This window comes from Engystomops pustulosus, chromosome 8 (genome assembly GCF_040894005.1).
Source record: "Engystomops pustulosus chromosome 8, aEngPut4.maternal, whole genome shotgun sequence".
Lineage (NCBI taxonomy): Eukaryota > Metazoa > Chordata > Amphibia > Anura > Leptodactylidae > Engystomops > Engystomops pustulosus.
This window is the reverse complement of record NC_092418.1, coordinates 114,480,591-114,614,481: the sequence shown is the minus strand read 5'-3', so window position 1 is coordinate 114,614,481 and position 133,891 is coordinate 114,480,591. Positions and strand designations below refer to the sequence as shown.

At 43.6% G+C, this 133,891-nt stretch overlaps 4 protein-coding genes across 5 annotated transcripts; 2 read left to right on the top strand and 2 right to left on the bottom strand.

Moving 5' to 3' along the window:
* Positions 1–46,709: 46,709 nt before the first annotated feature.
* On the bottom strand, positions 46,710–69,198 carry STK11IP (serine/threonine kinase 11 interacting protein). Its single transcript, XM_072122289.1, has 25 exons — positions 68,892–69,198; positions 67,567–67,631; positions 66,857–67,056; positions 66,475–66,549; positions 65,963–66,058; positions 65,173–65,280; positions 63,579–63,650; positions 63,275–63,404; positions 63,092–63,195; positions 61,158–61,244; positions 61,030–61,071; positions 60,632–60,775; positions 60,087–60,156; positions 57,528–57,923; positions 57,093–57,289; positions 56,805–56,915; positions 52,763–52,946; positions 51,880–52,212; positions 51,695–51,801; positions 51,521–51,618; positions 50,967–51,145; positions 50,683–50,767; positions 50,283–50,356; positions 49,316–49,632; positions 46,710–47,046 (listed from the first exon to the last, which is right to left on the bottom strand). Exons 2-25 carry the CDS (start codon positions 67,625–67,627, stop codon positions 46,888–46,890), a joined length of 3,429 nt encoding a protein of 1,142 aa, XP_071978390.1. The 5' UTR covers positions 67,628–67,631; positions 68,892–69,198; the 3' UTR covers positions 46,710–46,887.
* On the top strand, positions 69,084–73,450 carry LOC140075891 (uncharacterized). Its single transcript, XM_072122290.1, has 3 exons — positions 69,084–69,578; positions 69,723–70,120; positions 72,205–73,450. The coding sequence occupies exons 2-3, from the start codon at positions 69,771–69,773 to the stop codon at positions 73,094–73,096; spliced, it is 1,242 nt and encodes a 413-aa protein (XP_071978391.1). The 5' UTR covers positions 69,084–69,578; positions 69,723–69,770; the 3' UTR covers positions 73,097–73,450.
* A 2,812-nt stretch (positions 73,451–76,262) lies between these two features.
* SLC4A3 (solute carrier family 4 member 3) lies at positions 76,263–114,366 on the top strand. 2 transcript variants are annotated; one of them, XM_072122288.1, is made up of 18 exons: positions 76,263–77,631; positions 79,987–80,123; positions 80,230–80,410; positions 80,787–80,922; positions 81,072–81,207; positions 84,993–85,086; positions 85,195–85,379; positions 90,143–90,371; positions 91,452–91,688; positions 91,827–91,975; positions 92,054–92,248; positions 92,825–93,007; positions 93,097–93,186; positions 98,738–98,904; positions 99,123–99,373; positions 105,441–105,610; positions 105,716–105,889; positions 114,287–114,366. In XM_072122288.1, the coding sequence occupies exons 1-18, from the start codon at positions 77,430–77,432 to the stop codon at positions 114,308–114,310; spliced, it is 2,940 nt and encodes a 979-aa protein (XP_071978389.1). In that variant the 5' UTR covers positions 76,263–77,429; the 3' UTR covers positions 114,311–114,366. The 2 variants fall into 2 exon arrangements, with proteins under 2 accessions (XP_071978389.1, XP_071978387.1); XM_072122286.1 differs by lacking the exon at positions 114,287–114,366 and adding an exon at positions 110,545–111,239 and having other exon boundaries at positions 76,265–77,631.
* Positions 114,367–116,506: 2,140 nt separating this feature from the next.
* LOC140074968 (uncharacterized) lies at positions 116,507–118,743 on the bottom strand. The gene is made up of 2 exons (XM_072120355.1): positions 117,755–118,743; positions 116,507–117,094 (listed from the first exon to the last, which is right to left on the bottom strand). Exons 1-2 carry the CDS (start codon positions 118,733–118,735, stop codon positions 116,927–116,929), a joined length of 1,149 nt encoding a protein of 382 aa, XP_071976456.1. The 5' UTR covers positions 118,736–118,743; the 3' UTR covers positions 116,507–116,926.
* Positions 118,744–133,891: the final 15,148 nt, after the last annotated feature.

Sequence of the window (133,891 nt, the reverse complement as noted above, 5' to 3'; positions counted from 1 at the left end):
TGCATGTAGGTGCATTGTCCGTGTATAATGTGCTGTGCGGGGAGTCGCTAAGATCCTGCCCCCGATATCCTGCATGTGTCGCTTCCCCGCTCAGATCCCTGGAGTTCACCTTCTTCTTCCCGGTGTATGTGAGTGCATGTCTTGCGACACAATTTGACATGTTAAATCCGGCGTTTGGCCGAATCCATCCGATAGTCCGGCGACCCGCCCCCCCCTCCCCCCCCAATTTGTGTAGTATGAAAGCCGATGTGCCAAAATCCGATCGTGTGCGACACAATCCCCGGCGCGACCCCGAAAACATAGGAAAACCCACCAGAAATGCGGCCATGGGACCTTAGTAAATAAGCCCCAGTGTGTGGACCACTTGTTCTGATCTATAGAGGGCAGTATCCTATAGACTGTAAGCGGGCAGCAGTTTACATTCCCAAGTTGTCTCTCAATTTAAGGGACCCCACTCTGGTAATAAGTGGGGGTCCCATAGACTACACATCCGGCCCGTATTATTGTTTTGGATACTGATAACCTTAGGATTCCAGTGGGACTTGGACCCTGCCACAATGACCTCTTTCCAGAACCTCTTAAAGCAATAGAGCTAGATGACCCCCCCTCCAATGAATAGCGGTGGCGATGGAAAACCACAACCAAGAAAGCCGCAGTACTCCAGCACCACCACTAAACGTGGCCTCCAGGACAGTGGATGATGGGTCTCACCATAAAAATGAAACTTACTTTAGGTAGAGTTTATGGCACATCTACTGATTTCGCCTGGATCTGCTCTGGGGAGTCATGGCAGGACTCATCACCCTCTTACACCACTGCAGATTTCGGGGGGAAGGAAGATTGGCCATGCTGGATTTCAACATGTCTGATCCTTTTTTCCCATAGGAGAGCGGTTGGTAGCGACTTATTTGTCGCACATTCATCCACCGGTCAGTAGGAATAGCTCGGTGCTGAAATTGGAAATCTGGAACATATGGAGGGTCAGTAGTGGCCCATTGCAGAAGAGCAGGTAACACAGAAGCGAAACCTCATCAGTGAAAGATTACCTTACATTTTACAGCTCCCCCTAGTGGCAGAGCACCATTACCCATGTTCTACGAGGGGCTGTGGGGGGTGTCTGTAGAGGCGCCAAATTCTGGAGGCTGGAGATGTGGTCACAGCTGCTCATGGCTTCTCACACCTTGTTGACAGGACAAATAAAACCTCAGTATTAGGAGGACACGTCTTGTCACGCCGTGGAGGAGAAAATTACAGTTTCCTGACCTCTTGTCGCAGATGTGGTGGCTTCCTGCACTCACAGCAGTCGCTTATTTTGAATAAGACTCATCAAAGACTCCATCACCCATGTATATCCAGAAGGGAATCCTGTGCCTGTCCCCAAAGAGGACTTTAGGGTCAACAACATCCGGGAGCTGGTGGAGGGCTCTATTCACACTGCGTTTAGGGTGTCCTACATCAGGTAATGCAGACAATGGCTTCCACCAACACACTGGGGCTCATTTACTAAGGGTTTGCGGACCGCGATTCTGTCGGGTTTCCCGAAATCGGGGGCGTGGCCGTCGGACAACCCGACGGATTCGGACAAACCGCGGAATTTAAAAACAAATTTGTGTCACAAGATCAAGCCCTCACATGCACCGGGAAGAAGGTGAACTACGGGGACCTCGGCAGGGGAAGCGACACCTGCTGGATATCGGGCGCACGGACCTTAGTGAATCGGGGCAGCTCCCAATCCTCGTCGGACAACGCACTGCGGGGATCGGGACGGGACAAGTTAGTAAATCTGCCCCACTGTATATAAAGGTCTTCCGTACTCTCTGCTAGACAGGACATGCTCAATTTGGAGGGTATTTAAAGGGATTTTCTGGGACTACAATACTGATGACCTGTTCTTAAAATAGGAAATCTATAGGGTCATAAGGAAACCCTTTTATTTTGGAAAAGATAGGAAAATGCGTGTCTGACACCCACAAGTAATGTTTTATCAGACATGTGTCCAGAACATGGCCGCCATGATGGATGACGGGTAAGTTATCAAACTGGAAGGTGGTCATATCCTACGCCATGGATTCCATTCCATTGTCGCAACTTTTTGTATTGATAACTTTATTGTAAGTAAAATTGTAAATCTGATTGTTGCAAAAACTCAACACAATTCTGGTCTTTTTTGAGATGCTACATCCATCATGGCAGCGGGGCATAGCCTAAAATTTAGCTCCTCCCATCACCTATTACTTGTTGCATTACAGCGCCCTACATTGTATAGTGGCTGTGCTGGGTACTACAACTTAGCCTAATTTACTTGAAAGGACCTGAGCTGCATCAGACCTGGTGGATCAATTCTTGATTTTACCGATTAGGGAAGCAAAAACTTCTGCGGAAAATCCGATGTTTTCAGTTGTTTTTATCCTTGGTCGGATCTTTTACAGATTGTCTGCAATATAAATTGGCGTAGAAGCGGCGATAAATCTCCCCCCGTATTTTTGTTTCTGGCATCTGTATCTGACATAACAAGAACTTGTTTATTAAAGGTGATGTTCATACACATCGCTAAAATAAATTGTAACCCAGTAAATGGGCAGGTTACCACCGCAGATGCTTTGCATGTCATCAGGTCACACATTTGCCATTTGTTATTGATGATCCTAGAGAAATGCTGAGGTGACAAGTTGGTGCCACTAGACCACAAACAGCCGGAAAGAAAACACTGGCACCCGCTATGTGGCCATATTGTGGCAGCATCATGGCCACCACATGTCTTCTCCTCCCTAAGGGTATGTTCACACACTGCAGCTGTTGTTGATCTTTTCATCAACAAAGGGTTAATGTATTGATATTGTAATCCTGGGGGGTTGAGTCCTCGGCTCCAAGGATTTAGGATTTAAAACATGAAAGTCATAGGGGCTGTTAAAAGGGGCGGTGTCGTCACTTTAACAGCGGCTCCCGCCCAAGTAATTTTAACTCTAACTTATTGAAGATGTTCCCTATTTGTCTTCCATAATGACACCCTGTGACTGGGCTTTCCCACCCCCATGATCCGGGCTGCACGGGTGGTCATAGACACAGAAAAGCTGGGTGACAACTTAAAGTCACCAATATAGAAAACACTTGAGTTGTCACTGACTTTCCCTTAACTCCCTGATACATCTGCCAGGTTATACCGCACAGGAGCACATGTACGGCGGTGGCAGCAGTCACATTCAGGACACACAGGGGCAGATTTACCCATTCCTGTCGCGATCCCGCGGTGCGTTGTCCGCCGAGGAGTCGGGTCTGCCGTGATTCACTAAGATCGTGCGCCCGTGTTCCTACATCGGCTTCTGCGCCGAGGTCCGCCGGAGTGCAGTTCTTCCCGATGCATGTGAGTGCGTGTCTTGCGACACAAATCCTTTTCTAAATTCCGCGGTTTGTCCGAATCCGTGGGGTTGTCCGACGGCCACGCCCTCACTTTCTTTTGGATACATACTCGCGCCGATGCACCACAATCCGATCACGTGCGCTGAAATCTCGGGGGGAATCGGTGCAATCGGAAATATTTACGGAATCGCAGTCTCGCGGACCCTTAGCAAATGAGCCCCACACTGTTTTATGGAGTGGAAAACCATCTTTAAAAAAGTCAGAGAAGAGCAAATTTTCTTTCCAAGTGGGGAAAAAAAACCCTGATCGCAGTCACCACCAGGGGGCGCCCAATGTATACGGATTCCTTCAGCTCCATCAGAAGTCAACGGCAGCATCCATTTCCTCAGTCCACACAGTCTTTACTCCGGACTGGCTGATAACAGCAAGCAGTAGCTTGCACTCTGAACTCTCCCTTTAAGGATTATTATTATCATGTTTATCGGGGCGTGATTTATAATCCGCTGCACGTGGTGAAGTCTGCAGGAACGAGGAAATATTTCTGGCCTCGCAGCGCTTTGTGCTCCGCTGCTATAGTCATGACTGATGAGGGCGCAGACGTCTACCTACACCCCGGGGGTAGTTACTTGTGACTGATGTAATATCAGTATATAGTGGGAAATGCCAGGATGTATAGCGGTAATCATAGGTGTCCGGGGTATGACGGGTGCACCTGAGGAAGCCCAGGGTTTATTACAGATGGCACAACTCCGGAATCCGGCTCCTGTTCTGAGCTTTAGTCATATGCAAATAGTAACATTTCCCAACATCTGATAATCCAGAAAGTCTGATAATCCGGCAGGTGACAGCGATATAATGTGATACATCATAGAATCAGAAGACTGAGCCCTGAGCGCAAACAAGGAAATCCTCCACTTCCTTCCTTATCCCTAAACTTTCTTCCTGTAAATTCCCACCCGAGACACGTGACTTGTATTTTCTAACCCATTGTCATAAGAATATTTGGCAGCTACCAGATAGCACTAGCTCTGCAATACTAACGATGTGCATGTGAGAGAATGGTTTAAGCTAAACTATTAAAGGGAACCTGTCAGCAGGCATGACCATGCACACGGCAGCCAGTACTAGGTATTGTCCCTGGAGAGATGTGTAATCAGACCTATGTGTATGCTGTTAGTAGCAGCAGGACTGTGATATACAGATTTATATTCCATGATTATAGTTTCTTCATCTAGATGTGTCCTCACACTGCAGTGCTTTTAGCACTCTGTAAACAGCATTAGGTATTGTCACTGCAGAGATGTGTAATTTTTCATTTGTGTATATTGTTAGTAGCAGCAGGACTGTGATATATGGTTTTATATTCCTGTATGGTAGCTTCTCCAATTGCACTAGGGTTATGTCCTCACACTGCTGTGCTCTGTTTCATAGCTGTCCCGCAGCATCTCATCTCTGAGCTTAGGAAAAGCTGTTGTAGCAGCACAGCAGTTTATGGAATCTAGTCCATACAGTTCTGGAATCTAAATCCATTTCACAGTCCTGCTGCTACTAACAACACACAAAAAAGGTCTGATTACAAAGATCTCAAGTTACAACAAAACTGAACATTGTCTGTAGAGAACTTGGAGCACAGCAGTGTGAGGACATGTTTTCAGGACAATCCTGGAATATAAATCCATATTTCACAGTCCTGCTGCTACTAACAACATACACAAAGATACGATTACACATCTCTCAGGGTTCTCCAGTGATGTCATGACACCTGGAAACATCTACTGATGTCACATCTCCTATTGGTTGCAGCTCAGTCTCATTCAGGTAAATGGGGATGAACTACAATACCCAGCATAGCCCCTGTACATGATATCTCTGGGCTATCACAGGAGACCCGTCCTGTGGCTGCATTGAAGAAGGATTTGTGCCAACTTTTAAATCCATAGTTGGCTGGTGGGGATCCAACCAACAGCACTGAGAGGCTCTGGTAACATCCCCAGAGCCCTTCAGACTCATTAGCATAATTTGAAAAGTTGATTTTTAACAGGAAGGAGGTCATGGATGACAAATATAAGAAGATCCCACAGTCCCGGTGCCTGGATCTATGGGTAATGTCCCTGGTGTATCAGGATGGGTTTTGGATAATAGACTTTCTTTAAATATGAATTAATGTTCCAGGATTGTAGCTTATCTAAGTGCACTGGGGGAGTGTCCTCACACTGCTGTGCACTGTGCTCTCTGCAGCCAGTGTTAAATATGGATTTATATGCATTTCTAGCATGTCCTCACACTGCTGTGCTCTCTGGGCCACCAGCTTTTAATCAGAGAAGAGGGACTGAGAAAAACTCAATGTGGAGAGCACAGAGCACAGCAGTGTGAGAACAGACCATCATTATATCAGTGGGGGTCTCATACCTGGACCTTGCACTGTTTTGGCAGGGGAAGTAAAGCAGCAGTTCTTTGGTACCGGTGCCGTACATTGGATACAACCTTCTACTTCGGTTCTGTCCCTTTTACAGTTTCGGGGGGTCAGATGATTCCCCCTTCTGTTGTTTGATGTGATATCTTCATGATAAAGACCCACATTCTGATACATTTAAAGGACTTTGACTTGAAGGTGAAACAGCGCCACTCCTGACCGTGGTGTGTGCCAGTATTGCAGCTAAACTGTAAAGAAGTGAATGGAGCGTAGATGCAATACCACACACGACCTGTGGTCAGGAGAGGAGCTGTTTTATGGTGGGGATAAAGTAACCAAAACCCCTGGACAACCCCTTTAACATATTCTCTGCAGCTGAACTCATGTGGTGTATACTATGGCAATGCTCGCACCGGCTGCCCAACATAATCGCTCTCTCCCGATCACCCAGCAAATACCATGAGCGCGGCCCAAATATCTGAGAGCAGGTCACAACAGGTAGCGCCGGCTCAGCCAATGGGAATTCTCCATTACTCAGCTTTCCGCACATTCCAGACGATTGTTTGCAGTGATACAGACCGCAAAGACGTGAAACCGCTGCCGATCCTCTTCTCCCAATGTAGTTCTTGATTTTTTTTTTTTTATTATCAAGGAAGAAAAAAGAAATGGAACCAGTTCTGAATCTCTGGTTACTCTATAATAGAGGGCGCGGAGTAAAGAGTGACATCTGGATACAGTCACAGGAGTTTCCTCCGCAGCCTGGGAGTCCGGTTATATCATGTACATTCATGACAGCTCCTTGTGAGATTATCACATCCAGCTTCCCACAGCAGCACAGAGGACACAGCCAACAGCTGCACCACCCCCTCCACCCAGTGTCACCCCAGCACTAACTGCAAACACCGGGAGGAACATGTACAAAGTGTCAGGACACAACATGTCACAATGACAAGTGATGTGTCTATAATGTAACACTGGGATTATACACCTACAGATTTACACATCTGGACTACTTGATACTCTGATACTGCACATGAATATAACTACTATAATACTGCCCCCTATGTGCAAGAATATAACTACTATAATACTGCCCCCTATGTGCAAGAATATAACTACTATAATACTGCCCCCTATATACAGGAATATAACTACTATAATACTGCCCCCTATGTACAGGAATATAACTACTATAATACTGCCCCCTATGTACAAGAATATAACTACTATAATACTGCCCCCTATGTACAGGAATATAACTACTATAATACTGCCCCCTATGTACAAGAATATAACTACTATAATACTGCCCCCTATCTACAGGAATATAACTACTATAATACTGCCCCCTATATACAGGAATATAACTACTATAATACTGCCCCCTATGTACAGGAATATAACTACTATAATACTGCCCCCTATGTACAAGAATATAACTACTATAATACTGCCCCCTATGTACAGGAATATAACTACTATAATACTGCCCCCTATGTACAAGAATATAACTACTATAATACTGCCCCCTATGTACAGGAATATAACTACTATAATACTGCCCCCTATGAACAAGAATATAACTACTATACTACTGCCCCCTATGTACAGGAATATAACTACTATAATACTGCCCCCTATGTACAGGAATATAACTACTATAATACTGCCTCCTATATACAGGAATATAACTACTATAATACTGCCCCCTATGTACAGCAATATAACTACTATAATACTGCTCCTATGTACAGGAATATAACTACTATAATACTACCCCCCTATATACAGGAATATAACTACTATAATACTGCCCCCTATGTACAAGACTATAACTACTATAATACTGCCCCCTATGTACAAGAATATAACTACTATAATACTGCTCCCTATGTACAGGAATATAACTACTATAATACTGCCCCCTATGTACAAGAATATAACTACTATAATACTGCCCCCTATGTACAGGAATATAACTACTATAATACTGCCCCCTATGAACAAGAATATAACTACTATACTACTGCCCCCTATGTACAGGAATATAACTACTATAATACTGCCTCCTATGTACAAGAATATAACTACTATAATACTGCCCCTATGTACAGGAATATAACTACTATAATACTGCCCCCTATGTACAAGAATATAACTACTATAATACTGCCTCCTATGTACAAGAATATAACTACTATAATACTGCCCCTATGTACAAGAATATAACTACTATAATACTGCCTCCTATGTACAAGAATATAACTACTATAATACTGCCCCCTATGTACAAGAATATAACTACTATAATACTGCCTCCTATGTACAAGAATATAACTACTATAATACTGCCCCTAAGTACAGGAATATAACTACTATAATACTGCCCCCTATGTACAGGAATATAACTACTATAATACTGCCTCCTATATACAGGAATATAACTACTATAATACTGCCCCCTATGTACAGCAATATAACTACTATAATACTGCTCCTATGTACAGGAATATAACTACTATAATACTACCCCCCTATATACAGGAATATAACTACTATAATACTGCCCCCTATGTACAAGACTATAACTACTATAATACTGCCCCCTATGTACAAGAATATAACTACTATAATACTGCCTCCTATGTACAAGAATATAACTACTATAATACTGCCCCCTATGTACAAGAATATAACTACTATAATACTGCCTCCTATGTACAAGAATATAACTACTATAATACTGCCCCTATGTACAGGAATATAACTACTATAATACTGCCCCCTATGTACAGGAATATAACTACTATAATACTGCCTCCTATATACAGGAATATAACTACTATAATACTGCCCCCTATGTACAGCAATATAACTACTATAATACTGCTCCTATGTACAGGAATATAACTACTATAATACTACCCCCCTATATACAGGAATATAACTACTATAATACTGCCCCCTATGTACAAGACTATAACTACTATAATACTGCCCCCTATGTACAAGAATATAACTACTATAATACTGCTCCCTATGTACAAGAATATAACTACTATAATACTGCCCCCTATGTACAAGAATATAACTACTATAATATTGTCCCCTATGTACAGGAATATAACTACTATAATACTGCCCCCTATGTACAGGAATATAACTACTATAATACTGCCCCCTATGTACAGGAATAAAACTACTATAATACTGCCCCCTATGTACAAGAATATAACTACTATAATACTGCCTCCTATGTACAAGAATATAACTACTATAATACTGCCCCCTATGTACAAGAATATAACTACTATAATACTGCCCCCTATGTACAGGAATATAACTACTATAATACTGCCCCCTATGTACAAGAATATAACTACTATAATACTGCCCCCTATGTACAGGAATATAACTACTATAATACTGCCCCCTATGTACAGGAATATAATTACTATAATACTGCCCCCTATGTACAAGAATATAACTACTATAATACTGCCCCCTATGTACAAGAATATAACTACTATAATACTGCCCCCTATGTACAAGAATATAACTACTATAATATTGCCCCCTATGTACAGGAATATAACTACTATAATACTGCCCCCTATGTACAGGAATATAACTACTATAATACTGCCCCCTATGTACAGGAATAAAACTACTATAATACTGCCCCCTATGTACAAGAATATAACTACTATAATACTGCCCCCTATGTACAAGAATATAACTACTATAATACTGCCCCCTATGTACAAGAATATAACTACTATAATACTGCCCCCTATGTACAGGAATATAACTACTATAATACTGCCCCCTATGTACAAGAATATAACTACTATAATACTGCCCCCTATGTACAAGAATATAACTACTATAATACTGCCCCCTATGTACAGGAATATAACTACTATAATACTGCCCCCTATGTACAGGAATATAACTACTATAATACTGCCCCTATGTACAGGAATATAACTAGTATAATACTGCCCCTATGTACAGGAATATAACTACTATAATACTGCCCCCTATGTACAAGAATATAACTACTATAATACTGCCCCCTATGTACAAGAATATAACTACTATAATACTGCCCCCTATGTACAGGGATATAACTACTATAATACTGCCCCCTATGTACAGGAATATAACTACTATAATACTGCCCCTATGTACAGGAATATAACTACTATAATACTGCCCCCTATGTATAGGAATATAACTACTATAATACTGCCCCCTATGTACAGGAATATAACTACTATAATACTGCCCCTATGTACAGGAATATAACTACTATAATACTGCCCCCTATGTACAAGAATATAACTACTATAATACTGCCCCTATGTACAAGAATATAACTACTATAATACTGCCCCCTATGTACAGGGATATAACTACTATAATACTGCCCCCTATGTACAAGAATATAACTACTATAATACTGCCCCCTATGTACAGGAATATAACTACTATAATACTGCCCCTATGTACAGGAATATAACTACTATAATACTGCCCCCTATGTATATGAATATAACTACTATAATACTGCCCCCTATGTACAGGAATATAACTACTATAATACTGCCCCCTATGTACAAGAATATAACTACTATAATACTGCCCCCTATGTATAGGAATATAACTATATAATACTGCCCCCTATGTACAGGAATATAACTACTATAATACTGCCCCCTATGTACAAGAATATAACTACTATAATACTGCCCCCTATGCACATGAATATAACTACTATAATACTGCCCCCTATGTGCAAGAATATAACTACTATAATACTGCCCCCTATGTGCAAGAATATAACTACTATAATACTGCCCCCTATATACAGGAATATAACTACTATAATACTGCCCCCTATGTGCAAGAATATAACTACTATAATACTGCCCCCTATATACAGGAATATAACTACTATAATACTGCCCCCTATGTACAAGACTATAACTACTATAATACTGCCCCCTATGTACAATAATATAACTACTATAATACTGCTCCCTATGTACAAGAATATAACTACTATAATACTGCTCCCTATGTACAATAATATAACTACTATAATACTGCCCCCTATGTACAGGAATATAACTACTATAATACTGCCCCTATGTACAGGAATATAACTACTATAATACTGCCCCCTATGTATATGAATATAACTACTATAATACTGCCCCCTATGTACAGGAATATAACTACTATAATACTGCCCCCTATGTACAAGAATATAACTACTATAATACTGCCCCCTATGTATAGGAATATAACTATATAATACTGCCCCCTATGTACAGGAATATAACTACTATAATACTGCCCCCTATGTACAAGAATATAACTACTATAATACTGCCCCCTATGCACATGAATATAACTACTATAATACTGCCCCCTATGTGCAAGAATATAACTACTATAATACTGCCCCCTATGTGCAAGAATATAACTACTATAATACTGCCCCCTATATACAGGAATATAACTACTATAATACTGCCCCCTATGTGCAAGAATATAACTACTATAATACTGCCCCCTATATACAGGAATATAACTACTATAATACTGCCCCCTATGTACAAGACTATAACTACTATAATACTGCCCCCTATGTACAATAATATAACTACTATAATACTGCTCCCTATGTACAAGAATATAACTACTATAATACTGCCCCCTATGTACAGGAATATAACTACTATAATACTGCCCCTATGTACAGGAATATAACTAGTATAATACTGCCCCTATGTACAGGAATATAACTACTATAATACTGCCCCCTATGTACAAGAATATAACTACTATAATACTGCCCCCTATGTACAAGAATATAACTACTATAATACTGCCCCCTATGTACAGGGATATAACTACTATAATACTGCCCCCTATGTACAGGAATATAACTACTATAATACTGCCCCTATGTACAGGAATATAACTACTATAATACTGCCCCTATGTACAGGAATATAACTAGTATAATACTGCCCCTATGTACAGGAATATAACTACTATAATACTGCCCCCTATGTACAAGAATATAACTACTATAATACTGCCCCCTATGTACAAGAATATAACTACTATAATACTGCCCCCTATGTACAGGGATATAACTACTATAATACTGCCCCCTATGTACAGGAATATAACTACTATAATACTGCCCCTATGTACAGGAATATAACTACTATAATACTGCCCCCTATGTATAGGAATATAACTACTATAATACTGCCCCCTATGTACAGGAATATAACTACTATAATACTGCCCCTATGTACAGGAATATAACTACTTTAATACTGCCCCCTATGTACAAGAATATAACTACTATAATACTGCCCCTATGTACAAGAATATAACTAATATAATACTGCCCCCTATGTACAGGGATATAACTACTATAATACTGCCCCCTATGTACAAGAATATAACTACTATAATACTGCCCCCTATGTACAGGAATATAACTACTATAATACTGCCCCTATGTACAGGAATATAACTACTATAATACTGCCCCCTATGTATAGGAATATAACTACTATAATACTGCCCCCTATGTACAGGAATATAACTACTATAATACTGACCCCTATGTACAAGAATATAACTACTATAATACTGCCCCCTATGTATAGGAATATAACTATATAATACTGCCCTCTATGTACAAGAATATAACTACTATAATACTGCCCCCTATGTACAGGAATATAACTACTATAATACTGCCCCCTATGTATAGGAATATAACTACTATAATACTGCCCCCTATATACAGGAATATAACTACTATAATACTGCCCCCTATGTACAAGACTATAACTACTATAATACTGCCCCCTATGTACAATAATATAACTACTATAATACTGCTCCCTATGTACAAGAATATAACTACTATAATACTGCCCCCTATGTACAGGAATATAACTACTATAATACTGCCCCTATGTACAGGAATATAACTAGTATAATACTGCCCCTATGTACAGGAATATAACTACTATAATACTGCCCCCTATGTACAAGAATATAACTACTATAATACTGCCCCCTATGTACAAGAATATAACTACTATAATACTGCCCCCTATGTACAGGGATATAACTACTATAATACTGCCCCCTATGTACAGGAATATAACTACTATAATACTGCCCCTATGTACAGGAATATAACTACTATAATACTGCCCCTATGTACAGGAATATAACTAGTATAATACTGCCCCTATGTACAGGAATATAACTACTATAATACTGCCCCCTATGTACAAGAATATAACTACTATAATACTGCCCCCTATGTACAAGAATATAACTACTATAATACTGCCCCCTATGTACAGGGATATAACTACTATAATACTGCCCCCTATGTACAGGAATATAACTACTATAATACTGCCCCTATGTACAGGAATATAACTACTATAATACTGCCCCCTATGTATAGGAATATAACTACTATAATACTGCCCCCTATGTACAGGAATATAACTACTATAATACTGCCCCTATGTACAGGAATATAACTACTTTAATACTGCCCCCTATGTACAAGAATATAACTACTATAATACTGCCCCTATGTACAAGAATATAACTAATATAATACTGCCCCCTATGTACAGGGATATAACTACTATAATACTGCCCCCTATGTACAAGAATATAACTACTATAATACTGCCCCCTATGTACAGGAATATAACTACTATAATACTGCCCCTATGTACAGGAATATAACTACTATAATACTGCCCCCTATGTATAGGAATATAACTACTATAATACTGCCCCCTATGTACAGGAATATAACTACTATAATACTGACCCCTATGTACAAGAATATAACTACTATAATACTGCCCCCTATGTACAGGAATATAACTACTATAATACTGCCCCCTATGTACAAGAATATAACTACTATAATACTGCCCCCTATGCACATGAATATAACTACTATAATACTGCCCCCTATGTGCAAGAATATAACTACTATAATACTGCCCCCTATGTGCAAGAATATAACTACTATAATACTGCCCCCTATATACAGGAATATAACTACTATAATACTGCCCCCTATGTGCAAGAATATAACTACTATAATACTGCCCCCTATATACAGGAATATAACTACTATAATACTGCCCCCTATGTACAAGACTATAACTACTATAATACTGCCCCCTATGTACAAGAATATAACTACTATAATACTGCTCCCTATGTACAAGAATATAACTACTATAATACTGCCCCCTATGTACAGGAATATAACTACTATAATACTGCCCCCTATGTACAGGAATATAATTACTATAATACTGCCCCCTATGTACAAGAATATAACTACTATAATACTGCTCCCTATGTACAAGAATATAACTACTATAATACTGCCCCCTATGTACAGGAATATAATTACTATAATACTGCCCCCTATGTACAAGAATATAACTACTATAATACTGCCCCCTATGTACAAGAATATAACTACTATAATACTGCCCCCTATGTACAAGAATATAACTAGTATAATACTGCCCCCTATGTACAAGAATATAACTACTATAATACTGCCCCCTATGTACAAGAATATAACTACTATAATACTGCCCCCTATGTACAAGAATATAACTACTATAATATTGCCCCCTATGTACAGGAATATAACTACTATAATACTGCCCCCTATGTACAGGAATATAACTACTATAATACTGCCCCCTATGTACAAGAATATAACTACTATAATACTGCCTCCTATGTACAAGAATATAACTACTAAAATACTGCCCCCTATGTACAAGAATATAACTACTATAATACTGCCCCCTATGTACAGGAATATAACTACTATAATACTGCCCCCTATGTACAAGAATATAACTACTATAATACTGCCCCCTATGTACAAGAATATAACTACTATAATACTGCCCCCTATGTACAGGAATATAACTACTATAATACTGCCCCCTATGTACAGGAATATAACTACTATAATACTGCCCCCTATGTACAGGAATATAACTACTATAATACTGCCCCCTATGTACAAGAATATAACTACTATAATACTGCCCCCTATGTACAGGAATATAACTACTATAATACTGCCCCTATGTACAGGAATATAACTAGTATAATACGGCCCCTATGTACAGGAATATAACTACTATAATACTGCCCCCTATGTACAAGAATATAACTACTATAATACTGCCCCCTATGTACAAGAATATAACTACTATAATACTGCCCCCTATGTACAGGGATATAACTACTATAATACTGCCCCCTATGTACAGGAATATAACTACTATAATACTGCCCCTATGTACAGGAATATAACTACTATAATACTGCCCCCTATGTATAGGAATATAACTACTATAATACTGCCCCCTATGTACAAGAATATAACTACTATAATACTGTCCCCTATGTACAGGAATATAACTACTATAATACTGCCCCTTATGTACAAGAATATAACTACTATAATACTGCCCCCTATGTACAAGAATATAACTACTATAATACTGCCCCTATGTACAAGAATATAACTACTATAATACTGCCCCCTATGTACAGGGATATAACTACTATAATACTGCCCCTATGTACAGGAATATAACTACTATAATACTGCCCCCTATGTACAAGAATATAACTACTATAATACTGCCCCCTATGTACAAGAATATAACTACTATAATACTGCCCCTATGTACAAGAATATAACTACTATAATACTGCCCCCTATGTACAGGGATATAACTACTATAATACTGCCCCTATGTACAAGAATATAACTACTATAATACTGCCCCTATGTACAAGAATATAACTACTATAATACTGCCCCCTATGTACAAGAATATAACTACTATAATACTGCCCCTATGTACAGGAATATAACTACTATAATACTGCCCCCTATGTACAAGAATATAACTACTATAATACTGCCCCCTATGTACAAGAATATAACTACTATAATACTGCCCCTATGTACAAGAATATAACTACTATAATACTGCCCCCTATGTACAGGGATATAACTACTAAAATACTGCCCCCTATGTACAAGAATATAACTACTATAATACTGCCCCCTATGTACAGGAATATAACTACTATAATACTGCCCCTATGTACAGGAATATAACTACTATAATACTGCCCCCTATGTATAGGAATATAACTACTATAATACTGCCCCCTATGTACAGGAATATAACTACTATAATACTGCCCCCTATGTACAGGAATATAACTACTATAATACTGCCCCCTATGTACAAGAATATAACTACTATAATACTGCCCCCTATGTACAGGAATATAACTACTATAATACTGCCCCCTATGTACAAGAATATAACTACTATAATACTGCCCCCTATGTACAGGAATATAACTACTATAATACTGCCCCTATGTACAAAAATATAACTACTATAATACTGCCCCTATGTACAAGAATATAACTACTATAATACTGCCCTATGTACAAGAATATAACTACTATAATACTGCCCCCTATGTACAGGAATATAACTACTATAATACTGCCCCTATGTACAAGAATATAACTACTATAATACTGCCCCTATGTACTAGAATATAACTACTATAATACTGCCCCCTATGTACAAGAATATAACTACTATAATACTGCCCCCTATGTACAAGAATATAACTACTATAACACTACCCCCTATGTACAAGAATATAACTACTATAATACTGCCCCCTATGTACAGGAATATAACTACTATAATAGTGCCCCCTATGTACAGGAATATAACTACTATAATACTGCCCCCTATGTACAAGAATATAACTACAATAATACTGCCACCTATGTACACGAATATAACTACTATAATACTGCTCCCTATGTACACGAATATAACTACATATAATACTGCTCCCTATGTACACGAATATAACTACTTTAATACTGCTCCCTATGTACACAAATATAACTACTATAATACTGCTCCCTATGTACAAGAATATAACTACTATAATACTGCCCCCTATGTACAAGAATATAACTACTATAATACTGCTCCCTATGTACAAGAATATAACTACTATAATACTGCCCCCTATGTACAAGAATATAACTACTATAATACTGCCCCCTATGTACAAGAATATAACTTCTATAATACTGCCCCCTATGTACAAGAATATAACTACTATAATACTGCCCCCTATGTACAAGAATATAACTACTATAATACTGCCCCCTATGTACAAGAATATAACTACTATAATACTGCCCCCTATGTACAAGAATATAACTACTATAATACTGTCCCCTATGTACAGGAATATAACTACTATAATACTGCCCCCTATGTACAGGAATATAACTACTATAATACTGCCCCCTACGTACAGGAATATAACTACTATAATACTGCCCCCTATGTACAAGAATATAACTACTATAACACTGCCCTCTATGTACAGGAATATAACTACTATAACACTGCCCCCTATGTACAGGAATATAACTACTATAATACTGCCCCCTATGTACAAGAATATAACTACTATAATACTGCCCCCTATGTACAGGAATATAACTACTATAATACTGCCCCCTATGTACAAGAATATAACTACTATAATACTGCCCCCTATGTACAGGAATATAACTACTATAATACTGCCACCTATGTACACGAATATAACTACTATAATACTGCTCCCTATGTACACGAATATAACTACATATAATACTGCTCCCTATGTACACGAATATAACTACTATAATACTGCTCCCTATGTACACGAATATAACTACTATAATACTGCTCCCTATGTACAAGAATATAACTACTATAATACTGCCCCCTATGTACAAGAATATAACTACTATAATACTGCCCCCTATGTACAGGAATATAACTACTATAATACTGCCCCCTATGTACAAGAATATAACTACTATAATACTGCCCCCTATGTACAAGAATATAACTACTATAATACTGCCCCCTATGTACAGGAATATAACTACTATAATACTGCCCCCTATGTACAAGAATATAACTACTATAATACTGCCCCTATGTACAAGAATATAACTACTATAATACTGCCCCCTATGTACAAGAATATAACTACTATAATACTGCCCCTATGTACAAGAATATAACTACTATAATACTGCCCCCTATGTACAAGAATATAACTACTATAATACTGCCCCTATGTACAAGAATATAACTACTATAATACTGCCCCCTATGTACAAGAATATAACTACTATAATACTGCCCCTATGTACAAGAATATAACTACTATAATACTGCCCCATATGTACAAGAATATAACTACTATAATACTGCCCCTATGTACAAGAATATAACTACTATAATACTGCCCCCTATGTACAGGAATATAACTGCTATAATACTGCCCCCTATGTACAAGAATATAACTACTATAATACTGCCCCTATGTACAAGAATATAACTACTATAATACTGCCCCCTATGTACAAGAATATAACTACTATAATACTGCCCCTATGTACAGGAATATAACTACTATAATACTGCCCCCTATGTACAGGAATATAACTACTATAATACTGCCCCATATGTACAGGAATATAACTACTATAATACTGTCCCCTATGTACCAGAATATAACTACTATAATACTGCCCCTATGTACAGGAATATAACTACTATAATACTGCCCCATATGTACAAGAATATAACTACTATAATACTGCCCCCTATGTACAGGAATATAACTACTATAATACTGCCCCCTATGTACAAGAATATAACTACTATAATACTGCCCCCTATGTACAAGAATATAACTACTATAATACTGCCCCCTATGTACAGGAATATAACTACTATAATACTGTCCCCTATGTACAGGAATATAACTACTATAATACTGCCCCCTATGTACAAGAATATAACTACTATAATACTGCCCCTATGTACAAGAATATAACTACTATAATACTGCCCCCTATGTACAAGAATATAACTACTATAATACTGCCCCTATGTACAAGAATATAACTACTATAATACTGCCCCCTATGTACAAGAATATAACTACTATAATACTGCCCCTATGTACAAGAATATAACTACTATAATACTGCCCCCTATGTACAAGAATATAACTACTATAATACTGCCCCTATGTACAAGAATATAACTACTATAATACTGCCCCATATGTACAAGAATATAACTACTATAATACTGCCCCTATGTACAAGAATATAACTACTATAATACTGCCCCCTATGTACAGGAATATAACTGCTATAATACTGCCCCCTATGTACAAGAATATAACTACTATAATACTGCCCCTATGTACAAGAATATAACTACTATAATACTGCCCCCTATGTACAAGAATATAACTACTATAATACTGCCCCTATGTACAGGAATATAACTACTATAATACTGCCCCCTATGTACAGGAATATAACTACTATAATACTGCCCCATATGTACAGGAATATAACTACTATAATACTGTCCCCTATGTACCAGAATATAACTACTATAATACTGCCCCTATGTACAGGAATATAACTACTATAATACTGCCCCATATGTACAAGAATATAACTACTATAATACTGCCCCCTATGTACAGGAATATAACTACTATAATACTGTCCCCTATGTACCAGAATATAACTACTATAATACTGCCCCCTATGTACAGGAATATAACTACTATAATACTGCCCCCTATGTACAGAAATATCACTACTATAATACTGCCCCCTATGTACAAGAATATAACTACTATAATACTGCCCCTATGTACAAGAATATAACTACTATAATACTGCCCCCTATGTACAAGAATATAACTACTATAATACTGCCCCTTATGTACAAGAATATAACTACTATAATACTGCCCCCTATGTACAGGAATATAACTACTATAATACTGCCCCCTATGTACAGGAATATAACTACTATAATCCTGCCCCCTATGTACAAGAATATAACTACTATAATACTGCCCCCTATGTACAGGAATATAACTACTATAATACTGCCCCCTATGTACAGGAATATAACTACTATAATACTGCCCCTTATGTACAGGAATATAACTATTATAATACTGCCCCCTATATACAGGAATATAACTATTATAATACTGCCCCCTATGTACAGGAATATAACTATTATAATACTGCCGCCTATGTACAGGAATATAACTACTATAATACTGCCCCCTATGTACAGGAATATAACTACTATAATACTGCCCCCTAGGTACAGGGATATAACTACTATAATACTGCCCCCTATGTACAGGAATATAACTACTATAATACTGCCCGCTATGTACAGGAATATAACTACTATAATACTGCCCCCTAGGTACAGGAATATAACTACTATAATACTGCCCCCTATGTACAAGAATATAACTACTATAATACTGCCCCCTATGTACAAGAATATAACTACTATAATACTGCCCCCTTTGTACAAGAATATAACTACTATAATACTGCCCCCTTTGTACAGGAATATAACTACTATAATACTGCCCCCTTTGTACAGGAATATAACTACTATAATACTGCCCCCTATGTACAGGAATATAACTACTATAATACTGCCCCTATGTACAAGAATATAACTGCTATAATACTGCCCCCTATGTACAGGAATATAACTACTATAATACTGCTCCCTATGTACAGAAATATAACTACTATAATACTGCCCCCTTTGTACAAGAATATAACTACTATAATACTGCCCCCTATGTACATGAATATAACTACTATAATACTGCCCCCTATGTACAAGAATATAACTACTATAATACTGCCCCCTATGTACAAGAATATAACTACTATAATACTGCCCCCTATGTACAGGAATATAACTACTATAATACTGCCCCCTATGTACAAGAATATAACTACTATAATACTGCCCCCTATGTACAAGAATATAACTACTATAATACTGCCCCCTATGTACAAGAATATAACTACTATAATACTGCCCCCTATGTACAAGAATATAACTACTATAATACTGCACCCTATGTACAGGAATATAACTACTATAATACTGCCCCCTATGTACAGGAATATAACTACTATAATACTGCCCCCTATGTACAGGAATATAACCGTACATTTATATTTCCCCTGTATATGATGATATGATACATGTCAGGACACTCTGTATGTGAGTTCTCTCTGTAGATGTGAGTGTGGGGCGGTGAGATGTTTGGCATGAAGTTCTCCTGGAGACAATAGAGATTGTTGGAGCCTCTTGCAGCACACACCTAGATCCTGTTTGGGTGACATTGATGTATCCGGGAGTCCTCCCAGTCACGGCCTATTAGATACAGTGTAATAGAGTGTTGACATCAGTGGCCGATAATATGATGAAACTTCACATTTGTCCACATAACCAGATTGCCCTGGGGCTACCAACACCTTAGATGTGGGGGTCCTGCATAGCTCATACACAGGGGCATATTTACTTACCTAGTCCAGCGAGTTCCTCAAAAGTGCACTGTCCGTGTATAATGCGCTATGCGGGGAGTCAATAAGATCGTGCACCCGATATCCTGCATGTGTCGCTTCTCCGCTCAGGTCCCCGGAGTTCACCTTCTTCTTCCTGGTGCATGTAAGTGCATTGTCCGTGTATAATGCGCTGTGCGGGGAGTCACTAAGATCGTGCGCCCGATATCCTGCATGTGTCACTTCCCCGCTCAGGTCCCCGGAGTCCACCTTCTTCTTCCTGGTGCATGTAAGTGCATTGTCCGTGTATAATGCGCTATGCGGGGAGTCACTAAGATCGTGCACCCGATATCCTGCATGTGTCGCTTCCCCGCTCAGGTCCCATGAGTTCATCTTCTTCTTCCTGTTGCATGTAAGTGCATTGTCCGTGTATAATGCGCTGTGCGGGGAGTCACTAAGATCCTGCGCCTGATATCCTGCATGTGTCGCTTCCCCGCTCAGGTCCCCGGAGTTCACCTTCTTCTTCCTGGTGCATGTAAGTGCATTGTCTGTGTATAATGCGCTGTGCGGGGAGTCACTAAGATCCTGCACCCGATATCCTGCATGTGTCGCTCCCTGCTCAGGTCCCCAGGGTTCACCTTCTTCTTCCTGGTGCATGTAAGTACATTGTCCGTGTGTAATGCGCTGTGCGGGGAGTCACTAAGATCGTGCACCTGATATCCTGCATGTGTCACTTCCCCGCTCAGGTCCCTGGAGTTCACCTTCTTCTTCCTGGTGCATGTAAGTGCATTGTCCGTGTATAATGCGCTGTGCGGGGAGTCACTAAGATCCTGCACCTGATATCCTGCATGTGTCGCTTCCCCGCTCAGGTCCCCAGGGTTCACCTTCTTCTTCCTGGTGCATGTAAGTGCATTGTCCGTGTATAATGCGCTGTGCGGGGAGTCACTAAGATCCTGCGCCTGATATCCTGCATGTATCGCTTCCCCGCTCAGGTCCCCGGAGTTCACCTTCTTCTTCCTGGTGCATGTAAGTGCATTGTCCGTGTATAATGCGCTGTGCGGGGAGTCACTAAGATCCTGCACCTGATATCCTGCATGTGTCGCTTCCCCGCTCAGGTCCCCAGGGTTCACCTTCTTCTTCCTGGTGCATGTAAGTGCATTGTCCGTGTATAATGCGCTGTGCGGGGAGTCACTAAGATCCTGCGCCTGATATCCTGCATGTGTCGCTTCCCCGCTCAGGTCCCCGGAGTTCACCTTCTTCTTCCTGTTGCATGTAAGTGCATTGTCCGTGTATAATGCGCTGTGCGGGGAGTCACTAAGATCCTGCGCCCGATATCCTGCATGTGTCGCTTCCCCGCTCAGGTCCCCGGAGTTCACCATCTTCTTCCTAGTGCATGTAAGTGCATTGTCTGTGTATAATGTGCTGTGCGGGGAGTCAATAAGATCGTGCACCCGATATCCTGCATGTGTCGCTTCTCCGCTCAGGTCCCCGGAGTCCACCTTCTTCTTCCTGGTGCATGTAAGTGCATTGTCCGTGTATAATGCGCTATGCGGGGAGTCACTAAGATCGTGCGCCCGATATCCTGCATGTGTCACTTCCCCGCTCAGGTCCCCGGAGTCCACCTTCTTCTTCCTGGTGCATGTAAGTGCATTGTCCGTGTATAATGCGCTATGCGGGGAGTCACTAAGATCGTGCACCCGATATCCTGCATGTGTCGCTTCCCCGCTCAGGTCCCATGAGTTCATCTTCTTCTTCCTGTTGCATGTAAGTGCATTGTCCGTGTATAATGCGCTGTGCGGGGAGTCACTAAGATCCTGCACCCAATATCCTGCATGTGTCACTTCCCCGCTCAGGTCCCCAGGGTTCACCTTCTTCTTCCTGGTGCATGTAAGTGCATTGTCCGTGTATAATGCGCTGTGCGGGGAGTCACTAAGATCCTGCACCTGATATCCTGCATGTGTCGCTTCCCCGCTCAGGTCCCCAGGGTTCACCTTCTTCTTCCTGGTGCATGTAAGTGCATTGTCCGTGTATAATGCGCTGTGCGGGGAGTCACTAAGATCCTGCGCCTGATATCCTGCATGTATCGCTTCCCCGCTCAGGTCCCCGGAGTTCACCTTCTTCTTCCTGGTGCATGTAAGTGCATTGTCCGTGTATAATGCGCTATGCGGGGAGTCACTAAGATCGTGCAGCCGATATCCTGCATGTGTCGCTTCCCCGCTAAGGTTCCCTTGAGTTCATCTTCTTCTTCCTGGTGCATGTAAGTGCATTGTCCGTGTATAATGCGCTGTGCGGGGAGTCACTAAGATCCTGCACCTGATATCCTGCATGTGTCGCTTCCCCGCTCAGGTCCCCAGGGTTCACCTTCTTCTTCCTGGTGCATGTAAGTGCATTGTCCGTGTATAATGCGCTGTGCGGGGAGTCACTAAGATCCTGCGCCTGATATCCTGCATGTATCGCTTCCCCGCTCAGGTCCCCGGAGTTCACCTTCTTCTTCCTGTTGCATGTAAGTGCATTGTCCGTGTATAATGCGCTGTGCGGGGAGTCACTAAGATCCTGCGCCCGATATCCTGCATGTGTCGCTTCCCCGCTCAGGTCCCCGGAGTTCACCATCTTCTTCCTAGTGCATGTAAGTGCATTGTCTGTGTATAATGTGCTGTGCGGGGAGTCACTAAGATCATGCGCCCGATATCCTGCATGTGTCGCTTCCCCGCTCAGGTCCCTGGAGTTCACCTTCTTCTTCCTGGTGCATGTAAGTGCTTTGTCCGTGTATAATGCACTGTGCGGGGAGTCACTAAGATCATGCGCCTGATATCCTGCATGTGTCACTTCCCTGCTCAGGTCCCCGGAGTTCACCTTCTTCTTCCTGGTGCATTTAAGTGCATTGTCTGTGTATAATGCTCTGTGCGGGGAGTCACTAAGATCGTGCGCCCGATATCCTGCATGTGTCACTTCCCCGCTCAGGTCCCCGGAGTCCACCTCCTTCTTCCTGGTGCATGTAAGTGCATTGTCCGTGTATAATGCGCTGTGCGGGGAGTCACTAAGATCGTGCACCTGATATCCTGCATGTGTCACTTCCCCGCTCAGGTCCCTGGAGTTCACCTTCTTCTTCCTGGTGCATGTAAGTGCTTTGTCCGTGTATAATGCGCTGTGCGGGGAGTCACTAAGATCCTGCACCCGATATCCTGCATGTGTCACTTCCCCGCTCAGGTCCCCGGAGTTCACCTTCTTCTTCCTGGTGCATGTAATTGCATTTTCCGTGTATAATGCGCTGTGCGGGGAGTCACTAAGATCGTGCGCCTGATATCCTGCATGTGTCGCTTCCCCGCTAAGGTTCCCTTGAGTTCATCTTCTTCTTCCTGGTGCATGTAAGTGCATTGTCCGTGTATAATGAGCTGTGCGGGGAGTCACTAAGATCGTGCACCTGATATCCTGCATGTGTCGCTTCCCCGCTCAGGTCCCCGGAGTTCACCTTCTTCTTCCTGGTGCATGTAAGTGCATTGTCCGTGTATAATGCGCTGTGCGGGGAGTCACTAAGATCGTGCACCTGATATCCTGCATGTGTCACTTCCCCGCTCAGGTCCCTGGAGTTCACCTTCTTCTTCCTAGTGCATGTAAGTGCATTGTCCGTGTATAATGTGCTGTGCGGGGAGTCACTAAGATCATGCGCCCGATATCCTGCATGTGTCGCTTCCCTGCTCAGGTCCCTGGAGTTCACCTTCTTCTTCCTGGTGCATGTAAGTGCTTTGTCCGTGTATAATGCACTGTGCGGGGAGTCACTAAGATCATGCGCCAGATATCCTGCATGTGTCACTTCCCTGCTCAGGTCCCTGGAGTTCACCTTCTTCTTCCTGGTGCATGTAAGTGCATTGTCTGTGTATAATGCGCTGTGCGGGGAGTCACTAAGATCGTGCGCCCGATATCCTGCATGTGTCACTTCCCCGCTCAGGTCCCCGGAGTCCACCTTCTTCTTCCTGGTGCATGTAAGTGCATTGTCCGTGTATAATGCGCTGTGCAGGGAGTCACTAAGATCGTGCACCCGATATCCTCCATGTGTCGCTTCCCCGCTCAGGTCCCATGAGTTCATCTTCTTCTTCCTGGTGCATGTAAGTGCATTGTCTGTGTATAATGTGCTGTGCGGGGAGTCACTAAGATCATGCGCCCGATATCCTGCATTTGTCGCTTCCCCGCTCAGGTCCCTGGAGTTCACCTTCTTCTTCCTGGTGCATATAAGTGCATTGTCCGTGTATAATGCGCTGTGCGGGGAGTCACTAAGATCCTGCACCCGATATCCTGCATGTGTCGCTTCCACGCTCAGGTCCCCGGAGTTCACCATCTTCTTCCTAGTGCATGTAAGTGCATTGTCTGTGTATAATGTGCTGTGCGGGGAGTCACTAAGATCCTGCGCCCGATATCCTGCATGTGTCGCTTCCACGCTCAGGTCCCCGGAGTTCACCTTCTTCTTCCTGGTGTATATAAGTGCATTGTCTGTGTATAATGTGCTGTGCGGGGAGTCACTAAGATCATGCGCCCGATATCCTGCATGTGTCGCTTCCCCGCTCAGGTCCCTGGAGTTCACCTTCTTCTTCCTGGTGCATGTAAGTGCTTTGTCCGTGTATAATGCACTGTGCGGGGAGTCACTAAGATCATGCGCCTGATATCCTGCATGTGTCGCTTCCCCGCTCAGGTCCCCGGAGTTCACCTTCTTCTTCCTGGTGCATTTAAGTGCATTGTCCGTGTATAATGCGCTGTGCGGGGAGTCACTAAGATCCTGCGCCCGATATCCTGCATGTGTCACTTCCCTGCTCAGGTCCCCGGAGTTCACCTTCTTCTTCCTGGTGCATTTAAGTGCATTGTCCGTGTATAATGTGCTGTGCGGGGAGTCACTAAGATCGTGCGCCTGATATCCTGCATGTGTCACTTCCCTGCTCAGGTCCCCGGAGTTCACCTTCTTCTTCCTGGTGCATTTAAGTGCATTGTCCGTGTATAATGCGCTGTGCGGGGAGTCACTAAGATCCTGCGCCCGATATCCTGCATGTGTCACTTCCCTGCTCAGGTCCCCGGAGTTCACCTTCTTCTTCCTGGTGCATTTAAGTGCATTGTCCGTGTATAATGTGCTGTGCGGGGAGTCACTAAGATCGTGCGCCTGATATCCTGCATGTGTCGCTTCCCCGCTCTGGTCCCCGGAGTTCACCTTCTTCTTCCTGGTGCATGTAAGTGCATTGTCCGTGTATAATGCGCTGTGCGGGGAGTCACTAAGATCGTGCACCTGATATCCTGCATGTGTCACTTCCCCGCTCAGGTCCCTGGAGTTCACCTTCTTCTTCCTGGTGCATGTAAGTGCATTATCCGTGTATAATGTGCTGTGCGGGGAGTCACTAAGATCGTGCGCCCGATATCCTGCATGTGTCACTTCCCCGCTCAGGTCCCTGGAGTTCACCTTCTTCTTCCTAGTGCATGTAAGTGCATTGTCCGTGTATAATGTGCTGTGCGGGGAGTCACTAAGATCATGCGCCCGATATCCTGCATGTGTCGCTTCCCCGCTCAGGTCCCTGGAGTTCACCTTCTTCTTCCTGGTGCATGTAAGTGCTTTGTCCGTGTATAATGCACTGTGCGGGGAGTCACTAAGATCATGCGCCAGATATCCTGCATGTGTCACTTCCCTGCTCAGGTCCCCGGAGTTCACCTTCTTCTTCCTGGTGCATTTAAGTGCATTGTCTGTGTATAATGCGCTGTGCGGGGAGTCACTAAGATCGTGCGCCCGATATCCTGCATGTGTCACTTCCTCGCTCAGGTCCCCGGAGTCCACCTTCTTCTTCCTGGTGCATGTAAGTGCATTGTCCGTGTATAATGTGCTGTGCGGGGAGTCACTACGATCGTGCACCCGATATCCTGCATGTGTCACTTCCCCGCTCAGGTCCCTGGAGTTCACCTTCTTCTTCCTGGTGCATGTAAGTGCATTGTCCGTGTATAATGCGCTGTGCGGGAGTCACTAAGATCCTGCGCCCGATATCCTGCATGTGTCGCTTCCCCGCTCAGGTCCCCGGAGTCCACCTTCTTCTTCCTGGTGCATGTAAGTGCATTGTCCGTGTATAATGCGCTATGCGGGGAGTCACTAAGATCGTGCACCCGATATCCTGCATGTGTCGCTTCCCCGCTCAGGTCCCATGAGTTCATCTTCTTCTTCCTGTTGCATGTAAGTGCATTGTCCGTGTATAATGCGCTGTGCGGGGAGTCACTAAGATCCTGCACCTGATATCCTGCATGTGTCGCTTCCCCGCTCAGGTCCCCAGGGTTCACCTTCTTCTTCCTGGTGCATGTAAGTGCATTGTCCGTGTATAATGCGCTGTGCGGGGAGTCACTAAGATCCTGCGCCTGATATCCTGCATGTATCGCTTCCCCGCTCAGGTCCCCGGAGTTCACCTTCTTCTTCCTGGTGCATGTAAGTGCATTGTCCGTGTATAATGCGCTATGCGGGGAGTCACTAAGATCGTGCAGCCGATATCCTGCATGTGTCGCTTCCCCGCTAAGGTTCCCTTGAGTTCATCTTCTTCTTCCTGGTGCATGTAAGTGCATTGTCCGTGTATAATGCGCTGTGCGGGGAGTCACTAAGATCCTGCACCTGATATCCTGCATGTGTCGCTTCCCCGCTCAGGTCCCCAGGGTTCACCTTCTTCTTCCTGGTGCATGTAAGTGCATTGTCCGTGTATAATGCGCTGTGCGGGGAGTCACTAAGATCCTGCGCCTGATATCCTGCATGTATCGCTTCCCCGCTCAGGTCCCCGGAGTTCACCTTCTTCTTCCTGTTGCATGTAAGTGCATTGTCCGTGTATAATGCGCTGTGCGGGGAGTCACTAAGATCCTGCGCCCGATATCCTGCATGTGTCGCTTCCCCGCTCAGGTCCCCGGAGTTCACCATCTTCTTCCTAGTGCATGTAAGTGCATTGTCTGTGTATAATGTGCTGTGCGGGGAGTCACTAAGATCATGCGCCCGATATCCTGCATGTGTCGCTTCCCCGCTCAGGTCCCTGGAGTTCACCTTCTTCTTCCTGGTGCATGTAAGTGCTTTGTCCGTGTATAATGCACTGTGCGGGGAGTCACTAAGATCATGCGCCTGATATCCTGCATGTGTCACTTCCCTGCTCAGGTCCCCGGAGTTCACCTTCTTCTTCCTGGTGCATTTAAGTGCATTGTCTGTGTATAATGCGCTGTGCGGGGATTCACTAAGATCGTGCACCCGATATCCTGCATGTGTCACTTCCCCGCTCAGGTCCCCGGAGTCCACCTCCTTCTTCCTGGTGCATGTAAGTGCATTGTCCGTGTATAATGCGCTGTGCGGGGAGTCACTAAGATCGTGCACCTGATATCCTGCATGTGTCACTTCCCCGCTCAGGTCCCTGGAGTTCACCTTCTTCTTCCTGGTGCATGTAAGTGCTTTGTCCGTGTATAATGCGCTGTGCGGGGAGTCACTAAGATCCTGCACCCGATATCCTGCATGTGTCACTTCCCCGCTCAGGTCCCCGGAGTTCACCTTCTTCTTCCTGGTGCATGTAATTGCATTGTCCGTGTATAATGCGCTGTGCGGGGAGTCACTAAGATCCTGCGCCCGATATCCTGCATGTGTCGCTTCCCCGCTAAGGTTCCCTTGAGTTCATCTTCTTCTTCCTGGTGCATGTAAGTGCATTGTCCGTGTATAATGAGCTGTGCGGGGAGTCACTAAGATCGTGCACCTGATATCCTGCATGTGTCGCTTCCCCGCTCAGGTCCCCGGAGTTCACCTTCTTCTTCCTGGTGCATGTAAGTGCATTTTCCGTGTATAATGCGCTGTGCGGGGAGTCACTAAGATCGTGCACCTGATATCCTGCATGTGTCACTTCCCCGCTCAGGTCCCTGGAGTTCACCTTCTTCTTCCTAGTGCATGTAAGTGCATTGTCCGTGTATAATGTGCTGTGCGGGGAGTCACTAAGATCATGCGCCCGATATCCTGCATGTGTCGCTTCCCCGCTCAGGTCCCTGGAGTTCACCTTCTTCTTCCTGGTGCATGTAAGTGCTTTGTCCGTGTATAATGCACTGTGCGGGGAGTCACTAAGATCATGCGCCAGATATCCTGCATGTGTCACTTCCCTGCTCAGGTCCCTGGAGTTCACCTTCTTCTTCCTGGTGCATGTAAGTGCATTGTCTGTGTATAATGCGCTGTGCGGGGAGTCACTAAGATCGTGCGCCCGATATCCTGCATGTGTCGCTTCCCCGCTCAGATCCCTGGAGTTCACCTTCTTCTTCCTGGTGCATGTAAGTGCATTGTCCGTGTATAATGCGCTGTGCGGGGAGTCACTAAGATCCTGCGCCCGATATCCTGCATGTGTCGCTTCCCCGCTCAGGTCCCCGGAGTCCACCTTCTTCTTCCTGGTGCATGTAAGTGCATTGTCCGTGTATAATGCGCTGTGCAGGGAGTCACTAAGATCGTGCACCCGATATCCTCCATGTGTCGCTTCCCCGCTCAGGTCCCATGAGTTCATCTTCTTCTTCCTGGTGCATGTAAGTGCATTGTCTGTGTATAATGTGCTGTGCGGGGAGTCACTAAGATCATGCGCCCGATATCCTGCATTTGTCGCTTCCCCGCTCAGGTCCCTGGAGTTCACCTTCTTCTTCCTGGTGCATATAAGTGCATTGTCCGTGTATAATGCGCTGTGCGGGGAGTCACTAAGATCCTGCGCCCGATATCCTGCATGTGTCGCTTCCACGCTCAGGTCCCCGGAGTTCACCTTCTTCTTCCTGGTGTATATAAGTGCATTGTCTGTGTATAATGTGCTGTGCGGGGAGTCACTAAGATCATGCGCCCGATATCCTGCATGTGTCGCTTCCCCGCTCAGGTCCCTGGAGTTCACCTTCTTCTTCCTGGTGCATGTAAGTGCTTTGTCCGTGTATAATGCACTGTGCGGGGAGTCACTAAGATCATGCGCCTGATATCCTGCATGTGTCACTTCCCTGCTCAGGTCCCCGGAGTTCACCTTCTTCTTCCTGGTGCATTTAAGTGCATTGTCCGTGTATAATGCGCTGTGCGGGGAGTCACTAAGATCCTGCGCCCGATATCCTGCATGTGTCACTTCCCTGCTCAGGTCCCCGGAGTTCACCTTCTTCTTCCTGGTGCATTTAAGTGCATTGTCCGTGTATAATGTGCTGTGCGGGGAGTCACTAAGATCGTGCGCCTGATATCCTGCATGTGTCGCTTCCCCGCTCTGGTCCCCGGAGTTCACCTTCTTCTTCCTGGTGCATGTAAGTGCATTGTCCGTGTATAATGCGCTGTGCGGGGAGTCACTAAGATCGTGCACCTGATATCCTGCATGTGTCACTTCCCCGCTCAGGTCCCTGGAGTTCACCTTCTTCTTCCTAGTGCATGTAAGTGCATTGTCCGTGTATAATGTGCTGTGCGGGGAGTCACTAAGATCATGCGCCCGATATCCTGCATGTGTCGCTTCCCCGCTCAGGTCCCTGGAGTTCACCTTCTTCTTCCTGGTGCATGTAAGTGCTTTGTCCGTGTATAATGCACTGTGCGGGGAGTCACTAAGATCATGCGCCAGATATCCTGCATGTGTCACTTCCCTGCTCAGGTCCCCGGAGTTCACCTTCTTCTTCCTGGTGCATTTAAGTGCATTGTCTGTGTATAATGCGCTGTGCGGGGAGTCACTAAGATCGTGCGCCCGATATCCTGCATGTGTCACTTCCCCGCTCAGGTCCCCGGAGTCCACCTTCTTCTTCCTGGTGCATGTAAGTGCATTGTCCGTGTATAATGTGCTGTGCGGGGAGTCACTACGATCGTGCACCCGATATCCTGCATGTGTCACTTCCCCGCTCAGGTCCCTGGAGTTCACCTTCTTCTTCCTGGTGCATGTAAGTGCATTGTCCGTGTATAATGCGCTGTGCGGGGAGTCACTAAGATCCTGCACCTGATATCCTGCATGTGCCGCTTTCCCGCTCAGGTCCCTGGAGTTCACCTTCTTCTTCCTTGTGCATGTAAGTGCATTGTCCGTGTATAATGCGCTGTGCGGGGAGTCACTAAGATCCTGCCCCCGATATCCTGCATGTGTCACTTCCCTGCTCAGGTCCCCGGAGTTCACCTTCTTCTTCCTGGTGCATGTAAATGCATTGTCTGTGTATAATGCGCTGTGCGGGGAGTCACTAAGATCGTGCGCCCCGATATCCTGCATGTGTCGCTTCTCCGCTCAGGTCCCCGGAGTTCACCTTCTTCTTCCTGGTGCATGTGAGTGCATTGTCCATGTATAATGCGCTGTGCAGGGAGTCACTAAGATCGTGCGCCCCGATATCCTGCATGTGTCGCTTCTCCGCTCAGGTCCCCGGAGTTCACCTTCTTCTTCCTGGTGCATGTGAGTGCATTGTCCATGTATAATGCGCTGTGCGGGGAGTCACTAAGATCGTGCGCCCCGATATCCTGCATGTGTCTCTTCCCCGCTCAGGTCCCCGGAGTTCACCTTCTTCTTCCTGGTGCATGTAAGTGCATTGTCTGTGTATAATGTGCTGTGCGGGGAGTCACTAAGATCATGCGCCCGATATCCTGCATGTGTCGCTTCCCGCTCAGGTCCCTGGAGTTCACCTTCTTCTTCCTGGTGCATGTAAGTGCATTGTCCGTGTATAATGTGCTGTGCGGGGAGTCACTAAGATCCTGCGCCCGATATCCTGCATGTGTCTCTTCCCCGCCCAGGTCCCCGGAGTTCACCTTCTTCTTCCTGGTGCATGTAAGTGCATTGTCCGTGTATAATGCGCTGTGCGGGGAGTCACTAAGATCCTGCGCCAGATATCCTGCATGTGTCGCTTCCCCGCTCAGGTCCCCGGAGTTCACCTTCTTCTTCCTGGTGCATGTAAGTGCATTGTCCGTGTATAATGTGCTGTGCGGGGAGTCACTAAGACCGTGCACCCGATATCCTGCATGTGTCACTTCCCCGCTCAGGTCCCCGGAGATCACCTTCTTCTTCCTGGTGCATGTAAGTGCATTGTCCGTGTATAATGCGCTGTGCGGGGAGTCACTAAGATCATGCGCCCGATATCCTGCATGTGTCGCTTCCCGCTCAGGTCCCCGGAGTTCACCTTCTTCTTCCTGGTGCATGTAAGTGCATTGTCCGTGTATAATGCGCTATGCGGGGAGTCACTAAGATCGTGCAGCCGATATCCTGCATGTGTCGCTTCCCCGCTCAGGTCCCTGGAGTTCACCTTCATCTTCCTAGTCCATGTAAGTGCATTGTCCGTGTATAATGGGCTGTGCGGAGAGTCACTAAGATCCTGTACCCGATATCCTGCATGTGTCGCACCCCGCTCAGGTCCCCGGAGTTCACCTTCTTCTTCCTGGTGCATGTAAGTGCATTGTCCGTGTATAATGTGCTGTGCGGGGAGTCACTAAGATCCTGCGCCCGATATCCTGCATGTGTCTCTTCCCCGCCCAGGTCCCCGGAGTTCACCTTCTTCTTCCTGGTGCATGTAAGTGCATTGTCCGTGTATAATGCGCTGTGCGGGGAGTCACTAAGATCCTGCGCCCGATATCCTGCATGTGTCACTTCCCTGCTCAGGTCCCCGGAGTTCACCTTCTTCTTCCTGGTGCATGTAAGTGCATTGTCCGTGTATAATGCGCTGTGCGGGGAGTCACTAAGATCCTGCGCCCGATATCCTGCATGTGTCTCTTCCCCGCCCAGGTCCCCGGAGTTCACCTTCTTCTTCCTGGTGCATGTAAGTGCATTGTCCGTGTATAATGTGCTGTGCGGGGAGTCACTAAGACCGTGCACCCGATATCCTGCATGTGTGGCTTCCCACGCTCAGTTAAATTCCGTGCTCAGTCCAAATCAGTCAGATCGTCTGACAGCCCGAGCCCCAATTTCTGTCGCATGAAAGCAGCGCAGCTGCACCACAATCCGATCCCAGCGCAGACACTTGTTAAATACGTCTCAAAGCCGCACAAATCCGAAAGCAGCGCAAAGTCCGGCAAAAGTGCGTCCGTGGGTCCTTAGTAAATAAGCCCCGTAAACTGCTGACATAAAATTAATATCACAAACTTCATCTCTTTGAGCTTTTAGTTCAACCCTCTTACATCTCTTTTTTCCTCTATCTCCGTCTTAGTGTCAGTCTGCACTGTAAATCCGTCATTCCACTCATGAACCAGGAGGCACAGGATGACTACTTCACATTGTGGATTATTCCAATTTTGATGTTATTGTCCTGGAATAGTGAGAGGGTGAGGGCCAACATTAGTAACTGGGCACCAGCTTTACACATAGATATCCACCCAGTTGGGCTGAAGTGACTCAACCATCCAGTTCTGTTTTTCGGAAAGGTCTTTGTACTTATTAAGATTTTTTAATTATTAAACTCTTTTTTTGTTTGTTTTTTGCTGCCATAAGAACTTCCTGATTTATAAGGAATCAAGAATTTCTGTAGAAGAACACTCCCACAAAGCAACAACAGAACAACAAGATGCCCTCAAATCACGAGTCTCCACTGCCCGTCGTCACATGTCACCAGTGTGGTACCTGACCTACTGCCAGGGGGTAGGGGGCACATGGTCTGTTTTGATAATTAGGCAGAGACAACGACAGATGGAAGTAATCAAACTGTGAGTAGACAGTAGATAATGTAATGTCCCGCAGGATGGATCATCACCAAATTTACCAACTATTTCCGATTTGCGCCGCATTTTTGGCACAGAAATCAGGGGGTGAGGGTTTGGACTGATTCTGACTGATTCGGACTGAGCGCGGGATTTAAAATTCAAATTGTTTCGGAAGACAATGCACTCACATACACCATGAAGAAGAAGGTGAACTCCGGGGACCTGAGTGGGGAAGCGACACATGCAGGATATCGGGTGCATGATCTTAGTGACTCCCCGCACAGCACATTATACACGGACAATGCACTTACATGCACCAGGAAGAAGAAGGTGAACTCCGGGGACCTGAGCGGGGAAGCGACACATGCAGGATATCGGGTGCATGATCTTAGTGACTCCCCGCACAGCGCATTATACACGGAAAATGCACTTACATGCACAGGGGAGAAGAAGGTGAACTCCGGGGACCTGAGCGGGGAAGTGACACATGCAGGATATCGGGCGCAGGATCTTAGTGACTCCCTGCACAGCGCATTATACACGGACAATGCACTTACATGCACCAGGAAGAAGAAGGTGAACTACGGGGACCTGAGCGGGGAAGCGACACATGCAGGATATCGGCCACAGGATCTTAGTGATTCCCTGCACAGCACATTATACCCGGACAATGCACTTACATGCACCAGGAAGAAGAAGGTGAACTCCGGGGACCTGAGCGGGGAAGCGACACATGCAGGATATCGGGTGCAGGATCTTAGTGACTCCCCGCACAGCACATTATACACGGACAATGCACTTACATGCACCAGGAAGAAGAAGGTGAACTCCGGGGACCTGAGAGGGGAAGCGACACATGCAGGATACCGGGCGCACGATCTTAGTGACTCCCCGCACAGCGCATTATACACGGACAATGCACTTACATGCACCAGGAAGAAGAAGGTGAACTCCGGGGACCTGAGCGGGGAAGCGACACATGCAGGATATCGGGCACACGATCTTAGTGACTCCCCGCACAGCACATTATACACGGACAATGCACTTACATGCACCAGGAAAAAGAAGGTGAACTCCGGGGACCTGAGCGGGGAAGCGACACATGCAGGATATCGGGCACAGGATCTTAGTGACTCCCCGCACAGCACATTATACACAGACAATGCACTTACATGCACCAGGAAGAAGAAGGTGAACTCCGGGGACCTGAGCGGGGAAGTGACACATGCAGGATATCGGGTGCAGGATCTTAGTGACTCCCCGCACAGCGCATTATACACGGACAATGCACTTACATGCACCAGGAAGAAGGTGAACTCCGGGGACCTGAGCGGGGAAGCGACAAATGGAGGATATTGGGCGCATGATCATGGTGAATCGCGCCAGTGTGAAACCTGGCCTGCCATTAACACCACGGGTTTCCCCATCACCATCTGCCTGAAATCCATTACCACACACATACCGGGAGTGCCCCTGGGGGTTTCCCTTTTCTATATTGCGGCCTCCCCCTCTTTTTGCATATTCACATTTGGCACTAACAGGATGATCGAGGGCTGTTCCTGTGTAACACAACTCTTGCCATGACTTGGTGGCCACTGGGCAGCTCTAGAAGGGAGCAGTTAGTACGTACAGGTAGTACTAGAGGGGTTTATCAGAGTGCTGTGCCCCTTTGGCTGCCATTGGCCAACCTTGGCCATATTTGGGGCAGACAGTGTTTGGATTTAGACGGTGGAACATTTGGTCTGAGAGGCAAACGGGATAAGAAGACATCAGAGCTCTCGGGGAACTGTTCAGTCTTTATGGTGACCTGACCTCTTAGGTTTGTTGAGCTACATACAATAGGGCGCCTGTCTCCTCCATGTAGCCCCCTTTACCCCTCCCTACCAACCAATTCTAATGTTTCTAGAACGTTCTTGTATGTCTCTTCTCATCTATCCTTCTCCGCCTTGTACCAGTTTGCAGATCATTGTCTTCCTCAGGTCGGACACATACGAGGCCTTTGTGTGGTGTAATGAATAGTCGCACTTACACACATTTCCCAGGAAAACGTAGACCAAAAAATAAGCAAGTGTAACCCCCGCGGCTCCGCTCGCACTATCTACGGTTTCCTAGTGAATATCATGTGTGGTAACAAATCTCTACCTGGGCAGAGGAGGTGCGAAGCGCCTGGGCGAGAAGTCAACACGATCCGGCTTAACTTCTTCAAGAGGATTTGGTTTCTTGGCGAAACTTTTTAAACAAAGGGATATTTATAGATAGATCTGAGAGATTACAAAACCAACGGAAGAGTCACACAAAGATCACTTGGTGCTTCAGCTTAGATGATCGCTGGTTGATATCCGGATTACTGGGGTTCCCGGCTTCCTTAAAGGGGCTGTCTGGGGGGGGGGGGGGGGGATCTCTGATTTATAGGACATCTTTACCAAAATAAGAAATGTGGTGTACAGCATCTTTACTCTCCCAGACTGTTCTTTACTTGAGTAGACAAAGGACTGATATTTCTGTGGTAAGTTTTGACCACAATCGGCCATTTTGAAACCCTGGGGATGGGTTTTCAACCCCCCCCCCCTTCCTCCATGTCTTACCTCCAATTTATTTTTGGGAAGCCATTTTGAAACAAATGTGTTGTCTTATGTGGAGAACCATACTGAAGGAATAACTGATCGCTAGAGCCTGACCACTTGGACCTCCACAGAACTGTGTGAGTTCTCCACTATTTCAGGAGCCCCCTCGAGATGTTTCAAGGAGAGTTGAAGGGTCATGTGATCTCTGTTTGTCCATGAGCAATTGCCCTGCCTGGACATTATGATAGTATTCATGAATAGAAGATCAATGTCCTGGCAGGGTGATTGCTCACAGACAGATAGAGATCACTTGACCCTCCATCCGCAGCCATTTTTGGTCAGATATCTCTGGCTGATGAAGTAAATGAAACGGAATCACATCCCGGTGCGGTCTGACCATTGTTACATGACCATTGCCTCATTGCACTCTCCTCTTGTCCATCTTCCAGTTCTCCATTCTTGGTTCTGTCTGATTTGTCGCATAGGCCTTGGCTCCTATGATAATGGTCATTGTTGATATGGCGTTCCCGATCCTGCCACCCACGGGCGTGTCTGACTATAGTCCAGCCGCCATTATGTTTCCAGTCATGCTCCATGTTGCCTATTTCTGTGATGTTTGGTTCCACAAAGAAATCCCTTTACCATCTAGGGAGACCCAAGTCCTTGGAGCAGCCAAGTACCACCAGGTGAAGGTGACGTCTGTCATGTGGTGAATGTGGTAAGATGGCGTCCTCTTCCTTCCTCCTGTCACCATCTTACCCCAAGCTTTGCTTTCCTCCATCACATAATGTCCCAATTGTCTGACGCTGTAACAAGACTTCGAGCACATGTTCTAATGACACGGATAATTCCTATCATCCTCCGCCAAAGGCTTTGTACTGCTCTTCCTCCATGATGCGGGAGGTTGGGGATGTGCAGACAATGGCGGCTGTGTTTCGCCTCGGCCCTGGTGTTATGTTAGCGTGTCCTCACACGAGAAATGAGTAATGGTGATTTGTTATTAATTGGCGGTGTATCTGTTCCTGAGGAGACAAGCGGCTCAGTGTCTCGTATCCATGTGGGCTGTGATCGGAGTACAGACAGTGCCTGGGATATAGGAGGTGCCAGGGGAGGATTCAGGTGCCACCTTTACAACTCAAAAATTCTGGACAGGGACTGAAACTCAAATATAAGGTGCCCCTTTAAACTTATTGGGGCACATGTGCGATCCCAGAGGTGCGTTGTCCGCCGGAATCCACATCCGCCGCGATTCATGAAGATCGTTTGTCCGATTTCCTGCATCTGTCGCTTCCCCGCTCAGGTCCACTGGAGTTCACCTTCTTCTTCCTCCCGGTGCATGTAAATGTGTGGCTTGTGACACTAATTGCTTTGAATCTGTCGGATCGTCCGATAGCCACTCCCCCTGATTTGTCTCACGTGAAAGCCGGTGCTGATGCGCCAAAATCCGATCGCTTGCGCCAAAAACCCTTTCTTAATGCGGCGCAACTTTGAAATCGTTGGGTAGTCCGACTATAGTGCGGGCCGTGGACCCTTAGTAAATGAGCCCCTTTGTTTCAAGAAAGAAACAGGGATAAGTTTCGGAGTGCTGGGAGTCCAACTTCCGGAAAACCAGGTCAGCACCATCAACTGCCTGTTCTACTATTAAAGGGAACCTGTCACCAGATTTGAACCCATTAAAGTCAGATATGAAATGTCCTTTCTAGAATTCTATCTTTTATGTGAGATCTCACCCATTTACCTATAAAAGTAAAAAAGAAAAGTCATATTTCCCCAAGATGAGTCAAGTTTAGATTCTGAAAGCAGAGTCTCTTCAGGCACACCAATGTTTAGTTCTGTAGTACCTAGAAACATAGTGTCATGGTGTATTGGTGTCATATTAAAGATAATAATCGTATCTTTTAAATCGCACCAGGCTTGTGCTTCAGTGTTTAACCAAACCAAAGATACAGACAGTTAAAGACATGATTGGAAATGCGAGCTGTAGATAAGGACTTTTTTTTAACTTCCTGCATCTCTGGTTCCTTAGCTGTCAGAAACATAACGTGATGAGATGTGAATTGTTATCTTTAATATGTTACCAGCAGCATGTTTCTAGGTACTAGAGTACAGAATATGGGGGCGTCTCAAGTAACTATCCCCTGCAACCTCTAAACTTGACTCTTCTCTGCTATTGAAACATGACTTTGGAGGATACAGGCGGTCCCCTACTTAAGGACACCCGACTTACAGACAACCCATAGTTACAGACAGACCCCTCTGACCTCTGGTGACCTCTCTGGATGTTACTATAGTCCCAGGCTGCAATGATCAGCTGTAAGGTGTCTGTAATGAAGCTTTATGGATAATCTTTGGTCCTATTACAGCAAAAAAAGGTTTAAGCTACAATTGTCACTGGGGCCAAAGATTATTTTTGTCTGGATCTACAATTATTAAATATACAGTTTCGACTTACATACATATTCAACTTAAGAACAAACCTCCGGACCCTATCTTGTATGTAACCCGGGGACTGCCTGTATTCTTCTTTTTTAGGTAAACGAGGGAGATTTCACATAAAAGAGGGAATTCTAGAAAGTACCTGAAGGGGGTGGTAGTTTAATGGGGTAAAATCTGGTGACAGATTCCTTTATGACTGGGTCCCACTCTCGTAATCGGTGGTCAGACCTTCATCATTCAGCTTGGTATCCCCCATCGTGTGTGTTGTAAAGGAAGTTTGAAGACTCGTGTAGCTTATAGTCTCAGGATATTGGGGCCATTTGCCAAAAACTGTTATGGGTGGCAAAAATGTTGTATTTTGTGCCAAACTTGATCCGAAATGGAGTACAAAGAAAGGATTTGTGAGACTATTTAGTAAGATTGTCCCTGGTCTTGGTCCCTGCACCCCAGGAAGTGCGGCTTCACCCTCTGATTATGCGGCCGGTTATCTCCTCCGACATGTTTCCTATTTGTCATCAGCTTGTAATCCAAAACCCCAACGGATCCTGGAGTTTATTTCTTCTCTGCCGCCCTTTGACCTTAGGTTAGAGCCCCCTACAACTAAAAGCCTAAACATTCTATAGTAACCCCCATCCCCCCCCCCATCACTGGTCCTTGAAGCAGAACAGGAGGGGACGGAGTATAAAACACAATTTGGCCAGGAAAAATAAAATATTAAGAAAGTTTTCCAAAAAATTTCTTATTCAAACTACAACAATTCTATAGTCATCGTATTGTATCCAAATAATAGTATCAGCGCTTTGAGCTTGGATCAGCTCCCCCATAACACGGTGAGCTAAGGTATGTGCAACAGAAAATGTGGCCCATTTCTACCCCTGGGTCTTAGTGCATATTTGGTTAAAATTTTGTGAAATGACCTGGAATAACATGGGTCCCAGCTGAGGCTACATGGCATCTGGGGTGACATCTACTACACTAGGACCCAGTGATTGCAGGGGGGTTGGGGCTACAACCATTGCTGGGGCTAAAAACAACTGGATCTAGATGGCAATCGGGGCCATTACTGGGGTTGGTGCTATATGGGTAATGGGTAACTCAGGGCTGAGACTGGATTTACTTCTGGTTCTGGGATTTGATGGCATCTTTGGCAACTTGGTTTTGGCTAAAACTGGTCCTGGGGCTTCTGGGCAACCGAGTCTTAGGTTTCACAAACAAGAATTGTGGCTACACAGCAACTGTGGCTGGAGCCGGTCCAACGTGGCAACTGTGGCTGGAGCCGGTCCAACGTGGCAACTGTGGCTGGAGCCGGTCCAACGTGGCAACTGTGGCTGGAGCCGGTCCAACGTGGCAGCTGTGGCTGGAGCCGGCCCAACGTGGCAGCTGTGGCTGGAGCCGGTCCAACGTGGCAACTGTGGCTGGAGCCGGTCCAACGTGGCAACTGTGGCTGGAGCCGGTCCAACGTGGCAACTGTGGCTGGAGCCGGTCCAACGTGGCAACTATGGCTCAGACTATGAATGAACTTAGAGCTACAGAGCAAAGGGCTTTTATGACAACTGGGGGACATGTAAATTGGGGCTTGGAATACAACTGGAGCACTGACTACATAGCAAATGCTACTGATGTGCTACAACTACCAAGCAACTTTGGCAACAACTAGAGTTGGGGTTTGGTGCCAACTTGGGTTTGGGCTACAATTGGAGTTGAGGCTACATGGAAATTGGGGCTTGGACTACAACTAGGTCTTCTTGGAAGTTATGGCAGCGGGTCAGGTACCAGAACTGGGGAAATTGGACCTATAAAGTCAACTATGAAGTTATTATTTTTGAAAACCTAGCCCCAAAATATAGAAACAAAAACCCAATTGTGTTCAACTACTGTGGCCCAAGCCGGAGGGGCTAGAGGATGAAAAGCCGCGTCCTGACCTCTGCCCAAAAATGTGATTGCTATTTTGTGTAATTTTGGAGAAAACGCTCCTCCCTGGTGCAGTAACGGGAGTCCACATTGCGGTGGGGATCATTAGCAGCTGCTGCTCTGGGAAAAATCCTGTTATTTTCTCACTTTGTTTTTCATGTGTCGGAGTCTTTGGGATAAACCAAACAAGAGCAGGACTAATGGACGGCGGCTTGTGGAGACATAACACACATGCCGGCCCGGCCGCGGGGAGAAGAGCTGACATATAACAGGACGCGGCACTGCCCGAGGGGAACGTCCAAGGAAATAAAAACCTGGACTTTCACTTTATGTAAATAAACACTTCCCAACCTTCCTCTTATCTCTGCTTGCTGTCAGTGAATGGGAACAGATTCATTAGTTTTTATTTGTGGGTGCAGTTAAGTTTTGGCAACATTTGCAATTTTGGCACAAATCATTTTGCTCCAGATTTTCCTGCCGGCTATGATAGGGGGTTTGACTTTTAGAATTTTACTGAAAAATAAAAACGCACCCTGAGCACCACGGGTTATTAACCCCTTGTACAGAGCAGCCAATCACACCCACTGGTGGTGGTCAGAGGGCGCAGGGGTTAAATGAAGGTACCTTATAAGGATCTCTGACCAATCACATCCATTGAACAGGTTAAAATATTCCAGAAACTTCCACTTTTCCTGGAAGTGGATTCATAACAAAAGCTCAACCTATAGAGAGAGCGCAATGCAACAACGCCCCAAGTGGTCAAATGGAGAACAGCAACATTTAAAGCTTAATCTGTTCTGTTTTTTTTTCCCCCAGGATGACGTGTAAGGCCTTATTCACACACACCAGTGCTTTGGTACATAGGTTACCCTATTAGATGCCTCGCTTAATAGTCACTGCCGTGTAGGCATACCCCAAGCTCATGCTCACATGGGGCTGTACATGTTCATGGCTTCTATCAAAAAATAATGGGCTTGCAGGGATATATTTAGTATAGTAATATTTAGCTCCATTCAGCTCAGTTCATCTGTATATATATCCATATGCAGCGAGCTGTATGCATGCGAGGAGCTCCCCCTAGTGGTGGTGTATAATCTGTATGTAGTGATCTCCTCCTAGTGGTGGTGTATAATCTGTATGTAGTGATCTCCTCCTAGTGGGGGTGTATAATCTGTATGTAGTGATCTCCCCCTAGTGGTGGTGTATAATCTGTGTGTAGTGATCTCCCCCTAGTGGTGGTGTATAATCTGTATGTAGTGAGCTCCCCCTAGTGGTGGTGTATAATCTGTATGTAGTGATCTCCTCCTAGTGGTGGTGTATAATCTGTATGTAGTGAGCTCCCCCTAGTGGTGGTGTATAATGTGTATGTAGTGAGCTCCCCCTAGTGGTGATGTATAATCTGTATGTAGTGATCTCCTCCTAGTGGTGGTGTATAATCTGTATGTAGTGATCTCCCCCTAGTGGTGGTGTATAATCTGTATGTAGTGATCTCCCCCTAGTGGTGGTGTATAATATGTATGTAGTGATCTCCCCCTAGTGGTGGTGTATAATGTGTATGTAGTGATCTCCTCCTAGTGGTGGTGTATAATCTGTATGTAGTGATCTCCCCCTAGTGGTGGTGTATAATCTGTATGTAGTGATCTCCCCCTAGTGGTGGTGTATAATGTGTATGTAGTGATCTCCCCCTAGTGGTGGTGTATAATGTGTATGTAGTGATCTCCCCCTAGTGGTGGTGTATAATCTGTATGTAGTGATCTCCCCCTAGTGGTGGTGTATAATCTGTATGTAGTGATCTCCTCCTAGTGGTGGTGTATAATGTGTATGTAGTGAGCTCCCCCTAGTGGTGGTGTATAATGTGTATGTAGTGATCTCCCCCTAGTGGTGGTGTATAATCTGTATGTAGTGATCCCCTCCTAGTGGTGGTGTATAATCTGTATGTAGTGATCTCCTCCTAGTGGTGGTGTATAATGTGTATGTAGTGAGCTCCCCTAGTGGTGGTGTATAATGTGTATGTAGTGATCTCCTCCTAGTGGTGGTGTATAATGTGTATGTAGTGAGCTCCCCCTAGTGGTGGTGTATAATGTGTATGTAGTGATCTCCCCCTAGTGGTGGTGTATAATGTGTATGTAGTGATCTCCTCCTAGTGGTGGTGTATAATCTGTATGTAGTGATCTCCCCCTAGTGGTGGTGTATAATATGTATGTAGTGATCTCCCCCTAGTGGTGGTGTATAATGTGTATGTAGTGATCTCCTCCTAGTGGTGGTGTATAATCTGTATGTAGTGATCTCCCCCTAGTGGTGGTGTATAATCTGTATGTAGTGATCTCCCCCTAGTGGTGGTGTATAATGTGTATGTAGTGATCTCCCCCTAGTGGTGGTGTATAATGTGTATGTAGTGATCTCCCCCTAGTGGTGGTGTATAATCTGTATGTAGTGATCTCCCCCTAGTGGTGGTGTATAATCTGTATGTAGTGATCTCCTCCTAGTGGTGGTGTATAATGTGTATGTAGTGAGCTCCCCCTAGTGGTGGTGTATAATGTGTATGTAGTGATCTCCCCCTAGTGGTGGTGTATAATCTGTATGTAGTGATCCCCTCCTAGTGGTGGTGTATAATCTGTATGTAGTGATCTCCTCCTAGTGGTGGTGTATAATGTGTATGTAGTGAGCTCCCCTAGTGGTGGTGTATAATGTGTATGTAGTGATCTCCTCCTAGTGGTGGTGTATAATGTGTATGTAGTGAGCTCCCCCTAGTGGTGGTGTATAATGTGTATGTAGTGATCTCCCCCTAGTGGTGGTGTATAATGTGTATGTAGTGATCTCCTCCTAGTGGTGGTGTATAATCTGTATGTAGTGATCTCCTCCTAGTGGTGGTGTATAATCTGTATGTAGTGATCTCCTCCTAGTGGTGGTGTATAATGTGTATGTAGTGATCTCCCCCTAGTGGTGGTGTATAATGTGTATGTAGTGATCTCCTCCTAGTGGTGGTGTATAATCTGTATGTAGTGATCTCCTCCTAGTGGTGGTGTATAATCTGTATGTAGTGATCTCCTCCTAGTGGTGGTGTATAATGTGTATGTAGTGATCTTCCCCTAGTGGTGGTGTATAATCTGTATGTAGTGATCTTCCCCTAGTGGTGATGTATAATCTGTATGCAGTGATCTCCCCCTAGTGGTGATGTATAATCTGTATGCAGTGATCTCCTCCTAGTGGTGGTGTATAATGTGTATGTAGTGATCTCCTCCTAGTGGTGGTGTATAATCTGTATGTAGTGAGCTCCCCCTAGTGGTGGTGTATAATCTGTATGTAGTGATCTCCCCCTAGTGGTGGTGTATAATGTGTATGTAGTGATCTCCCCCTAGTGGTGGTGTATAATCTGTATGTAGTGATCTCCCCCTAGTGGTGGTGTATAATCTGTATGTAGTGATCTCCCGCTAGTGGTGGTGTATAATCTGTATGTAGTGATCTCCCGCTAGTGGTGGTGTATAATCTGTATGTAGTGATCTCCTCCTAGTGGTGGTGTATAATCTGTATGTAGTGATCTCCCCCTAGTGGTGGTGTATAATGTGTATGTAGTGATCTCCTCCTAGTGGTGGTGTATAATCTGTATGTAGTGATCTCCCCCTAGTGGTGGTGTATAATCTGTATGTAGTGATCTCCTCCTAGTGGTGGTGTATAATGTGTATGTAGTGATCTCCTCCTAGTGGTGGTGTATAATCTGTATGTAGTGATCTCCTCCTAGTGGTGGTGTATAATGTGTGTGTAGTGATCTCCTCCTAGTGGTGGTGTATAATCTGTATGTAGTGATCTCCTCCTAGTGGTGGTGTATAATGTGTACGTAGTGATCTCCTCCTAGTGGTGGTGTATAATGTGTACGCAGTGATCTCCTCCTAGTGGTGGTGTATAATGTGTACGTAGTGATCTCCTCCTAGTGGTGGTGTATAATGTGTACGTAGTGATCTCCCGCTAGTGGTGGTGTATAATCTGTACGTAGTGAGCTCCCCCTAGTGGTGGTGTATAATCTGTATGTAGTGATCTCCCCCTAGTGGTGGTGTATAATGTGTATGTAGTGATCTCCCCCTAGTGGTGGTGTATAATGTGTATGTAGTGATCTCCCCCTAGTGGTGGTGTATAATCTGTATGTAGTGATCTCCCCCTAGTGGTGGTGTATAATCTGTATGTAGTGATCTCCTCCTAGTGGTGGTGTATAATGTGTATGTAGTGAGCTCCCCCTAGTGGTGGTGTATAATGTGTATGTAGTGAGCTCCCCCTAGTGGTGGTGTATAATGTGTATGTAGTGATCTCCCCCTAGTGGTGGTGTATAATGTGTATGTAGTGATCTCCTCCTAGTGGTGGTGTATAATCTGTATGTAGTGATCTCCTCCTAGTGGTGGTGTATAATGTGTATGTACTGATCTCCCCCTAGTGGTGGTGTATAATCTGTATGTAGTGATCTCCTCCTAGTGGTGGTGTATAATGTGTATGTAGTGATCTCCCCCTAGTGGTGGTGTATAATGTGTATGTAGTGATCTCCTCCTAGTGGTGGTGTATAATGTGTATGTAGTGATCTCCTCCTAGTGGTGGTGTATAATCTGTATGTAGTGATCTCCTCCTAGTGGTGGTGTATAATGTGTGTGTAGTGATCTCCTCCTAGTGGTGGTGTATAATCTGTATGTAGTGATCTCCTCCTAGTGGTGGTGTATAATGTGTACGTAGTGATCTCCTCCTAGTGGTGGTGTATAATGTGTACGTAGTGATCTCCTCCTAGTGGTGGTGTATAATGTGTATGTAGTGAGCTCCCCCTAGTGGTGGTGTATAATGTGTATGTAGTGATCTCCCCCTAGTGGTGGTGTATAATGTGTATGTAGTGATCTCCCCCTAGTGGTGGTGTATAATGTGTATGTAGTGATCTCCCCCTAGTGGTGATCTATAATCTGTATGTAGTGATCTTCCCCTAGTGGTGGTGTATAATCTGTATGCAGTGATCTCCCCCTAGTGGTGATCTATAATCTGTATGTAGTGACCTCCTCCTAGTGGTGGTGTATAATCTGTATGTAGTGATCTCCCCCTAGTGGTGGTGTATAATCTGTATGTAGTGATCTCCCCCTAGTGGTGGTGTATAATGTGTATGTAGTGATCTCCTCCTAGTGGTGGTGTATAATGTGTATGTAGTGATCTCCTCCTAGTGGTGGTGTATAATCTGTATGTAGTGATCTCCCCCTAGTGGTGGTGTATAATGTGTATGTAGTGATCTCCTCCTAGTGGTGGTGTATAATGTGTATGTAGTGATCTCCCCCTAGTGGTGGTGTATAATGTGTATGTAGTGAGCTCCTCCTAGTGGTGGTGTAGAATCTGTATGTAGTGAGCTCCCCCTAGTGGTGGTGTATAATCTGTATGTAGTGATCTCCTCCTAGTGGTGGTGTATAATCTGTATGTAGTGATCTCCCCCTAGTGGTGGTGTATAATGTGTATGTAGTGATCTCCCCCTAGTGGTGGTGTATAATCTGTATGTAGTGAGCTCCCCCTAGTGGTGGTGTATAATCTGTATGTAGTGATCTCCCCCTAGTGGTGGTGTATAATGTGTATGCAGTGATCTCCTCCTAGTGGTGGTGTATAATCTGTATGTAGTGATCTCCCCCTAGTGGTGGTGTATAATCTGTATGTAGTGATCTCCCCCTAGTGGTGGTGTATAATCTGTATGTAGTGATCTCCCCCTAGTGGTGGTGTATAATCTGTATGCAGTGATCTCCTCCTAGTGGTGACTGAGGAGATAATAGTCTGATATAATGGAACAATAGACACGACAAACCGCTCTATGAGAATCTCTAAAACAGGGTAGAAACTTTATTACATTATTTATTAAAACATTTAAGCAATTAGGAAAAAATAACAATGACAGACATTAGTGCATAGTCAGGATTACCAGCCTGCGAGCGTGCGTCTCCCCAGCACAATCCTGCTGTGCCGGAGCCCCCCCTCCACCGTATATTCACTATCTACACGGCACATACGTCTCCAGGGTGTCATGGCTGACCTGGTTAAACTGTATGTGATACTCGGATTCCCAAGGGATTCGCAGCCACTCGATGATGTCTTTTGGGATGGCAGGGTCCTCTGTCCACAGAAGCCACGCGCTCTCCTTCAGCTGCGTCTGTCAGGGGAAGAGACGTCATCAGTCACAACGTATTTGATCAGTTCTCACCCTCAAGTGCGACATGTAGATTCAAAGGTCTAAATTTTTTGCTCCGCTCCTGCAGTACCACTTTCTACCACTACACACTTTCCCATAGAAGTTAATGCAACAGCGCCACCCTACCAAATGCAACAATTAGGAAATTCTAGAACATTAAAACAAAAAATCCTCTAGAAAAAAAAACCAGGGGCCACTTCTGAAGATCTAGTACCCACCTGCCTGACTAAAGCAGGAGCTCTGTAGGTACTATGATCCCCGCTACATTATTGTCAGTCAATGCAGACTAATAGGGGGGGTCATTCATCGCCTCCATAAATCTGTACATTGTCAGTATTGATGATCATAGCCGCAGCGGCTTATAGTCTCCACCACCATAGACATACATTACATCAATGCATTTTATAGATCTGATCTGAAATATGTAAAGGAAATCTACCATAAAAATCCATCCTGATAAACCAGGGACATTACTCATAGATCCAGGCACCGGGACTGTGGTGTCTTCTTATGTTTATTATCCATGGCCTCCTTCCTTCTAACATCAACAATTATACTATGGTTATGAGCCAGAAGGGGTCTGCAGTTGTTACCAGAGCCCCCCTGTGCTGTAGCTTCACAGGCCTGTGAGATTAAATTATCCCAAGGGAGAAGTGAAGTGCTGGGAGAGTGAAAGGGGAGACGCAAGAGTTGCAGCGCAAGAGGGGCTCTGGCAATGCCACCAGAGCCCTTCTGGCTCATTAGCTGTAGCTTCACGGGCTGTTATACTGTGCAAAAGCACGCTTCCACCTTAGCCTGCTGTAATCTCATACAGCGAGAAGGGGAAATTGCTCATGCACAGTGTAACAGTTAGTGAAGCTACAGCACAGAGGGGCTATAGCACTACTGACTCATTAGAAATAATTTTTAAATGTGCTTTTAGAAGAAGGGAGGCCATGGATGACAAATATAATAAGATTACTCAAAGATCCAGGCACCATGACTGTGGTAATGTCCCTGGTTTATCATGATTGTAGTCCTGTAGAAGTGCACAAAGCTCTGCTCGAGTGCACCCGAGATCCATTCACATAAAGACATTTAGAGGACTTGCAGCCCCATGTGCTCCTCAATGCCAGGGGTCCTGGGGATCAGACAGACACTCACCCCTAATCCAGTGGATAGGACCTTGGGGATAATTTAGATGTGCCAGACAATCACCATAACATGGGCTCATCACATCCCTGGCAGGGTCAGTGCCATCTGTCCCCTGGGATCAAAGCGCTAACTAATAGCGGGTGGTGGGGTGTCTGCTGTATTATATTACTGAACATGGATGACATGGAGCTACCATAATACTGGACGATACCATCACAGTATGCAGGACCTGTATGATGTGTTACAATTTAGTACACTGGGACTGCACTGGCGGCCATATTGGTTGTCAGTCACTGCGGCCCGTTACCAAGTTATAACCTAATAAGATGAGGGCAGAATGAACTCTGACAACCCTTTAATTAGGAATCCTACAAGAATCTGTAGCTCCCTACACGTGTAATCTGCGCTCGTCCTCCCATCTCTCTGTAATGATCCTGTCAGCTCAATGCCAGGGAGGAGGCGGACAGCTCCGATAATCTGTAGCTGTCCGGTCGGCTGCCAGGAGAGACGATATATAACCGAGTAATCAGCAAGTGATGGGATTGGGAGCTGCCCCACAACTCACTGTATGGGGGAGAGCCAGGAGTGCAAGATACCGAACATCTGCCGGCATTGGGGAACGCGCCCCGCGCACATGATAAGAATACGGCTCGCTACCACTTTACCATTGGTCCTGATCCTGTGCTGCTTCATGTATAAACAGACAGAGTTTCAGCACCTTAGTGTCCCTAGTAATCTGCTCCAAGTGCACCAGGAGGAAGGGGTGTCCTCACACTGCTGTGCTCTTAGCTCTTAGGGGGTAGCATGCAACCAGATACCTGCTACAGCTTTTACTCAGAGGCGAGGGGCTGTAAAGCAGCTTATTGCAGAGAGCCTAGAGCACAGCAGTGTGAGGACACCCCTGCTCCCTAGTGCACTTGGAGCAGATTTGCTTAAAAAAAATATTTACATATTTAAGCAAATGTACAAAAGCATTTAAATATTCTTGTCCACGATTTTAGTTTCTGGAACTGTTAAGCGGCTTTCCAGCCCCTCGCCTCTGAGTAAAAGCTGGAGCAGCTATATATAACATAGTCAGAAATTTGGGGCCTGGTACCTCATTATAGATCCTGATGCGGAGGTGCTGGGGTGCGCGGGTGAATACGTGCACGGAGCTGATGCTGCTGATCTTCTGCTTCTCCTTCACAGTCACTTGTTTGGGAAGCTCCTGTGTTTCGTCTTCTCCTGCAGGGGGAGCCACATGCAGCCACTGATGCGTCTCCTCCAGAAGATACATGTGGGTGCGGGTGAGCAGTAGGGACACTGGGGCGGCCTCCGTGGCACCCTGTGCCAACACTGCTGGGGACGCCTTGTTACGTGTGAGGGGCTCAGCATTGGCGCAGGGCTCAGCGGCTTCACCGGAGGAGGCGTCCTCTGAAACAAGGAGAGAGAAATAACAGGAACTAAGTACATGCGTGTATGCACCATATGCGGCCACACCAGGTCACAGGGTCTATGGGCACCTCTGTATAGCAGGAGGATTACACAGAGATAAGCTACGCCACTGTATATAGACCCTGCTCATCTCTGCCATCAGCGGTCACTCATGACATTTTAAAGAATTTTTTACTTCTGTCAACCACTAAAAGGGGCATTACACTTCAATCTATTAATCAGAGGTGCCTCAGCCCGCCGCGGAGCAGCCCGCAGGCCCCCCCGCCGCGGAGCAGCCCGCAGGCCCCCCCGCCGCGGAGCAGCCCGCTGCAGAACCCCTTTAATATTGAGCCATGTGGCCCCTGAGTCTATTGTATGAACATGTCCAGGAGTAATAAGCTTTATACAGCGATATAATACGTTCCAGTGTGCGCCAAACATGATATAGTAACTATGTATCCCAGCGATTCTTTCTTAATAAGAGACACAATCAGAACCAACACAAGGACAACATGAGGAGGCGCACGGGCCGGGAGACGCCTCCGATTGCCAACTGATTAAGGACACCGAACCCTCAGTGTCAGAGGCCGAGATATCAGGAGGGGCCACAGATAACATCACACAGGATGAGGCTGCAGACCTTGACTTACCTCGCATGAAGAACGCCAGGATATAGCAGAACCCAGGGCGGCCGTCCACTCCAAGGCTGTTATGTAGGAGATGCCTGCAGCCGAGAAGAGAGATAAGGGAAGCGGCAGGCAGGTGCTCAGAGTGCAAGATAATATGCAAGACCAAATGTCAGGAGGACTGGAAAATATCCCCTTTAACTTCAATTCATTTAAAGGGGATGTGACATGTAACTGCATGAAACAGGATTTAAAGCGCGCAGCGATGTGTTCAGAGGAGCAGCAGTGATCATGCAAACCATCAAGTGAGATGTACATTGTAGATTAGATCTGTCCTTATTTGGATGACATTTGTCTTTTATAATAACTGATAGTCTCATAACATTACAAACTAATGAGATAAACGAATAATAGTGTTACTTACCATAGACGGTGATTCTCAGTCACCTCCTCCTGTGGGCTGTACTGCAGAGAGTTGCGATAACGTTGCGGCAGATCTGTCAGAGTGTCTGAAACCCAAGCACATTTTATGTTATACTTGGAAATATTTCCAATCATTAAATAAAACTACCTGCCTGCAACCACCACTAGGGGGAGCCAACTGCATATAAATGTCTACAGGTACAAAAGAACCCAATATAAAATCTGTATGCAGCGATCGCCTCCTAGTGGCCGCAGTAGGCATGTAACATAGTCTTATCTGGTCACCTAGGATGAGCTGGCTGAAGGATGTGCTGTATTGACTGTTTCGGGTCAGTAGCGTGTAGGCGGCTTCAGAAGGTTCAAACCCTAAATACAGACACTGCTGCTGGAGCCCGAGGTGTAGGTGAGTGAGGGAGGTGATCACATAAGAATCCCCCTGCTGTAGCCAGTCACAGGGTGGGCCTCTGAAAGAAAACAGCTCTGAATTAGTTTACAGAGGATTGCCCCATTTTTTTTGTCCACCATCTTGGCTTCTTTCTTCCCTCCAATGGTAGCCTTAATTTGCCACGATTCCTCTATCTTTGCTAGATTATGAGCACACTGCTAATCCACTCCAAGGGCCCAGAAGTTGTGTCCTCACACTGCTGTGCTCTGTGCTCTCTGCAATGAAATGCTCCACATCCCCTCTCGCCTGATTAACAGCTGTAGCAGGCTTCTGGTTAAGTACTACAGCAGTCACTGAGAGCACAAGGGAGAGGCTGCAGAGAGCTAAGAGCACAGCAGTGTGAGGACACCCCCATTACACTATAATCCTGATAGTCAAGGGCATATCCCATCACCTGCATACTCCAGTGATCTCCAAGAAATAGATCTTTTGATTGGACACCACAACAAGAGCCCAAAACTCTTCTGACTTCCCAAAACGAACCACAGGAACCTGAGGAAGAGGAAATAATTGGTAAATGGGATCGCAGCGACATGGAACCGCGATGACGTTCATGCCAAGGACTCACCTTCATGGAACATTGAAACTCCTCCATGTCTCCCCCCAGGATCTCCATGTCCAGGTAGAGCTTGATGCGGTGATCCACCAGCCGGAAATCTAAGGTCTGGTAGGAGTCTACGGGGACACATGGGGGTCATACACAGTATGGAGGAGGGAATACATGTCCTGGGGCTCCTCTATTGTATTACGTACTTGGACTGATGTCCTGTGATGGCACGCTGCCCTTGCTCAGGGGAGGGGTTGGTGTCCCGTACTTGTAGCTGCCGGTAAGTCCGCACAGGTTGACGTCTGGGGTACTGTGCCCATTGAGCATGTACCTGTCTCCATCTTCTTGAGGGCCGACGCAGCTGCTTCCCGTCTCTGAGCTGTTGTCTTCCCTCTCCCCCAGATAAAAGGACTTCTGCCCCTCGTCCGTAGAGCCTTCTGGTGACTGCCCTCCAGGAGAAGGGGTGCTGCCGTCTCCATCGTGGGGCAAGGGTGCCAGGATAACATGGAAACTCCCGCAGGATGGGCAGGCGGTGTGGTCTACAAAGAAGGAAGGGTCAAGCCTAAACACTTCAGAGGGGATTGAGTCCTTATTGTTATCTTGTGGGCACCACAAGCCCCACCCTAAACTGTCATGGGGGTGGAGCTTAAAGTTAATCTATCATCAAAATCCAGTATGATAAACTAGGGACACTAACTCATAGATCCAGGCACTGTGACTGTGGTAAACTTGTTATATTTGTTAATGCTAACGAGCCTGAAGGGCTCTGGGGCAATGTTACCAGAGCTCCTCTGTGCTGTATTTTCACAGGCTGTAACACTGTGCAGGAGCACTTCCGCACTTCCCACATCGGGCGGGGGTGTCAGGCGGTAGACAATGTAACAGTCTGAAAAGCTTCGGGACAGAGGGGCTCTGGCAATCCCCCCAGGAGCCCTTCAAGCTCATTAGCATAATTTTAAAAGTTGATTTTAGAAAGCAGGAGGCCATGAATAACAAATAGAAGACGATTACCACATTCACAGTGCTTGGATGTGTGGAGTAATATGTGGAATATGTAATTGGAAATGTCTCCCAGCATCCGGCTGTCACCTGTGTGGCCGTCACGATGGTCATGTAGCACCTTGGCTTCTGAGTTGAGGGCGACCCTGCTGTCCTCTTGTTGGCTGAATTCAGTCTTGCACTTTAAACACTTTAACTTGGGAGGTCCTTGTTCATCGGCAGCCATGAACCTCAGGTTCTCCTCCAGGGCTGGACGCAGAACTTTAAGAAGGGTCTGAACCACAACACAGGATAAATTAGATAAGCAACTGACCCGTTCATAATAACTCTAGTGCAATGCATTGTGGGATTAACATACCGCTATCAAAGGGGAAGTGACTACAGACAGTGCTGGGTATTGTCCCTGGAGATCTGTGTAATCAGACCTTTGTGTATGTTGTTAGTAGCAGCAGAACTGTGATGTATTATATTCCAGGATTGTAGCTTCTCAAAGTGCAGTGGGGTCGGGTCCTCACACTGCTGTGCTCTGAGCTCATACTGTCCATATAGTTACTGAGAGTCCACAATACGATCATACGTGCGGACAGAGATGTGTATGACATGTTTGTTGCCTGCAGTGCAAGACTTTTGAAATGAATGTTAAAAACAAGAAGAAAGGTCAGGAGTTAAAAATGCTAATTATTCACAGGGGAAATGGATATCGTGTCAAGACTGGTCAGCGAGCGAGAAGGAAGATCTGCAGCTTTGAACTTAACTTTGAGCTTTGTTCAGTGCCTGGTAATAAGAGGGACATGTCACTGCTTGTAGTCACCGCAGCTGTGACAGGACACCTTGTCATGTGCAGAACCAACCCTCCATGAAGATTGGAGATTTACACTTATAACCTAGAATTCTTTGTCATAACATTATATAACTACTATAATACTGCCCCCTATGTACAGGAATATAACTACTATAATACTGCCCCCTATGTACAGGAATATAACTACTATAATACTGCCCCCTATGAACAGTAATATAACTACTATAATACTGCCCCCTATGTACAGTAATATAACTACTATAATACTGTCCCCTATGTACAGGTATATAACTACTATAATACTGCCCCCTATGTACAGGAATATAACTACTATAATACTGCCCCCTATGTACAGGAATATAACTACTATATTACTGCCCCCTATGTACAAGAATATAACTACTATAATACTGCCCCCTATGTACAGGAATATAACTGCTATAATACTGCCCCCTATGTACAAGAATATAACTACTATAATACTGCTCCCTATGTACAGGAATATAACTACTATAATACTGCCCCCTATGTACAGGAATATAACTACTATAATACTGCCCCCTATGTACAGGAATATAACTACTATAATACTGCCCCCTATGTACAGGAATATAACTACTGTAATACTGCCCCCTATGTACAGGAATATAACTACTATAATACTGCCCCCTATGTACAGGAATATAACTACTATAATACTGCCCCCTATGTACAGGAATATAACTACTATAACACTGCCCCCTATGTACAGGAATATAACTACTATAATACTGCCCCTATGTACAGGAATATAACTACTATAATACTACCCCCTATATACAGGAATATAACTACTATAATACTGCCCCCTATGTACAAGAATATAACTACTATAATACTGCCCCCTATGTACAAGAATATAACTACTATAATACTGCCCCCTATATACAGGAATATAACTACTATAATACTGCTCCTATGTACAAGAATATAACTACTATAATACTGCTCCCTATGTACAAGAATATAACTACTATATTACTGCCCCCTATGTACAGGAATATAACTACTATAATACTGCCCCCTATGTACAGGAATATAACTACTATAATACTGCCCCCTATGTACAAGAATATAACTACTATAATACTGCCCCCTATGTACAAGAATATAACTACTATAATACTGCCCCCTATGTACAAGAATATAACTACTATAATACTGCCCCCTATGTACAAGAATATAACTACTATAATACTGCCCCCTATGTACAAGAATATAACTACTATAATACTGCCCCCTATGTACAAGAATATAACTACTATAATACTGCCCCTTATGTACAGGAATATAACTACTATAATACTGCCCCCTATGTACAGGAATATAACTACTATAATACTGCCCCCTATGTACAGGGATATAACTACTATAATACTACCCCCTATGTACAAGAATATAACTACTATAATACTGCCCCCTATGTACAAGAATATAACTACTATAATACTGCCCCCTATGTACAAGAATATAACTACTATAATACTGCCCCTTATGTACAGGAATATAACTACTATAATACTGCCCCCTATGTACAGGAATATAACTACTATAATACTGCCCCCTATGTACAGGGATATAACTACTATAATACTACCCCCTATGTACAAGAATATAACTACTATAATACTGCCCCCTATGTACAGGAATATAACTACTATAATACTGCCCCCTATGTACAGGAATATAACTACTATAATACTGCCCCCTATGTACAGGAATATAACTCCTATAATACTGCCCCCTATGTACAGGAATATAACTACTATAATACTGCCCCCTATGTACAAGAATATAACTACTATAATACTGCCCCCTATGTACAAGAATATAACTACTATAATACTGCCCCCTATGTACAAGAATATAACTACTATAATACTGCCCCTTATGTACAGGAATATAACTACTATAATACTGCCCCCTATGTACAGGAATATAACTACTATAATACTGCCCCCTATGTACAGGGATATAACTACTATAATACTACCCCCTATGTACAAGAATATAACTACTATAATACTGCCCCCTATGTACAGGAATATAACTACTATAATACTGCCCCCTATGTACAGGAATATAACTACTATAATACTGCCCCCTATGTACAAGAATATAACTACTATAATACTGCCCCCTATGTACAGGAATATAACTACTATAATACTGCCCCCTATGTACAGGAATATAACTACTATAATACTGCCCCCTATGTACAGGAATATAACTCCTATAATACTGCCCCCTATGTACAGGAATATAACTACTATAATACTGCCCCCTATGTACAGGAATATAACTACTATAATACTGCCCCCTATGTACAAGAATATAACTACTATAATACTGCCCCTATGTACAGGAATATAACTGCTATAATACTGTCCTATAGGAACAAATAGAAGAATGTCAGGTCTGGCTGTAAATGCTCTATGATGGAGTCAGTACGTTGCTGGACTGATCAGGACTTGTACGGTTGCAGTAACATTCCAATGATCAGACGTTGTCTCTTTACTATAACAAAGTGATGAGTTTTTCTTAGAATTATTGCATATTTGTCATCTTGCTGGGCGACTCCTGACCTTTACATGTAGGAAACAATCTCAATAGTACAATCAACTTTCTATACTTAGGTTTTCGACAAGTTAACCCCTAGTGGAGGCAACAAAAGTTTTTACAACTATGTGATTATCTAGCAGTAAAAATAATCACATGCTTGTGTAGACCCTTGCTGCCACCACTAGGGGGCAATTTGTGTACAGAGGCCTAAACTGGTCAGCTATTATCCCTGGAGAGATGTGTAATCAGACCTTTGAGTATGTAGTTAGTAGCAGCAGGACTGTGATATATCAATTTATATTCCAGGTACTCCAAGTCTGTCCTCAGACTCTTGCTCTTAGCTCTCTACATTGCGCTATTCCCTTCTGTAGTGAAGCAGTAGCAGGCTTCTGGTTGGCTACTACAGTAGTTCCTCAGGGCACATGGAGCAGCATTATGTCCTCTATGTAAAGCTCTCCCGAATATAATGGAGCTGTATAAATAAAGCTTATCATTTTTAATATTATCTATAAGCAGAGAGCACAGCAGTGTGAGAAGACGCCCCCAGTGTACCGAGAGAAGCTAAAAGCCCATATATCACAGTCCTGCTGCTACTAACAACATACACATGATTACACAACTCTCCATGGACAATAATTAACACTGGCTGCACTATGCATGATCATACCTGCTGACAAGTGATGTAGTGACTTTATCTGCCCCCCTCCAGGGGTGGATACCGTTACTCACCTTTACGGAGATGTCTTTTGTATTGTCCAGCACCACGTAGCTCACATTTTGCTTGTCCTCACATATGGAGTGAAAACTCAGCGTGAGTAACGGCAGCTCCTGCGCTTCTCCCTGTATAATAAGCAGAAGATGACACCCTTATACACAGGTCACGTCCGGTATTGCAGTTCAGGAATGAGAATACACACCTCCACATGCCTCATGATCAGTGGGGGTCCCTGTGGTCGGACCCCAGCACTCAGTCTCATGAGACACGTCATGCGAGTAATATGTATATATTGTACTCACATTCCAGTCCCATTGTGTGGGTGCAGTCTGGATGTCCCGTAGGCTCCGCAGATCTCTCCGTATTATCACCCGTCCTCGCTGAAGGTCGATCTCTAGGAGGTGCTGTCGGGTCACGCGCAGGAAGATCCATGGCCAGTCCGAGTTACGTGGCTGCCCGTCCACCACAGGGCACACGGTCACCGGGGAACAGACGGGATCTGGTGGAAAATATCATCACATGACACGAGCACAAGTGTCTGGCCACCCATGGGAGTCGTCTAGTGCTAAAGAGGTTCATCAAGTTGTGGAAACACCCTTTAACATTCATGGTATATCAGAATCACCAAAAATTCCTAGTCCCGTTCCTGGTAGAGACCTGGCATTAGCTGTGAGGAGACCCTGACAACCCCTTTAAGATGGGATCTATTATGCTGATGTCCCCCACATTACACTCACCTACTATAGAGTCGTCTTCTTCCTCCTCCTCCTCCCTGCTCCTCTCCTTCCGCTGCCATAGTCCATCCTCCAGGACATCCTCTATCTGTTCTATTAACACATCAGCGCCCGCCATGGTGTCCTCCTCTGGGCTGGGCGTCCTGCCCGAGCTGGGACTTGAACTGTCAGGGACATGGCGCTGGTTGTTGGCTACGCCGAGTGTCTGTTGCATCATAGGTGATGACAATGTGAAGAGTGGAGAGGGCCTGGGGGGGTCCGTGTTGCTCTTTTTGGGGTAATCTTTACTGAGCTCATCCTCCAGGTGCGATCGGTATTGCAGCCAGTCCACGCCAAACTGTTCCCGAAAACTGTCTGTGCGCTCAATGTCCTTCTGATGCTGCAGAACTTTTTCTGTAACTGGACAGTCATTAGGGCATTACAATCTGTGACGGAATCTGCATATGAATTTTATAATAGCTCCAGGGCTTCCCAATACACAGCCAAATATAGGATTATATTCCACCTGTAGCCACCAGTAGAGGTAGTTACTTTATAGCTCAATGGAAAAGATGTATGCACTTAGCTCCTGAGCTCCCTCTTGTGGCGATTTTACAGCAGGTGACGTTTTACAGATGCAGAACTCCTAAAGTAGATGGTTTTGTGATTTCCTTAAAATATGTTTTGTGATCATTAAATCCATTGCAATGACACAACCTTTGTATCTATTTACAGCCAGGTCCACCCCACCTTCCAAAACTCAAGTTTTTTAAATTGGGCTGTAATCATAGTTTCTGCAGTGCAATGCATTTGTGCTGATCGAGACTTAAAGGAGCTTTCCAAGGTCTTGATGCAAGACACTAGGTTGGAATTTAGGGAGATAGACAAAAACATCAATTCTACCCAACATCCTTGGGGAGATTTTATCACGATCTGGCAGGTAGGGGCTATTCCTGTCTGAACTGTGAAAGACCGAGAAGGAAAAACTTTAATAGACTCCCTTAGTTGTCAATCCTCAGTCTCTGAGAATGTAGCTTCACGGTAAAGCCGAGACACTAGATGTATTTCTACATCACATATTATGCTAATTTAAAGGGAACTTGTCATCAGCCCACATGCTTGTAAACTAGAAAAAGTAGCCAGAAAAATGAATTTATATCCTCGTTCTGCAAGTGCCGACCCTCATGGCCGCATCGTCACCCAACTACTCCTCCTTATCTACCTGTTCCCACATTAGGCCCTGTCTCCTTGTAAATTCCTCCTGGCCATTGTCTTGTCTTGTCTTGTCTTGACAGTGCGCAGATCATCTCTGCATCCGGCCCTATGCCTACCTAGAGGAAGTGGGCGCCTTGCGCATGTGCGCTTTTTTTTTTCTCAACGTCATCACGTTTCAGCTATCTAGCCGCGCTGCCATGTGAACGTGCACATGGTGGCAGTGGATGAGGGCAAATGCAGACGACACAGTGGGCAGATGGGGGGAGTCCACAAGAAGCCTCCAGATGCAGCTCCAGGGAGAGAAGGATGCATAGTTGTGAGACAATGTGGCTGTGAGGGCCGGCACCTTACCCCCACCCCTGACTGGATGCAGAAAGAGGGTGTAAGTGAATTTTTGGGCTGCAGGCAGCATTGGAACCTTATAAAAGACATGGGCAGTAGCCAGGAAACCAACCATCTAAGGTACTTTTTGTGCTTTACAAGTGTGTGGGCTGGTGACAGATTCCCTTTAAAAGAGTTGTCTCACCGCACTGACATGAAGACTGCATCAGCCTCTTTGTGAAAGAAAAAGATATTTGCTTCTAGAATCATAATCATTATCAATCATGTGTTATTTCTGTACAATTTATTTAAAGGAAATCTACTATCAAAATCCATCATGATAAACCAGTGACACTTACTCATAGATCCTGTAGCTTCACAAGCTGTTACACTGGGCAGGAGCACATCCCCCCTCCCACTGTGTGAGATAACAACAGGCAGAGGGAGTGGTGCTGAGACGGATAAAGGGAGACAGTCTAATAGTCTGTGGAACTTCAGCACGGAGGAGCTCTGGTAAACACCTCGGTGGCCCTTCTGGCTCACTTGCATAATTTTAAAAGTGGATTTTGGAAGGAAGAAGATCATTTATAACAAATATAAGAAGATGAGTAATGTCCCTGGTTTATCATGATGAATTTTGCTGGGGTTTTTCCCAACGAAGGAAAGTTAGGCCCTATCCACGGGATAGGGCCTAACTTGCTGATTAGTGGGGGCCTCAATGCTGATACCCCAGCAAATCGCAAAAACGAGGGGCCTGTCGGAGCAGACGGCTGCACATGACCGTTCTGCTCCATTAATCTCTATGGAGCTGATGGAGATCGGTGAGCGCACCTCCATAGAGATTAAGGGAGCAGAACAGTCACGCGCGGCCAACGGATCCCTCGTTTTTGCAATCTGCGACAATCTCAGCACCGAGACCCCCACTGATCAGCAAGTTAGGCCCTATCCCGTGACAGGTTAAATAAATAAGGCCAGTGCACATTTTGCCCACAAGAGGGCGTACATTTTTTTTTTTTTTAAATGACAGCATGTGTGGTTTGTACTGACCGACTGGTTGGCTTCGCTGCTCACATTCACTATCACTCCGCTCAGAGATGCTCGCCCTGCGGACTTTGACCTGTCATAGATGAGAAAAAAACAAGAATTAATTATACAAAAGATACCTCAGTCCATTCAACCCGTTTTATTGCCCTGGGCTTTGAATCAAACTTGACAAACAAAAATTATCTTGATAGCAATAGAATTTTTTTTTTTTTTCATTTTTTAAAAAAAAGAAAATATACAGAAACAACGCTTTCAAGTCTCTCCACTGTGCTCTGAGTAACTACTTTAATATTTCAACAGATGTCAGCTACAGCTTTCACTCGGAGCAAAGAGGAAGGATTCAATGTAGAAAGCCAAGAGCACAGCAGTGTGAGGACACACCCCCAGTGCATTTGGAGAAGCTACAATCTTGCAATATAAATCCATATTTCACAGTCCTGCTGCTACAAACATCATAAAAAAAAGTTTGTTTATGTTGTATGGTGAGGTTTTTCTGTAAGCACAAGCAATAAACGCTGAGCTGTGACAGTCTATGGATGTGCCCTTACCTTGGACTTCTTGCGCGGAAGGCGTTTGGTGCCGGTTTTCTCAGAAGCGGAGCAGCTGTCTGTCAGATCCCCGGTGCAGGAACTTTCTGTTGCCGAATTACACGGCTGAGGAATCACAGCCCTTTCTCTGAACACGGGGGCATTCTGTCAGGGGGGGGACAAGATTCTCATGTAATAGACATCACGTGACTTCACCCCAAGCTTTTACCATCACCATTTTATCCAAATATGTAATATAGTAAATCCACAGAAATACAGAGTTTAAAATTGGGTACAGATCTCATATAATCAGCTTCCATTGCAACGATAAAATGAGCAAGTACATCTGCAGTGTAAAGCATGGTGGACAGAACTTATGAGAATATAAGCTTGTATCTAATGGACATGGACCTTCTCACCATTGTCTCCAGTCTGGACAGAGGCTTCCCATCCAGTAAAACCTGACAACACAAAATAAAAGTAATAAGCATAAACTGTGTAAACAGAGTCTTGTAAGATGACAGATGTAGGAGGAGATGCTACTTACCCTGCCCAAGGCTTTACGGGACAGATGCCGGGCTACTAATACATGGTAGTCTCTATGGAAATACATCGGATTACCCTCCAGGAAGAGCTGCAAATACAGACACTATTCAGACTATGCTGCTGCAGCACACACTGTCATATACAGTCCAGGAGCTCATCCTGTGGCTGATGTAGAAGAGCACAGTTTGTTAAATTTTATGTAATGATTTGTTGATGTGATTTCCTATAATTACAATAATATAAATACCAATAAATTTAGAAAAGCTACAGCCACGGGGACCCCATCCACTTCAGTGATACATAGCAAACATCGGAGAAGAGGCAAAGGCAAAAGATAGAATTCTGGCCTTTTGTCCCCACCAGATTATGCAGCAACCACTAGGGGGAGCTCACTATATATAGATTATATAGTTACCACTAGGGGGAGCTCACTACCTACAGATTATACACTACATACAGATTATACACCACCACTAGGTGGAGCTCACTATATATAGATTATACAGTCACCACTAGGGGGAGTTCACTACATATAGATTCTACAGTCACCACTAGGGGGAGTTCACTACATATAGATTTTGCAGTCACCACTAGGGGGAGTTCACTACATATAGATTTTGCAGTCACCACTAGGGGGAGTTCACTACATATAGATTTTACAGTCACCCAGTCACCACTAGGAGGAGTTCACTACATATAGATTCTAGAGTCACCACTAGGGGGAGTTCACTACATCTAGATTTTACAGTCACCACTAGGGGGAGTTCACTACATATAGATTCTACAGTCACCACTAGGGGGAGTTCACTACATATAGATTCTACAGTCACCACTAGGGGGAGTTCACTACATACACATTATACACCACCACTAGGGGGAGATCACTACATACACATTATACACCACCACTAGGGGGAGATCACTACATATAGATTCCACAGTCACCACTAGGGGGAGTTCATTACATATAGATTCCACAGTCACCACTAGGGGGAGTTCATTACATATAGATTCTACAGTCACCACTAGGGGGAATTCATTACATATAGATTCTACAGTCACCACTAGGGGGAGTTCATTACATATAGATTCCACAGTCACCACTTGGGGGAATTCATTACATATAGATTCTACAGTCACCACTAGGGGGAGTTCATTACATATAGATTCTACAGTCACCACTAGGGGGAGTTCACTACATATAGATTCTACAGTCACCACTAGGGGGAGTTCACTACATATAGATTCTACAGTCACCACTAGGAGGAGATCACTACATACACATTATACACCACCACTAGGGGGAGATCACTACATATAGATTCCACAGTCACCACTTGGGGGAATTCATTACATATAGATTCTACAGTCACCACTAGGGGAAGTTCATTACATATAGATTCTACAGTCACCACTAGGGGGAGTTCATTACATATAGATTCCACAGTCACCACTTGGGGGAATTCATTACATATAGATTCTACAGTCACCACTAGGGGGAGTTCATTACACATAGATTCTACAGTCACCACTAGGGGGAGTTCATTACATATAGATTCTACAGTCACCACTAGGAGAAGTTCACTACAGAGTTTCATAGCAGACACTCTGAACTCGGTTAAAGAAACTCTTGAGAAATTCTGTAACCTAAATGCAGATAAATCTTTTTTCTAAGTATTTTAGTGTACCACGGGGGTGGCCATGTTGTGTGGTACACCAGCCCCGGCTTACTTTCACTAACCAGCACCTAACACTGAGCACTGATTGAATGACGCTGCACAGCTCCCCTTGTGATGTGCATTTCTCTGCATTCTGGCTTATGCTGCAGGAATCTTCACCCACCGGGGCTTTTACAGGCTCCACAGAATTACAGGATGTATGGCCAGAATTTAGACCCCTGATATGGCGGCCCCTTTGTCTCTATATGGACATTACCTGCCTAAGGTTCTTCAGCTTAGACAACCCTGTAAGCTGCGAGTGCTCCAGGAGCAGATTGTAGGACAAATCCAGATGCTGCAAACTGTACAGATGCTCCAACCCTGCAAAGATAGAAGACAATAGCTACACGGCTCCTGTATAATAGCGTACAGTATACAGGCTGTACACACATGCACTGACCGCTGGTGCTGGACAGCTGGTTGTGTCTCAGGATGAGCGTGTGAAGCCGGGCCGAGGACTGGACACTCAGCTCTGGGATGGATGTTAAGAGGTTACAGCCCAGGTTCAGATACTGCAGCTCAGATAGAACCTAGAACAATAAGGAAGATAAAGTGTGCAAATAAGGACAGCCTATAGGATTGTGTGACCACCCCACCCCCACGTGTAGGACTGTGACAAACCCCCCCACTGTGTGTAGGAATGTGTGACCACCCCACCCCCGCGTGTGTACACAGCAGCCATATGACCAGGTCACAGGTCTCACCTTTAAATAAGGGCCACAGTCTTTGATGAGATTGTGACTCAAGTCCAGGATCCTCAGACTATTCAGCAATTCCTAGAAGGTGGAAAATACCATCATTAATCCAAGAAAAACCTGTTAGCTGTCAGTGAATGGAAAACTTTACATTCAGAGACAGTAAGACTTTCAACCTTTGAACAGCTGAGGGTTTGTTGCAGTTGCATCCAGTCTTGAGACCCACCACACCCTAATGAGCTAAATACATAGGCATAAATTTCTCTCCTGCCCATATGGTTTGTTACAATGTATCAGTACAGGATAACATTTAAGATTGGAGTTGTAGCTGCTTAGCTAAGTTGACTGTGTGTTCTGGATACAATTCATCAAACTCTCAGCTGTGAGAATTAATACCAGTTTTATGGTCTGTCTCTGGTAGGACCTACACATCTCCCCGTACAAATGCATGCTCAGTGCAACTAGGAGTGCATGTATTACCAGTAACGACAGGGGATTGGGGCTGTCACAGGCTCCCAGAGCCCTTATGCCTTGATTTTAGAAGGAAGGGAGTCATGGATAACAATGCTACGAATTAAGCCCCCCACAAGATACAAAGCAAGTCATTTAAAACCTGCCAAACCTGTTGCAGACCCAATCCCTGGAACATCAAAAAAAAAAAAAACCCCTGAAAAACATGTAATGTCATGTGACCCCACACCAAACAACTATTGAAGGTGTCCTCCATAAAACCATTTTAGGTCTGCATATCAGGCCATGACAGTGTGATACGTCCTCCGTTATCTTATCTAATGTGGAATGGACGGAGACACAAAAATCTCTGTCATAAAAGTCCACAGCTGCCACACACCAGGTCAGAGGCCGGTCACAGACACGGCTGGGGGGTCGTTACCTCAGAAAACATGGTGCCCAGAGGAGACGCTTCTACTTATATTGATAAGGACAAAGAAACACAACATCTGTATAAACACAAAATGTTTAGCTATGTTGATAAGACTCAACATATCGATAACCCCTAGGGGTGCAAGCTTTGGTCCCCTAGTTACTATAACAGGCCATGAGAGTACTTGGATGCCATAACATGTCCAATTCTTCCTTCTCCTAACAAAACCCATCATGGGGGCACACAGAGGAGTCACTCAGTCTTACTTGAAAAAGGCTGACCGTCTCTCTAATGTGAACAGAGGCCTTATCATATAATATGTGAGGTTAGGCCTTGTTTATCAAAAAAAATGGCCATCTTTGCCACAGCAACCAATCACAGCGCAGCTTTCACTGCTCCTACTCCTCTAGAAAGATGAAAGCTGCGCTGTAACTGGTTGCTAGGGGCTAAAACAGAAGTTTCTTGGTTTTGAGGCCTAGACGGCCTACATGAAGGCAAAACTCTCAGCTGCTAAAGCAACAAATCACAGAGCGGCTTTTATTTTACCAGAGCAGTTGAAAAAGTGAAAGCTGATCTCTTACTGGTTAATCTGGGCAACAAGGAGTCCATTATTATTATTAGGCCGTTTAGTTGAACAAGGCCAAAATGTATAGGAATATACTAAAAAACACAACAACGTCAAGTATATGGGCCCCACACACCACCTCCAGGCTCTCTCACCAGGGACTGGTCCAAACTGTGGATTGTGTTGTAGCTGACATCTAGAGTGTGCAGCTCCAGCCATGGCAACGCAGAACTCAGATCCCCGCCACATAGAGAGATCACTTCCTGAAGGGAGGGAAAGAACGTGATAATTATAGATCTGGAGACCCTACAATGGGGGAGTCTGTTTGAACAGCCCCATCTACACACAGTAAAATTAGCCATACCGTACAGGTCAACTATAAGAGAGTTACAGAGACTGTGAAGGATAGCCCCTGTTTACGCAACTCTTGACCACCTTAAGAGTGGTGGAGATGGGGGAGTTGCCTCTCAGCCATAAAAACCTGAGATGAAATAACCCTGCGTAATCCATGCACGTTCAGTTTGTGTTTAATTAATATACAGGCGGTCCCCTACTTAAGGACACCAAACTTACAGACAATCCATAGTTACAGACAGACCCCTCTGCCCCCTGTGACCTCTCTGAATGCTTTACTATAGTCCCAGATTGCAATGATCAGCTGTAAGGTGTCTGTAATGAAGCTTTATTGATAATTATTGGTCCCATTACAGCAAAAAATGTTTAAAAGCCAATTCTCACTGGGGCCAAAGATTTTTTTTTTCGTCTGGATCTACAATTATAGAATATACAGTTTCGACTTAAATATAAATTCAACTTAGGAACAAACCTCTGGACCCTATCTTGTATGTAACCCGGGGACTGCCTGTACTGTATTAAAAAAAAAAAAAAAAAAATTCCCTGAACTAATTTTACTCAAATGCAGAGTCTGATGGCCCCTCCACTCACCTCCAGGCTGGTGATGCATCGAGAACAGATGAGAACCTCGAGCTGTGAATAGACAAACCTCAAGCCACGCAGACAGTGTGGGGGGAGGCATCGCAACTGTGAAGGGAACAGAACAGTCAGTATAGCAGAGTCATATAGTGATACAAAAATAAAGCAGTATCCGGAATGCTCCTATGCTCCCCCTAGTGGTGGCTGCAGGAAGATGGAATTTAATTTATAACTGTGCAGATGATTTTGGGCTATGTGTCAGAAAAACGAAGCTCTTCCTAAAAAAAAAAACGCCTTCAGAAAAATAAATGTATTAAACTAATATAATTGTCTGTGTTGCCAGCGATTATCAGTAAACCTTAATTCTTTAACAGTTAAGGGTTTGATGCAGTTGTATTTAGTCTTGACATTCCCTTGTGAACTAAATATAATAGAATGAATCTCCTTCCAGCCCATATAACCCCTTATCGTATTTATAGTTAACCATTAATTCAATTATATTATCTGAAAACTATAATTCTCACCTCCAAAGACCTTATAGACTTAAAGGGAAAAATATTCACATCAAACTGTCGGGGACACTCGGGAGGATGAATAAGCTGTAAATATAAGAAAGATTGCAACGTGAGCATTGTAACTCCTCCAAGAGCCTTATCACATTTCCTGACATTGTCACATCTCTCACACAGCTCGGTTTTCCAGTTAACTATACGTCTCACGTCACAACATTATTATGCAAGATCTTGCGCAACCGGTAACATAATACAATATCGTTATTCAGTGATGTTCAATAAAAAGAGGCGGTGGGGCTGTGACAACTTATCGTGTAAATAAGATGCCGTCACTAAGAAGTCTAGCAAGAACAGTGGACAATATGAATCTGCAAGAAAACAGTGAGGGACCAACCTTCAGGGAGGGAGTTTTCTGTAACACATCCAGAAGGAACTGTGTGCGCAGAATGGGGACATTGTCCGCTGGATGAGTGGGAAGTGCCTGGAACCCAGTTCCTGGTCCGCGAGGAAACAGCTGTTCAAACAGGCGGGTGACTACTTGTAGGCAGGGGGTGAGGAGAGTCAGGACGTGGCTACCATCCAGCACAGTGTCCCCTGCAACAAAACATGACACTCTAAGGCACAGAAACAATGTATGTTGTAACAGTGTTAGCCAAGAGCACCAACTAACCCCAGAGCTCAGCTAGGTGAGACTTAATGGCCCAGATTACCTGGATCTCTTTGAGCACCAGTACTACTGTAACCTTAAATGGCCACCCCTGCCAGCGCAGAGACGGGCCGGGCCCACCCCTGCCAGCACAGATGGGACGGGCCCACCCCTGCCAGCGCAGAGACGGGCCGGGCCCACCCCTGCCAGCGCAGAGACGGGCCGGGCCCACCCCTGCCAGCGCAGAGACGGGCCGGGCCCACCCCTGCCAGCGCAGAGACGGGCCGGGCCCACCCCTGCCAGCGCAGAGACGGGCCGGGCCCACCCCTGCCAGCGCAGAGACGGGCCGGGCCCACCCCTGCCGGCGCAGAGACGAGCCGGGCCCACCCCTGCCAGCGCAGAGACCAACACACTCTAAGACCCACACACAAACACATGGGTCTAGTATTTTCACCCACCATGGTCCCGTAGAAGCTGAGAAAGTCCTTGGACCATGGACTCCGGAGCCTCAGGCTTCATTTACCTGAAAGATAAAGGAATTTAAAAAAGTTTTCATGAAAATAAAAGATCGTAAACCGTAGAAATAAGGACATTACCAAAGGTTCCCCAATATCTCACTGTCCAAAATGGTTCATTTCCACAAAGTGTCTTTAACTGAAAAGCCCAGTATATGACAACAGTTGTCTTACCGGAGACGTTGTGGGATAGTTGTGGTTCGCAGCTTTGATATGATGCTATGCTGTATAATAGCTATGAAATTTCCTCACTGCGGGACTAATAAAGGATTATCTTATGTACCACTGTGAATGCACCAGTCAGCAAGCGCTGTTCTCACGCTGAAGAGAGGCCAATACAGGCAAAGCTCTCCTGCGCCATTCAAAAGAAGTCATCTTGGACTGATACAGACCATGACATAGCAAGAAACTGGAGATCTTCCCCATTTCCAACCTATTTAAAGGGATTACCCAATAGAGATGGGGCACTGGTGGAATATGCACATAAATGCATGTCAGGTGACACTGCTGCTATCTGAAAGCTAGGAATCATGATGAAGATAAGGCATGTGAGGATCACATGTCTCACACCATGTTTAGACCTATTCAGTGTCTTTAGAGATGCATTACACAGGACTGACTGTCCAAGACATATGTGAACATAATTTAGACATGAATATAACAGTTCAGCATTTCCCATTATAAAAACACATATATTAAAACAAATAAAAAGCTCATAACGTTGGCATCCCCTTTAAGCGTGATAATTTAAGATGAAAAGTTACTCTAAACAGGCTGAATCATGTTAAAGATTAGAAAGCTGCACCTTTGCAGATTCTCTGCTTTCTGTCAATAAAAAAAAAATCTGTAAATCTCTAAAGATCCGCTACATTGTAACAGCCATGGAAGAGATCTGCATTGCTGCAGGGTTCACATAGAAGGGATAAAATAGTAGCACTGCTTGCTGTGGAGTGGATCAGGATCCATTTACTAAGCACAAGCACAGATCTTGAACACAAAGTAGATTAGAGCGCCGAATTACTAATTGTATTGATCTAAAAATGGAAAACTCCTTCGAATAAGCAAATCATCATTTAAGCATAAATGTTAATATCTATGAAATGTGATGCGGCTCTGCTCAGAAAAATAAAAATCACATTAAAAAGTAAATAATCAACAGGAATGGAAGAATCCGATCGTGTAATTGCATTTGCATCACAACAGGATCTGACAGTTTCACTTTCCAGATACACAGAGATCTTCTATAAGGCGTTGCCCTCCCAGCTCACCTAATCCACAGCCACACGTTGCTCGGTGTCCAGTCTCCGGTCACCTGCAGCTTCCTGGCTGCTTCTTTCTCCTAAATTTACCCCCGTCTCTTCCCCTCTGTCCAGCTGTATCACTGCCACACTTCCGGTTTCTATTGCGTCTTATGGGAGTGAAGCCAGTCACTAGTACACCCGCCTGCCAAGCATCACAGAGAGTAACGGGTTAGAGGAGGAGCGTCCAATATCCTGTCTCCTGACTTGAATCATAGAGTTGGCTCAGTGCAGCAAGCAGGACACCGGCAGACATTCCTCCAAGACATCATAGAGAGCAGGAAATTAGAGAAAGAGCGTCCGGCCTGTCTTCTGATATTTACCATAAAGTTCAGTCAATACAAGTTCACCCGCCTCCACAGCATCATAGAGCGCAGGGTGGAAGGGGAGGAGCGGCCATTCTTTCCTCCTGTCTCCGGCTCCTTACCATGGAGTACCAGGAAAAATAAGAGAATTTATTGAATAAGTTTTCATTTCTGCATCCGTAAGGAGTCTGCAAGCAGTGACCTTCATGCAGCCTTTAAAAAACTACAACTCCTAACATGCCTTAGCAGCGGTGATGGTTATATAGCGTATATACCATTTAGTGGATATTCAGATAAATAGTTAACTTTGCTGTTTGCAAACTTGGGCATTTTTTTGTGTTTTTCCGTGAAGGTTAGTATGATTTAATTTTTGTGCATTATCCTGTTTGCAAAACCAAGATCAAGTTGTGCGCCTCTTCCTAGTAGGAATTGGCCCTAAACCGATCCCTAGAACAAACCTAAGCGCCACTTTTTTCTTTCCTTTACGGTATTATAGGGAATCGTCTGAATTGTTTGCATTTTGGGTCAGTTTAAGGCAGAAAACATGTCAATGAGACCGGTAGACCGCGTCCTCCTGGCTTGGCTCGTTTATAGAAGATTTGGGAAGCGCCGAGTGGCAGTGAAGGAGAAACCGAAGAGAGAAATAAGGATAGAACCGAAGAAGAAGAGGCGGCTGTGGGTCCATCCTAATATCTCACATCGCATCAGCGGCGGCCACTTTCATACGCTTTATTCTGACCTACGAGAGGACCCCGAAAGGTTCTTTAGCTTCTGTCGCTTCTCCATTCAGACGTTTGACAAGCTACTGGAGGAGCTGCGACCCGGACTCACCTTCCAGAACACCAATATGAGACGATGTATTACCCCGGAGGAGCGGCTGATCGTAACACTGAGGTGAGAACATATAGTATTGCCACATGGCCCTGTACTATATACAACCACTTTACCTGATGCTGTCACAGGTTCCTCTTACAGGGCTGAGGGGTTTCTTAGTAGTCATTAGGTTCTTCTCATTCACTGCAACGCTAAACCCAGGGCCGGCACCAGCAGCAGGTATACCCGGGCATGTGCCAGGGCCCAGAGATTCTGGGGGGCCCCACACGGCCGAATCTCAGTCCCCAGCAGCAACCCTGATAACACCACTTGGAAATAATAAAATTAGGAAAATTTTAGTTTCTGAATTTGCCATGCCCCCACGTGAGTTCACTGCAAAGCGGCCCACAGGGGTTCTGTAGCCAAGGGGTCTACTGATACCTGGAGCCGACCCTGACTGAACCCCCATCTTCACAGGCAATTGTGTCTATATGTAGGCTCCCTAGTTGCTATCGATGGTAGTCCTAATCGGCATTAAAGGAGTTGGACTCTGAAGAATTCACACATTGCAGTTAAAACTGCATCATAATCAGTTTTGAGGTGGTTTTAGGCGCAATTTCTTATTTATACAATAAATGTGATTCTACTTTTTATAAGTTTCCCTTTCAAATTGTGATTCATTTTTTCACATAATGTCTTTCTCCTGTTAAATGAATAACATTGCATCTTTAACCACATAAAAACAGTTTGTGATGAAATTTCAACTGCAACGTGTGAATGCTCCCTTACACAGGATCGGGGATAACAATCTGATAAAAGAGGAGGGCGCTTCATCGTGTAAATATTCAATGTTAGTCACGCTGTATGTCCTTCTTGGCTGCCTCACCTGGACTGGTTGTGCTAGTGGGCACAACTACTGAGATTTTTGGTCCTGCTGCCTTGTCTAGGATCACTTAAATCCGACTGATGTAATGAAAATCAATAGACAAATGGACGGCGCTGGAGCCCCAATTAATCCATAGACCTCACATATTTATTTCTTTTATAAAATTCTTAAAAAAACAACGCGTTTCTCGCTCGTACCAATTGCTTCATCTATTGTATATAAACAGATTACACCTGATAATGGGTCTTATTGTCACTTGACTAAAGGCTATTTTTAAAAGTATTGATAAATCATCCGGCCATATCTAAATCACATGTCAATTTCGATGGGGCTACAACTGCTGGGACCCCTATTAATAACAAGAACGGTGGTCCGGTGCTCACTCATTGAGTAAAACCACAGGTCTGATTGGTAGCTTGTATGCAACAATTTTTCATTTTTACTCTTCATAGAAGTTACTCCAGATTTATTATGTGCTAGACAGATTTATAAAGTGCGACTTTGCGAAGAGGTGCAAGTCCAATTCAGTTTTGGAAACCTTTAGGAACTATTTGTGCCAAATTTGCAGCTATTGTGCAACTAAAAAGTCACATATCCATTGCAGACATTAAAGGCATTGTCCGGGACTTTAGGGTCCTCCCGCCCCCCCCCCCCCCCCATATGAGTGGTTTTGTTGGGGTCTGTAAAAACAAGTCGCTATACTTAAACTCCCTCTGACATTGTGGTTCAGCAGAACCTACTAGTCTCTGTATGTACACAAGAGGAGCAGCGGTGACTTTGCATCCATGGCTCGTTCCCACAGACAGAACTTGGAGTGGGGGTGCTGGCTATGGATGTGCATCACAGCCGCTCTTCCAGCAAAATATGTTAGGGCCCTGTTTACATTACAGTAATTGTGGCCATGATCTGGGGTCCAGTAGAGCTTTAGGGCAACCGGTCATGGTGCGGTGAGCAAATAGTGTCCGAGGTGGGAGACCGCTCGTCTTTCAGTGGAAAGTAGTAGGGTGAGAAGTGCTCACTTTTCCTTCATTCTTTACCTGGCCTTGTGCACGCCCTGTATCTGGGTAAGTACACAGCCATGTGAGGCCTAAAAAACTCATAAGACATTGTCATTCTGATAAAGCAGCCCCAATTTCTGTGCACTTAGGGATTACTATATTGTTATTGGCCCCGTTGCCAAATGGTAAGAAGCCACCAAACAGGAAGGGGATGCACACAATCAAGACATGGATGTTTATAGATGCCTCATTGTACATTTTTATTTTTTAATTTTTTTTAGGTTCTTGGCGACTGGGGATTCATTCACTTCCCTTCATTTTGAATTTTTGGTGGGTACATCGACCATTGCTGGGATAGTCCGCTCCACCTGTGAGATCATATGGGAGAGACTGAAGGCCACTGTCATGCCCAAGCCTACAGCCCAACAATGGATGGAGATAGCTGATGGGTTTTATAGCGCTGCAGAGTTTCCCAACTGCGTTGGGGCTCTCGACGGCAAACACATCCGGGTCAAGAAGCCACCGCACTCTGGGCCCAATCAACAGAAGTTTAGGCAGTGGTCTTCTCTAGTGCTACTGGGTATTGCTGACCACAATCACCGCTTTGTCACTATAGATATCGGATCCTATGGATGCGCCTCTGATGCGTTCAACTTCAGGGCTTTCAGAACGGGTCAGCGTATTATAACGGAGCAGCTTGACATCCCTGGACCAAGGAAACTGCCCGGGTCATCTGGCCCCCCAGCCCCTTTTGTAATTGTGGCTGATAAGAACTTCAGTCTCAGTACAAATGTCATGCGCCCGTTTCCACGCAGGGGTTTAGATGAAAGGAAGCGCATCTTCAATGGTCGCCTTGCTAAGACCCACCAGTTTGTCCAGTCCGCCTTTGAGATGCTTGTCAATAAATGGCGGATATTTATGTCACCCATCCAGATGGACCCCGCAAACGTGAACACTGTGCTAAAAGCATGTGTGATCCTGCACAACTACTCCCGGATTTATGACTCTGATCTGGATCTGGAGGCGGCAGGGGGCAACGCAGCATCACCTGCTCTAGATCAAGCGCCGCCTGCAAGGCCGGGGACATCGGGACTGCGCATCAGGGACATGTACACAGAGTATTTCCTGACACCTGAAGGAGCCGTGCCATGGCAGGAGGAACATGCACAGTGATCAAGATGATATCCATCGCTGCCTCTGGATGTACAGTTGTTTAATCATTGTGATTATTTTATTGGCAAAATACTCTTAAAAACACTAGGGTTTGGTCTTGTATATCTGTTAATAATAGTTCAGCATCTTTTTTTTTTTTTTTTTTTTAAAGAACCTATATGGTAACATGCATGCCTTCCAACAAACTTGCTTCCCACTTACTCCACATAACATAGATTGCACCTTACCATGTGAACTACGTAAAACACACAGGATAAGTAATGTCATGTATGTTCACAGTGACTGCACCACAAGTAGCAGAATAGTGAGTGCAGCTCTGGAGTATAATACAGGATGTAACTCAGGATCAGTACAGGATAAGTAATGTCATGTATGTACACAGTGACTGCACCAGCAGCAGAATAGTGAGTGCAGCTCTGGAGTATAATACAGGATGTAACTCAGGATCAGTACAGGATAAGTAATGCCATGTATATACACAGTGACTGCACCAGCAGCAGAATAGTGAGTGCAGCTCTGGAGTATAATACAGGATGTAACTCAGGATCAGTACAGGATAAGTAATGCCATGTATATACACAGTGACTGCACCAGCAGCAGAATAGTGAGTGCAGCTCTGGAGTATAATACAGGATGTAACTCAGGATCAGTACAGGATAAGTAATGTCATGTATGTGCACAGTGACTGCACCAGCAGCAGAATAGTGAGTGCAGCTCTGGGGTATAATACAGGATGTAACTCGGGATCAGTACAGGATAAGTAATGTCATGTATGTACACAGTGACTGCACCAGCAGCAGAATAGTGAGTGCAGCTCTGGAGTATAATACAGGATGTAACTCGGGATCAGTACAGGATAAGTAATGTCATGTATGTACACAGTGACTGCACCAGCAGCAGAATAGTGAGTGCAGCTCTGGGGTATAATACAGGATGTAACTCAGGATCAGTACAGGATAAGTAATGTCATGTATGTACACAGTGACTGCACCAGCAGCAGAATAGTGAGTGCAGCTCTGATACAAGCTGAGTAATGCCATGTATGTACAGTAGATTTATTCTGTGTGTATTGGGTAGTAGCAGATACATTTTAGGGAGGGCAGACACATCAGAGGTGTTTCCTCTTGTGTTCTATACATTTTAGGCTAATTATTTCCTGTGTAGTGGATCATGCACTGGTGAACAATAATTACGCTCAATATCAATGACCCATAAATGAAGCTGCACTTGTTCTTGCATAGACCCAGTAGCCGGGGATGACTGGTTGTGCCCTAGGGTGAGGGAGCAGCTGGTGGCCCTCGCACTAGTCCGGGGTCACCTGCCCCTTTATCACAATGTTACTGAGATAATCCTTTCTCACAGAACTATGGAACCGATCAGCGTATAATAATGATGATGATACTGGTGACACCTGTGGATATGGGTTTATACTATTTATCTGACCAGAGAACATTGATTTTCTGTGATCAGTCAGACGCTCGCACTGGCGCCATGTAATATTACACACACAGCGGCTGTGACTTTCATGTTTTTACCTCAGCCTCAATCACTTATAGCATCCATTTTGTGCGCGCAAAATGCCAACAGGCCACAATTCATATCAAGCAATTTTAGCTCTCCACAGAAACCTAACAATGATCTAAGCTTCATTCACTGTTCCTGTTTGAATCGCTCAGTAGTAATATTGATGCTATTACGGTGGATGAATGAAATTCTACATATCACTAGGACAGGCTTATCGAGGCCATCAACAACAGGCCTTGCTGTCCATAGCAACCAATCACAACACAGCTTTCATTTTCCCTTAGTAGGTTTAGAAATAAAAGTTGAGCTCTGATTGGTTGCTAAATGCATTTCACTCTTAGTACCACTTTTCAAGAGAACCATAGGGTGTCCTTATTTTCCAATGTCATGGTATTCTAGGAGTGAGGGAGAGGAGAGGAAAAAAGTCCTTTTCCCTCTGATTTCTCCGATGTAAAATGCTATGAAGTTTGTTCCTGATAAAGTCGCCCAATTTTCAGGGTTACCTGACATATGGCCTAGGCCAAAACAAATGGTTTCTCTATAGGAACTTAAAGGGGTTGTTCACTTTCAGCAAATAATGGATATGGTTTGTCTAAGGAAAAGTTATACAATTTTCCAATACATTTTCTGTATTGATTCCTAGTGGTTTTCTGGAACTCTGCTTGCTGTCATTCTATAGAAAGCTTCATTGCTTACTTCTAGTGGATAGAATTCTGACCACGGACCACCAGGTGCGCGGCTCGTTATAAGACACGGCTCTGATTACTCTGTGATAATAACGAGCTGTGCACCTGTGTGACATCACATGATTCAGCAGAAGTAATCAAAGAAGCTTTCTACAGAAGGACGACAAGCAGAGATCTAGAAAACTGTGATGTAATTGATACAGAAAGTATATTGGAATATTGTATAACTTTCCTTACACAAACCATATCAATTATTTAGTGGAAAACCCCTTTAATATTTAACACAATGGGTAAAATGCAGCAGACGTTTCACCCTCTTTTATCAATCTTAACTCTTTGCATTGTTTATTGGTGTTACTCCACTGATTCTAGCACATTTGGGTTTTTCACTCTCACTGCCATCATTCCTGGGTAATCAGTGTCAATGTTTTTGTATCTCTACTGGCACATGGGCGGAGCCAGGCTGTCTGCTCCAACCCAGGACCACGCAAGTGGCAGGTAATAAGCATATGGATGGGAGTCCTTGCATCAAACAGAAATATGATGCAAGGACTCCCTGTATGTCAGCTGAACTACATAAAAACGCCACTTGTGTCTTCACCCTTAGGCCATTATTCACACGACCGTATGAGGGACGTATATATGGCCCCCATAGACGGCAATGGGCACACAGCGCCGTACGGGAGCTGTACGGTGCCGCACACCTGGAATACGGCGCCGTGCGCCATATATCACTATGGAGAGGGGTAGGGGTGAGAAGCACTCGCACCCTCTTGCTTACTACGGTACGGCGTGCACAACAGTGAAAGCAAAAAAATGTCTCATTTAGCAACTTCTGACAATCCAAAGCTGTAATTACTGTGGAGAACAAAAGTACAACTCGCTGGATATGTGCAACTACTTCATATGGGGGGGGGGGGGGACAGTGAAGCAGCTCAACGAAAAAAGCAGAAAGCTCTTTAGGTTTCTTGTAGAGCTGAAGAACTGGATTAAAATGTGGACTTTTCACAGTCCTGCTGCTACTAACAGCACACACACAAAGACATGATTACCCATCTCTCCAGGGACAATATCTAACATTGTCGATCTTCATGGGCTTTTCCTTTAAAAGTTTAGAACCCCCTATATAAAAAGTTCTCCTAAATTGTTCTGCAGAGAGTAGAGGAGCCTTATGCCTGGCCCCAATCCCCCCACACCTATTCATCATGACTGTGCTCTGACATTGAATGAAGTGCAGGAACTGCTGGAGGCTCCAGAGACTGATCAATTACTAGCCAATCAATAATTACACCAAGGGAAAGTATTGATCAGTTGTAGTTCTGCAACTGTTATGTCCGTTCAATGCCAAAATTATCCTGTGTATACAGCAAAAGATAAATGGTCTACATGTCCTGCAGGACTGTGGATACATAGTGAATACTACAATATGTAATGAGCCAATTTGGATTTTGGTTGCCCATTGACCTCTACCCAATGTCCTAGAGAAAGAAGGGAACCATCTCACGTGTTATACCACATTCTAAAAAAAGATCCCGTGCCCTGGACTATCGTCACTGGGCAACGGGATGGTCCAGGAACGTCATGGAAATCCATGGAGATGTCCCGAGGACATGGAGAACTCAATAGAACTGGCGGGTAGCAACACACATAGAAGATACACCAGATAGACAGGCAGGAGACCACACCAGAGCATTGAGGAAGGGTGAGATAAAGGGAAATCCTATAGGATGGACTTCAGAAGATCCAGGTAGACCAAACATAGTCTAGGACGGGAATATATTGACCTTCGTTGGTTAATCTTCAAGCAATCATTCCAGTTTCATTAAGGCGGGATAGAGAAGGGATTGGGTAATTTCAAAACTAAAGCATTTTCTTGGGGTTTCATTGTCTTCTGATTTCAAGGACCACATCCTGCACCATGGTTTGGCTACAGGTCAGGTGAAGAAGTCCACCTGTGATATGTGGAAAAGATCCAACCCAAGCCTTGGTTTTAGCCTCCAGTTAAGTAGGTGACACGTTTCCAGAAAATATTAGTTAATTGAAGGGCGACCCAAGCACCGCCAACACCTAAAGCAAGACCTAGATCACTGAGAACCTAGAGGAAACCATCAAGGAGAGGTAGAATGAGAACCATACAAGAAGGAGATGAAAATGAAGGGAAGGAGGAAGCCTCCAATGAACACGTTAGGAAAGAAAGTTCCACCCGAAATATGAGGGACTCGGTAGGACGGGAGGACTTCGAAGAGTTTGTCTTGAACTTTGAAGACTATGATCTCTGGGAGTCCATCAAAAACCATTTGTCCAATCCAGAGGATGACGGTGTCCGTGAGTAACATTCATTTATTTCTACTGTGTCTATGATGGATAGGACTTTGTTTTATTGTTTGTTTATTATATTATCAGCCATCCTATAACATACTGTATACTAAAAAGGGGCTTAAAGATAGTGGGGCACATTTACTTATCCATCCAGTTGATTTGGGTCTGCCGTGATTCACTAAGATCCTGCGCCCGATATCCTGCAAGTGTCGCTTCCCCGCTCAGGTCCCTGGAGTTCACCTTCTTCTTCCTGGTGCATGTAAGTGCATTGTCCGTGTATAATGCGCTGTGCGGGGAGTCACTAAGATCCTGCACCCGATATCCTGCATGTGTCACTTCCCCGCTCAGGTCCCTGGAGTTCACCTTCTTCTTCCTGGTGTATGTAAGTGCATTGTACGTGTATAATGCGCTGTGCGGGGAGTCACTAAGATCCTGCACCCGATATTCTGCATGTGTCGCTTCCCCGCTCAGGTCCCTGGAGTTCACCTTCTTCTTCCTGGTGCATGTTAGTACATTGTCCGTGTATAATGCGCTGTGCCAGGAGTCACTAAGATCGTGCGCCCGATATCCTGCATGTGTCGCTTCCCCACTCAGGTCCCCGGAGTTCACCTCCTTCTTCCTGGTGCATGTAAGTGCATTGTCCGTGTATAATGCGCTGTGCGGGGAGTCACTAAGATCCTGCAGCCGATATCCTGCATGTGTCGCTTCCCCGCTCATGTCCCCGGAGTTCACCTTCTTCTTCCTAGTGCATGTAAGTGCATTGTCCGTGTATAATGCGCTGTGCGGGGAGTCACTAAGATCCTGCGCCCGATATCCTGCATGTTTCGCTTCCCCGCTCAGGTCCCCGGAGTTCTCCTTCTTCTTCCTGGTGCATGTAAGTGCATTGCCCGTGTATAATGCACTGTTCGGGGAGTCACTAAGATCCTGCACCCGATATCCTGCATGTGTCGCTCCCTGCTCAGGTCCCCAGGGTTCACCTTCTTCTTCCTGGTGCATGTAAGTGCATTGTCCGTGTATAATGTGCTGTGCGGGGAGTCACTAAGATCCTGCGCCCGATATCCTGCATGGGTCGCTTCCCCGCTCAGGTCCCCGGAGTTCACCTTCTTCTTCCTGGTGCATGTAAGTGCGTTGTCCGTGTATAATGCGCTGTGCGGGGAGTCACTAAGATCCTGCGCCCGATATCCTGCATGTTTCGCTTCCCCGCTCAGGTCCCCGGAGTTCTCCTTCTTCTTCCTGGTGCATGTAAGTGCATTGTCCGTGTATAATGCACTGTGCGGGGAGTCACTAAGATCCTGCACCCGATATCCTGCATGTGTCGCTCCCTGCTCAGGTCCCCAGGGTTCACCTTCTTCTTCCTGGTGCATGTAAGTACATTGTCCGTGTGTAATGCGCTGTGCGGGGAGTCACTAAGATTGTGCGTCCAATTTCCTGCATGTGTCGCTTCCCCCGCTGAGGTCTGCCGGAGTTCACCTTCTTCTTCCCGGTGCATGTGACTGCTGATCTTGCATCACAATTTGTTTTTTAAATTCTGTGGTTTGTCCGAATCAGTCGGGTTGTCCAACGTCCTCGCTCCCGATTTGTGTCACATGCAAACCGGCGCCGATGCGCCACAATCCGGTCGCGTGCACCAAACACCCCTGTGCAATTCAGGGCAAGTTGGAAATATGCGGTGTTCGGACCCTTAGTAAATCTGCCCCAATGTTGCTATGCTGTTTGCCTAGTGGAATTTTTTTAAAGAGGTTATAAGAAGTTTGGAGCTTCATCATGATCAGTTGATCGTCAGGGGTCATACTTCAGCTATCACCAGGAATAACTGGTCGAAAGGGAATGGTATTAACTTACTGTGGTCAAGCTGCATTTTTGGCCTTTGATAATGTGTTGTCAGCATATCCAAGGCATTGGATATCCATCAGACTGATGGATATGATAGATGGACTGATATGACATCAGACATTTGTTGCCCGTGCTCCCGTATTAATCAGAGCACGGACTGTGGGGACTTCTTAAATTACTGTATCTTATGAACGCTTGAATTTTCTCCCGCATACAACAGAGACTGCAATAAGGGTAGGGGAGTAAGCAGAAGTTTCTTCTTACTTGGAAAGAACCCTCTCAAATTCCCAATTTAGGGGCGGCCATATTGAAGCTACACACTCACTTCCTGTGTTGTCTGCATAGAGAAGCATTTCATCTTGGCCATTCTAGGTATTGCTTGATGGCTTCTAAGATGGTCAAGGAATAGGGGTACACAATAGTACCTATTGATCTCTACTTAGGTAGTTCTTGACTAATGTATAGTAGGTTCATGTATACTTGTCATATATTTTTTTTTCCATATTTTATCTTGTTTTATTAATTAAGTTCTGAACTTGGATGAACCTCCAGCCCTTCGGAGACAGCTAGTAACAAAGAACCGCACAAGCCGGAAGGAGGCCACTGTTTTCCCACCACAGGCAAACTATGCCAAGAAAAAAACTGAGAAGAAGGGACCCCATGAGGTAAGCCCAAGGAGTTGTTGCTTGACCATGCAAGGTTGGATCACCACTTATGGACACACAAAATAGAAATGTGGATTTTATTCTCAGTACCCTTTCACATATCCAGGTCTTCGTGGAGCTGAATGAACTGGTGTGTGAAGGAGTCCATGAAATGCAATGGAAGGAGACTGCCCGTTGGATAAAATTTGAGGAGGATGTGGAGCAGGACACCTCAAGATGGGGGAAACCTCATGTGGCTTCATTGTCGTTTCGTAGCTTGCTGGAGCTCAGGAAAACCATCACACATGGTGGGTCTTGTAGGGTCATCTTTTGTCTCTTCTGGAGATCTGATTTCAGCAGTGAAGACCGTTCTTTTTGGATGATTGGGAATTGTATACTACTCCTGGTCAGAGGAAGCCTTATCATCCTGTGCCAAAAAAACTAAACCCGTGCTTTAGTAATCTTAGTGATACGTCTAGGGAATTCCCATTGGAAGGGTGGTGTACACCATTGCAGTAGATAAGGGTGAATAAAGATGGAGATGGAGTCCAGCTGAAAACCCTACCGTGATCCACGAGAAGGCAAAGTTTGGTGACAGCTATGGCAGACATTTATGTGTATGTTTTTGGGGCATCAGCAGATTGTCATATGGCTTTGGTTTCATGTCTTGTATTTCCATTTCAGGAGCTGTACTATTGGATTTGGACCAGACCACTATGCCCGGAATCGCCCACATGATTGTAGAGACCATGGTTGTGTCTGACCAGATCAGAGTCATTGATCGGTCTAATGTATTGCGGTCACTTTTGTTGAAGCATAGGTAAACTGGGAAAATACTAATATAACCTTCCATGTCATGGATACTTAGGTACAACGATCCATAATGTATGGGGTCCATGATCCTGGATATTCCATATATATCTCTCTCTTATAGTGAAACTTGTGTATACTTTAATGTCTTTTTGTTAGTCATCCCAATGATGGAAGAGATTCTCACCATCCTCGTAACGCGTCCACTTCCGGTGCCAGCAACCACGTCACCCCCAGCAGTCCACCCATAGAAAGTGCCAACAATAATTTCCATAATGACCAAGACAGCAAGCAGGTGAGCTGAGCAATGGGTCCTGTCTGAAGGATCCGGATACTTTTGGTAGTGATCGTCTTATTAAACAGATCAATTGATTTAGGGAATTGTGAATTGAGTTGTGAATCCTCTCTGTCCCATGATTCACCTGGAGGTAACAGTCGCTTGCTTTGCTCAGTTGTTCAGCTAAGATGGGGAACAAATTAGCGAAGTCTATTTTGCCTGATCGATCTGGACCGATGTAGGGGGCTTCTTTATAATCTTAGCAATCTTGGAATACTCACAATCGTGAATTCCTAAAAATGATCAGGACCTTTTTGCAGATGAGAAAGGATTTATCTTCCTGAGAAACAATGTTCTTTCCTTTTTATATATCCTGTCACTGTTGGCTACTAGAGACGAATGGACCCAACGTTCCCATTTGTGTTCAGAGGTTTGGGTTCAGCCCTATGACCCAGACGTATTGCCGGACTGGAGGCCGAATAGCCAATTGGGCAAAGTGACGCCCCTAGAACTTCGCAGATTGGCTTTTCCGCTGCACGACTAAACCCAAACAGGAACGTCGATTCTGCTCATCAGGGGCGTAACTTGAAGGGGTGCAGAGGTTGCGGACGCACCAGGGCCCAAGAGGATTAAGGGGCCCATATGGTGTCACTTTCCCATATGAGAAGACTATTACTATAAACCATACATTATAGTCGGGGGCCCGGCACAGACTTTGCACTGGGGCCCATCAGCTTCTAGTTACACCCCTGCTGCTCATCTCTATTAGCCAGTTCAGATTATCATCAATGAGGACACCCAAGTATTTGTAGGTATGGACCAGCTCAATGGTCTGCTCTATCTTGATGATGGGATTCGGGTTTTGTTTTGGTAATCTGAAGATTGGTGAAAATGTCTTTAGTTTTCTCCATATTTAATATGAGGTTGTGGTCATCACAATTTGATCATTTCCCTCTGTTGGTTCTCCTCACCATCCTTAATACAGACAACTAACTATTACCGTGTCTTCAGAGACCGTGGTCTGAGAGATGACTAAAGTCGCATGTATACAGGCAGGAGTGGATTACAATATAGGGGGTTGGAGTAGTAGCAGGAGCCCCAGGAGCCCATTAGCACCCAAACTATCCACCAAATTTAATACAAAGAAGATCCTTCACCCATAAAATCCTTGTATATTCGTTCATGCTCTCAATACACATGTACACTAGAGCCATTTCAGGACCTTTGAAGGTCCTCCAAAGGTCCTGAATCGAGATGGAAAGTAACAGAAGGGAGACATCCTCCATTCCCCAAGAAGCTGATTCTATAACCAGATGTAGGAAGCGACTCCAGACTTTGGCCATAATATTCATACACAGTGATGTCACAGTACAGGGATAATACACACAGTGATGTCACAGTACAGGATAATACACACAGTAATGTCACAGTACAGGGATAATACACACAGTGATGTCACAGTACAGGGATAATACACACAGTGATGTCACAGTACAAGATAATACACACAGTAATGTCACAGTACAGGGATAATACACACAGTGATGTCACAGTACAGGGATAATACACACAGTGATGTCACAGTACAGGGGATAATACACACAGTGATGTCACAGTACAGGAATAATACACACAGTGATGTCACAGTACAGGGATAATACACCCAGTGATGTCACAGTACAGGGATAATACACACAGTGATGTCACAGTACAGAGATAATACACACAGCGATGTCACAGTACAGGGATAATACACACAGTGATGTCACAGTACAGGATAATACACACAGTAATGTCACAGTACAGGGATAATACACACAGTGATGTCACAGTACAGATAATACACACAGCGATGTCACAGTACAGGGATAATACACACAGTGATGTCACAGTACAGGGATAATACACACAGTGATGTCACAGTACAGAGATAATACACACAGTGATGTCACAGTACAGGGATAATACACACAGTGATGTCACAGTACAGGAATAATGCACACAGTGATGTCACAGTACAGAGATAATACACACAGTGATGTCACAGTACAGGGATAATACACACAGTGATGTCACAGTACAGAGATAATACACACAGTGATGTCACAGTACAGGGGTAATACACACAGTGATGTCACAGTACAGATAATACACACAGTGATGTCACAGTACAGGGATAATACACACAGTGATGTCACAGTACAGGATAATACACACAGTAATGTCACAGTACAGGGATAATACACACAGTGATGTCACAGTACAGATAATACACACAGCGATGTCACAGTACAGGGATAATACACACAGTGATGTCACAGTACAGGATAATACACACAGTAATGTCACAGTACAGGGATAATACACACAGTGATGTCACAGTACAGGGATAATACACACAGTGATGTCACAGTACAGGGATAATACACACAATGATATCACAGTACAGGGATAATACACACAGTGATGTCACAGTACAGGGATAATACACACAGTGATGTCACAGTACAGAGATAATACACACAGTGATGTCAAAGTACAGGGATAATACACACAGTGATGTCACAGTACAGGGATAATACACACAGTGATGTCACAGTACAGGATAATACACACCGTGATGTCACAGTACAGGGATAATACACACAGCGATGTCACAGTACAGGGATAATACACACAGAGATGTCTCAGTACAGGGATAATATACACAGTGATGTCACAGTACAGAGATAATATACACAGTGATGTCTCAGTACAGGGATAATATACACAGTGATGTCACAGTACAGAGATAATATACACAGTGATGTCACAGTACAGAGATAATATACACAGCGATGTCACGGTACAGGGATAATACACACAGTGATGTCACAGTACAGGGATAATACACACAGTGATGTCACAGTACAGGGATAATACACAGTGATGTCACAGTACAGGGATAATACACACAGTGATGTCACAGTACAAGGATAATACACACAGTGATGTCACAGTACAGGATAATATACACAGTGATATCACAGTACAGAGATAATACACACAGCGATGTCACAGTACAGAGATAATACACACAGTGATGTCACAGTACAGGGGTAATACACAGTGATGTCACAGTACAGGGATAATACACACAGTGATGTCACAGTACAGGGATACTACACACAGTGATGTCACGGTACAGGCATAATACACACAGCGATGTCACAGTACAGAGATAATACAGACAGTGATGTCACAGTACAGGGATAATACACACAGTGATGTCACAGTACAGGGATAATACACACCGTGATGTCACAGTACAGGATAATACACACAGTGATGTCACAGTACAGGGATAATACACACAGTGATGTCACAGTACAGGGATAATAACCACAGTGATGTCACAGTACAGGGATAATACACACATTGATGTCACAGTACAGGGATAATACAAACAGTGATGTCACAGTACAGAGATAATACACACAGTGATGTCACAGTACAGAGATAATACACACAGTGATGTCACAGTACAGGGGTTATACACATAGTGATGTCACAGTACAGGGATAATACACACAGTGATGTCACAGTACAGGGATAATACACACAGTGATGTCACAGTACAGGGATAATACACACAGTGATGTCACAGTACAGGGGTATTACACACAGTGATGTCACAGTACAGGGATAATACACACAGTGATGTCACAGTACAGGGATAATACACACAGTGATGTCTCAGTACAATGATTAGTGAGTGTCTTTTTATCCTATGAATGTCATTCTTTTCTTATTCTGGGTTACAGAAAACACTGAACGGACCGGACGGTCACCGCTTAAAACACTGGAAACTCATGGAGAAGATCCCGGAACATGCAGAGGCCACCGTGGTCCTTGTGGGTCAGTACGTGTGATCTACATTGCACTAAGATACATTATTACACAGAAGTGAGTGTTATTTTCATTAGATCATAGGATTGTATCTGTGACACGTTGTGTAACCCGCAGGGTGTGTGGAGTTTCTGGCTAATCCCGCTATGGCGTTTGTGCGGCTCAGTGACGCGGTTCTGCTAGAGTCCGTCCTCGAGGTGCCCGTTCCTGTGCGGTTCCTGTTCGTTTTACTTGGACCTTCTCAGTCTAACATGGATTACCACGAGATTGGCCGCTCCATCTCTACTCTCATGTCAGATAAAGTAAGTGCCCCCTCAGCACACACTGCAGCAGCCCTACTGAACATAACCCGAAAATGGGAGCTGTGCTGCAGTCACCCAACCGGTTCTGATGGTTTTGATTCTGGTTCCCAAAGGTATTTGACCCTACTAATGGGGAAATGTCCTTTCTAAAATTCCCTCTTTAATGAAATCCCCCTGTTTACCTATAAAACAAAAAATCTCCAAAGTCACGTGACAATGAGCAAAGAAGAGTCATATATTGCTTGAGAGGAGTCAAGTTTCGAGGCTGCAGAGGGAGTGTCACTTCAGTTCTGTAGCACCTAGAAACATGGTGTCATATTATAAATTAGAATTTAGTCTTTAAGATCCCATCAGGCTTGTGGTTCTGTAGACAGAACTGTGGATACAGAAAGTTAAATACATAGATGGGAATTGGGTTTTTGCCGCTCACTTTTCCAACTTTGTCTTGTATCACATGGAAGCTGAGATTTTTATCTGTAACATGACACCAGCTGCATCTCTCTATGTGTGATAGAGATGAAGATACAGGTGTCTGAAGTGACTCTCCCCCATGCAGCCTCTAAAAGTGACCCATCTCAGGCAAATCTGACTCATCTCTGCTCATTTTCACATGACCTTTTAAAAACTCTTTTCAATAAGTTTCCCCCAATTGTAGCAAATAATAAGGAAAGTTCTGCTGCGGGAATCCTTATTCACCTTATGACTTTGTACATAAAAGAAGTGTAGACTGTCAGAGAGACACTCGCTTCCCTGCCCTGCAGTCTCCTGAGCGGACACCATCCTGATTGTTTGAGTTCTCTATCTCTGTGCTGTGATATCAATCCCATGATGCCTCTAGGCATCATTACATGGACAGTTAGAGACATAACTGTCTTTGCCTGCTGGGAGGACAGTGTGATGATCCACTTTCTTATATCCTCCTAAAAGTCTATGAACCTATAAGTAAATGTCAGCCGGTCAGTAGAGTAACAGCCAATTGGGAAATCTGATCAGTAGTATCCAGTGGAGAACAGTGACGGACTGGTACCTACCCTCCCTCAGCCCCTGGTAGCCATCATATAGGGTCCTCTAGGGTGTAGTATTGGGACCATCGGAGGATCCTCTTGTGCTATGTTGAGCAGTAATGGCAGGTCCCTTTAAGCCGATCTGCTATTCCCATGCACAGAACCTATTACAATCATAATTGTCCCCAAAATATAAGATATTTCACTTTTATCTCTGTAGATACAAAATTACAGGCAAGAAGAAGCCGGAAAATTACAGCATTTATGACCCGCAGAGGTGGGCGTCGCCTTCATGGGGTGACGCTAATGTGCTATTATTAATTACCTAATTATATAGGGTGACTTGTAGTGAATGGGGCTCATCCTGGCACATGGGGAGACTGTGGCTCTGGTAGCGCTGACACCGGGTCATTATCCCTCCCGCCATTGTTTTTACAATGAATTGGATTAATTACAATGATTCTACAAGCGCAGGACATATATATATATCACCTCGCACGGAAACACGAAGCCTCGGCAATTATAAGGAGATTATTAGGGGCTGCGGACGGAAGGAGTCGTGATGGGATGACGATGTAATGTGCTGCAGACTTCTCTGCTGCGGGGATTGTAATGAATAATTCACTGGCTACAAAGTCTCGTTTTACTTTATATAATGTAAACGTGACGGGTCTACGATGGTCAGAAGCACTTTATAGTGTATCATGTACTAGACTAGTTGGTAAATACATTATATTTAGAGATGAGCGAGTATACTGCTCGGTTGAGTATTAGCATACTCGGACCGGCTCGTTACTCGGACGAGTATCTCGCCGGCTCGAGATCGAGCAGTAAATTAATAAAATAAATTGAATAAAAGTATTTTTATTGTAAAAAAAAATTATTACACATGTTTGCAGATGTTTTACTTGTAAGAACACATTGAAATAACACTATTCTTCACTTTGCAGGTGTTCGCGCGTGTCTCCTGCTAGGTTCGGAGATGTTCGGAACATCTGGAATGTGAAGAATATTGTTCTTTCAATGTGTTCTGCACTTAAATGCTCCTGTGTTCACTGTTTTTAATGTTTTAATTCTATTCTTCACTTTGCAGCTGTGTGCGCGTATCTCCGAACCTATTGGGAGACACGCACGCACACCTGCAATGTGAAGAATAGAATTAAAACATTAAAAACAGTGAAAACACGAACATTTAAGTGCAGAACACATTGAAAGAACACTATTCTTCACATTCCAGATGTTCGTGCACATCTCCTAACTTAGCGGGAGACACGCGCGCACACCTGCAAAGTGAAGAATAGTGTTATTTCAATGTGTTCTTACAAGTAAAACATCTGCAAACATCTGGAATATTTTTTTTTGCACTGTTCTTTTACTGTTCAGTTTTATAAAAAAAATGCTCGGGTCTCCCATTGACTTCAATGGGGCTCGTTATTCGAGACGAGCACTCGAGCATCTGGAAAAGTTTGTCTCGAATAACGAGCACCCGAGCATTTTAGTGCTCGCTCATCTCTAATTATATTCCACATATGGCTGAGGCTGAGATTTTGTAGACTTAAAGGGAACCTACCAGGAGGAATCTACCATGAGAAGTAGATCTGGTGGTAGATTCCTCCTGCTGCCTCTGCCCTAATCTGTAATTTAATAATCCTGGACCCTAATCTAAAATTAATCAAAACTTTATTTCAGTAATATATAAATTACCTGCAGAGGCTACTGGGGCGTGTACTAGCCTGGCCGAGCACCCGGAGCTAAGGCTACTCCACGCCCCCGGAGCCTCTGCAGGTAATTTACATATTACTAAAATAAAGTTCTTAACAAATTAGATTAGGGTCCAGGATTATTAAATTACAGATTAGGGCAGAGGCGGCGGGAGGAATCTACCACCAGATCTACTTCTCATAGTAGATTCCTCATGGTAGGTTTCCTTTAAAGGGAACCTGTCAGTAGGTGTGACCATAAAGACTGCAGACTGCAGAGAGATGTCAAATCAGACCTCACACTGCTGTGCTCTGTGCTCTGTGCAGCCAGTGTTATGTATTGTCCCTGGAGAGATGTGTAATCAGACGTCACACTGCTGTGCTCTGTGCTCTCTGCAGCCAGTGTTATGTATTGTCCCTGGAGAGATGTGTAATCAGACCTCACACTGCTGTGCTCTGTGCTCTCTGCAGCCAGTGTTATGTATTGTTCCTGGAGAGATGTGTAATCAGACCTCACACTGCTGTGCTCTGTGCTCTCTGCAGCCAGTGTTATGTATTGTCCCTGGAGAGATGTGTAATCAGACCTCACACTGCTGTGCTCTGTGCTCTGTGCAGCCAGTGTTATGTATTGTCCCTGGAGAGATGTGTAATCAGACCTCACACTGCTGTGCTCTGTGCTCTCTGCAGCCAGTGTTATGTATTGTCCCTGGAGAGATGTGTAATCAGACCTCACACTGCTGTGCTCTGTGCTCTCTGCAGCCAGTGTTATGTATTGTCCCTGGAGAGATGTGTAATCAGACCTCACACTGCTGTGCTCTGTGCTCTCTGCAGCCAGTGTTATGTAGTGTCCCTGGAGAGATGTGTAATCAGACATCACACTGCTGTGCTCTGTGCTCTCTGCAGCCAGTGTTATGTACTGTCCCTGGAGAGATGTGTAATCATACCCCACACTGCTGTGCTCTGTGCTCTCTGCAGCCAGTGTTATGTATTGTCCCTGGAGAGATGTGTAATCAGACCTCACACTGCTGTGCTCTGTTCTCTCTGCAGCCAGTGTTATGTACTGTCCCTGGAGAGATGTGTAATCAGACCTCACACTGCTGTGCTCTGTGCTCTCTGCAGCCAGTGTTAGGTATTGTCCCCGGAGAGATGTGTAATCAGACCGTTGTGTATGTTGTTAGTAGCAGCAGGACTGTGAGTTATGGATTTATATTCCAGGATTGTAACTTCTGCAAGTCCATTGGGAGAGTTTTCGCACACTGCTGTGCACTTAAATGTATGTATCGAACTGCTACACAGTTCCTGCCTGGGGGGTATTACTTGAAGTGCAACCTACTGCAGTGAAGCCCGGGAGGGCCCTTGAGTTGTTTCTAACCCACATGAAAAAAAGTGTAGTACAAATGATTAATGATATTTAGGGCTTCAAGTTGCACTTCCACCTTCCCTCTGCTCAATATTAAAGCTGCAGGCTTCTGGTTGAATATTAAAGCAGTCACTGAGAGGGGAGGGGCTTTGATGCAGGGGGCGGCACTCCCCCAGTGCACTTGGAGAAGCCACAATCCTAGAATATACATCCATTTTCACAGTCCTGCCGCAACTTGTCAGTTCTTTCTAATGATCTAGGGCTACATTCACACACACGTGCCCGATGTACCGTAGCAGGGTGGGCACACGTGGGCGCCGGGGAGAGGAGGGCTGCGCTGCTCCTCCCGCCCCTCTCCATAGAGAAAAATGGGGCACGGCGCTGTATTCCGGGGAAAGATAGGACATGTCCTATCTTTCTCCCCTCCTGCTATGAAACGGAACGGTGCCTCACTTGTGCGCCACAGTACCGCTCCCGTACCGCGCCCATTACTGTCTAAGGAGAGTTTAGAAATTTCAGCGAGGTCATGACACAAATCATCTGCTCCTCGAGTTATTGCAGAATCACTTCTTCTCCCAGATGATAAGGGCTGAGCTGCAATACCAAGTCCGACCACTATACGATGGATTGTGCACTGATCATCAGACTTAGATTCCAGATGTAAGGATCATTGTTCTTTCTTACATTCGTATCCCTCAGGTTTTTCATGAAGCAGCTTACATGGCCGCAGAGAGACAGGACCTCCTGAATGCCATCAATGAGTTCCTGGACTGTAGCATGGTCCTGCCACCATGTGAGATGCAGGGGAAGGACCTCCTGCGCTCCATCGCTACCTTCCAGAAGGATCTGCTGAGGAAGAGGAGGGAGAGGGAACAGCGCCGCTCAGCCAGGGAACACGCAGCACCCAAGGCGGCAGGACAACCAAAAGGTGGGACCATGAAGACCGTCATCAAGGTGGTCAGAGAATTAGTAGGTTTAGAATATGACATCCAGTGAAGTCCTGACAAACCTCACACTATATCCAAAGGGCTGCACCATCCATGAGATGAGATGAGCCTCTTGCCTCAGGCGGCACCACCTGCAGCAAGACAAGGGGCAGCATCAGGGGTGCACTCACCTGCTATAAAGCAGGACCTGACATCTAAAAATAGTTTCTCTGTACACCTGATGTCAGTATAGGTGTAAGACATTGCATGGGGCACCCACTTGCTAAAATTAACCTGATTTATTACTTCTGGATGGAATGGAGTGGGTGCCATCCTATAGCTCATGCCTCATGCAGCAAACAGACCCCAAGCCACACAACTTATTTATTATCTGATTTCGGACTAGACCAGACTCTGCATTTATATGAGACCCCAGACCAGACACCTTGATCAGTCAAACTCTGAACCGGACCACCTACATCAGACCCCAAACCAAACCCATCTATTAAAATTAGAACCCCTAGATATATTCAGACTTGTATATTAATGTCCAAACTTAAACCCTGAGGTCTAGACCTCACATGCCACTTCCATAATAATGTTTGACACTGAAGACGTAATGTTAATATCAGACCCCACACCAGACCCCTAAGTGAAGATTAGATCCCACACCAGACCCCTAAGTGAAGATTAGATCCCACACCAGACCCCTAAGTGAAGATTAGATCCCACACCAGACCCCTAAGTGAAGATTAGACCCCACACCAGACCCCTAAGTGAAGATTAGACTCCACACCAGACCCCTAAGTGTAGATTAGACCCCACACCAGACCCCTAAGTGAAGATTAGACTCCACACCAGACCCCTAAGTGTAGATTAGACCCCACACCAGACCCCTAAGTGAAGAATAGACCCCACACCAGACCCCTAAGTGAAGATTAGACCCCACACCAGACCCCTAAGTGAAGATTAGACCCCACACCAGACCCCTAAGTGAAGATTAGACCCCACACCAGACCCCTAAGTGAAGATTAGACCCCACACCAGACTTTATACTTCCCGCTACATCTTATTTCATGCAGATACAAATGTAATGAAGCCGGAGGACGATGAGGATGATGAGGATGATGATGAAAGCGAGCTGGATCCCCTGGAACGCTCAGGATTTCTTTTTGGGGGGCTGATTCGGGACATCCGCCGGCGGTATGTGCGGTACTGGAGCGACATCAAGGACGGCCTGAACAGTCAGTGTTTCGCTGCTGCGCTGTTTATCTACTTCGCTGCCCTGTCTCCCGCTATCACTTTCGGAGGTCTTTTAGGTAACAATGAAGGGGTTTTTAACTATTTGTTTACTCGCACCTCTCCATAGAGATTCATTCTTTCATGTACTCTAGTCACATCTAAAGCTGCAAGCAACATTTTTGAACCCTAATAAACCCATTATTTAAAATTTTTAGGGGAGAAGACTCAAGGCCTGATGGGGGTCTCGGAGCTCATAGTATCAACCTCGGTGCTGGGGGTCATCTTCTCCTTACTCGCTGCGCAGCCCTTACTCATCTGTGGGTTTTCTGGGCCGCTCCTTGTCTTTGAAGAAGCATTTTTCAAGGTATGAAAGAAATCAGCATGACTCTATGCTGCCAAGATCTCTGCTTGCAGTCATTGAATAGGAACATGTTTCTGCCAGTTTTGCCAGGTGCAGGAGATCGAGTACCTGACGGGCCGGGTGTGGATCGGGTTTTGGTTGGTCCTGTTTGTCCTTGTGATGGTGGCGGCCGAGGGGAGTTTTCTGGTCCGTTACATCTCTCCATTCACACAAGAGATCTTTGCGTTTCTCATCTCTCTCATCTTCATAAATGAAACGTTTTACAAGTTATATAAGGTGGGACTTTGTGTCTTACTTCACTTTCATCATTTAAAGTATTGTTTGATTCTCAGGTGTTTTCCGTATTAAATCAATTGGGGTTGATCACAGAGAACTCTTACAACTACTTGGTTCCATGGCCATCAGCAGCCACAGCATTTGAAGGGTTAACTAATTATTGTAGGTCTTTATCATCACCACCACATGTCAAGATTTAAGGGTCAACTGGGTCATATGTTGTGCAAAATTGCATTCATTAAAAGTAAAGCACTGCCCACAAAAAACAAGCCCCTTGACATCAATGTAACAAGTACAGGAAATAATAGATGGCTCTCAGAACACATAATCAAATCGGTTCATATTGTGCAAAATGAGTAAAACAGCTGAAAAAATAAAGTTTGTCTTGCTGTAACAGTTGCCATTAGAAAATATAACCTATCCAACAAAAAAACAAGCCGTCCAAAAGTCGTCCTCAAATAGTAATGGCTGAATCTGGCAAAAAAATGTGTCATTGTAATTTGTAAATGGTGACTTATCAAGTGATGCTTCATATATGACAATCATTTCTGAAGAAATATTCATTTTTAATACTAGGTCTTTACAGATCACCCCCTCCTGAGGACCTATCCATCCGGGGGGTCAGGGAGTCGCACGGCCGCCCTCGGGCCCCGCATGCAGCCGAACACAGCTCTGCTATCACTCATCCTAATGTCCGGGACTTTCCTCATCGCTTTCTTCCTGCGGAAGTTCAAGAATAGTCGGTTCCTTGGAGGGAAGGTGGGTGCAGGGAGCACGTGATATGGGGTGCAGGGGTTATCTCTCCGGCGTCATCTCATTACTTTATCTAACTGTGTCTTATTTTACAGGCCAGAAGAGTAATTGGTGATTTTGGGATTCCCATATCTATTCTAGTAATGGTCCTAATTGACTACACAATCACCGACACGTACACACAGGTAAATATATTCCTACAGAGCGGGGGATTTATTATGATATAATTATTTAAATCATAATAAATATCAAATTTAAGATACTTATTACATTAAAAACATTAATATAACTACTATAATACTGCCCCTATATACAGGAATATAACTACTATAATACTGCCCCTATGTACAAGAATATAACTACTATAATACTGCCCCCTATGTACAGGAATATAACTACTATAATACTGCCCCCTATGTACAAGAATATAACTACTATAATACTGCCTCCTATGTACAAGAATATAACTACTATAATACTGTCCCCTATGTACAAGAATATAACTACTATAATACTGCCCCCTATGTACAAGAATATAACTACTATAATACTGACCCCTATGTACAAGAATATAACTACTATAATACTGCCCCCTATGTACAAGAATATAACTACTATAATACTGCCCCCTATGTACAAGAATATAACTACTATAATACTGCCTCCTATGTACAAGAATATAACTAATATAATACTGCCCCCTATGTACAAGAATATAACTACTATAATACTGTCCCCTATGTACAAGTATATAACTACTATAATACTGCCCCTATGTACAAGAATATAACTACTATAATACTGCCCCCTATGTACAAGAATATAACTACTATAATACTGTCCCCTATGTACAAGAATATAACTACTATAATCCTTCCCCTATGTACAGGAATATAACTACTATAATACTGCCCCCTATGTACAAGAATATAACTACTATAATACTGCCCCCTATGTACAGGAATATAACTACTATAATACTGCCCCCTATGTACAGGGATATAACTACTATAATACTGTCCCCTATGTAAAGGAATATAACTACTATAATACTGCCCCCTATGTACAGGAATATAACTACTATAATACTGCCCCCTATGTACAGGAATATAACTACTATAATACTGCCCCCTATGTACAGGAATATAACTACTATAATACTGCCCCCTATGTACAGGAATATAACTACTATAATACTGCCCCCTATGTATAAGAATATAACTACTATAATACTGCCTCCTATGTACAAGAATATAACTACTATAATACTGTCCCCTATGTACAAGAATATAACTACTATAATACTGCCCCCTATGTACAAGAATATAACTACTATAATACTGACCCCTATGTACAAGAATATAACTACTATAATACTGCCCCCTATGTACAAGAATATAACTACTATAATACTGCCCCCTATGTACAAGAATATAACTACTATAATACTGCCTCCTATGTACAAGAATATAACTAATATAATACTGCCCCCTATGTACAAGAATATAACTACTATAATACTGTCCCCTATGTACAAGTATATAACTACTATAATACTGCCCCTATGTACAAGAATATAACTACTATAATACTGCCCCCTATGTACAAGAATATAACTACTATAATACTGTCCCCTATGTACAAGAATATAACTACTATAATCCTTCCCCTATGTACAGGAATATAACTACTATAATACTGCCCCCTATGTACAAGAATATAACTACTATAATACTGCCCCCTATGTACAGGAATATAACTACTATAATACTGCCCCCTATGTACAGGGATATAACTACTATAATACTGCCCCCTATGTACAGGTATATAACTACTATAATACGGCCCCCTATGTACAAGAATATAACTACTATAATACTGCCCCCTATATACAAGAATATAACTACTATAATACTGTCCCCTATGTACAGGAATATAACTACTATAATACTGCCCCCTATGTACTGGAATATAACTACTATAATACTGCCCCCTATGTACAAGAATATAACTACTATATTACTGCCCCCTATGTACAAGAATATAACTACTATAATACTGCCCCCTATGTACAAGAATATAACTACTATAATACTGCCCCCTATGTACAGGAATATAACTACTATAATACTGCCCCCTATGTACAGGAATATAACTACTATAATACTGCCCCCTATGTACAGGAATATAACTACTATAATACTGCCCCCTATGTACAAGAATATAACTACTATAATACTGCCCCTATGTACAAGAATATAACTACTATAATACTGTCCCCTATGTACAAGAATATAACTACTATAATACTGCCCCCTATGTACAAGAATATAACTACTATAATACTGTCCCCTATGTACAAGAATATAACTACTATAATACTGCCCCCGTATGTACAAGAATATAACTACTATAATACTGCCCCCTATGTACAAGAATATAACTACTATAATACTGCCCCCTATGTACAAGAATATAACTACTATAATACTGCCCCCTATGTACAGGAATATAACTACTATAATACTGCCCCCTATGTACAAGACTATAATTACTATAATACTGCCCCTTATGTACAGGGATATAACTACTATAGTACTGCCCCCTATGTACAAGAATATAACTACTATAATACTGCCCCTATGTACAAGAATATAACTACTATAATACTGCCCCCTATGTACAGGAATATAACTACTATAATACTGCCCCCTATGTACAGGAATATAACTACTATAATACTGTCCCCTATGTACAAGAATATCACTACTGTAATACTGCCCCCTATGTACAGGAATATAACTACTATAATACTGCCCCCTATGTACAGGTATATAACTACTATAATACTGCTCCCTATGTACAGGTATATAACTACTATAATACTGCCCCCTATGTACAAGAATATAACTACTATAATACTGCCCCCTATGTACAGGAATATAACTACTATAATACTGCCCCCTATGTACAGGTATATAACTACTATAATACTGCTCCCTATGTACAGGTATATAACTACTTTAATACTGCTCCCTATGTACAAGAATATAACTACTATAATACTGCTCCCTATGTACAGGTATATAACTACTATAATACTGCCCCCTATGTACAAGAATATAACTACTATAATACTGCCCCCTATGTACAGGAATATAACTACTATAATACTGCCACCTATGTACAAGAATATAACTACTATAATACTGCCCCCTATGTACAAGAATATAACTACTATAATACTGCCACCTATGTACAGGAATATAACTACTATAATACTGCCCCCTATGTACAGGAATATAACTACTATAATACTGCCCCCTATGTACAAGAATATAACTACTATAATACTGCCCCTATGTACAAAGATATAACTACTATAATACTGCCCCCTATGTACAAGAATATAACTACTATAATACTGCCCCCTATGTACAGGAATATAACTACTATAATACTGCCACCTATGTACAGGAATATAACTACTATAATACTGCCACCTATGTACAAGAATATAACTACTATAATACTGCCCCCTATGTACAAGAATATAACTACTATAATACTGCCCCCTATGTACAGGAATATAACTACTATAATACTGCCACCTATGTACAAGAATATAACTACTATAATACTGCTCCCTATGTACAGGAATATAACTACTATAATACTGCCCCCTATGTACAAGAATATAACTACTATAATACTGCCACCTATGTACAGGAATATAACTACTATAATACTGCCACCTATGTACAGGTATATAACTACTATAATACTGCCCCCTATGTACAAGAATATAACTACTATAATACTGCCCCCTATGTACAGGAATATAACTACTATAATACTGCCACCTATGTACAAGAATATAACTACTATAATACTGCTCCCTATGTACAGGAATATAACTACTATAATACTGCCCCCTATGTACAAGAATATAACTACTATAATACTGCCACCTATGTACAGGAATATAACTACTATAATACTGCCACCTATGTACAGGTATATAACTACTATAATACTGCCCCCTATGTACAAGAATATAACTACTATAATACTGCCCCCTATGTACAGGAATATAACTACTATAATACTGCCCCCTATGTACAGGAATATAACTACTATAATACTGCCACCTATGTACAGGAATATAACTACTATAATACTGCCCCCTATGTACAAGAATATAACTACTATAATACTGCCACCTATGTACAGGAATATAACTACTATAATACTGCCCCCTATGTACAAGAATATAACTACTATAATACTGCCCCTATGTACAAAGATATAACTACTATAATACTGCCCCCTATGTACAAGAATATAACTACTATAATACTGCCCCCTATGTACAGGAATATAACTACTATAATACTGCCACCTATGTACAGGAATATAACTACTATAATACTGCCACCTATGTACAAGAATATAACTACTATAATACTGCCCCCTATGTACAAGAATATAACTACTATAATACTGCCCCCTATGTACAGGAATATAACTACTATAATACTGCCACCTATGTACAAGAATATAACTACTATAATACTGCTCCCTATGTACAGGAATATAACTACTATAATACTGCCCCCTATGTACAAGAATATAACTACTATAATACTGCCACCTATGTACAGGAATATAACTACTATAATACTGCCACCTATGTACAGGAATATAACTACTATAATACTGCCACCTATGTACAGGTATATAACTACTATAATACTGCCCCCTATGTACAAGAATATAACTACTATAATACTGCCCCCTATGTACAGGAATATAACTACTATAATACTGCCCCCTATGTACAGGAATATAACTACTATAATACTGCTCCCTATGTACAGGTATATAACTACTATAATACTGCTCCCTATGTACAGGAATTTAACTACTATAATACTGCCCTCTATGTACAAGAATATAACTACTATAATACTGCCCCCTATGTACAGGAATATAACTACTATAATACTGCCCCCTATGTACAGGAATATAACTACTATAATACTGCCCCTATGTACAGGAATATAACTACTATAATACTGCTCCCTATGTACAGGTATATAACTACTATAATACTGCCCCCTATGTACAGGAATATAACTACTATAATACTGCCCCCTATGTACAGGAATATAACTACTATAATACTGCCCCCTATGTACAGGAATATAACTACTATAATACTGCCCCCTATGTACAAGAATATAACTACTATAATACTGCCCCCTATGTACAAGAATATAACTACTATAATACTGCCCCCTATGTACAAGAATATAACTACTATAATACTGCCCCCTATGTACAAGAATATAACTACTATAATACTGCCCCCTATGTACAAGAATATAACTACTATAATACTGCCCCCTATGTACAGGAATATAACTACTATAATACTGCCCCCTATGTACAGGAATATAACTACTATAATACTGCCACCTATGTACAGGAATATAACTACTATAATACTGCCCCCTATGTACAAGAATATAACTACTATAATACTGCCACCTATGTACAGGAATATAACTACTATAATACTGCCCCCTATGTACAAGAATATAACTACTATAATACTGCCCCCTATGTACAGGAATATAACTACTATAATACTGCCCACTATGTACAAGAATATAACTACTATAATACTGCCCCCTATGTGATAGTCTTTACAATTTCACCTTTTTTCTCTAGAAATTGAATGTCCCGTCGGGATTATCTGTCACCTCTCCTGGTAAACGTGGTTGGTTCATCCATCCCATGGGGACATCCGGCCCCTTCCCGCTCTGGATGATGTTTGCTTCGGCTATTCCGGCACTTCTAGTTTTCATCCTTATTTTTATGGAGACACAGATCACAACGTGAGTGTGGCCGATGCTTTACACTTCGTGGAAACATAATTCAAGGGTCTGGTGTCTGGTGATTTATGAGGCTTCTCCCTGGAGGTCCTAGGACCTGTGTATACCTGTGGTTTTGGTGTATATATTGTAATACCTTATTTCTCCTGTGGGGGCGCTGTAGATGAATTGAACATTTTGTTTCTTTTATAGATGTATATTATTATTGTTTCTTCTTTCAGTCTCATTGTCAGCAGAAAGGAGCGGCGCCTGCAGAAGGGCAGCGGCTTTCACCTGGATCTCCTCCTCATCGGCACGCTGGGGGGTCTCTGTGCTCTCTTTGGGCTGCCGTGGCTAACAGCGACCACCGTACGTTCTGTAACTCACGTCAATGCATTGACCTTGATGAGCAAAACGGCTCCGGGAGAGAGACCACGAATCTCTGAGGTGAAGGAGCAGAGAGTAACCGGAGTACTGATCGCTGCACTAGTAGGTAATGGAGAATGTGACCAATACAGAGATAATACACACAGTGATGTCACAGTACAGAGATAATACACACAGTGATGTCACAGTACAGGGATAATACACACAGTGATGTCACAGTACAGAGATAATACACACAGTGATGTCACAGTACAGAGATAATACACACAGTGATGTCACAGTACAGGGATAATACACACAGTGATGTCACAGTACAGGGATAATACACACAGTGATGTCACAGTACAGAGATAATACACACAGTGATGTCACAGTACAGGGATAATACACACAGTGATGTCACAGTACAGGGATAATACACAGTGATGCCACAATACAGGGATAATACACACAGTGATGTCACAGTACAGGCATAATACACACAGTGATGTTACAGTACAGGGATAATACACACAGTGATGTCACAGTACAGGGATAATACACAGTGATGTCACAGTACAGGGATAATACACACAGTGATGTCACAGTACAGGCATAATACACACAGTGATGTTACAGTACAGGGATAATACACACAGTGATGTCACAGTACAGGGATAATACACAGTGATGTCACAGTACAGGGATAATACACACAGTGATGTCACAGTACAGAGATAATACACACAGTGATGTCACAGTACAGGGATAATACACACAGTGATGTCACAGTACAGAGATAATACACACAGTGATGTTACAGTACAGGGATAATACACACAGTGATGTTACAGTACAGGGATAATACACACAGTGATGTCACAGTACAGGGATAATACACACAATGATGTCACAGTACAGAGATAATACACACAGTGATGTCACAGTACAGAGATAATACACACAGTGATGTCACAGTACAGGGATAATACACACAGTGATGTCACAGTACAGGGATAATACACACAGTGATGTCACAGTACAGGGATAATACACACAGTGATGTCACAGTACAGGGATAATACACACAGTGATGTCACAGTACAGGGATAATACACACAGTGATGTCACAGTACAGGGATAATACACACAGTGATGTCACAGTACAGGGATAATACACACAGTGATGTCACAGTACAGGCATAATACACACAGTGATGTCACAGTACAGGGCTAATACACACAGTGATGTCACAGTACAGGCATAATACACACAGTGATGTCACAGTACAGGGCTAATACACACAGTGATGTCACAGTACAGGGATAATACACAGAGTGATGTCACAGTACAGGGATAATACACAGAGTGATGTCACAGTACAGGGATAATACACACAGTGATGTCACAGTACAGGGATAATACACACAGTGATGTCACAGTACAGGGATAATACACAGAGTGATGTCACAGTACAGGGATAATACACACAGTGATGTCACAGTACAGGGATAATACACACAGTGATGTCACAGTACAGGGATAATACACACAGTGATGTCACAGTACAGGCATAATACACACAGTGATGTCACAGTACAGGGATAATACACACAGTGATGTCACAGTACAGAGATAATACACACAGTGATGTCACAGTACAGGGATAATACACACAGTGATGTCACAGTACAGGGATAATACACAGAGTGATGTCACAGTACAGGGATAATACACACAGTGATGTCACAGTACAGGGATAATACACACAGTGATGTCACAGTACAGGGATAATACACACAGTGATGTCACAGTACAGGCATAATACACACAGTGATGTCACAGTACAGGGCTAATACACACAGTGATGTCACAGTACAGGCATAATACACACAGTGATGTCACAGTACAGGCATAATACACACAGTGATGTCACAGTACAGGGATAATACACAGAGTGATGTCACAGTACAGAGATAATACACACAGTGATGTCACAGTACAGGCATAATACACACAGTGATGTCACAGTACAGGCATAATACACACAGTGATGTCACAGTACAGGCATAATACACACAGTGATGTCACAGTACAGGGATAATACACACAGTGATGTCACAGTACAGAGATAATACACACAGTGATGTCACAGTACAGGGATAATACACACAGTGATGTCACAGTACAGGGATAATACACACAGTGATGTCACAGTACAGGGATAATACACACAGTGATGTCACAGTACAGGGATAATACACACAGTGATGTCACAGTACAGGCATAATACACACAGTGATGTCACAGTACAGGCATAATACACACAGTGATGTCACAGTACAGGGATAATACACACAGTGATGTCACAGTACAGGCATAATACACACAGTGATGTCACAGTACAGGGATAATACACAGAGTGATGTCACAGTACAGAGATAATACACACAGTGATGTCACAGTACAGGCATAATACACACAGTGATGTCACAGTAAGGGATAATACACACAGTGATGTCACAGTACAGGCATAATACACACAGTGATGTCACAGTACAGGGATAATACACACAGTGATGTCACAGTACAGAGATAATACACACAGTGATGTCACAGTACAGGCATAATACACACAGTGATGTCACAGTACAGGCATAATACACACAGTGATGTCACAGTACAGGGATAATACACACAGTGATGTCACAGTACAGGGATAATACACACAGCGATGTCACAGTACAGAGATAATACACACAGCGGTGTCACAGTACAGGGATAATACACAGAGTGATGTCACAGTACAGGGATAATACACACAGTGATGTCACAGTACAGGGATAATACACACAGTGATGTCACATTACAGAGATAATACACACAGTGATGTCACAGTACAGAAATAATACACACAGTGATGTCACAGTACAGAGATAATACACACAGTGATGTCACAGTACAGGGATAATACACACAGTGATGTCACAGTACAGGGATAATACACACAGTGATGTCACAGTACAGGGATAATACACACAGTGATGTCACAGTACAGGGGATAATACACACAGAGATGTCACAGTACAGGGATAATACACACAGTGATGTCACAGTACAGAGATAATACACACAGTGATGTCACAGTACAGGGGTAATACACACAGTGATGTCACAGTACAGGGGTAACACACAGTGATGTCACAGAACAGAGATAATACACACAGTGATGTCACAGTACAGAGATAATACACACAGTGATGTCACAGTACAGAGATAATACACACAGTGATGTCACAGTACAGGGATAATACACACAGTGATGTCACAGTACAGGGATAATACACACAGTGATGTCACAGTACAGGGGATAATACACACAGAGATGTCACAGTACAGGGATAATCCACACAGTGATGTCACAGTACAGAGATAATACACACAGTGATGTCACAGTACAGGGGTAACACACAGTGATGTCACAGTACAGAGATAATACACACAGTGATGTAACAGTACAGGGATAATACACACAGTGATGTCACAGTACAGGGGATAATACAGTGATGTCACAGTACAGAGATAATACACACAGTGATGTCACAGTACAGGAATAATACACACAGCGATGTCACAGTACAGGGATAATACACACAGTGATGTCACAGTACAGGGATAGTTCACACAGTGATGTCACAGTACAGGGATAATACACACAGTGATGTCACAGTATGTAGATAATACACACAGTGATGTCACGGTACAGGGATAATACACACAGTGATGTCACAGTACAGGCATAATACACACAGTGATGTCACAGTACAGGGATAATACACAGAGTGATGTCACAGTACAGGGGTAATACACACAGTGATGTCACTGTACAGGGATAATACACACAGTGATGTCATAGTACAGGGGTAATACACACAGTGATGTCACAGTACAGGGATGATACACACAGCGATGTCAAAGTACAGAGATAATACACACAGTGATGTCACAGTACAGGGATAATACACACAGTGATGTCACAGTACAGGGATAATACACACAGTGATGTCACAGTACAGGGAGAATACACACAGTGATGTCACAGTACAGGGATAATACACACAGTGATGTCACAGTACAGGGATAATACACACAGTGATGTCACAGTACAGGGGTAATACACACAGTGATGTCACAGTACAGAGATAATACACACAGTGATGTCACAGTACAGGGATAATACACACAGTGATGTCACAGTACAGAGATAATACACACAGTGATGTCACAGTACAGGGGTAATACACACAGTGATGTCACAGTACAGAGATAATACACACAGTGATGTCACAGTACAGGGATAATACACACAGTGATGTCACAGTACAGGGGATAATACACACAGAGATGTCACAGTACAGGGATAATCCACACAGTGATGTCACAGTACAGAGATAATACACACAGTGATGTCACAGTACAGGGGTAACACACAGTGATGTCACAGTACAGAGATAATACACACAGTGATGTCACAGTACAGAGATAATACACACAGTGATGTCACAGTACAGGGATAATACACACAGTGATGTCACAGTACAGGAATAATACACACAGCGATGTCACAGTACAGGAATAATACACACAGCGATGTCACAGTACAGGGATAATACACACAGTGATGTCACAGTACAGAGATAATACACACAGCGATGTCACAGTACAGGGATAATACACACAGTGATGTCACAGTACAGGGATAATACACACAGTGATGTCACAGTACAGGGATAATACACACAGTGATGTCACAGTATGTAGATAATACACACAGTGATGTCACGGTACAGGGATAATACACTCAGTGATGTCACAGTACAGAGATAATACACACAGCGATGTCACAGTACAGGGATAATACACACAGTGATGTCACAGTACAGGGATAATACACACAGTGATGTCACAGTACAGGGATAATACACACAGTGATGTCACAGTATGTAGATAATACACACAGTGATGTCACGGTACAGGGATAATACACACAGTGATGTCACGGTACAGAGATAATACACACAGTGATGTCACAGTACAGAGATACACACAGTGATGTCACAGTACAGGGATAATACACATAGTGATGTCACAGTACAGGGATAATACACATAGTGATGTCACAGTACAGAGATAATACACACAGTGATGTTACAGTACAGAGATAATACACACAGCGATGTCACAGTACAGGGATAATACACACAGCGATGTCACAGTACAGGGATAATACACACAGTGATGTCACAGTACAGAGATAATACACACAGTGATGTCACAGTACAGGGATAATACACACAGTGATGTCACAGTACAGGGATAATACACACAGTGATGTCATAGTACAGGGGTAATACACACAGTGATGTCACTGTACAGGGATAATACACACAGTGATGTCATAGTACAGGGGTAATACACACAGTGATGTCACTGTACAGGGATAATACACACAGTGATGTCACAGTACAGGGATAATACACACAGTGATGTCACAGTACAGGGATAATACACACAGTGATGTCACAGTACAGGGATAATACACACAGTGATGTCACAGTACAGAGATAATACACACAGTGATGTCACAGTACAGAGATAATACACACAGTGATGTCACAGTACAGAGATAATACACACATTGATGTCACAGTACAGGGATAATACACAGAGTGATGTCACAGTACAGGGATAATACACACAGTGATGTCACAGTACAGGGGTAATACACACATTGATGTCACAGTACAGGGATAATACACACAGTGATGTCACAGTACAGGGATAATACACACAGTGATGTCACAGTACAGGGGTAATACACACATTGATGTCACAGTACAGGGATAATACACAGAGTGATGTCACAGTACAGGGATAATACACACAGTGATGTCACAGTACAGAGATAATACACACAGTGATGTCACAGTAGATGGATAATACACACAGTGATGTCACAGTACAGGGATAATACACACAGTGATGTCACAGTACAGTGAAAAATACGGAAAGTGATGTCACAGTACAGGGATAATACACACAGTGATGTCACAGTACAGTGAAAAATACGGAAAGTGATGTCCTATTAAGCAGGGCAGCCTTAAATTCAGTTTTACTTGTTTCTCCTCCTTAGGACTATCCATAGTCATGGGAGAGATGTTGCGTCAGATCCCGCTGGCCGTCCTATTTGGGATTTTCTTGTATATGGGGGTGACTTCTCTTACAGGAATTCAATTGTTTGAACGACTTCTTCTTATCCTGATGCACCCGAAACATCATCCAGAACACCCCTATGTGGTGAAGGTGAGCTTGTCCCAACAAATTTTATAAATATACTTGCTGGAAAGTTCTATTCTATGAATAGGGGGGGCCTGTTTATAGTTTATGTTTATAGTGTTGATCTTTCAGGTGTGCACATGGAGGATGCACCTGTTCACCTGCGTCCAGCTTTCCTGTATTGTGCTGTTGTGGGTGGTGAAATCATCTCCAGCTTCACTCGCCTTCCCATTCCTCCTTATCCTCACTGTACCACTGAGAAGGTTCGTCCTGCCACGCTTCTTCCATGAGAGAGAACTGAAAGCTGTAAGTCACCAGCAACCAAGATTAATGCTATTAATATCAATAATATTAGCTTATATATAATATTACATATTAGCTGAAAGATTATAATAATATATAACTACTATAATACTGCCCCCTATGTACAGGAATATAACTACTATAATACTCCCCCTATGTATAAGAATATAACTACTATAATACTGCCCCCTATGTACAGGAATATAACTACTATAATACTGCCCCCTATGTACTGGAATATAACTGCTATAATACTGCCCCCTATGTACAAGAATATAACTACTATAATACTGCCCCCTATGTACAGGAATATAACTACTATAATACTGCCCCCTATGTACAAGAATATAACTACTATAATACTGCCCCCTATGTACAGGAATATAACTACTATAATACTGCTCCCTATGTAAAGGAATATAACTCCTATAATACTGCCCCCTATGTACAGGAATATAACTACTATAATACTACCCCCTATGTACAGGAATATAACTACTATAATACTGCCCCCTATGTACAGGAATATAACTACTATAATACTGCCCCCTATGTACAGGAATATAACTACTATAATACTGCCCCCTATGTACAGGAATATAACTACTATAATACTATCCCCTATGTACTAGAATATAACTACTATAATACTGCCCCCTATGTACTAGAATATAACTACTATAATACTGCCTCCTATGTACAGGAATATAACTACTATAATACTGCCCCCTATGTACAGGAATATAACTACTATAATACTGCCCCCTATGTACAAGAATATAACTACTATAATACTGCCCCCTATGTACAAGACTATAACTACTATAATACTGCCCCCTATGTACAGGAATATAACTATTATAATACTGCCCCCTATGTACAGGAATATAACTACTATAATACTGCCCCCTATGTACAGGAATATAACTATTATAATACTGCCCCCTATGTACAGGAATATAACTACTATAATACTGCCCCTATGTACAAGAATATAACTACTATAATACTGCCCCTATGTACAAGAATATAACTACTATAATACTGTCCCCTATGTACAGGAATATAACTACTATAATACTGCCCCCTATGTACAAGAATATAACTACTATAATACTGCCCCCTATATACAAGAATATAACTACTATAATACTGCCCCTATGTACAAGAATATAACTACTATAATACTGCCCCCTATGTACAGGAATATAACTACTATAATACTGCCCCTATGTACAAGAATATAACTACTATAATACTGCCCCCTATGTACAAGAATATAACTACTATAATACTGCCCCCTATGTACAAGAATATAACTACTATAATACTGCCCCTATGTACAAGAATATAACTACTATAATACTGCCCCTATGTACAAGAATATAACTACTATAATACTGACCCCTATGTACAAGAATATAACTACTATAATACTGCCCCCTATGTACAAGAATATAACTACTATAATACTGCCCCTATGTACAAGAATATAACTACTATAATACTGCCCCCTATGTACAAGAATATAACTACTATAATACTGCCCCCTATGTACAGGAATATAACTACTATAATACTGCCCCCTATGTACAAGAATATAACTACTATAATACTGCCCCCTATGTACAAGAATATAACTACTATAATACTGCCCCCTATATACAAGAATATAACTACTATAATACTGCCCCTATGTACAAGAATATAACTACTATAATACTGCCCCCTATGTACAGGAATATAACTACTATAATACTGCCCCTATGTACAAGAATATAACTACTATAATACTGCCCCCTATGTACAAGAATATAACTACTATAATACTGCCCCCTATGTACAAGAATATAACTACTATAATACTGCCCCTATGTACAAGAATATAACTACTATAATACTGCCCCTATGTACAAGAATATAACTACTATAATACTGACCCCTATGTACAAGAATATAACTACTATAATACTGCCCCCTATGTACAAGAATATAACTACTATAATACTGCCCCTATGTACAAGAATATAACTACTATAATACTGCCCCCTATGTACAAGAATATAACTACTATAATACTGCCCCCTATGTACAGGAATATAACTACTATAATACTGCCCCCTATGTACAAGAATATAACTACTATAATACTGCCCCCTATGTACAAGAATATAACTAATATAATACTGCCCCATATGTACAGGAATATAACTACTATAATACTGCCCCCCATGTACAAGAATATAACTACTATAATACTGCCCCCTATGTACAGGAATATAACTACTATAATACTGCCCCTTATGTACAGGAATATAACTACTATAATACTGCCCCCTATGTACAAGAATATAACTACTATAATACTGCCCCCTATGTACAAGAATATAACTACTATAATACTGCCCCCTATGTACAAGAATATATCTACTATAATACTGCTCCTTATGTACAGGAATATAACTACTATAATACTGCCCCTTATGTACAGGAATATAACTACTATAATACTGCCCCTTATGTACAGGAATATAACTACTATAATACTGCCCCTTATGTACAGGAATATAACTACTATAATACTGTCCCCTATGTACAAGAATATATCTACTATAATACTGCTCCTTATGTACAGGAATATAACTACTATAATACTGCCCCTTATGTACAGGAATATAACTACTATAATACTGCCCCTTATGTACAGGAATATAACTACTATAATACTGCCTCTTATGTACAGGAATATAACTACTATAATACTGCCCCCTATGTACAAGAATATAACTACTATAATACTGCCTCCTATGTACAGGAATATAACTACTATAATACTGCCCCCTATGTACAAGAATATATCTACTATAATACTGCCCCCTATGTACAGGAATATAACTACTATAATACTGCCCCCTATGTACAAGAATATATCTACTATAATACTGCCCCCTATGTACAAGAATATAACTACTATAATACTGCCCCCTATGTACAAGAATATACCTACTATAATACTGCCCCCTATGTACAGGAATATAACTACTATAATACTGCCCCTATGTACAAGAATATAACTACTATAATACTGCCCCCTATGTACAAGAATATAACTACTATATTACTGCCCCCTATGTACAGGAATATAACTACTATAATACTGCCCCCTATGTACAAGAATATAACTACTATATTACTGCCTCCTATGTACAGGGATATAACTGCTATAATACTGCCCCCTATGTACAGGAATATAACTACTATAATGCTGCCCCCTATGTACATGAATATAACTACTATAATACTGCCCCCTATGTACAAGAATATAACTACTATAATGCTGCCCCCTATGTACATGAATATAACTACTATAATACTGCCTCCTATGTACAGGGATATAACTGCTATAATACTGCCCCCTATGTACAGGAATATAACTACTATAATGCTGCCCCCTATGTACATGAATATAACTACTATAATACTGCCCCCTATGTACAAGAATATAACTACTATAATACTGCCCCCTATGTACAAGAATATAACTACTATAATGCTGCCCCCTATGTACAAGAATATAACTGCTATAATACTGCCCCCTATGTACAGGAATATAACTACTATAATGCTGCCCCCTATGTACATGAATATAACTACTATAATACTGCCCCCTATGTACAAGAATATAACTACTATAATACTGCCCCCTATGTACAAGAATATAACTACTATAATACTGCCTCCTATGTACAGGGATATAACTACTATAATGCTGCCCCCTATGTACATGAATATAACTACTATAATACTGCCCCCTATGTACAGGAATATAACTACTATAATACTGCCCCCTATGTACAAGAATATAACTACTATAATACCGCCCCCTATGTACAAGAATATAACTACTATAATACTGCCCCCTATGTACAGGAATATAACTACTATAATACTGCCCCCTATGTACAAGAATATAACTACTATAATACTGCCCCCTATGTACAAGAATATAACTACTATAATGCTGCCTCCTATGTACATGAATATAACTACTATAATACTGCCCCCTATGTACAAGAATATAACTACTATAATACTGCCCCCTATGTACAAGAATATAACTACTATAATGCTGCCCCCTATGTACAAGAATATAACTACTATAATACTGCCCCCTATGTACAAGAATATAACTACTATAATGCTGCCCCCTATGTACAAGAATATAACTACTATAATACTGCCCCCTATGTACAGGAATATAACTACTATAATACTGCCCCCTATGTACAAGAATATAACTGCTATAATACTGCCCCCTATGTACAGGAATATAACTACTATAATGCTGCCCCCTATGTACATGAATATAACTACTATAATACTGCCCCCTATGTACAGGAATATAACTACTATAATACTGCCCCCTATGTACAAGAATATAACTACTATAATACTGCCCCCTATGTACAAGAATATAACTACTATAATACTGCCTCCTATGTACAAGAATATAACTACTATAATACTGCCCCCTATGTACAAGAATATAACTACTATAATACTGCACCCTATGTACAGGGATATAACTACTATAATACTGCCCCCTATGGTTAGAATTGTACGGTTACACCTTGTATCCTGTGTTTTGTGTGTATTAGTTGGATTCTGAAGATGTGGAACCAAACTTTGATGAGGACGGTCAGGATGAATACAATGAGCTCCATATGCCGGTCTGAGACTGTCCTATTGCAGTATCTCCTGTCTGGTGCCATCCTTTGCTTTTCCTCTCTATTAGCAATATTTTTAGAGTCCCGTCCCCTATTCCTTACATCCTATAGACATAATCCTCGGACATAACAAGATTATGGAAGCCTAATGATTGTCTGTATGAAGATATAACATGGAAAGTTCTACCGCAGGATTGGAAATGTTTGCCTTCACATTATCTGGTGGCACCCAGGACTGCATAAAAAATAGTGCCCCCCAGTGGCCAGTTTATGAACTGCATCCTTGGAATTGATGGACCTGCATCTTTAATAAAAATAATTCCTTTATTTATATAGCGCACACAGATTTCGCAGCGCAAACAGTATGTTTTGGAGTGTGGGAGGAAACCGGAGGACCCGGAGGAAACCCACACCAACACGGAGAGAGCATACAAACTCTGTGCAGGTGTTGACCCTGGGACTTGAACCCAGGTCCCCAGCGCTACAAGGCTGTAATGCTAACCACTGAGTCACCGTCTTCTTCCAACCTTATCTACTATGTTACTATGATCCTTAGATTGCACTTACCCTTTCCTGGTGTATATGTTGTGTACTGATAATTTTATAAATACATTTTTTATTTACTAGTTTGTCATCTTGTTGTGGGTCATCCATTAGGCCTCACAGGTTATCGAGGACCCTATAACCACTGAGCTGTGCAAAGCCATCATCATACACTTTCCATGGTCCAAATGGGCCCAGAGGACGTCTTTCACATGGAGTCTTGTATCATATCCCATATTACGAAGCCACATATAGCGGAACACTGAGTGCCTCTGGCTCTGTGCACACGAGGCTTTCGAGCGGCAGAGTTTATTAATTATTATTTCTGATTTAGATTATACCATTTTCTTTCACATATTTTAACATTTTATACTGAGACTTGAACAAGTAACTTGAGAATATTGAATATATCCTTTTAAAGGGGACCTTCCACCAAGAACCAAATGCGGAACTACCCGTCCCATGTGATTGCGCTGCTCTCCTGATCAATCTGGAGTTAGTTTTTTCTAAATCGGCCAATCCGTTCAAAAGTTACACCCCCTGGAAGTTTAGGTACTGCCACATAATAGCCAAGGGGGTGGGAACCTTTTATTTATTCTGGGGTGTGTCTGTAAATAAAAGGTTACCACCCCCTTGGCTGATATGTGCTGATACACATCTTTACAGGGCCATATGTTCTGAATGGGTGGACGGATTTTTTAAAAACTAACACCAAATTGATCAGGGAAACAAGGGCAATAACGTGAGATTTGTCATTCAGTATTTTTTTCTTGGTGACAGGTCTTCCTTAAAGGGACCATCCAGTTCTGTACATAAATGTTTAAATGAATCTTTAATATTATAAAATAGTTAAGTTCTAAGTTCTTCTGAATTAGATTATTTCTTCTAAAACAATCGAAAAACATGATGAAGGTGACAGGTGCCCTTAAAGGCGATTATTTTTTGGGGAACTATTATTTTAATTGAATTCCTCCATATTTTTGATGAACTTGCCCTTTAAGATCTTGCAGCAGTGATCCAGCATTTGAAGGATCTTGTGATGTAAAGTTCAGCCTCAAGAGGTTCGTCTAGAAGAAGCCCCTTCCCGTGTCACTCGTGGCCCTGGCCCCCTCCCCCCCCCCCCCCCCCCCCGCGTCATCTGCATCTGGTTATAATTCCAGCAGCGACTTCAAAGAAAATAACATGAAACACAGACATCTATTATCCTCCATGTCACCCAGGCTGAGGCGTAGTATAGCAGCATTATTTATTAGTCGTTTTGTAGCCTTGCGGTTCTTTTCTCCACTCTATACCTTTTCTATGACGATCTAGAAATGATATATAGAATATCTGGTAACTCTGGACCCATCAGGTCTCATCAATCTCATATTAAAGGACTTTTACTGTGTAATCGTGTACAGCATGGCGGTATTCTTTATGCACTGCATGGAGCTATTTTTTAACCATGGCATGGCGGTACTATTTAAGCACCGCATGGCGCTATTCTTTAAGCACTGCATGGCGCTATTCTTTAAGCACTGCATGGCGCTATTCTTTAAGCACTGCATGGTGCTATTCTTTATGCACTGCATGGCGCTATTCTTTAACCATGGCATTGCGGTACTATTTAAGCACCGCGTGGCGCTATTCTTTAAGCACTGCATGGCGCTATTCTTTAAGCACTGCATGGCGCTATTCTTTAAGCACTGCATGGCGCTATTATTTAAGCACTGCATGGCAGTATTTTTCAGGCACTGTATGGTGCTACTCTTTATGCACTGCATGGCGCTATTCTTTAAGCACTGCATGGCGCTATTCTTTATGCACTGCATGGCACTATCCTTTAAGCACCGCATGGCGCTATTCTTTATGCACTGCATGGCACTATTCTTTAAGCACCGCATGGCGCTATTCTTTAAGCACTGTATAGCGGTATTCTTTAAGCACCGCATGGCGCTATTCTTTAAGCACCGCATGGCGCTATTCTTTAAGCACTGCATGGCGCTATTCTTTAAGCACCGCATGGCGCTATTCTTTAAGCACCGCATGGCGCTATTCTTTAAGCACTGCATGGCGCTATTATTTAAGCACTGCATGGCAGTATTTTTCAGGCACTGTATGGTGCTACTCTTTATGCACTGCATGGCGCTATTCTTTAAGCACTTCATAGTGGTATTCTTTAAGCACTGCATGGCGGTCTTCTTTAAGCACTGTATAGCGGTATTCTTTAAGCACCGCATGGCGCTATTCTTTAAGCACCGCATGGCGCTATTCTTTAAGCACTGCATGGCGCTATTATTTAAGCACTGCATGGCAGTATTTTTCAGGCACTGTATGGTGCTACTCTTTATGCACCGCATGGCGCTATTCTTTAAGCACTGCATGGCGCTATTATTTAAGCACTGCATGGCAGTATTTTTCAGGCACTGTATGGTGCTACTCTTTATGCACTGCATGGCGCTATTCTTTAAGCACTTCATAGTGGTATTCTTTAAGCACTGCATGGCGGTCTTCTTTAAGCACTGCATGGCGCTATTATTTAAGCACTGCATGGCGGTCTTCTTTAAGCACTGCATGGCGCTATTATTTAAGCACTTCATGGCAGTATTCTTTAAGCACTGCATGGCGCTATTATTTAAGCACTGCATGGCGGTATTCTTTAGGTACTGTTTGGGTAATAATTAGTTGATATTATTTATAGGGCTATTTCCATCTCATAAACTGATGACTATTATTCATACCTCATGTATAAGCCTCTCTCATTGCGTTTGAAAATGCAACTTAAACCCAATGTGTGAACGCGGCCTCATTTCGCAGAGCCAAGAGGATGACCCCCAGCTGTAGATATACTGTCACTTCATGAGATGTGTTTATCTCTTTCATCATTATTAACTTTCATAACCATGGTATAAAAAAGACACTTTTAGGTTATTGGGGAAGGGGAAACAGTGTAACAGCAGGTGAAGCTACAGCACAAAGGGGCTCTGGTAACACCCCTCATAGCACTTTATACTCACTAGCATAATTTTAAAGGTTGATATAACACATATACGAAGATTACCACAGTCCCGGTCCCCGGATCTATAAGTAAGTGATGGATTTTGATGGTATGAGATTTCCTATAAGTACAGTCCGGCTTCCTTTCTGTCAGGCTGAAAATATCTGTGATCCGTGACCTCATCCCCCGATGGTTGGCGGCCCGCCAGGGCAGGACGGCCGCTCACACATAACCGGCCTGAGGATGAATGTGATCTAATTGAGTCTAATGGGCCGAGAAGATTTCTGCAAATCCGACATAAAGACGGCGGATCAAAAGCGAGAAGAAAACAAGATAATGCATCGGCGCTGATGGAATCTTCAAAGTCCCGTTCTCTCTTCCCGGAAAACTCGATTGTAAGAGGAGAAATTGACTTTTCCAATTTCAGGGGCAAAACTTCAAATGACAGTAAATAATTCTGAGAACCGTCTGAGCGTTCGTCTGTCTGTAGGAAGATAATATAGAAGGGGCTTTTCCCACAGATTTCGGGAGAGAAGACACCAGGAGCGGCCCTACACCAAGCTCCACCCACTTTTATTGGACTTCCAGGGCGGTTGTGCCAAACGTTCCATAGAAATGTGTTGGGATTTGAATTTGGGATTTTTGGGCCACTTATTGATTTTTGAAACTGAAGACCTATGTGGTCAGCGGAGGCATAAAATACGGACCCTCCATCAAATATCTACTCCAGCATCATCTAAGTGTCAGAACCTGCACAGGGGACAGAACCAGAAATCTGAGCTCTAGCTCCCTGACGCCATCACTATACAGGGTCGCTCCAGTGTATACGTTTCGGCACATTTGGGTCCCCTTCCTCCCGATGATCAGATATTGATGACCTATCCTGTGGATAAGGAATATATATCAAACGCCTTAAAGGGAATCTACCACCAGGATGAAGGATTGTAAAACAAGCGCAGTGACATACTAGTGTGTGCCCAGGTTCTGCTTTTCTTGTAGCTTCTTCTGCCCTTGTTTTTAAGAAATAAAGTTTTTTTTAAAACAAATGATGTAAATGATGCTGAGGGGCTCCAGGCTCCACTGACATTTTTAAAGCCTGGAGCCCCTCGGGCTCATTTGCATAAAGTTTAAAACCTTTTTTTTGTAAAAACCAGGTCCTAAGAGGCTAAAAGAAAAGCAGATCCTGCTAGAGGGGGCACACACCAGTGTTTTAGTGTTTTTGGTTTACAATCCGTCATCCTGGTGGTAGATGTCGCCTCTATTACAGACAAGGTAGCGTGTGGGGGTGTTTGGGGGATGAGGGGGGGGGGGGGGGCTCCTGCGGCAGATAGATGCCTTATAGACAAGTCTGATCTTTGGGTGTAGAAAAAGTTTTTAGATAATGGGGGTCATTTAGTAAGGGCCCGATTCGCGTTTTCCCGACGTGTTACCCGAATATTTCCGATCTGCGCCGATTTTCCCTGTATTGCCCCGGGATTTTGGCGCACGCGATCGGATTGTGGCGCATCGGCGCAAACATGCACACGACGGGGGTGGGGGGGGGAGGGGGGGCGTGGCCGAGCCAAAACCCAACGGATTCGGAAAAACTGCCGCATTTAAAACAATAAAAGTGTCGCTTGGGAAGCGCTCACCTTCACTTGGTCCGGCTCGGTGAACTTGAGTGCGTTCAGATGCTTTTCTGCGCAGCAGCGCTACCTGGTGGACGGCGGAGGAACTACCTTGATGAATCCCGGCCGGACCTGAATCCACCACAGAGAATGCGCCGCTGGATCGCGAATGGACCGGGTAAGTAAATCTGCCCCATTGATGCAGTGAGACAAGTGATTTGGTTTAGATGAAAGTCTATGTTAGAAGGAAGGAGGCCATGGATAAGGAATATAAGAAGATCCCACAGTCCCGGTGCCTGGATCTATGGGTAATGTCCCTGGTGTATCAGGACCACTGTGTCAGTGCTTTGTTTACAATCCTTGATCCTGGTGGTAAATGTCCTTTAATTGTGACAACCAGTAATTCTGACAATGAACAAGTTGTGACCCAAATACGAGAGGAGCTAAACATCAGGTTGGTCCGGTCCGGTCTGGTGCTGTTTGTGGACAAAAGCAGCCCTGTAAATCTACAGCATGGAGGGGCTCTGGTAACATCCCCAGGTCCATTAGCATAATTTGAAAAGTTGATTTTAGAAGAGACCATGGGTAAGAAATATAAGAAGATCCCACAGTCCCGGTGCCTGGATCTATGGGTAATGTCCCTGGTTTATCAGGATGGATTTTCCTGGTAGTTTTACTTTAAACTTTAGAAAACACAAAGCTACAAGTGGTAAAAAGTTTCCAATCCAAATGCATTTTATAAACATTTCGGGAGGATGCTGGGATAAGCTTGGATGATAAAGTAAGAGGGGGTAATAAATATAGAATAAATAAAGAAATTTATAATGAAATATAAAATAAGTTAACTTTTTACTGACATAGCCACTATGCCGGGGGTCGTCACCCAGTGACCATAGCAAAGTTTATGGAAGGTAAAGCCCCTTTAGCTGAAATAGGCTACAAAAATACATACCCCACCCCTTATTTTAGTGCATATAACACACATAAAGTGAGTCCAAACTTTTGCCCTTTATCCAGGGATATCCGTAACTATTTTGGGACCCTCCAGACATGTCAATTAGTTATGTTGTGATGATTTTCATGGATCAGGCAACATGATCCCCACAACCAACATGGCCGCCGTTACACGTGTCGTGACTGGAGATTTCCTAATGAAAGGTTTCGTCCGAGCGGTGCCCCATGGCCCTCACTGTGTAGAGAGGACGTCAGAGGAGTAGTTGGAGCTGTGAGAAAAGACTGAGCTGTTTTCCCATTCGCTGTCACTCATCCCGGCTACAGATTCCAGAGGAGACGCCTCAGGTCCCTGTTTTTGTGGTTTCAGTGAAGCCTCGAGTTGCACACATCGTTCCCGGACCTGGAAGTTTAAAAAAAATCCGGTCAATCATGTCCTTCAAAGCTGGAATCACCACTTAACAAACATTTCAGGATCCAGACTCAAATCCTCAAAGAACCATAAGGGCAGCTTATTGACTCATCTTAAGGGCAAATACAGGAAGAGGTTAGACACAGCCCACTTCACTGCTACTAAGGAAGATTTGTGACAAGTAGCTCCAGAAGAGAAAATGCCATAACTCTGGAAAGAAAAAGTTGAGCAGCACATCATGAGCACCGTTCAGTTTATTTTGAAAGAGTGACTCTTTATATTACAAAACAATTGTGGACCTCCCATCCTTCCAGAATCAAGTTGTAAATTAAATACAAAGTTAAGAAACTTCCGAACAGAAGCTTCAGTTCCTCACTGTACTTAAGATGTCAATCTCCTGCTGTCAATGAATGGGAAATTCCTGAAAACCTATTATAATGAGGACTACAGGGACAATTGGCTTAGGTCCACCAGCACTATGTCCACTATGATGACTGATGTGATATCTAAGGAACACTATATGAGAGCTGTATTCTTCTGTACGGTGGAAGTTTAGTCACTGTTTGGACAAGTTAAGAGGTGCTCTACTGCCTAGTAATAATGGGATGAGGACTTGTCCCTATCAAGACTTGTTAGGGAAGTGGAACTTACCATATCAATCTGTCGAATCAAAGATGGCCGAATCTCCAGCTCTAGCTGCCAGTCACAACTGACTATGCTCTGATGGAAATTTTCTAGATCAAGCTGCCTCTGCAGTTTCTCCAAACGCCTTTGGTTCTCCAGGTTGATATCAGAAGTTTCTTTACCATCCTTCTGGCTTATCTGTTTCAGCTCACTCATGTCTTGTTCCAGACTCTGTAACTTGTGCTTGGTGTCTTTCACCTGCTGCTCCAAGGCCTCGGCTCGTCCGGCTCTCCATAAGAGAAACATTAGATGTTCCCTCAAGTCTTTCAGTTCGGCTTGGGTCTCTTCATTGGCCGCAGACTCGGTGGCCCCAAATATTTTTCTCCCTTCTTCCAACTGAAATTTATAGTCATGACTCGGTGGTGGTCCAACACTCGAAGGATTCTTATTCTGAGCTTCATGGAGCCGGATCCAGTTCCGAGCTAAATTAGCGATCACTAAACTTTCTTCAAATATATCTGGAATACAATGCAGCAATCCAGTTGAATTGGAAAATCCATGAGTATCCCGTCTGTTGGGGCTTAGCAGAAGGGCCCATCTACGCCGATGGTGGAAGAGCTGCCGAGCGGTGCTCACAATGTTACTGGGGGACAATGGAATGGGTGAGGGTACGGTTATAGTCACTGCCTCATCATTGATATACAGGTTATCACACAATCGGAAAACCACGTGGTCATCAAATGCTTCTTTCATGGTCCTAAGATACTTAAGGTAAGAATCCAACCAAGAGAAGTAGCTCCTTAGTTGTGCCCCTTCTTCTCCAGTGGTGCAGGTAGACTGGGCATACTGGTTGATCTTCTCCCAGCTGTCAAGGTTCTCCTTGTGGTCTTCAGAGGCTAAGGACAAGGCTCTTTGCAAAGTTTGCAGGTCAAAGCTCACACGACACTTCTGGACCTGCTCCTCGAAGGCTTTGATTTCCTCTCGCAATGAAGAGTAAAGTATTTCCATGCTGGAGACACCTCAAGACCCTGAGACCACGTCCCACACTACATATTTATGTTTATTTACTCCGCAATTTGTCCATTTTGGTCTAAGTTTGAGAAAAGCTTTCCAGTTCTTGCTTCGCAACCATAGAAAGTCCTTAGATGTTTCTGGATTTGTAGTCCTTGTAGAAAGTCCTTGGATGTTTCTGGATTTGTAGTCCTTGTAGAAAGTCCTTGAATGTTTCTGGATTTGTAGTCCTTGTAGAAAGTCCTTGGATGTTTCTGGATTTGTAGTCCTTGTAGAAAGTCCTTGGATGTTTCTGGATTTGTAGTCCTTGTAGAAAGTCCTTGGATGTTTCTGGATTTGTAGTCCTTGTAGAAAGTCCTTGGATGTTTCTGGATTTGTAGTCCTTGTAGAAAGTCCTTGGATGTTTCTGGATTTGTAGTCCTTGTAGAAAGTCCTTGGATGTTTCTGGATTTGTAGTCCTTGTAGAAAGTCCTTGGATGTTTCTGGATTTGTAGTCCTTGTAGAAAGTCCTTGGATGTTTCTGGATTTGTAGTCTTTGTAGAAAGTCCTTGGATGTTTCTGGATTTGTAGTCCTTGTAGAAAGTCCTTAAATGTTTCTGTATTTGTAGTCCTTGTAGAAAGTCCTTGGATGTTTCTGGATTTGTAGTCCTTGTAGAAAGTCCTTGGATGTTTCTGGATTTGTAGTCCTTGTAGAAAGTCCTTGGATGTTTCTGGATTTGTAGTCCTTGTAGAAAGTCCTTGGATGTTTCTGGATTTGTAGTCCTTGTTGCTCTCTCAGCTGTCTCAGGTGTATCTCACCTTTGCTGAGCTTTACTCACTCACTGTCTGGTTTCCTGGCAACTTCCGGACAGGTTCAGACCTGCTGCTACAACTTTTTGTTTAGTTTCTAAGTGACGACCCGTCTGGCCAGTGCTCATTGTGAGGCCGGTGATTGATGGCTGATTTATGGAGACAGAACGCTGGACATTACACGGGATTGTTGTGTTTGTAATCTAGTGCAGAGAATTGTGTAAATTTACTTTTCAGCGCTCGGTGTAATTCGATTAAATTGTACGTGTATATATTCCTGAAGGAAATGGTAACCATGAGAGAACTATTACATTACAGAACAAATCCCCCCCCCCAAAAAAAAAAAAATCATAGAAATCCACTGACCATGGAACTTGGAACATTTTCTTATGCAAATACCGAATAAGGACAGTACCAAATATGGGTCGTTTGAATCACAGGTAATGCACAAGACCCTTCACCACACCCCGAAATAAATACAGACCCCAGACCTGGTCTCATGAACAAATATAATGAAAAGAGCCCTAAATAAATACCAACCCCAGAAAAAACAGACTCATAACAAGAATCCTAAGCAAATACAGAATTGACTCATTCCGACCCCTGAACTTTCCAGAACAACTGAATAAATACAGTCTCCAGGCCAGAACCCAAAACAAATAGGCCGGGTTCACACCCAGAGTTTGCGTTGCGTTGTGATCGTGGATACGTTTCTACTGAACCAGGATAGAGGACCACGTGTTAGGGATAGGGATGGCCCCAACGCTATGCTGGGTCCCCCAGGCACCATCAAGGTGTTGCTGCTCTCTGGAAGGGATGGTTAAACCTGGAGCCCCCCAATGGGAAATACATCCAGAGGCTCCGGGTCTGCAGTCAATAGTTTCCTTCTTTACTGAAGAAATTCAAGTGCAAAGCAATACAAACCAATCACAGGGCTGACATCTCCAATCTCCTCCCTGGTAGAAAAAGGGTTAATGCCGAGGAAAGGACGGGGCCAGCTGTCCCTCTCTTTCTCAGAAAGCTGGTCCCCTGGTCACAGGCTGGAGCCCGGGATCTATGGCAGAGGATCCTCATCTCAGCTTCTTCTAGTAGTCTACTTCTCCAAACTCCGTTTCCTAACTGCAAAACACTGAGGACTGGGACTGTTCCCCTTATAAACCTTCTACCAGGGAAGGACTGGTTACATTACAGTGACAAAGCGTTCTCCCATAGACTTACATTGAGTCCCCATAATATTCTATGGCAGCAAGATTCTAGAGTGTAAACAACTTTCCAGACACCACCTGTCACTCTAAAGGTCTAGATATCTGGCAAACGAGTCGGCAAAACGATCTCTACTATAGTTGTGGAAAAATACTCCTAGCTTCTCTTTATGTAGAGATACACAGTCAGAAATGTCCCTCTATGTTCATTAACCCTTTCTACTAGTCTATATCCAGATACTGTAATAATAAACAGAATGAATATAACAAAACACTATAGATTAATGCACGTTAACCCTTGATGTGAAATAAAGTAAGAAGTGCTGAAGTAAATATTACAATGTCCACAAATGTCCAAAAGTTCAGCGCTCCTCTGATCCAGGTCACTACATATTGTTTACGATCGCATGCATCTCAGTGGAAACGCATCTGCATTTGGACCCAGCCCCTCCCTGTAACCTTTGCGTTGCATGTACGCCCAGCTTTACTGATCCAAAACCAAATAGACATTAAACCAGAACCCTAGTATTTAATTTATACCCCATTACTTTAGCTAGGGCACTCCATCACACGTTTGTTACCAGAGCTCCTCCGTGCTCTGTTTTCACAGGCTGTTACACTGTCTCCCCTCTCCTCTGCAATTCAGCACTTCCCCCCTTCCTTTGCCTCCTGTAATCTCACACAGGGAAGGGGGAGATGTACTCCTGTACAGTGTAACAGCCTATGAAGCTACCGCATGGAGGGGCTCTGGTGATTCCCTCAGAGCCCTTTTGGCTCATTAGCATAATTTTAAAAGTGATTTTAGAAGGAAGGAGGCCATAGATAACACATATTATACAATAACCACAGTCCCGGTGCCTGGATCGATGAGTAAGTGTCCCATGATGGATTTTTATGGTAGATTTTCTTGAAATGAATGCAAATCCTAACAAGCTGAATTTATCCAAATGTAGGAAGAGTGAGGAAATCGGGCGCAACCTGATTTGGTATATTTGTTGGTGAGCTTTGTGTAAGTCAGTACCTTCTGTGGACCAGCAGAGGGCAGAGTCCCTACATCCCCTGACACCAGAGTCTAGGGGAGTCTTTAGTAATTCCCAATCATCCGTCTTATTTGGTGCTTCAAGAGTCAAATAACAACTGTATAGTATATGGCGGACCCCATTGTGTTATTAGGGGTTTTAGGACCCCCTGTCTAGAAGGTGGGATGCCGTTTCATTGCCTGGCCCTATTCTGCACAATACCAAGTTTACTGGTTTCCCATCACTAACCTGGTAGTAATCATCCCTGCAGCGCCCCCCGCTGTCCATTATCCAAGACTAAGGTCAATACTGAACACCTTGGCACTAAACTGGATATAAAAACAGCTACGACTGTTTCCCTGCAGCGCCCCCGCAGGTGAATTGGAGCATTACACATTTGAAATCAATGGGATTTCTATGAAATTCATGAAGCTCCTGGGTCGTCTCAATGTTCTGCTCATAAATAAATGAGGAACCTCTCTATAAAATTAATTTAATCAGTTATTAGTAAGTGTATCTGCATCCGGATGAAATTTGGCTAATTAATAAGGGAACATTCACTTGGATATTGGCGCATCTTCCTCCCGGTGATAATAAATCATCAGATTTACCCTGCACACACGACCGTCCCCCGGGCAATGCCTCCTCCGTGCTCAGGACACAATCCACTATCATTTGTCGCCATTACTAGGCAGACGCTCACAGCAGGGGCCCGGCCCCTGGGGGCTCATTCACAATGGGGCCACAGGTTAGTAACTGAGATATAATATATCCATTGACATGCTTGGTCATCCCCCCTCCCCTGTATACATCTCACCCCCCCCCCTCCCCCCTGTATACATCTCACCCCGGCATAACCTCTTTTATCTCCATGTTCGGCTTTTAAGTGACTTAAACTTTTGCCCCTGGATGTGCCCCTACTATTTATGATGCTCATCTGTTCTAGATGCTGCAAAAGATACAGGATCAAACCCAACAGAATATTGTTTTTACCGTCCTTTCGAAGTGCATTGCATATAAAAGGCAGATTTGCTGTTCAGGAGACTGGGAAAGCTGGATTACAACTGTATGAGATGGTATAAGTTTAGTGCTACTCAGCTTTCTCAAAAAAAGATACGTTGTAAACATCCCATTGTTGCACATAATTGGTCGTTGTGTTTCACATCTTCCATGTTGCCAACTTTGGACCAAGGCTTCCAATTTAGAACTTGGAGCCCAATATTTTGGGAAAATTGTCATAGCCCAAGAGGCTGCACTTCCATATTTTATACAGTAATGAGTGATTTTACCATTTGCTGACTGAAATGGATTGTCCCCCTTACTGTCATATTTTGTATGGGTATGCAAAGCAGTCTTTAAGTGCAGTGGGGGCGGAGCCAATTTGCCTGACTTGCTGCATTTGCTCTAGGTCTCCTCCATCATCACTCACTACCCAATTCTAGCGCTTATCTGGTTACCCACCTGTCTATTGATAAAACTTACAAATTAGACCCGCCCCCAGTGCACTTGCAGACTGATCTGCATATCCATAAAACGCTGATTATCATTGCATTGCTTTGTTGGTTTATGGTAAGTTTCCGCTTCTATTAAAGGCTCCAATATGACTCTATTACTGTTAGCACGAAGCCGGCTGCAAGGATAGGTGCAGTGCGGCCATGACAGGCAGGGATGAGAGGAGAGAAAATGATGGGTGGAGTGGTCTTGGGGGGCGGAGATTTTAGTCTAAGTGGATAGGTGGGTTTGAACTGGGGGGAGGAGATAGTGAGGGGTTTATATAGGAGGATTAGGAAGGGCACGCCATCTTTTGGCTTTAGAAAATTGTCCCACCCACCCTCCCTTAGTTTTGTTTGTATCAGGGTCACTTATGTGGTTTCTGGGAGACGGGATACAAGTAGTTATATATTCTTTTGTCCAGTTGGGTAGGGTCAGGTGAGTTTAGGATGTGTGGCGGGGGCGGGGTTCTTGGCAACAGCTAATTCAATTGGTAAAGTGGATAACAGGTGGAGAAAAAGATGGTGTGGTTATTTTAAGTCCGGAAGTTAAGAGGATTTTTGCCAGGATCCTGCATGGGGGTGGCCTCCCCTTTTAGGACCTGTTGGTTTTATTAAGTTTGATGGTTAGTCACCTCTGCTCGCGCCACTGGCTAGGAGGTTGGCGGCTAGTGGTTTTTGGTAGTTGTGACATCGCACGCCGAGCGTGCTTTCTGAGCATATATATATATTGGTTTAAAAGGCACCGGACGAATATAACTATGGAAATATTGGTGGCAATTCGTGGAAGCTGTTGTCAAGGACTCTGCTCACCCATCATTTTAATTTTTGAAAAAAGAATTGTTATATGATTGTTATATTATTGTTTTTTAATAAAGTTTGTTTTTTACAGATTGTAAACAATTTCAATAAAGGCTGTGACCAATCACCTTCCAATTCAAAAAGTTGTATGTATGTTTATTTATTTAGTTAGAGGGGGTTGGTCAGGCAGATTCTTTTACTTTCCTTTCATCTCTAATCTTACCGAGTCAGCAATTGCCTGGGTCATGGTTTTGGGGGAATTTTGGACTTGACAGGTTCCCTTTAAGAGCCCTTTCATTGACATTATAAAGATTTGCATATCACAAAGTGTTACTAGATATCTCCCAGCTCCGGATGTCCTGATATTTTACACAATATTTCGAGAAGCCGTGCGCCCTCCCGAAGCCTGACCTCACGTGATGGGGGTGATGCACTCGCCCCTCCATGGCCCGGGGTCACTTCTGAGTTGTACGGTGCGGCACTTCCCTAATTCATGTTGTTATTGCAGACTCTGCGGTTTCCTGGTTGGAAATTTCACTTCCTCTTCTGCCCAGTTTTATTTTTAAGGTGGAGGCGGGCGACATCTTCTTCCAAAATATTCTACTGGGTTTCACTTCCGCTCAGTTCGCAATTAGGGCCAAGGTAAAGTTTTTAGTTTCGCAGAACAGTAACACTGAAACTGCAACCGCCCACTTATCTGAGCTGCAGTACCACTTACAGCCTATGGACAAGGGGGGCGCTGTTTCTGGAAGAAAGTAGCCATCTGTACTGTCATCCCCATCCTAAGTTACACCAGAGCCTCCCCAGACGCCATTAATCAGCTCCCTGTCATCGCAGGATTTTACTGTAGCAGCAAATGGTTAAGATTTCAGGACTCGCAGCTAATTAAGGATCTGACGGCTGATTTCATACTAATTAAATCTGAACAAATAGAGGGCATACTTACAGTGTCTGCCATCCAGTCTGACAAATGCATCCATCGGGGGAGGGGAATCGTCACTACGGCTAAATTAATTTACTGGGTATCATTGAATTATATGAGGAGATCCAATATAACATGAAGGCGCATGATGGAGGGGGCCGGGGCGAGACTCTGACCCACCGCCCATACATCACAATCATGGAGAGGCGTCGGGTCACCCATTGTACCAATGTAACAGGGCACAATACTGTGAGAGGAACCTATTGGGGCTCATTTACTAAGGGTCTGAACGCCGCACTTTCGTCGGGTTTCCAGAATATTACCAATTTGCGCCGAATTGCCCCGGGATTTTGACGCACGCGATCGGATTGTGGCGCATCGGCTTTCACGTGACAGAAGTCGGGGGGGGGGGGGGGGGGGACGTGGCCGCCGGAAAACACGATGGATTCGGAAAACCGCGGAATTTAAAAAAATATTTGGGTCGCAAGAATAGCACTCACATGCACCGGGACGAAGAAGGTGAACTCCGGCGGACCTCAGCGCAGCAGCGACACCTGGTGGATATCGGCCGCACGACCTTAGTGAATGCCGGCAAGCTCCGAATCAACGTCGGACAACGCGCGGGGATCGCAAATGGACCGGGTAATGAGCCCCAATGTGTATGATTTCTCTGAACCTCTCATTACTCACTATTCTGCATGTAGGACCTGGCATATAATTGATCAGCCGGACACTGGATATATATGAAGAGGTCGGAGCTTCCTGATATAACCAATGCTGTGGGAGGGCCGGGGCTTAAAGAGGACCTGTCAGGTCGATTTGGGACCCTACACCATCGAAACTGTGGTTTAAAGTCCCAAATCAACCTGTACAGGGTCAGACTGGCCCACTGATGTACCGGTACCGATGACGCCTTTTGGCTCTGCCCCCTGTTGTGTGTTGGCCCCGCCCCTGTCACCACTGATTCCGTCCCCAATGTAGTCGGGACTTTAACTGTATATAAGTTTTAGGGGCCTCAATTAAAAAAAATGATACTTATCTAGATGTGAGTCTGATGAGGCGCATTGGACTCCTGCAGATCCCGCGCTGGTGCCTCTTCTCGTGTTATATAAAACTTAGACCCTGGATAATAACATTTTCACATTGCGAATTCTGATGCTGTGTGTGTGAGATTTGGACAACTTTATGAGGCTGCAGATTTTCTCCATTAAAATTCTGTACGTTATTGGACGCCTTTAGGGTCTGGTTTTTTTTTTAAATCACATTCTGGGATTCAAGAGACCCCACACTTTTAGGGCCCATGTTACCCTTAATCCAACACTAGAGCAAGTGTATGATAAATCCCCCCCCCCCATTATGAATAAACGTGACATTGTCTTCCCTTTTTAGGGCTCTTTCACATCCGCGTTGTATTTCACGTCCCTGGTTCAGTGATTTCCACGGATGCCTCACAAAGCCATTGATTTCTATGGGTGTTTTCACATTGGCTTGTATTTTCACTGATCCGTTGAGTATAAACATGACATGACTTCAGTGTCTTCCCTTTTTAGGGCTCTTTCACATTGACGTTTTTCACATCCGTGGTTCAGTGATTTCCATGGATGCCTCAGAAAAGCCATTGATTTCTATGGGTGTTTTCACATTTCTATCTTTTACTCCGTTGTTCATTAAAAAATTATGAAACGTGTCCAATTTTCTCATGGAAGCAGATCATGGAAAGCAATAGAAGTCTATGGGTCTGCAATAAAAATAGATGCAAACTGTTACAGGGGAACATTCTTCCTAACTGGACGCTCTGGGAACTGAGTAAAAACCCAAACCCCAAATCCCCTTTATCACAAACTTCCTTTTTTTTGCGGAAACGGAGGCAAAACGAAAGAAAAACGGAGACAAAACCAATGGATGCACAACTGACGCTGAGCACCAACGCCAATGTGAATGAGCCCTAAGAGATTTCAATGAGATCTTAGAAGGACTCATGTGAAACCTGTGGAATATTGTCATATTTTTATAGACAGGAGAATCCTTGCAGCTTGTAGTGAAGGTCAAGAATTTCCGGCCCATTGCACTTGTCTAGATGGAAGAATAAGATGACATTGTAGGAGAAGTGATGTTCCTCAATCCCGATTCTGCTGACCCGAGCTCCTCCACTTCCTTCTCATTATCAGCCAGTCAATGCACTAATTACTGTATGGATCACCAATCACCAGCGCGCACGCCGCCTGTCACTCCTGTCAATCAACAAATCCACATCGGCAAAAAAAAAGTGCAAAGTCCTGTCATCACCTCTTAGAGGAACCGGACTGGAAACCACAAGCTGAGGGAAACATGGCGGCCTTCTACTTATAACTGCGCCAAACATGTCTCTAGGTCATGCAGAGTATTGCAGCTTAGCTTAAGGCAGCGATGGTGAACCAGTGCCCAAGCTACAACCAAAACCCACGTACATGTCGCAAAGTGCCAACATGACAATGTAAGAAGTAACTTATTGATCTCTGCTGGTTTTAATCGTATTGGCGTCCTGAGGTCACCAATACAATAGAAAGATGATGGAGACATTTGGATTGTAGCTTCCCTCCAGGGTCCCCTGAAGAGGAAGGATCAGGGGGCTCAGAGCAGGAGCTCCAATGACAAACCACCTCTATCCACACCTTCCCGCTCCTCCTGTAGTCCTGGCAGCCAAGCAGCGCTGAGCTCGGCACATCCTGGGCTGTATTGGATCACAGGAGGAAGCCTTTAGTCCTAGCTGGCAAACATGTGTTGGGGTGAAGCTCTGGGTGCCCACAGAAAGGGCTCCGAGTGCCACCTCTGGCACCCGTGACGTAGGTTCGCCACCACTTGCTTAAGGGCTCTTTCACATTGGCGTTGTTCTTTTCACATTCATGGTTCAGTGATTTCCACGGATGCACCACTGCGCCATTGTTTTCAATAGGTGTTTTAACATTGATTCATTTTTTCATCCGTTGTCCGTGGAAAGAAATTATAAAAACATTTACGTTGTTTGTCACACAAGACAATATCGCACTTTTGTCGGACTGTTTTCGGGATTTACGCAGCTTTGACGGGTATTTAACAGGTGCTTGCGCTGGGATTGTGTCGCACACGATCGGATTGAGTTGCCGCGCTGCTTTCATGCGACAGAACTGGTGGGGGGTGAAAGCAGCGCAGCTGCAGCAAAATCCGATCACATGCGACACAATCCCAGCGCAGACACCTGTTAAACACCAGTACCAAAGCTGTGCGAACCCCGAAAAAGGAGAACACTCCGATCCACGATCCTTAGTACATGAGCCCCTATGTCTTGCAACTCCTTTACTTTCTAGAAGAAAAGTGATTATTATAGGGAAGGTTCTGGACTTTCTGCTGAGCGCATCACAAATCTCTCATCTGTGTACTGGTTCTGCTGACAGACTTCCATTGTCCTGCCCGGCCCTCCATGCGGGCGAAGGAAGGAGCAGTCATAGTGATACATTGTAGAGATATGTGGATAGCGCAGGATAACGCAACATTCCCATTTCCCTGTAACTCAGCGCAGGCTCCATGTTAGTGGCTGATTCAGGACGATGCAATGCAGACCCTCCCTGCCCACCGACCCTGGAGGTAGATAAGGTCCAATGATTTAACCACACAGAAGAGATCACTGACTGATACACACATCATACCGGAAGATACAGCGCCATGGAATGTGTTATATACTCACCATGGAATGATAAAAAGTTCTGCAACTTTACAATACACTATAGTGTTATAAAAGGGAACCTATCAGCAGGTGTGACTATGCAGACTGCAGCCAGTGTTAGGGATTGTCCCTGGAGAGATGTGTCATCCTACCTCCAGTGCTCTGAGGCATGTCCTCACACTGCTGTGCTCTGTGACAGGCCAGGGGTGTAATTAGGAGAGACAAGGCCCCATAGCAGACTTCTGAATGGAGCCCACTTCCCCCTTAAAAATATACATATTTGTGAACTTGCACAGCACATACACACCAAATACACAAATACAGCATATACACATATATACATTATATACACACCCAATGTGGGCCCCTGACAACGTGGGCCCCATAGCAGCTGAAATGACTGCTACCTCTGTAGTTACGCCCATGTACAAGGATATCCTTAGACACCCCAGGAACTTGGAGAAGGTACAATCCTGGAATATAAATCCATATATCACAGTCCTGCTGCTACTAACAACATACATGAACGTAGGATTATTACACATCTCTCCAGAGACAGTACTCGAAACTGTCTGTAGGTAGCGCAGTGTGAGGGCCCCCTTCCCCAAGTGCACTTGGAGAGGTTACAATCATGAAATATAAATCCATATATCACAGTCCTGCTGCTACTAACAACATACACAAAGTGTAAATACCTTATTCTGCCTGCAGTCACTACTGCTGGTGGGTTCCCTTTAACACTTGCATTGCCATAATGAAGAACTCCTCCTCAATCCCCATTGTTGTGGTACCAGTCACAGTGTTGTCTCTATCTGTGATATATTCACCTGCGCTGTAGGATTTTTATTATGTCATGGCTGCTCGGGGTGAGCGGGTGCTAAATTATTTATATGGCCACTCCTGGGAATTTTGCATAATCCTTACACAAAATGAATTCCCAAGGACATCAGCGACATGACGGCATTATTAATTCATAAGCCAAGGCGCTGCTTGTTCAGGGGCTGCTGGAGGTCGGTAGAGGCTGCGGAAAATACTGGCAGGAGAACACAGAATCTTCTATGTATCCATAAGGGAACATAGGGATGTGGAAAAGATATGGACCCCTATAATAACTATTAATTCTTACTTTTTTGGGGCCCCATGGATTGGACCCTCAGTAATTAGTATAATATGTATCAAAATGTATCAGACTTTTCCATCTCTAACACTTGTATCCAGAGATGTTACTAAACGTTCTATACTGCCCTCTAGTGGAGTGCAATTGTGTCCATTTTTTTTTTACTTTTTCAATTGTGGTTAAATTGGTCAGATGATGTCAATTTAAAAAGTCCCAAAAATTGTTGCAATCCCGCTGGGGGAAACTTCTTAGGGTGCGGTCACACGTCGCATTTACTGCTGTTAACACTTGCGCTTACAAAAGGAAACTGTTAACACATTGTTAACACGTGCATTAACATTTGCGTTTTTAAGCAGTAAACGTGACGTGTGACCGCACCCGTAGGGTGGAAGATCAGATGCATAAAAGTAAATTTGTCAGACCCCAGTCAGATTAGACAATTGCTGGAAGTGCAATTCCCCGATCCCATCATGTAAGCGGCTTCAGATCAGATTCATATCGTGATGTCATTGCTCTTCTAATGGATTTCTTTCGCTCTGAGATCCCGGGAGAGAGAGTACAGACCTGCGATAATGCAATGATATCACTGAGTCCCCCTCGGACCCCTAGACTGAGGTCAGAGCACAAGGCAGAGGAGATCAGGGAGGGGAAGGAAGAGAGGTCAGGGCGAGGAAAGGGAAGAGGTTTACAGGAGGCCGCAGATGGAGAGCCAGGAAAGGCGAGCACCAGGGGACGGCACACAAGAGATGGATCATGTACAAAGGACGCACACATGTAACATATATGCAGGATATAGACCTGATTGTTCAATCCCAACATCAAAAGACTCCAGCGGAGAGACCCCCGCAACATCAGCCCTTTACATCTATAGAGAGTAATACCACCCAACATTCCTGGAGGCAAACCTACCGCAGAGGGGGTGTCCTTCCAAATACTACCCTAGGTGAAAAATCTCTCATGTTATTTATCATTGTATAGCGGTATTATCTGAGAATTGAATTGCAGTATTATGTACTAACACTATATGGCAGTATTATATGGGAACTCTATGGAAGTCTTATGTGACATCTGTATGGCACTGCTAAACGGAGACTGAGTGGAAGCATTTTATGAGATCTACAGTATATGGCAGTGCTATACGATACATAAGCTGCAGTATTATCTGAGGACTATATAGCATTATTATTTGAAAACTATATGGCAGTAATACGTGGGAAATATATAGTAGTAGTATGTGAGAACTATATGGCAGTAATAGGTGGGAAATATATAGTAGTAGTATGTGAGAACTATATGGCAGTAATACGTGGGAAATATATAGTAGTAGTATGTGAGAACTATATGGCAGTAATAGGTGGGAAATATATAGTAGTAGTATGTGAGAACTATATGGCAGTAATAGGTGGGAAATATATAGTAGTAGTATGTGAGAACTATATGGCAGTATTTGTGAGAACTACTGTATTTGACAGTTTTATGTTCCAACTACAGGCGGTCCCCGGGTTACGTACAAGATCGGTTCTGTGGGTTTGTTCTTAAGTTGAATTTGTATGTAAGTCGGAACTGTATATTTTATAATTGTAACCCCAGACAAAATGTTTTTGGTCTCTGTGATAATTTGATTTTAAAAATGTTGGATTGTTGTAAGAACCAGGATTAGTAATAAATCTTCATTACAGACGCCTGTGATATCTGTTACAGCTGATTATTGTAGCCTAGGGCTAAAGTACAGTAAATTACCAATTACCAGAGGTCCGTTTGTAACTAGGGGTCGTCTGTAGGTCGAGTTTTCTTAAGTAGGGGACCGCCTGTATATGGCAGTGTTATTTGACAACAATACGGCAGCAGTATGACATTATTAGGTACCGTCTATATGCCAACATTATCTGACAACTTTTTGGCGGTAGTATGTGAAAACTTTATTGCCGAACTACTGTACTTGGCAGTTTTATTATCCAACTATATGGCAGTATTATTAGGCAACATGGCAGTAGCGTGGGGAAACTTTACTCCAGTATTTATGAAAACTCCTGTAGACAACATTATTATGTACCAACTATATGGCAGTATTTTTAAACAACTCTTTGGCGGTAGTATGTGAACACTACATGGCGGTATTTTTTGCGAGAACTCAAAAACCATACATTAGTATGCACTAACTATATGGCAGCATTATATGTGAACTAAAAACATATTGGGGGATATTTATCATACGCTGGCGCTCGTGCCCCGCCGCTGCAAATTCGCAGCCCGATACATGAAGAGGCTTCTGCCTCTTCATGTATCGGGCTGCCAGCTGCGCAGCGTTTATCCTACGCCAGGCCCTGCCTGGCGTAGAAAAAAACGCAACCGGCGACTTTTCACGTATGAAAAGTCGCCGGCAGCAGCGAGTGCGCAGGCGCGGGGACAGTAACGCCCCGCGCCGGCCCACTCTCGTCCGTCCGCGCCCCCCCCCCTTCACGCCCCACTGGCGTGAAGGTGGCGGATTGGGGAAAATAATCGCAAAAGCTAGCAATAAGCTAGCATTTGCGATTATTTCAGGGCCTCTGCGCCAGTGGCGGTGCGCAGAGGTCCTGATAAATATGCCCCATTGTGTGAGAAATATACAGTAGCACTATGTGAGGACTATTTGGCAGTAATATGTGAGAGCTGTATGGCGGTATTATGTAAGAATTATGGGGTACGGCAGTATAGGAACTATATGGTGGTATTATGTGAGAGCTATAAAAGTACACAGTAGTGTCATGGAGTATTATTTGGATATGCTACTGGGGTAGCCGGCACTACGCAGACCTGTGTGCATTACTGCATTACATGAGTTGTACTGTATATGTGGAGTATTACATAGTCACTAGATGGTGGTATTATTTTAGACATGAATATTTTTTGGAATGGGCCCTATACCCCAACTTTGCAGGGGAAGCTATATCAGTATTATATGTCAGTATAATGGTCTAATGACAGGGTCACGTCAGTATTATTTAAGCATTATATGGCGGCACAATTTCATATCTGCGATAGAATCATGAGCCAACTTTGCTTGTTGCCCCGGGCACTACCATGGAACTTACTGGACGACAAATCCACTTAATCATTCATGACTTTAGGAAAACTAAGTGACAACCCCGAGGGGAGCTGCGCTGGTTGTCACCCAGCTTTTCCAGATACAGAATAGTCATATCTATAATATGATGGAAGATTACGACTGTTTGCATTTCAGTTTGCTCAACACTTGGCCAAGCAATTGGCATTTAGTAAGGATGCGATTAATACTTGGGTGGTGTTAAGTGGCCGTACAGACCCGGATACAAGATTGTGTTGACTTTGGCCTTGTCATTCAGTGTAACGAGGGAGAGAGGTGCACAATGTCCCCTCCACTCCCCGTCACAGACAATTGAGTCCAGGAGGCTGAGGCTGAGCTCGCTCAATGGGCTCTGAAGTGGCTAATCATAGCCCGACCGGAGAAGAGGCCGCCCCACACTACTCAATATCAGCGTTAGGAGTTTAGGGGGTTAAATTAAGGGAAAATCTATGGAAATGGAGAATGAGACAGACCCTGGGAGGAGCAGAGGATGAGCAGCGGATTATCAAGTTTCATGGTGTAATTGGATTTACTGCATGTGATGTGACAGATCCCCCTCCGATGCGTCTAATTACTTCATGTCATTTCTACATGAGACCAGACTGAGGACAAAAAAACAGTTCTGCACCCAAATATGCTGTCTCTGCTCCCCACCCCCAGGCACCCTTCCCCCTCCCCCCGAGGGCCCATCAATCCTTTCCCATTGCCGGGTGCTGGGCTACTTCTACTCATGGTTTCAACTGTAAAAAAGTATCAAAAAGTAACTGTTGGTACCATGTGACAAAAGTGGTAAACTGGGTCACATGTCCAAACTGCTCAGAGCCCCTCCGTGATGCACTTTCACAGGCTGTTACACTGTGCAGGAGCACTTCCCCCCTCCCATTGTGTGAGATTACAACAGGCCTTGGCAGAGGATGTGCTGACGGAGCAGATGGAAGGGGAGACAGTCTAAGAAGCTACAGAATGGAGGAGTTCTGGTGGTCCAATCCCCTCTCCCAGGCCTTCTGCTTCATTAGTATAGTTTTAATAGTTGATTTTAGAAGCGAAGGAAT

Coding starts and splice junctions, on each gene's coding strand:
- STK11IP (XM_072122289.1), bottom strand. CDS start 67,627: ATGAAGCCTGAGGCTCCGGAGTCCATGGTCCAAGGACTTTCTCAGCTT. Junction 66,550..66,856: donor AGAAAACTCCCTCCCTGAAG/GTTGGTCCCTCA, acceptor TTATATTTACAG/CTTATTCATCCTCCCGAGTG. Junction 56,916..57,092: donor CCACACAATGGGACTGGAAT/GTGAGTACAATA, acceptor CTTATTATACAG/GGAGAAGCGCAGGAGCTGCC.
- LOC140075891 (XM_072122290.1), top strand. CDS start 69,771: ATGTCAATGAGACCGGTAGACCGCGTCCTCCTGGCTTGGCTCGTTTAT. Junction 70,121..72,204: donor CGGCTGATCGTAACACTGAG/GTGAGAACATAT, acceptor AATTTTTTTTAG/GTTCTTGGCGACTGGGGATT.
- SLC4A3 (XM_072122286.1), top strand. CDS start 77,430: ATGAGAACCATACAAGAAGGAGATGAAAATGAAGGGAAGGAGGAAGCC. Junction 80,124..80,229: donor AGAAGAAGGGACCCCATGAG/GTAAGCCCAAGG, acceptor TCACATATCCAG/GTCTTCGTGGAGCTGAATGA. Junction 80,923..81,071: donor TCACTTTTGTTGAAGCATAG/GTAAACTGGGAA, acceptor TCTTTTTGTTAG/TCATCCCAATGATGGAAGAG.
- LOC140074968 (XM_072120355.1), bottom strand. CDS start 118,735: ATGGAAATACTTTACTCTTCATTGCGAGAGGAAATCAAAGCCTTCGAG. Junction 117,095..117,754: donor TGATTCGACAGATTGATATG/GTAAGTTCCACT, acceptor TTAAACTTCCAG/GTCCGGGAACGATGTGTGCA.